Below are 142,578 nucleotides of genomic sequence, written 5' to 3' on the forward strand. Positions count from 1 at the left end.
GAACCCTTTTAATACTAAAGTGGCAGGAGCAGAAGGAAGCAAAGCTGAAGCAAGGGAAGCGGCCTCTGCTTAAAAACCATTTTTATCTTCAGCGCCTTCACAGGAGACAAAGCATCGGCAAAAACAAGCTCGAGAACCACAAGGGATGTTTAGCTAGCCACGTGCGGGCACCAAGATGCATGAATCCGCCTCGGCTTTGGCAAGTCTTCCCAGAGGACCGCGGCGTCAACGCGACGACCTGGGGCCTAGCTCGGCCCGAGCAGTCCCACCCCTAACCACAGGGAGCACGACGTCATTTCCAGGATATTCCCGTTGGAACTCGACTCTCGCGAGCCTCTGCTGGTGCCTCGCGCGAGAATTGCTAACTCACGCCAGTCTTTCTCGCCCGAAAGCACTCGGCAATTTCCGTCGCCACCAGACCCGACCAATCGAACAATAAACGAATCGATGCTGCAGGGGTCCTCCTGGGTTCTGTGTGGGGGGACGAGCGCGGGATGTGGGCTCGGGGCCCATGTAACGGGTGCGGCGAAGCACACTGGGGAGCGTTTGTAGGTTGGGGCTCGGAGCGCCAGCTGGGGGTGCCGAGTTCGATTGTTCTGGCCTGGCCATGGCGCCTCTCCTCCCCCCCGCCATGGCTCCCCGTGTCCCTGCTCCTCTCCTCTCAGTGAGCGAAAGTGGCCGCCGCCGCCGTCCCAGCGCCCGCAGCCGCCGCCTCCTCCTCAGCAGCAATAGCGCGGCCGCCATCTTGGCGAGGCAGAAGGCGAGAGGCACCGCGGCAGGACACAAGCAGCGCCAACGCAGCGCAGGGCGAGAGGCCGGGAGGAGAAAGCGGGGCGGGCAACTTAAGAGCCACCCTCGGCCCAAGCCGGGCCACGCACCCAGGTGAGACGCGGTGGCTCGCTGGCCGGGACAGGTGGAGAGGTGGCGGGGACCCGTTAGGCCAGGCCGCGGCTTCACCCCCCACCCGACCCTCCTTCCCTCTCCTTCAGCAGTAGCCCCGGCAGCTGGGCCTTCTCTTAAAGAGACAGGCCCTTTCCTCTGCGGGTGCGGGGGGGGGGTAGAGGGCGAGACCCCAACAGTCTCCCCTTTTCCACAAACCGACCGAGCGGGGCGAGGGAGATTGCTTTCGGCGGGGCCTGTGCCGCCTTCTGGCCTCGGGCAGCGTGCGGCGAGTCGGTCACACCCAGCCCGCGAGCACACGTGCGCGCCCCGCGCAATGATTGAAGGCGGGCGACGAGGAACCGGGAATTCAGCATATGGACTTGACAGCCCCGCCTTAATCAGTGTCCCGCTTTGACCTGTAGGATTGCCAACACTGCTGCTTGTTGGAATCCAGAGACCATTGGAACATGTGGCTAAACATTTGTTTTAGGGGTTCAGGATTGTGCTGGCAAGACTTGACTGTCAAGCATAAGCCTAAATAAAGAGTTTTGTGGTCCTAACCTGAACACGCACATGTTCGCATAGGGTATGTAGAGCGCATGAGAGAAGCTGTAGTTGTTAATCCATCTATCACATCTCAAGTTTGCTTGGTATTTTGCTCGGTGGTGCTTTGGATTGTAATAGAACATGAGTCGCTGCAGGGTCATCATCAGTAACTGGAAATTAATGGCTGGCAATCATTGGCTGGGTTCACGCAGCATGACAACCCATACTCAATCTTGAATGTGGGTTTTTGTGTTGTGTGAACCCAGCTGCACTAATAAATCATGATTTATTAGCCATGAACAGCCCATAGTTCACAACCCAACAACAAACTATGGTTTATCTTCATAGGTTGTTTGTGGTTAACAAACCATGGTTTGCTAATTTGATTGGTTTCACACAGAACAACAGTCCACACTCAGACCATAATTAACCTTGAATATGGGTTGTCATGTTGTGTGAAGTCAGCCATTGTGTACTACTGGCTGAACTTGTATAGCTGTATGTTTAAGTTGAAGGCCTGACTGTAGCTTGCATCATAGTATGGTGGTGATCAGTTTCTTGGTTCCCCCTTCTTGCAGGTGCACTCTACATATCTCATCAGTACAGGTCAGTTGATCAGTGCCCAAAACGTATAGAAGTTGAGTGTTTCTGATATTAAAAGTCTTCAGGACGTACATTGATGGTGCTATATAAATAAATAATAATAATAGTAGCTTAAACAAAAGTGATTCCCATCCCATTTCCTGCAAGGGTAGGGCAGCATTGAATAACAACTTTTACTCTAGGGTTGAAGCACTGAACATATAAGTAGAAGTGTAGTTGTGTATCAGTGTGGTTAAATATTTCCAATATATCTAGGTTGGTTTCTCCACTTAACATCACAAGTGATACTCTGTTGCAGAATGTTGTGTAGCTGCTTTGACATGGACTCTTAGATTGATTGAGTCTCTTTATGCATGTTGAGTAGTTTAATTTTCTTTTTTAAGTCTTACTTATAAAAGCCAAAGCAAAACATTCAGCTAAAATATCTTGTATTGTCACTTTGAAAAATAAGTAGAATGCATGTAGGTAGTCAAAGGCTAAAGCTTAAGTTATGTATTACCACTACTAATCATTACATGGTACTTCAGATTTGCGAAGTGCATTTCAGAGTTTGCCCTCAAAACAACTCTGTAAAGTTGGTTGCTATCCACCTTTATTTGTAAGTAATTTCAACTGAATCTAATGGAGACCACTTCTATGTAAATGTGCATAGGATTGCAGCAGGTATCTGGGAAGATATATTCCCCAAGCCACATAGTTATCCAGTTCACACAATGGAACAACCCATAGTTTATGAACTATGAGTTATTTTGGATTGAGTGAAAATACTGGCTCCCAACCACATCCAGTGTGCAAAACAACTCAGTGATCCATGCTTTGTTTTTCAGTTATAACCCAGGGTTGTTCCTCTCTTCACCACTCAAAGTTTGGGTGTTATAAAGAACTATCCCTGGGTTGTTTAGCGCACCAGAAGCATGCAAGCAGTTGGGAGTTAGCATGCTCACTTCCAGACAATCCGTGGTTAACAAACTGTGTTTCATCATATGAACTGGGTCAGTGAGTCTTTGGAAACCGCCCAGAGAGCTTCAGCTGTGGGTCGGTATATAAATGTAATAAAATAAATAAATAAATAAATTTGGAACTTAAACCCTCATCTCCTAGGTCCAAAACCAAATCTCTGTTCAGTAGACTACATTGGCACTCTTCTTTTTTACTTTATTATTTGCAACCATACATATGTTACCTATTCTGCTTTAGATAGTCACAGATTGAAACCAGAAATGAAACTTAATATTTAATCTGTTGTAGTCTTCTGTTTACAGAGAGCTTCGGCTATTGGGTGGTATAAAAATGCAATAAATAAATAAATAAATTTACAGCTGCAATACAGTGTAAAATACGGTGTAGAACAGGTGTGGGCAACTTGTGATTCTCCAGATGTTTTGGCCTGCATCTCCCAGCATCTCTCACCACTGCCTATGGCTGATAGGAGCTATAGGCCAAAACATGGAGGCTCATAAATTGCCCATCCCTGATGTAGAAGCACATTACAGTAGGATTAATTAATCTTTGTTGAATTAACTAAATCTTGACCCTTTTGGTGCTCCATAGCAGCTATGGAGTACAAAAAGGGTTAAAATTAGTTTGAAAATAAGCTAATTTTGACACTTTGGGTGTGTCATGGCTGCTATGGAAACTTTTTTTCAAAAAGATTTTTTAGAAATCTGAATTTGGGGAGTGGTGGGGAAATGCTTAGACCCCAAAGGCTGCATGCTGCGCACCCCTGCTTTACATAGTAGCTCTTTTTCTCACAAAAGCTATTAACAAGTAGCGTTTTCACCTTGTATAGCTCCTTGAAATACTGAAAAGGAGATCCATACACATATTCATTAATTATCAACTTGCTCATAATTTCCTGTAATGTTTATTGTATAGGTAGGTTTTTGCCGGTGTCAGGGACTTTCATTCTTGGTTTGGTTAATATTCTTAGTGAGAAATTATTTCACTTTTCTTGAATTCAGGAATATGTTTGCCACGTGCACCAAGTTAATAAGCCCATTTGGGTAGGAATTGACACCCTTTTCTCCCTAAAACATGTTATCAGTTCACAATTGCTGCTTTTGCTGTCCTGAACCTTTGACAAGTTTGTGGGGAAAAACACAAGCTTCCCAATACTATTTTTTCAGATGTTCCACAGAAGTTTCTGATTAAAAGCTTGTTTAGTTTTTTGGTATGGTCCAACCCAGAACTGGTTATTGCAGGGCTTTTTGTGGGGTTGTTTTTTCTTGGTAAATCTTGAAATTAGACCCTCTGTCATTGTGGGGAAATGCAGCCCAAGTCACTGTTTGACTAATAGTATAATCCTGTGGTCCAACTATGTCAATGACCACTTACATCACTGTAACACTGATGCAGTTGGGATCCAATGAACTCCTAGCTGCAAAGTCAACAGCAAAACAATACCACTTTAAACAAGACGTAACATAGCAACTCTGACAGCATCCACGACAACACAACAGACATCCACCAATCACAGCATCATGTGCTATTGATGCTACTCCCACAGTAACAAGGCATGGAAGGAACTGATCCACTCGGGACAGTGGTGGAAAACACATGTTATTCCGCCTACCTCATGTACATATAACACACAATCTGGCAGTCATAAAGACACTATAGTGCCCTCACTGGTGCATATCACCATTCTGCAGCCAGCACAAGTCTAGAAATTGTCACCAATAGCCATGCAACTACAGACATCCTTTGGACATGGAAATGCATGGGGCCACATGTGAATCAAAGTATAGATATTTCAGTTACAACATCTGTCAGCTCTGTAGCTCGCTTGGGAGAAAGTATGTGTGAAAAATACATGGGCTTCCCAGGAGAATGGCTCAAGGCCACTGGGGGAGCATTGCCTATGTTAAGAGGAATTAAGTTTTCTCAGAGAGAAGGAAGTAACAATGGGACAAGTAACAATGTTTTTTCCTGTAAACTCACAAGAATAGCCTTATCAACTCCCTGTTAGGTTAAGGGGAAAGAGCATAGATATAGGAAATAGGAGATGGCAGTTCAAGTACTGCCCTGAGGAAATGTTAAATTGACTACCAGAAGGCAAAAACCTTTTGGCTGTCTGGCTAAGCAGCCAATCATCTTAGAAGCAAAAGAGGTAAAGACACCATGCCTGCTAAAACTCAGGCTTCAGAGCAACTAACCTAACATCCACTGGAGACAAACGCATGATAGGGCTTTCATAATCCCCTGGCCCTCACACAGACATATAATTAGGAGTAAGGAAGCTTTATAATAGGGGTGTAGAACCCCAGGACCAGGGGCCAAATCTGGCCTGTCTGCAGTCCTACTTTTGCCCTACAGGATTCCCCAGGTGGCCCATCCACTTTCCCCCAATCAACTGTCATGTGGTAGTTTCCCAACTTTTCAGTTTTTCCCCATTCTAAAAGGTTGTAATGGTTCTCTAAAGTTTTAACTGCTGGCAATCAGAGCTTTAAGCTACAATATGTTGGTATTTTGACCCCACCACTTTTGCCTTTGGTTCCACCCAGCATTGGAATTCAGTCCCTGAGAGGTTGTCTGAAATGGAATTCAGCCCTTGGGCTGAAAGAGGGTTCTACACACCCTAGTTTCTGAAGCTTATATAAAGCTATTCTCCTAGATAACAACTTGTTTAACATACATAAGATCTTAGGTTCAAGCCTGTACCCAGACTTCCTGGGAAACAGGCTGTGAGGAGCTCATCAACACATGTGCCCTAAAGCACACCTGGTATAGTCAGGGGTCCACAATGTTTGGCCTTGATAGCCAAGTCAAAAATTGCTGTTGCCCGATTCTTGCCCCTGGTGGTTTGGCTTCTGTGTAACAAAGGAATCCCACTTTCCTACAAGAAAGAAATGTGGGGAGCATTTCAGTTTGACCAGTGTACAGCTGAGATGCTCAGAATATGTTGACTGAGCAGCAGCCAAGGAAACCCCCAATCGTCCTGCTCAGGGGTAGAAAAGGATGGCTAGTGATTTGCCAGATCCTTGAACATTCAGTTGCTGAACAATCCCATCTTTCTTTCCAGGATTGGCTCTGGGGAGGGGCTGGGTATCAGAATGCAATTGCCAGTGTCATCCCCAACCACCTCTACAGCATGATGATTGACAGAGAAACTGGTAGCTCATTACACTCATCAGAGGATAGCAGTGCACTCACTGTGGCAAGTGAAAATGTGAGGTTCAGAAACTGATCTGGTTTGCACAACAAGGTCAAGTCATCTTGGATTATTTAACCCACAAAGAGTATGTGCGGCCAACATTTTGCACATGTGCCATATTGTGACGTGTCATGTGAATCTGCCCATCGTAGATTATTTGAAAGTTAAACAAATCTCGCATCACTCAATTAGTAGTAGGGTTATGCAAGCGTTGTTTAACCCTTGCATAACCCACAATGGCCATGTTTGCATGACACAGTGCAACCCCTGCTCACCCTGATTGGGGTTGCATGTTCAAAATGGCAGCCACATGCACCTGAAATGTACTGCAGCTCATCGTAGGTTAAATAACTCATGATGACCTAGCCTTTGTTGTGTGAACCAGCCCAGTGCAGTGCCATAGCAAATCAGAAGAAGTGATACATGGTGTAATGGCTCTCTTTCGGTAATTCCCTACCCATACATGTACCATTATGCCCAGACTTCTTCATCCTATTCAGCTACATCTCTCCCATGCTCACTGGTTTATTGCCATAGTAGATCACATCTGTCAACCCCAAATCTCCATTTTGGGTAGCCAAACTCATGGTTCACCACACTGACATTAATTAGAGAATTGTGACCTGTTTAGTCTGCCTCCTTATGCTTGCTGGTGCACAAGTGGTCAGAGGCTAGATAAGATGAAACTTCTGAATCCTGGTAGAGTGGAGTAGTGATAAGTTGAGGTGAATGGGATATGTAGGGAGAGAGGGGGGATTTATTATTATTTATTTATTTAACATATTTACATCCCGCCCTATGTCACTAAGATCTCAGGGCGGTGTACAAATAAAAACATACAGTATAAAACAATAAATATACACAGTTAAAAACAAATTAAACCATGATCCAAGTAAAAAATAATAATTAAAAGCAATAGATACAGTTAAAACAGTTAAAAGTGCTAGCTGCTAGCACTTACTACTACAAAGAAACAATTGAAATTGTTAACACTTCCATTGAAAGAACAACTGTGCTGAAGTGAATTTTGAATGGGTCTGTGCCCATATAATAAACACATCTAGCTGAAGTGAATTTTGAAATTAAGACAGATGAGTAGGGTTGCTGACTTTCTGTTTGGTGGGGCTACTGTGCCTTTGAAAGCTGAGTGGCAAACAGCAGAGTAGCAACTACGGCTTTCTCCATTACTGTATCTTTATGCTAGGTTTGGCTGCACCTGCTATATAACTGACTTTCAAGCAGGCTTCAAAGGTTTAGACATTCTGCTAGAATAAAAAGTTAGGAATCCCAGATGGGCGCAGTGGATTCACTTGTGTTTACTGCTAGCTATAGGATTTGTTCAAGGTCTGTATTGTCCAGGTAGTGGGGAACATCCACGCTTCTGCACCGTTGGGAGAGCCAGTAGGGAGACAGAATTGTAATAATAATGGTCCGCAATTGCAATTATAGTGCTTATGCCTAAGTTCTCATTAGGGATGGATGAGCAAGCAATTGAAAGAGACCATTGCCACTTAGGTCATCTTTCTCTTCCCCCATTAGTGGTTCTCCAAATTTTATGTTCATTATATTTAATATAAATTGTTTATAAAACTGTTTTATGTTGCAAAATGCCCCTGAAAAAGGGTTTAAATTTGAAATGTGTTGGGCTCAATAAAGGTGTATGTTGAGGGTTCCTTCCTTCTTTTTCTGCATTTGGTGTCCCTGATGTCTCCATTTGGAGAATCAACTGTTGGGAGAGCTAACGTAGTCCAGCTTGCCCTCCAGATGTGTTAGACTACAACTTCAATCATTCCCAGGCAGCATTGCCATTGGCTGTATGGACTGAGGATGGACTGTCCTCCAGCCTAGATGTGTTCAGAGGGCTTTTCTCTGTGGTGGCACCCAGACTGTGGAATGCCCTCCCCTTGGAGGCCCAACTGGTGACAACACTGATTTCATTTCGACGCCAAGTAAAAACATGGCTTTTTAACAAAGCCTTTGATGGTTAAACTCACTAAGATGGCACATTGTTTTAACTACTTTTACTGCTTTTAAATTATATATTGTTTTAACTTGGTTCATGGTTTAATTTGTTTTTAACTGTGCATATTTATTTTATACTTTATGCTTTTATCTGTATGCCACCCTGAAATCTTAATGATATAGGGCAGGATACAAATCTTTCAAATAAATAAATAAATGTATTCCAACACATCTGGAGGGCACCAGGCTGGGGAAGGCTCATGTAGACGTTCAGATAGTACTCTGAATGTACGCTGTAAATGCTGTTGCTGGATGTGCCAAGGGTCTGATCCTGAAAAGAAAAGGGAATGTTTGGTCAGCAGTAAGAGTACTGAATGGAGTTCCGATTTACCCATAAAGGTTGCTGGGCTTCCCAGTGCCTGGTAGATGTTTACTTGAAACTGGTACTTCATAGCCAATGAGGCTCCTCCTTTCTGCAAACTGAATCCTTACCCTGTGGCTCTTGAGTAAAGCCACTAGCTATTTGTAGATGTTATCATGCACATTGAAAAAACACACATAAGGAGGCCTGGGTTGCTCTCTCCTCCAGCCTACATGTGTTCATTAGAACACCTGAACTGAATCTCCACACGTATAGCTGTACATAGAGGCACTCTCTTTAGGCATTCCAGTGTATGCATATAGATCAGGGATAGACCAAGGGAGGGCAACCTCCAGCCTGCGGGCCTAATCTAGCCTGCACTGGGGTCCAATCCGGCACACAAAGGGTTGCGTGTTGTCCATCGGTCCTGCCCCCTGCCCTCTCCTATGTCATTGACTGTTATCATAATGCTGCTCTCCTTATGCACATAGAATGAACATGCCTGATAACATCTGAAAACAGCTACAGTCACTACTGTTGAGAGAAACGGGAATTGTAAAGTTAGTACACAGTTTTCCATCTTGCTGTGATGGTGGGTGGATGGGTGAGAAACAACATGGGAGATGTATGCAGCAGTCATTCCTCTCCCTGGCTTCATTAAGAGGAGTGTCTTGTCCTTCATTCATTAATTACACAAGTGGAGTTATGGCTTCCTTTGGGTTTTTTCTTTGTTTCTGAGACAGTATCTGTAAGGCTTTGAGAAGACACATGTTAGTGATATGCCCTTTAACATTTGTTAAATACCTTTTCATGAAAGTTTCCACTTGTGGGCTCTTGTTATCCAGACATGAGGACAGAGTGCTGTAGCTCCATGCTGTGTGCTATGTTGCGTGAGAAATGTGTTCTGTATGTGGAGCTTATATACCACTGTGCTGTGCTTTACCCTTGCCGAATGATGTTACAGAGAGGAGCTGTTTCTTGAATGCCCTTCCCAAGGAAGTTTGCCTGGCAAAGACTTTTCTCTTTCAGGCATCTATGTTGTGCCAGCATAAACATGGCACTGTGCTGGAGTGAGTCCCACAAACCAGTGTATCATTGGGCTCCTCAGGTTCAAGGGATCTTAGTCAGTATCTTATTTTTGTCCAGCTGATGTAAGTCAAGGATAGGATGTCACTATAGATTTGAGAAGTCACTTAATTATTATTATTATTTATTTATATAGCGCCATCAATGTACATGGTGCTGTACAGAGTAAAACAATAAAATAGCAAGATCCTGCCGCATAGGCTTACATTCTAATAAAATCATAATAAAACAATAAGAAGGGGAAGAGATTGCACCAATTCATGACGATGTTGTTACTTTTATGCGTTCAAAAAAACACCACATGCAGTTTGCTTGTTCTAAAACCGGAGTGGAGCAAATGTGTGATTATGATGTGGAAAGTTGTGATGAGGGGAAAATAATAGACTGTTTTAAAGTACATTCATTTTAATATGGCCCAGTCTCAAGAGATCTTGTATAAGATTCTTTAACGTGAAATTTCCTTGACTGAATTATAAGTATTTACATGGCATAATATTACTGAATGTATTTGTCTATTACATACTAATTTATAAGTAAGTACATTTATATCTTTCAAGGAGCTCAGGGCAGCATACACAATTCTCCCCATACCCATTTTATCCTCACAACAGTCCTGTGAGATGGGTCAGGTTGTCAGGCAGTTGAGATAGTGACTGGCCCAAGTTCACTTAGTGAGGTTCATGGCTGAGTGTGAATTTGAATCAGATCTCCCCAGTCCTAGTCCAACACTACACCACTCTGGTTCCCCATTATTTTTGTGTCTTCTCCCCGCACCCAATCCTCCAGTGCAAACAACATAATGTATTGTTGAAAACTAGTTAAAATTACATGGGCAAATTTGTTCTTCCAGTGAAGTAAGACGCCTGTAGTTTTGTATCAAATATACTTCCTTACCAGCTGGGTGTGAGTTTATTTTTTGTGAACTGCCCAGAGAGCTTCGACTGTGGGGCGGTATAGAAATATAGCAAATGAATGAAATGAATTGCTTAGTGGTTGTGGGTATACTGGACAGTATTTGAGTGTAATTACAGATATTGTGAACTATATTTTATGTTGATGTAGAGCTCCCTAATTCATAGCTTTTGTAGCTTCAAGATTGACTGTAATGAACTTTATGGAGACTGCCCTTCCTCACTAGCCAGTAGTGCAAAATAATGTGGGTCACTTCCTGATGGTGATGAAACGTCAGGAGCTTATTTCCTCAAAATATACACTAACAATGGGTCATTGCAGACATAACATGGCTATGAAACCAGAAGTGCCCCACAGACTTGTGAGTTCCTCCCTTCTTGCAAGGACATGTACTCTTCCATTTAAGTTTAGAGGTTATTTGCGGTTAACGTTACATCTGCACATGTGGTTGGGTGGTAATTATGATGTACAAAATATTGATGCAGACGTAACTGTAGCCATAGCTCCAAAACTGAAAGGGTCATGCACAGCAACACCATCCCCAGTACACATCACCCTGTAGAGTTTATTTCCATCCCTTCTACTGGTTCTAAGTCTCCATAAACTGAGATTGCTCCCTAGAATACACTTAACTCTCCTTCAGCTGTACAATACGGGAAAAGATCAATCGTGTTGGCTAACTGACTTTCGTTGTTCATTTTCTCATTGAGGAGGATCCCTTGATAAGCTTGCAAGTAACTCTAGGATTCCAAAGGACTGTTTGAAAACCACTGATCCAACTCATAACTGGCACAACGCCTTCAGATTTTAAGCAGAAGTCTTTTTCAGTTCTTTGCCAGGGCCTAGATGCAAAATATTTGTCCTACTCCAAATTACAATCCCTGCTGAGAATATTTTCTATGACATCTGTTAAACTGCTTGGCCACTTTTATAAAATGTTGTTTTAATTATCAGCTGTTATATACTTGGGGGATTGTGACGACAGTCTTTGAAAAATGTATTTTAGAAGCAAATATTCTAATTCCTATTGGTACGATATTTAAACTAGTGGTGGACAGCTGTAAGAGCCTGGGAGCCATTTTCAGTTCCCCCTGCTTTCCACAGGATTGATGGAATTCTGTAGGAAACCTCTAAGGGAGCCTAGTCTAGGGTGACCATATGGAAAGGAGGACAAGGGCTCCTGTATCTTTAACAGTTGTATAGAAAAGGGAATGTCAGCAGGTGACATTTGTATGCATGCAACACCTGGTGAAATTCCCTCTTTATCACAACAGTTAAAGCTTCAGGAGCTATTCTAGAGTGATCAGATACAAAAGAGGGCAGGGCTACTGTAGCTTAAAATCTTGCTTATTTTGAACTTCAAATTCCTAGTCACCAGAACATTTTTAGGAACTAGCATCAAATGTTTATGTCCCTGGATAGATGACCAGATACCTTGTATTTTATTATCTTCCAGCAGCTGGGTCTGTATAGACTAATACTCCCTGATTATGTGCTTGCTCTCCACAGTACTTGTCCTCTCTCATATACATTCCTCCTTCCTTCCTTTCCCTTGATTTAGCCATGGAAGGTGGTTTAAAAACTAATTTCTAATCCAGACTAACAGTGAACCTGAGGAAGAACAAGTGGAATTTGCAGGAGGCGAGGTTGTGGTGGGAGCGGGTGCACAATTCTACAGCTTTTAATTCTTTAACTATGGTCTCCACATGCCTTCCCAATGTGAGATGTGATTTTAAAAAATGTTGTCCGTCCCCCACAAAAGAATTGGGCTTTTGTGACTTCATCACTTCATCTTTTTTATAAACCTGCAAATAGATGTGATGGTGGTAAATGATTGCCTTCTTTTTTTTGAAATAGCTGTGCGTTAGGAGGCATCTTTGCATGAGGAGAGGCTTGTTCTATGGCCTCAGAGCTGGGTGCAAGAGAGGATGGCAACAGCACGGAGCTGGCAACGCCCCTCTATCTGCGGTATTTGGAAAAAGCTCTGCGGTTGGATCATTTTTTACGACAGACATCCACGATCTTCAATAGGAGTATATCCAGGTATCAAACCGTACCTTGTTTTGATTTGGGAACATATGGAAAGTAGGCCTGTTATAGCTTTTATGTTAAGTCTATGGGATGCTAAGGATGCTGACTTGCATTCTAACTTCAATTCCATGAATGGGATGGAGTTCATGAAATTGCAGCGCCTGGTGCCTCCAATCTGTTTCTACCTTGGGAAAAGTGTGCTGTGGAGGCTGCAGATGGATGGGTCAAATAACAGCTTTAGACTATAATCAAAATGGGGTGCGGGTGGGGATTCACACACATACACATGCCCTGGTGCTGTGGTTAATGCTTTTAAAAAATATTCAAGGTATGTTCATGGACCTCCCATGTCATGCGCAGTTATATACAAAGTTAATTTTTACACTTTGTGAAAATCCTAATTGTTTTTCACATGTGAGTGATTTAAAGATGTAAAATTTCTGGACATTTCGAAGCCAGGGAAGAAAGGAATTTGACTCTTTAAAAAAAAGTATTTGGAAAAATTATAATCTGTACCATATTAAAAATTCAACCCCATTGGGTTGCTGCTCTTTAGAGGGAGGCCTCTGATATGGGAAGCTTCTGAGATTCCTATGCCCTCCCAGGCTGCTGCCAGCAAAGCAGGAGAAGTGATGGAGGCAAGTTTAGCCTCTCTGTCCTCCTCCTTTCAAAAATTGTTCTGGGTGGGCTTTTGAGCCCATCTAGAGGAGTCAAGGACAGGGGTGGGGCTGGAGAGGCCTAAGTTAATGCAGAATCCAGCCTCTCCCCTCCCCTCTTCAACTTAGTCTTCAAGCAATAATTATAAATAAATCTAGCGTCAGAGATGGAGCTAAATGAGCATGTGCTGCAACAGAGAGTGGCTGTTGTTTTGTACCTCTCTGTCCCTCTTTTGCTGCAATGACTATATATTTTTAACTTCGTTGTAGTGATGAAAGTGAAGATGGATTGGATGACAATCCTCTGCTTCCTCAGCCTGGGGGTCCCTTGATGCAAGTTAAAGAAGAACCTACAAGCTCCTTGCTTGGGGAATCTTCTGGAGCAGGAAGTTCTGGAATGTTAAACACGCATTCACTAAATGGAGTGTTGCAATCTGGTAAGTGTGCTTCAGAATGAATTTTAGTTTGCCTTTGATGATAGTAGAGTAATCCAGCCCTCCAGATAGCCATGTGTTTGGGCCAAGGAACAATTCTTTATTGTTTAATAGCTAGCCAAGTATACAGTTCAAGCTATCCACTTGCTGGCATATGTGGGCTGATGAGATTTGTTTTCCTTGGATACTTTTTTTAAACTTGGGACAGTGATAAATAATTTCTCTGTCCAAAGCATTTTTAAATTCAATTGTTTGCATAATATATTTATTTTTTAAATTCATTAAACACCTCTAAAATAAATTTCTCTACTCATTTTACAAAAAGCTAATATAAACATTTCCTCTTTGCATGTCCTTTAACAGAGCCAAGAACAGAAAAAGGGAGTCTATATAATTTTTCCAAATTAAAGAAAAGCAGAAAATGGCTAAAGGTGAGGTTTTTATTATTCTGAAATCTAGACGTGTTGACAGTGATGGCTTTGTTGCATTATTCTCTGATGTACTTGCAGAAATGTGGAAGTTTTCTGAACATACTAAAGCTGCTGTCAGAACACTTCAACATATATTACAGCCTCTTACTTTTGTTGAATTAAGGGGGATCAATCAACGATAAAGACTTTTTAATCTTTCCGTCATCACAATAAACCAGGGATAGGGAATCTTTTTTTTCTTTGGAGGGCCATTGAAATATGGGGACATTCAGTCAGGAGCCATAAGTAGGTGGAGTCACCCACTCTTTCTCTCTCTCTCTCTCTCTCTCTCTCTGACCCCAGAAGTACAAATGTTTTCTGCAGAGCTGCATTGTATTGTTTTTTTACTTGGAATTGTTTACTTGATCAATAATCCTAATCCTAAGGTGTTGAGAGAGGAATCAAAAGAGTCTCTGAATATGAGGAAAATCCTCATATGGAACTTTCAAAGTCTTTGCACATGAAGGGTATATAGTGTTTTTCCTTCTTGTTATATTTTTTCCATCCCTTAGATACAAAAGCAAGTGAGGCTGGGGAATAATGTACTGGGAGATATTAGAGACTAAGGATGTTCTGTATATGTAAACTGTGTTACTCATTTTTTTAACCTTAGTCGCATTCCAGGAATTCCTGTTTACTAATCTAGTTATCTTTCTCACTCTTATTGAATTGAAATCCTCTCAATCTTGGCAGAGCATTCTCCTGAGTGATGACTCTAGTGACAGTGAGTCAGCAACTGATGAAGATGGAGGAGAAGGGGAGGAGTTTACTCTTTCAAGGGAAGAACTTCACAATATGCTGCGATTGCACAAGTACAAGAAATTGCATCAAAGTAAATACAGCAAAGACAAAGAGGTAAACATTCTATATCATCATTTATCCATTGATTACCATTCTGGAGAGTATATACGACTGGCTGCAGCTATTAGTGTTTATATGACACTAACCCCATCCCCATCAGCACAACAAAGGCTTTTGGCTCCTCTGTTTTTAGAGCTGTGGCAATATTGTTATTCCGCATCCCCTTCCTCTTTGCTTTCCTCCCCCCTTATGTCATTGTCTTGAGTGTTGAGCCTGAAGTACAACAGTGGAACAAGAAAGCATGGAGTTTTTATTTCTTTACTTGTACTCATCTATAGAATTAAATAGAATTCATCTGTGGAGTAAAATAGTTGGATGTGGGATTTGATGGTTCTATGCCCCCTCCCTTGAAGACCATACTTGATAGCTTGTTGAAAGTCCCTTTGGAATCCTCTGCGGCCCAAACATAACCTAAGTAGTAATAGACTGCCACGTATTAAGAATCTATATTGTCTGAAGAGATATTTAAATTTTCTAGCCCAGCTGTATTCCTTACTTATTAGGTTCTTAGGTTAAAAAAAAAATTGGAACAGCAAAATAAAACATCCTACTCTGCTTCAGTTACAACAGTACCAGTATTACAGCGCGGGTTTGCTCTCCACATATGATCCTTACTATGAGCAACAGCGTCATCTCATAGGACCCAAGAAAAAGAAGGTCAAAGAGGAAAAAAAATTAAAAGGTGAGCTTTATATTGATTTTCTACCATGAGATTTTCTAAAGGTTGGATTCTTTTTGGCTGTGTTAAGAACATAAGAAGTGTCATGCTGGATCAGACTGAGGGTCCATCTAGTCCAGCACTCTGTTCATACAGTGGCCAACCAGCTGTCGATCACAAACCCACTGGACAAGGTGCAACAGCACCCTCCCACCCATGTTCCTCAGCAACTGATGCACACAGGCTTACTGCCTCAGATACTGGAGGTAGCACATAACCATCAGGGCTACTAGCCATTGAGAGCCTTCTCCTCCAGGAACTTATCCAACCCCTTTTAAAGCCATCCAGATTGGTGGCCATCTCTTTGTATTATGGTAGTGAATTCCATAGTTTAACTGTGCAGTGTGAAGACATACTTCCTCTTATTTGCCCTGAATCTCCCACTGATCAACTTCATGGGATGACCCTGGGTTCTGGTATTATGGGAGAAGGAGAAAAATGTCTTCCTAGCCACATTCTCCACACCATGCATAATTTTGTTCACCTCTATCATGTCTTCCATTAGCCTCTTTTCCCAAGCTTTTTACAAGTGTTTCTAATTGTTAATTAGAAAACTAGCTTTCCATATTAAGTGTAATTTAACGTACTTGTTGAAAGGCATGTTATACAGGAGTTGGGAGCATAAATTCAGATTGCATATACCTAGAAATATTGCTGTGAGTTGGATCCAGACATGCTTTTCCATGAGCTGGTAGCCTTTTCCATGGTGGAACGGCTTTTCCTGACTTAGCACAAATTTCTTATTTAGTAAAAGAGAACCAAAATCCAGTGGTGTGCTTCTACAGTCTCTTGTTTGGTAAAATACCTTTTCACCTCTTGTTAAGGTGAAAACTACTTGGTAAGCTGACAAAACTACCTACTGTAGGAAAGCTCACCTGATTGGTTGTTGAGGCTCTCACTTACTAGTTGTGAATCTTTCACAGCATACAATAGACAGAAGAAGGAGAAGAGATACTTATTTGTAAACAGATAACATGTTCTTGTTGACTACCCATACATTGATGTGAAATAGTAAGCCTTCATGCAAGAGATTGAAGGGAATGAAGTAAGGAGCATTTCTCTCACTTTAGCATACTTCTCAGGACAGGCCCAGGCAGGGCTGGTGCTACCATAGAGGCCACTCAGGCGGCCGCCTAGAGCACCAAGCTAAGAGGGGCGCCGGGTGCTGCGCAGCACTCACGCGTGTTGTTGGCTGTGAGCTGGGCCGGCCCAGACGAGGATTCAGCTGGGCCTGGGCGGGCGAGGTGGTGCCCTGCGCCCACCCAGCCGAAGCGAAGCCAGGGACACTGGGGTGGGGTGGGACTCCACATTTGGACTTCTGCCTGGAAGCCGCCCTCCCAGAGCCGCTCTAGCCGCATGGAAGCCACCCTCCCAGAGCCGGGAGGCCGCCACTGCAGCCAGAAGAAAAAGCACGTGGCAAGCTCGACCCTGGCCCAAGCCAGCCTCTGCCTTACTCCCGAGGAAAGGGCACCGGGTCGCCTCGCCTCTCTCCTCAAACAGGCCGCGACGTCTGGGCAAACGGGACTCCCTCTCCCTTCCCCCAGAAAAGCTAGGGACTTGTGGACTCCTCACAAGGCAAACTCTCCTGCTTCCCGATCCTGTGCATGTGGATCAATGGGACTTGCATCCGAGAAAGTGTTGCACCGGGAGGCACCAGTGCGGCCCGATCCGCCTATGCCTCCTTACTCGGAAGTCTTATTCCCCCGAGTAAATGTGTGGAGGGGATCGGGGTGACAGGCTGCATAGCGGGTTGCGTTCGCACGGAAGTAAGTCCTGGTGAATTCCAGATGGCTCAGTCCCAAACCAAAGTGAGCCAATCCCAGCTCTCCACTCAGCGCACACGTTCGGACTTCTGCGCAACTTGAGGTGTGTGTGCAAGTAGCTCGCTTTGCCTAGGGCGCAAAATAGTCTGGCTGTGACTTGGCCCTGTCCTGAGAACTCACAAATCCAAACAATGGAGAGTGAGTGTGGTGCAGTGGTTAGAGAGTCAGACTAGGACTTGAGGGACCCTTCTGCCATGTAACTCACCAAGTGAACTTCGACCAATCTAACACATGTAGCTGAAGCTACCTCTCATGGGGGTGGGGGGGAGACAGAACCATGTGCACTGTTCTGAGCTACAAAATGCCATACATAAATACTTTCATTCCTCAGTCCAAGCTTCTTAGCAGTTATTTGTGGTGAGTTATGGAAGATGGTAAAACAGCATAGAAGTTATTGTATAAGCACCTAAATTTCCTATTCTTGAAAGGCCGGGTAAATGTCCTAAATCTTCTTATGAAAGAATTATTCTAAAAAAGAAGTTATGGGAAGGGGGATCTCTAATTGAGGTGTAGATATGGGGGTGATCGGTGAGGGGCCATTTTGAGATTTGATTGAAGCAATCCTCATCAGGAGTTTTGTGATTTGAAAGCAGATCATTTCTTTTCTTGACCAAGGTCCTGAGTAGTGAGATGTGTCCAAGGAAGCTGGAATGGAAAATCTGGCATAGGCTTTCTGTGAAATTACGTTGGGCTTCCTTTCTTCATCAGCCTCCATTTATTTCTAACTTTTTAGCTTTTCTTTCAGTAATTGCACACAGCCCTCCCATGGTGTCTTGCACTGTACTTATTTCACAGACTTTCATTTACATTCTGATGTAATTATGTAGGTCTAGTGGCTCATTTGAGGCAATGGGATGCCTTATCGCTAGTTAAATTTAGATCTCTTCCAGGTTTATCACAGCTCAATTTGACTCCCTCTTCAGTGCTTTATTAACTTCTTAAATCTCTAAATAGAATTTCATTTGGGTGAGGGGTAGTATTATCCATGCTAGCAAGGTGCTTTAGAACTTTCTTAATCGTATATTGATATTCCCTTTAAAAAGAGGATTATTCAGGCTCAGTAATCAAACTCACTGGTGATTTTTATGCAGACTTGCAGAATAGTGAGAAACTTCTAGATATTCTAAATCAATAATTATAGGACTGAGAACAAGATTGAAGGCAATCTCCCTGCTTCTTGTTATTGGATGGGACATGGTGAAGACCATGAGTTAATACTAACGGCCTCAAATTGTTAAGGGATGAAACTGATTGTACAACCTACTGTCCTCATGCAGCGAAGTTGAAAAAGGTGAAGAAAAAGAAGAGACGGGATGAAGAAATCTCCTCTGAGGAGTCTCCACGACGCCATCACCACCAGACCAAAGTTTTTGCCAAGTTCTCTCATGATACTCCTCCACCAGGGTCCAAGAAAAAACATCTATCCATTGAACAACTGAATGCCCGCCGGCGGAAAGTATGGCTAAACATTGCTAAAAAGGAGCTGCCAAAGGTGAGCTTTGTCGATAGGAAAAAAAAGTGAGGATCTGTAGGGAGGATGAGGGAAGACACATCACTAAGTACAAGGAATACAGGCTTACGGTGAGATAGGATTCCTGTCCGGTATTCTGTTATTGACCATGTATTTCATTGTCAACGTTGGTTTATAACTTCTTCTGTTTTACTTTGTTTTTAAAAAATCCTTTTTCTGAGTTTGGTTGAAATAACATTCTTGTGATTACTTAGGAAGGACCAGTAAACTAACATGGAGAAAAGAGGGAAAGGTTGGAAAGAAAAGGGAGTATGCGAGTTCATAAAATGAAGCATGTCTAACAGAATGAAAAAAAAGTCTGCGTTGTTGAAAGAAAGAAAAAAACTAGTATACTTGTTTACCTTAGGAGGAAAAATTCTTTACAGAAATTAAAGGGAAAACAATATCTTTTGATGATAGGGCAGTTGTTTTTCAGCTTTTTTTTTTTACTTATTAATGTTATACTTAGTTGTAGCATGAACCATCACTTGATCAGTTCCATAAGTAAAATATTCAGAGAATTCAGTGGGCATTTGAAGTACAGTTATCAATATACGTGACACTTTGCTGTTGTAGTTCCATTTTCCAGCTGAAATGTTTGGAAACTTTCTTTTAAGCAGTAATCACCTCAATTATTATTTTTTGTTTGTTTTAGGCATACAAACAAAAGGTCTCTGCCCGGAACTTGTTCTTAAGCAACAGCAGAAAGGTATGATGCATCATGCATTATTTTGTACTCCTATAAGGTTGGATTTTATTCTGCATTGAACTTTTCTATCTATTTTATTTATTAATTATGGAGATATATATCCTGCTCTTCAAATAAACTACCAGGATGGCTAACAATACCTACAGGGCAATGCAATACACGTCTATATATTAAAAAGTCCCATTGAGTTTGATGGGGCTTACTCTCAGGTAAGTGTGTATACTGTATAGGATTGCAACCTTAAGCAAAAGTATGAAAATACAAACAATCAAAATAAAAGTTTCAGGTTTTCAATCAATGTCAGAACCTCACAATATTAAAACAGTTTAAATTAAAGGGCTTGGGTAAATAAAAAAAGGGGTTGCCTAGTGCTGAAATTCCATCAGTGTAGGCACTAGCTGAGCTGAGCTGGCAAGAGTGTCCAACAATTGGGGTGCCACTGTGATGAAGGGCCTTTCCCTGATAATCACCTGCCTCCATGGGGGAACCCATAGAAGGGTCTCTGATGAAGGTCCTAGTATTCAGACAGGGTGTGTCGAGACCAGTATTCCTTCTGGTATCCTGGCCCCAAGTGCCTTCTCTTATGTTTACCCTGTCAACCTCTAAGATCTTCTGAGGAGGCGTCACCGGTTGTTCCACGGCCAATGGAATGTCACCAGATAGCAGTGCTTAAGCAGTGCCTTCTCAGTAGTGGCACCCACCCTTTGGAACACTCTTCTGCTTGTGATTTGAGAGGCAGAAACAGCTTTTGAAAACATACGCATTCACACAGGTTTTCCTGACCTCTGAGATGCTTTTAATGTTTCAACTATTTATTGATTTATACGGTCTGTTACGTTGTTATGTTTTGTTTTAATGTGTTCATTGTGCTTTCTAATGTGAACTGCTTAGGGATTTTAATATATTAAACAATGTAGAAGTGTTTTAATAAATAAACAAATAAGTGTGAAAGGCTTTAAAGACTTAAAATAGCACTTTGAATTGGGCCCAGAAAGAGACCAGGAGTCAGTAAAGTTGCTGAAGCACAAGTGTAATAGGCTCATAATGCTATTTGCATTATGAATTAATTGAAGTTTTTGAACAGCCTTCAGAGGCAGCCCAGCATGTAACACATTACACTAGTCTAATCTAGAGTTACTAGAACTGAGGCTAGATTATCTCTGTTCATGTAGGGTCACAGCTGATACACCAGATGAAGCTGGTAAAACATGCTCCAGTGACAAAGCTGGATCAAGGAACATTCCCAGAATGGCTGGGTTCAGATAATCATCGGAGGAAAAGAAGCCCTCGTGGCTTCCCCCCTCCCCCGCTGGACACGTGTCACTCCCACACCTGCCATTTCCCTAAGTACCCACATCACAGCGTGGGTTGCCATGTTGTCCGAACCCAGCAAAGTGTACAGCAGGGGTGGCTTCCAAACTTCCCATAACCCCTACAGCAAGCCATGGTTATAGTTCTCTCAGGCTGTTTGAAGGTCTCTTCAGGATGAGCTGTGATGGTACAAGCTCCCTGGCCTAGTCTTCTCTTCTGCCTTCTCTCAGGAGGGCACACAGCTCTCAGGGAAGGTTGGGGAGGGACTGCCAGAACAGTCCTCTCAGGCCACTGATGGTCCTTTCAGGAGCTTGCATGAGCTCCCAGACCTGGGCCTCTCTTGGAATCTGTTACTGTGCTCAAGCACCAATTCAGGACTGAGAATCTGCTCTTCTTCTTTTGTTTCCATAACAGTACCAATATAAATCTCGATAACTTTTCTTGAAGCATTTAGAAAAACCTCACTTTCTGTTTCTGCTGAGAGAAGAATGCACTGTTTCTGTAATAGGAGTAGGTTGACTTCTGTTGACTTTTGAAGAGGGGGGTTGCAAATGTTTTTCTATGTTTTTTTGTTATATCTGATTCCAACTGCAAATCATATCATATCATATATATGCTATGAGAAAAACGGCAAATGTAAATTTCAGCTGTAGAACTAAGACCACATTTGTCCTGCGCAAGACTTTCAGGGCATTGACTTACTTGCCTCCACTGCCTGTTTCTTAGTGAGTTATCTGGCTCTTATTTTAAAAGACCATCTTTTTGGTTGCTTCCCTGGCAGCTGGCTCATCAGTGTATGAGAGAGGTGCGTCGAGCAGCCATCCAGGCCCAAAAGAACTGCAAGGAGACACTGCCAAGAGCACGGCGTCTTACGAAAGAGATGCTGCTTTACTGGAAGAAATATGAAAAAGTGGAGAAAGAACACCGCAAAAGAGCGGAAAAGGAGGCACTGGAGCAGCGCAAACTGGATGAGGAGATGAGAGAGGTGAGAATAAACCATAGATTGGTGAAAACTTAGGCAATGGAACTACGATATTAACCCCAAGTACTACAGTGGTCTATATGTTAGGAAAATCAAATCCACTAGATGATTTCCCCCCTTCTTTTAAGATTGCAATCTAGTTTTTTTCTGTTTAATTCAAACTAAAAAGACTGTGAAATTACTTGCATCACCAATTACTTACATTTTCAAGACATATTGATCCAGGACTTAGTGCCAGTTTTTACAGTCTGCCTAATGATCTAGGTGTGTTTTGGCTTGCATGCCATAATTTTCTATGCTAGTCTGCTAGGGCTTATATTTTTCCTGTACTTTTCAAACTAGTTTTCGTTTGGTTGAGAAAGATATCTCCTTACACCCATCCGTAGAGTACTCTTTATTGATGGCCAGCCACCAGTAAGAAAGACCTGGCTGCGTTTCTCTTCACCTGGAAATGGCAGCTGCTGTTTCTTGCCTGAACTTCATGTTATCTTTTATTTGCATAGTCAAGCCAAGGCCTAGTTTACTGTATAAAATATGATGTCTTTGAATAACCTGTCTTCTCAATGTTAGCAAGAAAAAACAGCTCAGACCTTACAGTTATATAGATGTGTTGGAAGTGGTATTTTTAACCAATGATAGACAGTGTTCTGAAATTAAAAAGATAGAAAAAATTAATTGTCTTGTTTCTACTAAGTTGCAAAAATTAAACGCATTATGTTAACTTTTTTTTTAAAAGTCCTTTAGATGTGAAATTATTTCCTGTGTTTCCTTATACATTATTTTAGGCTAAGAGGCAGCAGAGAAAACTTAACTTCCTGATTACGCAAACTGAATTGTATGCCCACTTCATGAGCCGCAAACGAGATATAGGACATGATGGAATCCAGGAGGAGATCTTAAGGAAACTTGAAGACAGCTCTATCCAGAGGCAGATTGATATTGGGGGAGGGGTCGTCGTCAACATTACCCAGGAGGATTATGGTAAGGAGTGGAATTGAACTCCAACGGGACTTAAGGAAATTTTGGAAGTCATCACAGCTTATAAACTTTGAGTTTTCGGATAGATTTAAATAACACGTCTATAAAGTCTTAAGTATTAATCCATGTGGACTTTTTTTTTAATTTGGTGGTATTTTCAGATAGTAACTACTACAAAGTTCAGGCTCTGAAGAATGCCGAAGATGCCTACCGGATCCATCAGGCCCAGGTGAGTATTGAGAAAAGAATTACGAAGTGAAAACTGGAAGTGTTCTAAATGATAGAGTGCCTGGAATTGGAAGGGGATATTTCAGTCTTGTCAATTACTATTTAATCTGGGCACCAGGTTACTGTTACTTTGTTATAGTTTCCCTATCAAGTGTATGAAGAGAGAATCCTGCTTCTCCTGATTATAATATGTTTTTAGACGTGAAAGGGAACTCACTTGGCCCAGGGCATGGTCTGAAGAAGGCACATGAGGTAGCCACTTTGCTGAAGCTAAGCAGGTCTGGGTCTGGTCAGTGCTTGGAAGGGAGGCCTCTTGGAAACCCCATGCTGTAACCACCTTGAGTGGGAAGAAAGGGTGGGATATAAATGTGATAATAAATATATAAATAAAACTATATTCAAATAAGCTTATTAGACCCGATCGTATACATGTCTTACTCAAACGTAAGATTGATGGCTTGCATAGGATTTTGCAGCCTTAATGATTTTTTCTTTCTCCTTGCTTAGACCAGGTCATTCGATGAAGATGCTAAGGAGAGTCGGGCAGCAGCACTTCGGGCTGCCAACAAATCTGGCACTGGTTTTGGAGAGAGCTACAGCCTTGCCAACCCATCTATCCGGGCAGGAGAGGACATTCCACAGCCTACCATTTTCAATGGTAAATTGAAAGGTTACCAGCTGAAAGGCATGAACTGGCTGGCCAACCTTTATGAGCAGGTATGTTAGCGTGTCTTGGCATTAGTTTTTAGAGACAAATCCTTTCTTGGCGTGGCTTCAGATAGAAGGGTGGATTATACTTACATGTATTGGGTTCATAGTCTTATAATTTAAAAGATCTTTATGAAGACAAATCCAAGACAAAAATTTTTTACAAAGAGAGGTAGTGTTATGTAACTCCCCTTAAATAGCATCTGATGGCATTTGAAGGAAGATAGTAGGCTTCAATATTGTACTGATTTTCTAGCTATCACTTGTGCATATTTTTAGACTAAATACCCAGACTAAATTGTAAAGTGGCTGCCATTCTTGCAGGGCATCAATGGAATCCTGGCAGATGAAATGGGGCTGGGTAAAACAGTGCAGAGTATTGCCTTGTTAGCGCATCTGGCTGAGGTAGGTGGATTCTTCGTTGCTCTTTCCCCTGACTGAAGGCAGGTACTTAATAGATGGTTTACATGAGCCCTAGTTTATATATTTCTGTACTAACATTTTTTTTCATTCCCTACATCATCAAAACTAGTGTGCATTTTCTTATTCTTTCAGAGCCTTTCTTGGTCTTACATAGCTCCACCCTTTATATGTTCCCTTTTAATGTATTAATTTCCAAACTCCATCCCTGCTGCTCCCTTATCCAACAATGTCCTCTCCCTTCACCTTTGAGTTTTGTCTGATTTAAAATGCAAGTCCAGTTGTGTCCATGTTACCTTTTAATTCTATACAGCAAATGTGTTGAACCTCGAGCTTGTGGACCAAATCTGGCCTAGCTCGTGTTGCAATCTAGCCCTCCAGCATTCCCCAGATGGCCCCACCCCCTTCCCCAACTGCCAATCATTTGGTGGTTTCCCAGCTTTGCACATTCCCCCCCCCCCCCCCATGCTGAAAGGTTGAAATTCTTCTGCTGTGGCTTAGATACTGTCAGTAACAGCTTTAAGCTAAAATTTGCTGGTATCTTAGCCTGCCACCTTTTGCGTTCGACTCCGCCTACCACCGACAGCTTTTCCAAAATTGATTCTGGCCCTCAGGTGAAAGAGGTTCAACACCCCTGTTGTACAACACCTGGTACCTTCAATTTCTGCATAGTAGCAGTAGTTATATAAAGGATTGTTGAGTTAAATGAATAAGAGCAGAAAGTTATAGTGGAACACCACAAAGACAGTGCTGTGGCTCATAGTATTCATTTCTCCCAAAGACATATTTAGGTTCACTTGTTTTCATATCTTCTTCATCTATTTTGTGAAGAAATACTATGGATATGGATGGAGACTTTAAGAAAATAAATAAATATGTGGTGAACCTAGTTCTATATAGTCCTAGTAGGAAGCTTTGTTATAACCTGTATATTTCCCTTATACACAGCATTTGCTATTCATTTTAATATTGTATAAAACGTTGTTTCCCTGCAATTAAGGCTTTTTCTTCTTCCAGAGGGAGAATATCTGGGGACCCTTTTTAATTATTTCACCGGCTTCCACATTAAACAACTGGCATCAGGAGTTTGCTAGATTTGTTCCTAGATTTAAGGTAACAAGCATACTTGAGATGATTCCAGAAAATGAACTCCCTTGATTGTTTTAACTTCCTTAGTTTGAAAGTTGAGAGGCTGTAAGAAGCCTGATTGCATGGTATTGTTCCTTGTCTACTCTTTCAGCCATTTTTGCTATAAGCCCCCTAATGGTTTCCTAATTTACTGGTGGGGTAGCCTTTTGTGATCTATTTAGACAAATGCCTGACCAGGAAGCCCTGCTTGACACTTTACATGGCAGCTGGCTTTACCAGTGTTTCAGACAGTAAACATGTAACGTGTGAAGTGGGTATAACAAGTTCCTAAACACAAAGTAGCTAACAACTTCTGAATATATGTATAATGTGGGTGTTGGGGATATATGTTCCTGCTTCACACTTGACACACATATCACAAGAAGCACCATTTTAATCTGGTTGTCTCATAAAGTGGAAAACTGCTTCTGTTGTCAATCACAGTCCTTGCGAAACTATAGTACAGTTCCTGCCTTTTGTACAGTTCCTACTTCTGTCAGCAGGGGGCAGTGTTACATTAATTGTACCACATTTGAAAGAGAAATTGTTACTCTAGAAGGAAGTATGGTTCACTTTCTATTCTAGTTGACAAATTAATTACAAATTGGGGCATTAAAAGAAAGAGTGAGCTACTATCGAATAAGTTACCAAAGGTGTTTCTAGAAGGACAACTCCCAGTGTTACCTGTCAAAAAAGCCCTGTGCATCTACTCTGTCTTTTCTTCCTTAACGGATTTTTTTGAGGTAAGAAAAAAGACAGAAGAGATGTTGGGAAAACACAGGAGGGTTACAAACGAAAGATGACATTATCTGGACCACAGTAAGATTCTTGTTTGAAGCAAACTCCTTGGACAAGTAGAGCCCTGCTCTATGTGGGGCTGCCTTTGAAGATGGTTGAGAAGGTGCAGCTTCTTCAAGATGCAGCAGGCAGATTGAGAACAGGAACCAGAAGGTCTGAACATATAGCACCAATTCTAGTGCACTTGCACTGGCTGCCTGTGTGTTTCCAATCCTGACTCAAAGTGCTGGTTTTAGCCTATAAAGCCTTAGAAGGCTTGGAACTGCAATACGTGATGGAGCGCCTCTCCCAACGTGAACCTACCTGTATAGCGTGAACATCTAAGGGTGCCTCTTCCAAAGGAAGCTTGGAAGAGGGTAATAAAGGGGAGGGCTTTCTTAGTGGTGTCCCCCCCCCACACACACACACAATTATGCAGTGATCTCCCCAACAAGGCCATCCTGACATTGCTATCTTTTCAGGTTAACCAGCTTAAGACCTTCCTCTGTTCTCAGGCATTTGGCAGCATATGATAATTTTTAATCGAGTTCTGGGATTTCTTATTGTTAATAGCAAAAAGTTGTTTAGGTGTGTGTGTGGGGGTAAATATGTGTGAATATTGTCTTTTTATACGTTTGCATGTCAGTGATTTTTATATTATGTGCAATATTGTATTTTTAATGTTTTTAATCTTTATTTATTCATTTATTTCATTCTTCTACCACCCAATAGCCAAAGCTCTCTGGGCGGTTTATAAACTGCCCAGAGAGCTTAGGCTATTGTGCAGTATAGAAATGGAATAAATGAAATGAAAGCACCCTAAATCAGGTATAAAACCTTTTTAATGGTAATTTAAATCAATCTGCACAGTGGCCCATTAAGATGGTAACTTTGCTGCTTGTTATTTACTCTCTGTGGCTTTACTGAGCTTTGTTTTGTGAACAAGCTCCATAAGAACTATGTTGCTTACAATAGTTTTGTGTTTTTCTTTTACGCTAAGAATAACAGTCTGATTTTGCCCTGCTGGGTAATAATGCTTTCTGAGATAGGGCACAAAGATGAAGGGATGTTAAATGGTACTTATTTAGAATGTGTTTGTGTATACATTCTAGGTGCTACCTTACTGGGGAAATCCCCATGACCGAAAAGTGATCAGGAAATTCTGGAGTCAGGTACTATTTATCTTATTTAAAACATCTATATCCCACCCTACATCGTAAGATCTCAGGGCAGCATACTATCAACCTCCTCCGACCCCAGCGCCTATTTATTTATTTATTTATTTATTTATTTAGACATTTATATCCCGCCCTGTGTCACAAGGATTTTTATAACCTTTCCTGTTTCTTGTCTCTTTACAAAAGAATGTGAGAATATATTTCAAAAAGAAAAATGATGAATAAGCCCATAGTTGCTTTCTCCTTCTCTGTTTTATTTTAATATTCCTCCTCCTTGCAGCACCATCCCCTACATTTCTTTTTAGCCATGTCTTTAACAACCTTCTACCTTCCAGAGTTCTTTAAACCAGTCCCCATTATACTTCCTAATGCAACGTTTCTGCCATCTTGCAAACCTCATAAATCCTACCCAACCTCAGCATCTACGCTGCCTCTCCTTCCCCCTCTTTCATGTTGTTTGTCCCATGAACCTCTGAGAATTCCCCTTCCTTGCCCCAGCATTTGAGCATTTATGAGAGGAATCTGCAGAAATGTTGAATATGCTTTAGAGCAGGGGTGGACAGCACGCAGCCCCCACTGACCCCACCACTAAAATTTGCAGTAGCAGCTGGGGAAAAAAACATCAATTTATCACTGCAGAGCAGTCAATAGGTCAAATTTAGCTTGAATTTTGGCGACAAACCATTGACTATTCCTGAACACAAATATTTGACCTTTGTACACTGATGAATCAGCTCAGTTTATATAACCCCAATATATTTTCCTTATTGCAGAAGACTTTGTATACTCAGGACGCTCCTTTCCATGTAGTGATCACCAGTTATCAGCTTGTAGTCCAAGATGTGAAGTATTTCCAACGCGTTAAGTGGCAATATATGGTGCTGGATGAGGCTCAGGCACTCAAGAGTAGCTCCAGGTAATTTGGGCAGAAAGAAAAATATCTTTTGACTAGTGGTTGAAAATAAGCTAGGATGTAGCAGATACATACATTGTCAAAAAATGCTGAATGCTTTGCTCCTTTTCTTATAGGGGTGCATGATGAAACTTACCTATTTCCTCAAGATACTGTGACTTCTAGTTTGGATGTTGACTACTGTGATAGCCTAGAGGGATATAAGCCCAGCATGAGCACCCGCATGCTTGGGTCTGAGGGGACCCACCTGGAGTAACTCCAGTCTCCCTTTTTTTAAAAAAAAATATTTAAAAATTGCCCATAGAGAAGCACTGGATGAGACAATTACCCATGCTGCCGTGGCCACCCTCTTCCTCCTCCTGCCTCTGGTAAGCACATCAAGGGCAAGGCCCAGAGGCATTGAAGAGGAGGCAGAGGGTGAGGTGGTGAGAGTGCTGGGCCAGGCCAGAAACAGAAGGGAAGTGCTTCTGATCTCATCTCAATAGTTGGCGGCTGAAGTGCGACTGGAGAACCCAGAATAGCCTAGGCGCTGGTGCTTCTCTGCTACTTGCTGCCAGCCACTGCCACTTTTGCCATCCCTGCACTTACAGGTTTTTGTAAGCAGCAGCTTGGAAGAGCCACCACCTGTGCCTCTCAGGGCAGGCAGGGACAACAGAGATGTAGCAGTGCTGATGGACAGCAGTAGAGAACATGCACCACCTCCTCTGCTATTCTGGTCTACTCAGCCAGACCCTTTTAAAAAAGCTTCTCTGCTACTCAGTGGTACGGTGCAGCCCAGGTAGCGCAAGCAGTGGGGTTCTCCCCCACCCACCCACCCACCCATGTACTTGGTAAGCCCACAGGGGATGGGGAAGCTAGTCCGTACCAGTTGGGGGTATGGGCAGGCAAACCATTCCAAGGGAGAGGAGCCAGCCAGGAAGAGTGTGAAAGTCCGGTGGGGTGGGCATGGAGGACACCTTGCTAGGGCTCTCTCCAAGGTGGAGGCAGCCTCAGATGCTCCTGCTTTAATCCGAAAGGAATGTGGTAGCATTTGGCCTTAAAATTCTATGTTCCCAACTGGATGAAAGGAACTGCCCCCCCCCCAGTCTGTTTTAACTAGTTGTTGAGAAATGATCAATACCCACTCCTTGACAGAGGGTGTGGTCAGGAGGTGGGGGAGTTGGTTTTACTAAAAGGGAAAGCTTTGAACTATAAAGCCTTATACAGCTTGGGCCCATGTTTTATGAAAGACCGTATCCTCCCTTAGGAGTCTGCTCATGCCCTGAGCTCTTCAGGGAAGGCCCTTCTCTCAGTCCCGCCACCATCACAGACACGCCTGGTGGGAACGTGGGAGAGGGCCTTCTCAGTGGCTGCTCCAAGGCTCTGCAACTCCCTTCCCAGGGAGGCTAGACTGGCTCCCTCCTTGCTATACTTCCCGAGGCAGACAAAAACTTTCTTGTTCCAGCAGGCCTTTGGAAATAGTCTGGAACTTTGTTAATGTGCTGATTTTTTATTTTGGTCATTTGCTTTTTAATCTTTAAATGTTTTAATATTATAGATGGTTTAATTATGTTTTGAACTTCTGTATATTTCCACTTATAAGTTTTAACTGTATATGTTTTGAAGCTGCCTTGAGTCCCAGTATTGGGGGGAAAGGTGAGATACGTAGTAACCAACAACAACAAATATACATATGATATACGTATGATCAGTGGCTTTCCAATCAAGTGAAACCAACATAAATATATTTATTGATGGCACCATATCAGTAACATAGGAGTGCCTTATAATTTGTTTAAATCACATTACATCTCTTAAGTAGTTTAGAAAAGGGAGGTACATAAAATGGTAGAAAAATATATGTAGTCATTTCTCTTTCCTAGTAGATGCCTTTTTAAATAATCCAAAAATGTTAAATTGTAGTGATTTCCTTTATTACCACTTTTTAAACATAGGACATTTTTAATAATTAAAATATGTTGGTATTTCAGTGTCCGTTGGAAAATTTTACTGCAGTTCCAGTGCCGAAATCGACTATTGCTGACTGGGACACCCATCCAAAACACTATGGCTGAGGTATGCATGCTTTGTTCCCTTTGGTTCCCACTATTCTATATTAGTTCATAAACAAAAGTTGAGAGAGCCCAACCATTATGATCAAAGAAGCAATACGCTTGTTTAGGGGAAACCATGCACACAAGTTGAAGCTTAAACGGTTCCATAATTTTCCATTTAAAAAGTAACTTCTCTCTTTAGCAGCGGAAACTGCTGAGCAGAAACAGAGCTCTGGCTGAGCACATGTTTCTACTTGTATGCTCCTATCATTCCTGTGTTCTTGACAACTATGCCACAATGGCCCCATTCAGAAGACACCTTAAACCACAGCTTTAACCATGGTGGTTAAGCCAGAAAGCTGGGCTGTGTTCAGAAGACACCCACAGCCAGGCTTTCTAGCTTAACCTTAAACTATGGTTAAAGCCATAGTTTAAGGTGTCTTCTGAACGGGGCCAATAACTAATAGCAAGAGATCAAATGATGGGCAGCAATCAATGGAGTTGAAAATGTATGATAAACCAGTTATTGGTGTTTCAAGGGATAAATATATAAGTCTCCTTTTTTAAACAATTCTTTATGTAGTTTGAACATCTGCATAAGCGGACTATGATAAATAAGTGAAATGTTATTGTTGTTGCTTAGTTTTTGACTGGTGCCATGCAGATTTGTACATATTGGAAGTTTAGACATTCAGTGGAAAATCCTTCAATAGCTGAGGAGGGCTCCTGGTCACCGAAAATCTTTTCTTCTCTTTGCTTTAAGCAGGGGTGGGCAACTTGTGAACCTCCAGATGTTGGATTGCAGCTCCCATAAACTATTACTATAGGCTCCACTGGCTTGGTCTGTTGGAAGTTGCAGTCCAACAACATCTGGAGGGCCACATGTTGCCCACCCTAGCTTACAGCATCTTATAAATGGAAGATCTTAGTTTCCATAATGTTGGGTTTGGTCCACATGGTCTCCTCTCTCTTTTTTGCTTATTTCTCAGAAGAGGATGTCCACTACGACTGAAGCAGCAAGGGGTGCAATTACTAAAATGCAAATAGGCATCCATTCTACTGAAAATGTACTATGAAGGGTGGGGGTCACAGTGTACCATTGCAGGATTGGCAGAAGGGCATTTACTTTCTGTAACTAGAAGGTTACAAGTCTGTGTCTGTATTTGCAACTCCATGTGCTCCTTTCCCAATAGGGAAGCTCATTAGTCACCCATATGTGTGACTGTGTGGCACCATTCAAAGGAAACAAGGTTTTGGGAGTGTAACCTGTGAATAATCATGTTGTTGCCTTCCTCCCTTTTGGAGATCACCCTCTGCTCAGAGCTTTCTTCCCATGGCTGGGTAGAGAATTGAGGAGGGAAAAGTCTTCCTCAGTCTCCTATCAGATGTAGCGAGGAACATCTCTATTTTAGTTACTGATGGGTTTTCTTCTAAGTTGTCAACCCAGTCAGCCACCTGTGTATGATTAGGTGTACATTTTTGAAGGAGGAGTTGTTGTTGTTGTTGTTAACTGGCAAGCAAATTTGTTTTTAGCCTATTTGATGTATTCAGTAAAAGCCTGTGTAGTGTGGTTATTTAGCGGAGTAGCTTCTTCTAATACCTTCCTTTGCTCTTGTGCTGCAGCTCTGGGCTTTGCTTCATTTCATTATGCCGACGTTGTTTGATTCTCATGAAGAATTCAATGAGTGGTTTTCTAAAGATATCGAAAGCCATGCAGAGAATAAATCTGCCATTGATGAGAGTAAGTACTGTGCAGGGATCTGCATCTTCTGCACCAGGGCCCCACAGCTGCCCACAACTGCCAGAATAAAGTGTTAACTGTTGCTTAAATTGTTTTACAGCTCTAGATTCATACAGATTTATTCTGTAATATTAAGGATTCTTTTTGTGGAAGCTGAAATAATAAGACTGCTGAGGAGTTTGTGGGAAGAGCAGCAGCGATAGTTTTTCACATAGAGAAGGGGGAGTATAGTAACACTTTAACATCCTGAGAATGGGACTACAGCTGTAGGATGTCTGTCTGCTGTTGATCCTAAGCTCCACAACTAAAGATTTTGTAGATTAATTTCCACAAAATTGCTACGAAGGTAGAAAAATGGAGCCCCTGTTATTTTAACGACAGTATGCCAGTTTCGGAGTTCAAAACTGAATCGCTAATGACCTAATGTGCTCACTTTAGATTCTAGACATGAATTGAGTTCCTTCAGTTTTAGTGTTCATGTAGTAATTGCAGGTTGTCTTTTCTCTCAAATTTCAGATCAACTGTCGCGCCTGCACATGATCCTGAAACCTTTTATGTTGAGGAGAATCAAGAAAGATGTTGAAAATGAGTTGTCAGACAAGGTGACTGACAAAACGTAGCTGAACAATGAAACCCTTGCCTCTTGTTTGCATTTTTCAGGGTTTTATTATACGTTACTGTGTAGTGTTTGTGTCCTATGTTAAATCAAATTTCTAAAAGTCTCACATTTTCAAAGATCCAGTGACTCAGTTCACACAGTCACAGTCAGCCCAAGACGTTTTGCTGCTTGAAGCAGAGCTGCAAATGCTGTTCCCCCACCACCACCTCACTCGCCTTCAAGTCAAGGTGCCAAGTCTAAGGGGATACATGACCCAGGGTCATCCCATGAAGCAGATTGGTAGGAGATTCAGGACAGATAAAAGGAAGTATTTCTTCACATGGTACATAAGTTAAACTATGGAATTCACTACCACAAGATGTAGAGATGGCCACCAATTTGGATGGTTTTAAAAGGGGGTTGGATAAATTCCTGGAGGAGAAGGCTATCAATGGCTACTACTCCTGATGGCTAGGTGCTGCCTCCAGTAACAGAGGCAGTAAGCCCGTGTGCACCATTTGCTGGAGAACATTGGTGGGAGGGTTCTGTTGCACCTTGTCCAGTGGGTTTGTGATCGACAGCTGGTTGGCCACTGTCTGAAGAGTGCTGGACTAGATGGACCTTTGGTCTGATGCAGCATGACTCTTCTTAGGTTCTTATCTCAGCCAAATTATGTTGGCATATGAGGCAGAAAATCCCACAAATGCCCATCTTTATCATCATCATCATTAGCATCTTCTGTTGCTAATGGCTTGATCTGTTTTACTCTCTTTCAGATTGAGATTCTTATGTATTGCCAGCAGACCAGTCGACAAAAATTACTATACCAAGCTCTGAAGAACAAGATTTCTATCGATGACCTTTTGCAGTCCTCCATGGGCACAACTCAGCAAGCACAGAACACTACCAGTAGCCTGATGAATCTAGTCATGCAGTTCAGGAAGGTGAATCGCTTTGAAATGCTTCGCCGATAGCCTCTAGAACAAAAATGACCATATACCCACATTTGAGTGCAAGACTAACCCATTACAGTCATTCCTCAGTTGTGACCTTTATATTATAGCTTGTGGTTTGCAGTTGTGGTTCTTGCTATGTCATGGGGAAAATGAGTGTTTTGGAAGGGAAACAAGATAGTGGATCGAGAATCAAAGGTATGGGAAATTATATTGCTTAGACATCATGTGTGCCTAGCCTAATATATATATTAATTACAGTCCTCAAACCACTTACTGTGAAGTTGTCCCTTTTGGGATATACTTTACAATTTGTTTAGGATATACTTTATAGTTTTCAAACATTTGGAATAAATAAATAATGCACATGATTAGTCTTCCCAGCAGTTTCTGACTTCTTATGTTTTGTTATAGGTCTGTAATCATCCGGAACTCTTTGAACGACAAGAAACTTGGTCTCCATTTCACATTTCGCTAAAGCCATACCAGATTTCAAAATTCCTCTACCGTCATGGGCAGATCAGGGTGTTTAACCACTCAAGGGACAGGTAGGCAATGTTTGTGATCCTTTCAACTTCTCCAGTTTCATCTGGAGTCAGTGGGGACTTCTTCAGCTACTGTTATGAATAAGAGAGATATAGGCTCAGTTTAGGCAACATGTTTTTCTACGCAGTGAGGAAACTCCACTCAACAGTTGAGTTTTTAGGAGGTACTCACCACACAACATATTCTAACTCCACTGTTGCGTGACTGTGGGCTCCCGTGGAATTGAGTAAAAGTCAATGTGACTTTTACAGTTCCTCCACCCTCTCTCCTCCCCCAGTCCTCTTGATGGTATCCTATCAGCCATTGCTGCAAAAAGACAATCCAGGATGCTCTCTTACGGCACTCACTCCTTTTGCCACTCTTGCCAGAGAACTCTGTAGCCAGTGGGAAAAGTCAACAAAAAACTCCATGGAGCCCTACACACAATACAATGGTTGTGCAGAAGCTCTCCTTTGCACAGTGTGGATATTCAGTGTGGAGTTTTCCCTCCAGACAACACATTTCTCAATGGCTGTGTAAAAACTCCACTGTGGAGTTCTAAAACCACCATTGAGAAATATGTTGCCTGAACTGAGCCATAATCACTCTATCTTTCCTTCTGACTTTGTTTATGAGTTAAGAAGCCTAACCTACCTCACATGGTTGTTAGGCAAAAACTATTGTCTGTACTCCTAAGAAGGTTGGGATACAAAGATAATCAACCAAACTTTGAACTAGATTTATATTGTCACATTTTAATTTTTCTGTTGATTTTTAGGTGGTTGCAGCTTTTACTTTCTCCTTTTGCAACGGACCACATCCAGCAGTCTCTCTTTCACAGGAGGGGTAAGCTAAAGTCCTTAGAAAACATTAGAATGCAATTAGCTCGTACAATTAAATGCGGTGTGCTGTTTTATTAGTAATCCTCAATTAGATCAGTTTTTCCTCTTTGAGATTAAAGTTCCAAGGAAAGTGGAGCTATGAACTTTTTCGTTCACTTATTCCATTGCTGAATTGTTTTATATTTCAGTTTCCTAATGTTTAACCTAAATTACCTTCCTGACGTTGAAACCCTTTGTTTCTCATCCTCTCCTCAATGGATGAAGTGAACAACTGTTCATAACCTTTATGACTTCCTCCTAAATATCTGAAAACTATTGGTGTATATCACCGCTGCCCCTCTCATCTTTTACTTAGTGTTTTCTTCTACTGGCTTCCCTTTCAAACACTTTTTTTCATAGCTCTATTTTTAATTCTTTCTAGTTACAAAGATTGTTCTTAAGACTACACTGCCCAGAACTGAATACAGTACCCCAAATGAGAGCGTACTAGCGCAAAGTAAAATGTTACTTTTACTACTTGGTTATTATAATGAATCCTAAACTTTATCCATCTTTAGCACCACACAATCACGTTGTTGACTCCTCTTCATTTCGTTACCTACTGTAACCCCCAAATCCTTCTCAGCAATACTATTGCTTATTCCAGCGGTCCTCAATGTTGTCATTGTCATGCATAGTGGCTGCATATGTACATTTTTTCATCTGCCACATCTATACCCCATTCAGTCAAAAAAATTAGTGCTGGCTTGGTGTGATGGGAGTTGTAGCCAAAATATTTGGAGAGTCACAAGTTGCACACCCCTGATATGTACTGATAATAAACTGAGTTCTCCAAGTGCCAGTCCTTATGTCACAAAACCAGTGCTACCATGCACAAGATAAAGGTATCAACAGATTTGGGTGAAACTGCAAGGCATACAAAATTACAAAAATTTAGGAGCAAATCTCTTACGGGGTTGGGTGGGAACAAAAGACAGGCCTATTGGGTCTCAGTATGCTCAATAGTCACAGAGCACTGGCTGACTGTTTAGAGGGAAAAACGGAAAACCAGGTGTAGAGGACAGGAATGGAAATGAGTGGTAGGCAAACCTGAACAGAAGGACTCCACTCTACAACCTTTTGTTGCATGTCCTACTTGTAAGCTTCTAGTCTGCACTGCAGCGTTGGGAAAATGGGGTCAGCAGTTTTCAGTACTGTGTTATGTGCCTTTTGCCCACCCTATAGCAGGTGTTTATTGTCATTCTTGTTGTTTTATACTGTAGGCACTGAGGAAGAGAGTTGTTTCTCTTTCCTACGGTTTATTGATGTTTCTCCTGCAGAGATGGCAAACCTCATGCATAAGGGACATCTAGCCAGGTGAGGAATGCCAGATCAAATCTTAAAACAATAGCGGGGAAATGAGAATGCTTTTTTAAAAAACAACAACAACCTGTAAGCTCATTTGTACTTAAGTAGGCTGTAAAAATGGATGCATGTATTCACCATTCCAATATGCCTATGTGGGAGAGTTGTGTATATTCCATGCCAATGTATTGGCCAAGCACAAAACCTATGATCAGGCATCAGTCAGGTCATACTCATAATACCAAACTAAGATGCAGAAAAGGATGCAGTCCATTGCACATATACTTGGAAGAAATATCTGTTGTATTCAATAGGATTTTCTTATGAGTAAACACGCACAGGATTAGGCTGTTAAAAATATACAGTTGCCACATACACTCTACCTTTATTGCCCTTTCCAAAACGATGATGTTTGAAAATATGATTCTTGAAGCAGAATACATATGCACAGGATATGAATGTACACATCTACATAATTTTTAGCATATAATTTTATTAATCAGAATACACACCAACGTGGCTGTTGGCCTTAATAAAAAGAGGGAACTATTTTTTACATGTGTTTGCTCTGAAGAGCTTATATTTAAATTTGCTCTGAAGAGCTTATATTTAAATTATATTTAACAAAGACACTGTCTGGTGATTTTGTGGCTCGTGTGTTATATCATGTTGTTTATGTTCAGTGGTGTACATTGTAGACTCTACAAGGATGCGTCTTGAGTTCTGCTACATGAAACCTTGCTTTTTCTGAACAGTGTCGATAATTCAGTATCTCCTGGTCTGAAAAGTGCATTTCTCTTTCTAATAGATGCAAACAACACTTTTGTATTATCAAATTTGAAAATCCTAGTGGAGTGGGACAGGTGATTGAATGGCTAACAAGCCTAGTGCCCAAAGTTACCTGTTATTTTCTGTTCACTTTGCTGGTTTTAAAAAGTAACTCTAAGCGTGAGTGCTAAAAAAAGAAAAAGAAAAAAGTAAGAAAATTACTCCCTTTCTGCATCTTTGGGTTCTTGTTCACAGAGCTGTGAATAAGAATGTTTACTGTGGTTTGTTTCAGATGGTTAGCTCTTTTCCTGTCTCTGAAAGCCACCTACAGGCTCCACCACTTTCGCTTCTGGAGAGAGCCAGAAGAAGATGACCAGCGTAAGTCTCAGTGTCTGAAGAACAAAGATTTCTTGCTGAATATCAATTTTCCACTCTCCCCTCCCAACTTGCACAGCTCCACTTTGCTGCAGGTAAGCCAAGACGTTCAGTTACGTGCAAATGCAAATAGCTTGAGTTAAAGGAAATTGTAGGAAACTATATAACACAATAAATGAGTAACTTCCAGCCATCTCAGAATGTTGTAATGTTATCAGGGCTGTGTTTGCTCCATACAAATAAAACAAAATAAAATTCTGTACCAGACAATCCACCTTTTTGCAACCTGCATACATTATGCAAATAAAGCAGATTTGAGCAATTTCTCCTTATTTTACATAATTTATTTTGTCGTTCTTAAAAATTTGCATAATTCAGTCTAGTTTTGCTTGTCGTGGAAGTGAGGAAAGCCCTGGAGCCCTGCTCCCGACCGCTGAGTCTCCTCTTCAGTCATTTTAAGAGGCAGGCTCCTTTGGGGGCGGGTCCTGTGCCCTTGTTTGTTTGTTTGTTCGTTTTGTTTTGATTTGTTTTCTCCCCCTACTGACTTATAATTTTGTTGTGAATTTTAAACTTTTTTTTTTAACATTTCTTTTCCTATGTTTTAAAATTTATGTTTTAAAATTTGTAATACCGCCTTGAGGCCCAGTATTGGGCAAAAGGCGGGATACAAATCATCATCATCCTCATCCTAAACCGGTATTTATCAGGATGGATGATAGAACCTTTTGTTGCACACAATTGGCTTTGCAACTAGGTTTGTTTGTTCTTTTGTTTCTGACTTGTAGGTAGGAAAATAGTCTGAGATTTACTCTTCTCAACTGCCTGTTCCATCACCTGTTTGCTAATATTGATTTTACTTGCTCCTGGAAATGCTGATTTCTTTGGTTTGGGCCACAGGTATAACACCAAACCATGGCCTTTCGCTGGATTAATCTTCTCCAGTTTGACGCAGACTATTGCCCCATCTGTAGCTTTACCTTGGACCTGAATGTGTACAGACAGCTATTTTAGAAATCCTGGTGCGAAGTTGTTTGCATTTATGAACTTTAAATATATATTGCCAGTTCATGTGCTTAACTCTCTCCTTGGTGTAACTGAAAAGAGAGATTGAGCTTTTCAAATAAAAAGAAGAAATACACGGGAAAAATATTCTTAGTAGTTCCCCCCCCTGCCATTTATGTCATAGTGTTTACGTTTTCTCTGTGATTGCCATGAATAAAATGTGTTACGTTGCTACAGTGCAGGCTCATTTATTTGGACTCCCTATCAGTTGGAATGTTTTGTATGCTAATCATCCTTTATGTTCCTCCCTTATCTAATCAACCGATTAGTGCTTTACATAATTTGCACTGTATCCTTACATGCCATTTATAAATGGCATACCTCCCTACCCAGATAAAGAAGGTGATACTTGAACTTAATCATAAGAGCAGTAATATCTGTAGCTATTTCTTTTTCTTTTATCTGACTCCAGCTTGTTCCAAAGAATTAATCATTTTCATTTTCTTGTAAACAAAATGGGCTTTCAGAAAAGAAAGCAGTGTGTAACTTGAGAGGAGGAGAAATCATATTCACAAGGTGGATAAACCTGTGAATAAATCCTGTTGAAATGCATAACAGTAGGATGTGCTTTCAGTTTCTACATTTGGATCTCTCTCTCTCTCTCTCTCTCTCTCTCTCTCTCTCTCTCTCTCTCTCTCTCTCACACACACACACACACACACACACACACACACACACACTTGCCAGTGGGAGTGCACAGGACTGATGGCAATCACACAACCCAATTGAGATAAATCAATGCCTCCAAATGGCAAATGAACAGACAGTTGCTGTGATGTGTGGAAACACAATGGTCCTTTTGTCAAGCTGTCATCATTGTACAAATGGTGACAATTGCATATCTATCTCCAAATTAGAGGCAGGTCTAAATGCACTCTCCAGGTGTCAGGCCCCCTTGTAGCATGGGAGCCAAGGTCTCTTTGAGTAACATGCTTCTAGTGTCTGTATTTATATTGAAAATATTTCTCTTAGTACTTATATCCAATTTCTCTGGAAGAATCAGAACTTTAAAACTAAAATGTAAAATCAAGTTTTTCCTAATAGAGGTCATATTTTCAGTAGTTTTATGTTATAATTATGCTCCATTCACTGTAGCTTTTCATCAATAATAAATTCTGAAAAGAATGAAACAGTGGTGGTAGCCTCAGAATGTCATCTCAGTAAAGAAGGCTTATACTTCAAAGGAAAATAGAATTACTATGAAAAATCATTGCAAAATATCTTTTTTTATCAATTTCTAGAACCTTGTGTTCACGAGCCACTGTAAAGCAGTAATTGGCTACTCTGACTACATCATTCATCAACGATCAGCTACCTCAAGGAAACAACGTTGTCAAATAACAGAGCTGCCATCCTTCCTGTCTGTAGTGAGCCCAAGGGTAAGTCTTTTCTTTTTCTTTTTTTGGAAAAAATACTTTCTACCTTCCTCTAAATATTTTTCTTTAATATATTATGTCTAGAAGGAATCCAGTACCCTTTAAATTTCCAGGGAGTGCTTAGTTGTATTACATGTGTATTTTGTTATTTGTTTCTTTGCTTTGGGTTTTCAAAACTTTTCCTAGTTTTTCCCGTCTATTATAAACTCAAACCCAATACAGAGCTTACATTTGATGAACGGAATGGGATTGTACCTGCCCTGCCCAACATTTGAGTGTTGGACAGCCTGTCTTTCTTACAGAATCTAAACTTACTTGTGGGGTGGAGCCTTGTGGCACTTTTACTCCCACATAGCTCATGCCAGTCAGGGTGGAAGGTGAAACGGCAGCTTTGCCAGGTGAATCTTTTTATTTTTAATTCCTCACCCCCACCAGTGGGGCGATTAGCAACACCAGTTCCAGAGTAGAATAGCTGAGGGACCCAGATTGGGCTCAGGAGGACAAAGCATTGGATCTAAACTGGCAGTGATCTGCCCCATCCCTAGAACACCCCGTTTCAAGGCCTTGGGGTTGCTACCTGCAGCAGTGGTTTTCTGCCCATGGAGTTCTCCACAGGGGAGTGTCAATGGGTGCCTTTGTCAAATCCTGACCCACCCACCCCAATAGACAACATCAGGGGGTTAGGATTGCTCTCTTGATATGTGCAAAACAATTTAGATGGAGAGGGAGAACTGCAAGCCCCTCTTAGCCTCAGTCCTTTCTCCTTCCTACTTCATTGCTTTTGTATTTGCTTGCTTATCTTACCCCCACCTGGAGGCTTTAAAAGCAAGGGTGGAGCTGAAGAGAGGCGCTGCTTCAGGGGGAGAAACGCTGTTCCACCAAGGGTGAGCTATTCCACCTGCTCCCCTCCCCCCCGGAGGCTTTAAAAGCAAGGCTGGAGGTGGGAGAGGTGCTGCTTCAGGGGGAGAAACGCTGTTCCACCAAGGGTGAGCTGTTCCACCTGCTCCCCTCCCCCCCCACACACCTGGAGGCTTTAAAAGCAAGGCTTGAGCTGAAGGGAGGTGCTACTTCAGGGGGAGAAATGCTGTTCCACCAAGGGTGAGCTATTCCACCTGCTCCCCTCCCCCCCCCGGAGGCTTTAAAAGCAAGGGTGGAGCTGAAGGGAGGTGCTGCTTCAGGGGGAGAAACACTGTTCCAACCAAGCTTTCTTTTCTTTTTATCTGGTTTGTTTTGCTGTGAACTTGTATTTAGTATATTTTTGAGTATTATTGTGATGTTGCTGATTAGTATATTGTTAAATATTGTTGTAGTTCTAATTTTTGTAAACCGCCCAGAGAGCTTCGGCTATTGGGCGGTATAAAAATGCAATAAATGAAATGAAATGAAATGATTATCTGTCTATCTATCTACTGCATTTCTATACCACCCAACAGCCCTAGCTGTAGCTCATTACTAGAGCTGTGAATCTGTTTTCAGATTTCTTATGTGTTTTCTTCTTGAGAAAATTTGAGTAGTCTATAGGAGTTTTAGGCATTCTGCACTCTGCAGGATATTCAGCATTACTGCGGTCTTGTCCTGTTAAGATACATTATGGTTGCCATATTTTGGGTGTTCAGTGTCCGATATGAATATTATTGATTCTATGAATAAAGTCAGAAAAAAGGCTAAATAGAAATATTTTTACATCGTAATGAAATGGCAAGGGATGTGGGGGATATCTGACATATTTCTTTTTATGGTTCAATAAAATGGGAAAGCCTCTTGGCTTCTTGCAAGCAGTAATTGTTTGTTTGCTAACAGATATGAAAGACCTTAATCAGCTGCATGTGACTCCACAAGTGCAGTCAGCCATCTGCTGTAGGAAAATCCTCTCCACCCTCAATGTGCTTTAGAATTGTCTGGCAAGAGACCATCAATGAAAGCATCTGCTTTAAGTTAGTGTGTATACCTCAGCATGATGCCTACTAGTTATTTGAAACAGATAGTAGAGCAATTAATCCCCACTGTGTATGGAGAAGCAATAAGAGCAATAATCATATAGAAGCAGGCAAGGAGCACAAAGCCCTTATCACCAAGCCACCCCCATGTTCCGTTCTTGATCTGTATTTGTTTTAGTAATAACGCATCTATAGACATAGTCTGAATCGAGGTATGGATGACTTCGTGCTGCTTCAGGGGGAGAAACGCTGTTCCACCAAGGGTGAGCTATTCCACCTGCTCCCCTCCCCTCCCCCTGGAGACTTTGAAAGCAAGGCTGGAGCTGAAGTTTGGGAGGTGCTGCTTCAGGGGGAGAAACATTCCAACCAAGTTATTTTCCCCCCTTATCTGCTCTGTTTTACTGTAAACTTGTATTTAGTATACGTTTGGATATTATTGTGATATTGTTGATTAGTATATTGTTAAATATTGTTGTAGTTTAAATTTTTGTAAACCGCCCAGAGAGCTTCAGCTATTGGGTGGTATAAAAATGCAATAAATGAAATGAAATGAAATAATATAATATAAGCAGCTTATTGCACTCTTCACCTGTTGCTGTCCTTAGCTTACTCCAAGATTTAGCTCATTGACTATATGTTGTAGAACGTGATTTGCAGACTATAGCAGATTCTATTGTGGTCTGAAGGCGAGAACAGCCAGTATACAGGGCACTGGCCCCATTCAGACAACATGCTAAACCATGCTGCTTAACCACAAAATGGTTGATGGAATGCATTAATGCATTCCGTTAACCATTTTGTGGTTAAGCAGCATGGTTTAGCATGTTGTCTGAACGGAGCCGTAGCGTTGCTCTAGAACAACTTAGTAGAAGTCTGTTGTTGGCTGAGGACTCTTCCGTTTTGCAGGTTTTTGGCCTAACCTTGCATTAATTTTGGGGGGTTCCTCCACCGTATAGTTTAGTTTTGATATGTTGCTCTTTTTTTCATTTGTGTTTTAAAAATGGTTTTACTATATGGTTTGTTTTTCATCAGACTTGTTAGCCAAGATGATATTCTCTGGTACAGCTGCATTTTGAAGGTTGAATGAAACTTTTGTTACAGTAAGCTTAACACATCAATATAGATGTTCCTCCCATATTTTCTTTGAACTCTGTTCAAAGCCTGTTCCAGACTTTGATTAATGACTCTTCTACAAGATATGTTGGGCAACGGTGATTCTGGAAAGTTTGGGCAGAGCTGTTTCTCTATTTCTGCTCAAACGTGTCTAATAGATACTGACTGGGCTCAGATAACATGATAACTAACAGTGGGTTAAATAGTCAATGGTGGGTTAAATAGTCACAGGTGGGTCATTGTGTCATCTGTCAGGACTTTTTCATGCCACAATTGGTTATTTGGCCAAAATAACCAACGCAAATAGACAACATTGTGTGGAGATGATTATTTGAACAACCATTGGTTATCGTCTCGTGTGTTGGGCGCCATTGACTATTTTGTCGCTCACAGTTGGTTATTTTCAATGACTACAGAGTCCCCTGGCAAGAGCTACCAAAGTGGCGGCTGCCGCTCTAGTCCAGCTGGCAGAACTTGCAATGGCTGATGGGATACCAGCAGAAGGACTGGTGGGAAAGAAAAGGCGGGGGATGTGTCAATCAAACACACCATTGACTAATAGCCAACTCGACGCTGGCCTTAATCTACACCATGGTTGATTATAGTCATGTCATGTGGGGAGTACCCCTCGATAATCAACTGTAGAGTTGACTGTTAACCCACCATTAGTCTGTTGTGTTGTGCGAATTCAGCACTATAAAGAAAACTATGAGCATGAAGCCTGTAAAGTAGGTAATAGTGGCCCTGATTTTTTTTCCATAGTCAAGGGGTGGTTAGCAGTGTTCAGTCAGAAGAAGATGGTCTTGGGTCAGTATGTGGAAATCATGCATCTTTCCTTACCCATCTCTCAGCAGCAGGTGGCAGTACAATATTGCATATCCTTTAGAAGAAGTCCTGGTTTTGGTTTTGGCATTTCCCTTGTTTCTGATTAATTTCCATAGCCAGAAACTAGCAAACTCCCCCAAAATAAGTTCTTTGCATTCTGCTTCTCTTCATTTTTCTTCCTTTTAAAATTACTGGCCCTGTTCTCAACGTGCAGTTGTGTTCCTCTACCATGCATCAGTTAATCTGTGTATGAAATACGCCTGTTGACAGTACTGGCCTAGGTGGACTAATAGTTTGACTTAGTGTAACGCAGCTTCCTATGTTTCCATCCATAGAATGGGTTGGTTCGCATGGGTTGGCTCTACATGAATGTGCCTCCCCTGTCCCTCTCTCTCTCTGCTTCCCTAATGTGTGTTTTAATAAGTTACTCCTGCTTTTATGGAAGGCCCTATTTGCCACTGCTTCTTTTGCAATTGAAGAAGTGGTAATCCATTTGAGCAATTTTTTTAAAAAAAATTCTCCTAAAGAAGGGCATGTGAACAATTGCTTTTGGGACCACAGGACTTTTGAGGCCATATCTGCAGAGCTTTGAGGTCAATGACAGTCCTGCTGATGGGCTTTTCGGCAATAAATTCATTTATAGCATCCTAAAATTATTCTCTCTGTTTGTGTCCGTCTTGGATGCTCACCCACCTTGCACGCTGGCAGCATCCTGCCACCGCAAAAGTATTGCCAGTGTTTCACTCCACAGTGTATTGTTGCACACTGTCAGTACACAGGGCTTTGCTAGGAGGCATAACTAGTGGACAGGATCACTTTGTAAGTAACTGATTTCTGAGGGGATTATGTGGGCCAGTCTAAATAAAGACTTATGCCCTTTATTTTGTGTTTTGATTTTCTCTATTTTGTACTCTGTGGTACAGGGGAAAGTGTTTGCTTTTCACCTGGCTGTTGGTTTTGAACATAAATTAGTCAAGCAAATTACCTCAATCATTTCTGTCTCCCTTCATCAAGAGTTTAATAGGCTTTTAAGAATTTTGGGGAGATTCTATTTCTTATTTGTTAAAATTCTTCTTATTTGAAGAACGGTATGTTGTGTGATGACTGGTTTTAATTCTGGATGTGTAGAGTGTTTCATATTTTGTACTCCGGTTTGGATCATTTACCTTCATTTATTAAAAGGCTATAATACATTCCATATTAGTGCAGATATCCCTCCTGTTCTGACACATATAGAAGAGATTTCTCCACAATCATTGCATTTTGAGGAGTAATCATTACCACATGAGAGACGTGCTCTACATTTTCCGAGCAAATACATAAGCAGAGATTATAACTTCTACAGCTCTCCCTATCATTCTCACTGCATCTTGTGTCTGCCTTGTTGATGCTTTGGCTTCCACTGTTCAGCTGTGAAAATGTATGTGTTTACAAACAGTTACTTGCTGTACAGGATGACACCATGGACTTGCCTTTTAGCCTGTTGAAGGGAGATAAGAGAATTCTATAGATTGTTACAAAAGGCAACCTTGTCTGCTGGAACATACTCTTATCTTGAGACTATTCAACTATTCAGCCGTTTCAAGAGACAGCTGTTTGGCTAACATTCTGCTCCATCCAGATAGCAGCAAAGATTAAAATGATGGAGATGGTCCAAGATAGCTAGTTTGGTATAAATCTTAGATTTCTGTGTTGGCAACACTGCTTGTTGGGCTGGATAATTCATATTGAAGCTGACAGTAGGGAAAGTGGCGTGCAAAGGTAGATAAATCGAAAACTTCTGTGTTCTAAATGCGGAAATGGCATATTATGTTTGGTTAGCCAGATGTATCCAGGTTTTTGCAGTTCAAGCATATGTAGTGTGATGCACCTATGGGGGCCTTCTGAGGTGTGTCCACTTCTGAGGTGTGCCCCTCACCACCACTGCCATTGCTGCCCAGGAGTGTGTGCCGCCTACGCTCGGAAAAGTTCCCCTACCTTGCAAAAGGAATTAGGGCTCTCCGTGCAGCTGTTGCATTATGGTTGGCAGTAACAGGAGATGTACCAGGGCCTTGCAAAAATGCCAGACCACAGAAGTAACACCGGGCACCAAATAAACATTCCATAATAGTAATCATGTTTGTTGCAGAGTTTCAAGTACATGAGAACCTGGGCTTGTCTGTTGTGCCACTAAAAATAAACAAATAGAAATTTCACTGTAGCAAAAGAAGCAAGCAGCCGACTGATTATCTATTGTTGGTGGTGTGCAGCATAATTTTAAAAACAATCATTTAGCCTTTTCTGATTTCATTGTATTATGGATTCAATTCAGATGGCATTTACATAAAATACATTGCTGTAAACTGAATCTGTGATTGTTATGCCGAGTGTATTGATTCTGGCCTATGGTTCCAATGATTAAACTAGCTAGAGCCACTCAGGATCCTAAATCCACTACATAATTGTTGAAAGGTGATCCGGAAGTGCACATGTTGATTGACAACTGGAGTGGAATACCCATGGGGATACTACAGGATGAGCGCTGTGAATGATGTACAGATGAGCATTGTGATCAGTGTAGGGGCCCTTTTAAATCCTTCTTCCTCTCAGTTTTTATGCGTTGCTACTCATGATTCCCATCACAACCCCACTCTAATCCACAAAGTTATCTTCCTCTCCTTTTATAAAATCTGCTATTCTTCCATCTTTTCTACATTATAATTTTCTACCTAGCCTTTCTCTCCTCACCCTTATTTTTTCTTTATCAATCCCTTTCCTCTCTCCTTTGGTCTTTGCCTGAGGGCAAGAACCATGTCACTTCTGTATTCTGTCCATGCAGTTCAGGGGTGGGCAACCTGCAGCCCATGAAATGAAAGTGACTTTGGAATGCCTCCTTTGCAGCCCGCCACAAGTGCCCCTCTGCCCCCTCACGTCACTGCTCCCCTTGCGTGCCCCTGTTTGGCGGACTGGCATGAGCTCACTTCTACTGAGAAACTGGGATGGCCAATTCTGATTTGAGTGTTAAGGTTTCATAAGCATCAAACATAAGAAGTTAAAATACTATCAGGCCATAGCCTGACACCTGAGATATAGTTCTATAACACCTCTTCTTTTTATCTCTCTCACTATTATAAGTTGGCATGAAAGATTCAGAGAGCATTCAAGTAGAAAATAATTATTTTGCTTTAGCACTATATTCTAAAAAGTAGCTAATTTATTAGTGATGTTCAGTCTCAGCCAATATTTTCATCATAATCATTAATATAATTTTATTCTTTTAATCCACAGGTAACAGCTGTGCCACTGGATTCCTACTGCAATGATAGGAGTGCAGAGTATGAGCGTAAAGCACTTAAAGAAGGAGGAAGCCTAGAAGCAAAGCAATGCGCATTGCACGGAGCACCTGAACTAGCAGCTGGCTGGCTAAAACGATGCTCTCAGTTGTTCCCTGATTACCCAGGAGGACTATTGGGAGTCAGACCTCAAAATGGCTGGTCTTTCATCAGGATACCAGGTGAGTTGCAGTCCTGGGGTTCAATAGTCTAATTTATTTATTACATTTATATACCACCCCATAGCTGAAGCTCTCTGGGCAGTTTACAAAAGTTAAAGACAGTGAACATTAAAAATAAATATACAAAATTTTTAAACCATCAAAAGCATAAAAACAATATCCATTTAAAACAACTATTCTGGGGTCAGTTTAAAAAATAACAGACACAGGATGCAGTGCACTTAATCCTTTACTTAATTACATATCTTAGTTCTTTTATTGCTCTAAATATTCAAATTTCTACTCATGCGTTATATGAGACTGGCCAGGTTTGAACATTCTGATCCATCCAACCTGATCACTGCCACTTGATTTGTCCTGCAAGTGAGAGCAGCTAAACAACCATTATGTGTGAATTAGGAACTCAGGCTTGTCTCTCCCTCAAAAAAACAGAGACATAAGCCAACAATAAAACATGGCTTATTGTTGCATCCAAACTGTGCCAATGAGCTGGAAAGAGATTGCTCTTTTGGGCTGACATATGCATCTTTATCACTTCTACACTATTCTGAATATCTGGGCCAAACTAGATATAAATGCCTATTTACAACTTTGTTGTGGCATTACCTCTTCCCTCCACTTCTGTATGCCCCAGCTTGGCCTGTTTCCTGGGTCCTGCTCCTAGTAAATGGCTGCCGCTATTTTATTTCTCAATGTTAGTGTGAGTTACTAGAGTTCTTTAGGATTCAGCCCTCTCCCCATGTCTAGCAAGAGGGGTGCATTTTGTCTCTAATCATATCAATACATGCACATGAACACTAAACCAGCATTCAGTGCACCGCAAGCCATTTTATTTATTTTGGCATTTACACCCTGCCTTTCTTTGCCAAAGGTGGCATGCTGAATTAAAAATATAATAAAAACAAGCTAAAATGCAGTTCTGAAAATATCAGGAATAAACTGAGTACCTGAGGAGCAGGAGACAACCTACATAATCTTTGAATTCTAATTAAAAAATGCCCACCAAAACAAAGACGTCTTAAGAGCCCACATGAAATTGGACAAAGAAGGGTCCAGACATATCTCCATTGGGGGCGCTGTTTCATAATGTAGGCGCAGCTGAAAAGGCCCTCTTTCTCATGGTCACCAGCTGTGTCTCAATGAAAAGAACCTTAGAGTGAAATCCAATGCATGTTTAGACAGAAAAAATGTCCCACAACTCCCAGCATTCCCCAGACAGCTAGGAGTTGTGGGACATGCATAGGATTGCACCCTCAGAAACTTAAGTGAAAATCTTGAGAAGGTCCGTGTGAGAGGAGGTGATTCCTGAGGTATCATTTCACACACTACAGCTACTGAGGTAGATTTTGACCTGTTGATAATATAGTGTAGGGCCATTTTTCCTAGTATATCTTTAAATTGAAGAACTGGCAAGTTAATAGTTTTTAAATTAGTGCAGGGCAATCTACTGTGATGTCAATGAATACAATATAGACAGCAAATGGAGGTGAGCCTTCAACACTGATCGTGAAGTAGGGGCTTGGACAGTGATCTTTGGTAGGAGAATAGGGACGGTACAAGCGTGTCCCTATTTTCATCTGTGCAGTATTGGAAGGTGTGCACTCCCCTTTCCCGTGTGTGTTTGTTGTCTTCTTCTTTTAGTTTGTAAGCCTGATGGTAAGGCCTGTATCCTATTTTCATTTATATACATCATATTTTTTTAATTGACATGAGCAGTTTGGAAGACAATTTCTGTCTGAAAAACAGGACTGAAATATAAATAAATAAATTGCAAAGGATTAATAACTGCTTCTAAAGTAAATAACAGAAAAAGTTCTATGAAAGCAAGAAACCTAGGTTGTTAGGAGATCAAAGAGGGGAGAGGCCTATAAAATACATTTATGAGCACACTATTTGGTCACAATATTTGCAGCTATGTATTAAAGCTGGAATGAAACCTTTAGATAGAGTTCTGTGTGGCTAATCAATCCTTATTTTCTCAAATGTGATGTGTCTTCTGGTATAGTTGTAGTGTGAAGCTAAGCAAATAGAGAGAAGCGTATGGATACAGAACTGAGATAAACCAGGTAGATGTTAGAGAATTAATAGGTGTTAATTCAGATTAATGCAGGAAACCACTAAAGGAAGGAATACCCAGTAGATTTTGATTTGATTTATTTGAGAGATGAGTAAGAAAAACTGGATATTTAGGCTGATAAGATTGAGCTTGTTTTAGAAAGTGAATAAAAACTCAAAAAGTAATTCATTACTAAATTATAGTTCAGGCTGCATTGAGGTATACATCTAAATGAGCACCGAAACAGCTGCAGTTGCGGTTAACTCTGCCATTCTCTCCCAGACTTGGTGTTCCGTATTGCGATCACTGTGGGAATCTCTTGAGGCTTTTCCTGTTCTTTGAAAGAAAAATGGTCTTAGATTAAATGGCAGGAAGTGTCTGAGTCCTTTTTGCATCGATAAAAAGCATCAACTTCACTGGCTGTTTACTGTGAGAGCTAGCTAGCTCCTCACTGACCCCATTATGCCCTGCAGACTTCTAGAGGAGGCAGGCATTGATGGAAACCAGGGTTTAGCCATTTTACTGTCTATTTTTACTTCACCAGAGGGGCATTTTCGAATTCCCTAGTGGGAACTAAGATTAAGCCAAGTTCCTCAGGAAAATAACTCCTTAGTTAAGGTTCTTTTGAGCTATTATGATGATGATGCATGTTTCTTCGTGAGCAGTATAGTACCCCCCCCCCCCCATTTCCCAGCCAAGCTCAATTAAGCCCAACCTAAGGAACAATCTTATGCATGTTTTAACAGAAAAAGTCCTACAACTTCCAGCATTCTCTAGCCTATATTGGCTGGGGAATGCTGGGAGTTTTAGGACTTTATTTCTGTCTAAGAATGCATAGCGTTGAGTCCTAAATGTAATTCTTTCTTTGAGTGAAAAGAAGCCAATATGATCCATAATCTGGTTGCACAAACTTGTATCAGGATATGGGCAGATTATCCTCTTTAACTCTTACATGTACAGAACTTTATAAAGTGATCTTCAAAATAGAATTGGATCTTAGGTATTAAATAATATATGAATTTTTCACATTGTTTATTCTGTTAGAGATGACAAAAATAAAGTACACTCAAAGGATGTACGATCTTTATTTTTATTTTGGTCATGCCGTTACAGAAACTATCTGTTTGTCTTTTCAACATTCGGTGTCTATTCCAAGCTGTGTTTTTATTCAAAAAATGGGCTTCTAAGAAGTGTGGTTGAAGTGAGACATTCCATAAAGACACCATGTTATGTGGGTAATATTCCACCGTAATTAAAAACAATTTGGTCTTTTTAAAAAAGTCCGTTTGAACCTATTGTTCACAGCCGAATGAACTTGGGTAGCTTATTGTGGATTAGTTAAAAAGGCTGTGCTGAAGGAAGGAATTTCCATGTGAGTCCAATGTGTTTTAAATCCATCTATCTTGTCTGCTTTCCAGCTTCTGTAGCCAGAGAAAATGAGTGTAAGGAGAGAGCCACACCTGTTTTTAGGCTTACTAAGACAGTATGAGTTGGATAAACTTAGTATGAGTTGGATAACTTAAAAAAGTAATCTCATAAATGGCCCATCTTTAAGAGTTGTTAGGGCCCTGTGTTGATTTGCAAGACATTTTGGGAAATGATTCTGAGAGAGCAACCCTAAATCCCTGGGGAGGATGGCTGTGACAGGCCATTAGGGGTTGAGAACCTTCCTCTCTGCAGGCAGGGAAGGAGTTCCGCCTCCGGAGGCCTCCTTATAGTAGCAGGAAGCTCCACCATTATTGCTGCCCCTCTGTCACTGTTCTGACAGCAGCAACAGGAGGGAACAGGGGCATGATGGGGTCGATTTAGGGAGGCATTGGATCCACTGAATCAAAAGATCCTTCATTCCTACACACACACACACACACACACAAGTCCTGGAGCTGACGCAATAATTTCCTCTCCCATCGAAACCATTGGAAGGGGAGGTTTTAAAAAGGAACAACCAGTGGGGGAAACAAGTCAAAGGAAAGAGGGGGAAAGCTGCCGCTCCCCCATCTTTTGCCCTGCCTGGCATGAGCCTGGCAAGGGATAGGAAGTGGTGGTCCTTCTGCCACATTCTCTTCTCCCGCCAATAGGATTATTCTGTGGATGGCTGAAGCAAAAGATAAGTGCATGTGTTCAAGTCAAAGCAGACTGAACTGCTAGACTAAATTGGAATAATTTCCCTATAACAAAATAACATTTAGCCTTGAGCTAGAGAAATGGCCATCAGGTAGGCTATTCAGTTAAGTTTTTGATTGGTTCAGACCATGGATCTTTAAAAGGACGCAAAAATGTACAGCACACTAATAAAAAGGTAACATCAAACTGCTATATGCTCTGTTACAAATCTTTGGTGGCCACTTCGGTGGTAAGGTGCAATCCTTTCTACTACTGTCTAGCAATAATTCATTTTTCTGCTACTAAGTAAATCAGTGGTCATTGAGAAATAAATGATCCAAATGCATAGATCTAATTTCCCAGTTTCCCAGTCCAGCAGGCATTGCAGTAGATTCCTCCACAAACCTGTCTCCATATATTCATAATTTCACAGGTTGTTTTCCTTTATCAACTATCTTCTACTGCAGAGGACATCAAGTAGAAATGAGGGAGAGTCAATGCTTCCTTAAAGGGGTACTTGGTAAAATCTGATAGATCACTTTCATATTGAGGAGAACAGTTAACGACATAATATCTAGAAGTTAGTTAGCTTACACATCTAGTCTAGCTAACTTAGACAAACACATCATTAACTTTTTAAAAAAATGTTTAGCAAATTCTTGAATAATATTACTAATATAATCAAGATAAATTGATAGCATCTTTGAACACTTGTTTCGGAATACATAACTTAGATGGACTGCTGTTCTTTATATCCCAAATTATATCTTCAAAATAAAATATGCATGTGTGCCTACTCATGTCTATGGGTTGAATTCCAATTTCTATTCTAAGACAGACAACAGGTGTGCCCTTAGAAGCACCTAATATAGTTATAAATAAGGAAGGCAGACCTGAAAAAATGTGTTGCTTCCATGTTTAGCTGCAATTTCTACACAGTCAGGAATTCAACAGAAAAAAACAACTAATATAATCAAGAGAAAAGTGACAACAACAGTATTAGTGTGATACCCTGTGTATCAAAGAAACTTGACTATTACAAATTTATGCTGGTTGCAGTATTTGGGAAAGGAAAATATTGTTGTTATTTTACAGAATCTTAGATGGGGATTGAGAAGGAGAACACAATTTTCTAAACCCTGGAAACCTCTTACAAAGCCCTTCTCTGTAATCTTCCTAACAGTGTAATCCTATACATGTCTATTCAGAGGTAAGCATCATTGAATTTAGTGGTGCTCCCAGGTTAGTTAGTAGGTATAGGATTGCAGCCTAAGTCCTTATTAGGCATTAGCAGAGTACACGTTTTAAAGTTTCCTGCCACCATGACATGAGGGGTTTGGGGTGAGTTTAAGAGGAAGCAAGCTAAGAAATTCATGACTCCAAATTCTGTTTCAAGTATTAAATTCAGCATTGTGCTGAATATGCATAGAATACACACATTGTCTTAACTTGATAGAACTAAAATACAAGCCAGGTAAAGAAGAATATGGTGAAGAGATTCTGACAGTTTCCTTGAGGTAGTATAAAGCAAATATGAGCAGATCAGATGGAGCTTACAGCATAAGCTTACTGACTAGTAATGGTAATTTTATACAAATCTGAACATACATTCGTATGACTGATTTTTATGTGTAACTGACAGCATTTCTAACCCCAAGAATGGCACTCAACTTGCACCCATTTTGCATAAAACTGGATCTCTGCTAGACCATTCATAGCATTATGGTCCAACCATGCAGTTCTCTTTTAGACTCTTATCACATTGCTAGCCAGACCCACATCTCCTTTGCTTCAGAGGTGGGACAGCATCAGATACCTTTGGATCATTCTCTGAACCGTGAAAAACCTTTTTTTGCTACAAAGTGCTCCATTACAATTAATGAAAGTTATAGCGATTGACTTCAGTAGAATTGCAATCTTTAAGAACTTTAGATTTATTTATTTTATAAATAAAATAAATCCTCTGCAGCACCCAGTTCTTTATACTTGTAAGCTGAGATTTTAAGAATAGGAACTTTCCGTGTCTCTCTGTGTTTTAACCCTGTAATTCACATTGTAGTGTATAAAATATGAAAGATGATTCACAAGCATTAAAGTGTGTATTGAAATGTTCCAGTTGGAAGCATTTATTTAAAGTAACAAGAAGAACAACAAAATACTTCATGAGGGGATGGACATTGCAATTACGTTCACAGGTTTGGTAGCATATTGACCCAATGCATATGCAGTATAATTCTGTTCTTCCTAGTAGAGTACTAAATAGAAAAGCTACTGCTAAAATTTACAAATAATTAATAACTAGAGGTGTCAAAAAGGCAAAGTGTGAATGGCAATTTCTGGACAATGAAGAGAAATGTCAGTCTCCTGGGTTTCAAGGATATTTGAAATAGACATGTATTTCTAGGGCAGAAACGTCACTCATAATAAATATGATACCTGTGAGGGAAGAAAATGGAAGTATAGTAGTAAGTGGTTTCTCTGATAAGTTCCAGTTGCAGCTTTTCACTTGTAGCCAATCAGATAAATTCTTTTTCTAGAACGAGTTACCACTCATCAGTTTAGGAAATATTATTGGCTTGAATCAAGACTTTGCTTCTGCCAACAGAGCATCCCCTGAGTGAAGTTCCGCTCAGGGTACAAAAGGTGCGAAGAAAACACAGTGATTTTTGCCGATTTCCCCTCAGCCCCTTGCATCCTCCAGGAATCTGCTCTGGAGGATTGAGTGCCCTCAGGAACAGTGGTAGAATAGGGCTGCAGGGAAAGGGGGAATCTACAGAATTTGCCCCCTTCCACCTGTGGAATTCTCTGCTGAATCAAAAGCCTTCGGTGGTGGGAAGGTGACCTTCCATTCACAGAAGGCTGTTAGGTTCCAACACATTAGGTTTATCAACTAAATTGTTGTAAAAATTGTTTACCATATGCTGCAATAATTCCCTGCAACAGGCTTTTAGTCTTCTGTTTTCTTCCTTCCCTTTAGACAAAGAGAGTCTGATCACAGACAGTGGAAAGCTATATGCTCTTGACGTTCTGTTGACAAGATTGAAATCTCAAGGACACAGAGTACTTATCTACTCTCAGATGACACGGATGATTGACTTGTTGGAGGTAGGAAACATACCATTGTATAAAGGGGAATATGACGCTAATGACTAAGGAAATGTCGTTTTTGACATACAATCGTATAAGGAAGTCCAGATAACTTATTCTCAACATGGATTTAATCGTCCAAAACCAGGATCAATAACATTTTATCAGTTTGCAGCCCAAACCTACAAAACTGCAGCGTGGTTATGCAGCCGTGCTGCTACTGCTTTATTCTGTCTCTGGCAAGGAAGATAGAGCCATCTAGCCCCTCTGCTAGAGAGAGGCTTGCTAAGCATCTTATATTACTGGGAGTGGTGCAGGCTTTATACTGACTCCCGCAGTCTCCAGTGGACCAAATGAACCACAGGTTATTGTGTAAAGAGACTAGAAACTCTGCTCACAGCAAAAGTGCCCTTGTGCTGCATCACTACCAGAGCCAAAAAAAAGTATCTAGCCAATGCGGTGACTAATGTTGTTCTGGTGCTCAAGCCAGGAAGGAGTCTGGATATTGGCACAATGCCTCCTTTCGTGTTGATTCACCAGGCTTCATTGTTTGTATGCTTTTGTTAGCGCAGTAATACATAAGACCAGGATGTATGCTTATACCCTGCATACCTCCCTCACTGCTGTCTGTCCATATCTGAACGGTTTTATCTCTTGGGTGCCCCCCCCACCCCCTGAATGCCCTCCCCTCTGCAATGCAGACAATCATGTGCTTTTGATGATTATTACAAATGTAATAAAAAGGCCTACCATTAACTTGTTTAAATATTGCTGTGTTATAATGTTGTATTGTTTTATAATTTGCTGTAAACCACTTTGGGGATTTTAAAATGGGAAGCAGCATTTAAATATCCCTAAATAAACAATTAAAGGGACAATTAAAGGGAGCGATCCTATAGCCACTAGACAATGTCTAGAGGGCCGTAGGATTTTTCAATTTCTGGAATCCGAGGTTGGAACCAGGGCTCCAACCTCAGAGCCCAGAAACAGCGTTTCCCTTCCTCTTGTCGCTGGCACAGTTCTCTGCGCTGGCAGTGTCAATGTGCTCGGAAATGGAGCGCGGAGACAAGGAAGAGGGAGCAGACCCAGGAGTGGAAAGGGGAGAAGATCACGGAAGCCACTTTACGGAGCATCCTATGCGCGTTCTGGCCTCCTTCCCTCCCCCTCTCCAAAGCCACAGCTAGACAGGCAAAATAGCCCGTGCTCTGGACACCCTGCGTGGGATACTTGGCAGCCTCTGACTGTGGAAGCTGCCAACTATCTCAGTAGGATTGCGCCCTCAATAAATTTGTCCAATGCCTTGTGGAGTGCAGTTTTGCTATCCTTTGCACTAGTGAAGTCCTGGATGTTTGGCTATCCTCACCATTGCACTGCCATTGTGGCCCTCTATGTAATCCTATCTGCTTTCTTCTTGGCACAGTAGGATTGTTGGATCAATCGCTCTAAATAAATTGCTTGGTTTTTCTTGGTTTCAATAATTGGGTGTTGTCTACACTTTTTTCTAGCATTGCAAAGTCCCTGTTAGTCCCAGTGGACAAAGGAGGGGAGAGATGAAATGATTCAATTTCTCTGTTGCCTCAGTAACCAACTCTCTCTACTCAGGATGGATTTCATTATTTTTCAGGATTAGTACTTCTGGTGTCAAGCTGACCATGTCAGCTAAACAGGCTTAATGGGAGGGTATTCACGTAGTTTTAATACAGCTATCCCTCTAGGATTAGTCAGCAGCTTCTTTTTTACTTAAAAAGAAGACGGTAGTCTGTTCATAGTTAAAGATCTGAAAGGCTTTCTGGCAAGAGCTCTTGAGCCTTCCAGTGTAATTACTGTGTTGCTATTGACATCCTGAGTACCTCATTTGGCACTGAATATAGTTTATTATTCCAACTCTCTAGGCCTATATTAGCAGAAGAATTAACACAGTTTATTAACCCCTAGCTGCATTCCTCTATAATCCAAAGAAACATATTTAGCTCACTACAGGTAGATTTTAATATATACCTCCTTCCCTCAGTGGAAGCCCTGGTGCAGTATGAACTCTTCTGAGTTCTGGTACAGACATCATTCATGTTTCTTGTGGCTCAGGCAGCCATGTCAGTCCTCACCTGAGATTCTTCACCTCCATTCTGGCAGCTGGCTCCAATCCTAACCTATCTTGGTCAGCCTCTCTTGGAGTCCAACAGAAAGAGCTTGAGTGCAGCTGCAAAAACAACAAAGGGAAAACTCCAGAAAGTGGGTCATGTAAATTTAAGCTTTCTAGTCTGTGTGCAGAAATCTGGTAGTGTCTTTGGTCCTTTTTGCTCCTTCTAATGAAGTGACTGCCTAGCCAGGTAATCAGATCCTCCACTAAACCAAACCATATTGAGATCTACCTTTTTACTATATCCAAAGCCCTATCTAGTGTGCTTGACTAGTGGGCTGAAGAAGAGTGGATTTATTTTTATTCAAGAGCTCAAGACAAGAGGGTGTATGTGGCACCTGATGTGGTTTTCAGGGATGGTAGCACTGAAAACCAGCTCCAGTTAGACAGAGATGTTCTCATTTATTTATTTGACGCATTTCCATGCCGCTCCTCAGCCCAAAAGGCTCCCAGAGCAGCTTACATATCAGTAAAACAATACATTTCCTGCTTGCAGGATTAGAATCTAAAATGACACTCAAGGAAAAAGGGAAGGGGAGAGAAGAAGAGGAAGAAAATGCAGCCTTTCAGCAGGGCTGGTAGAATGGCCCCGCTGCCCACTCTCATCTCAATTGGCTGCAATAGTTTCCCTTAAGTCAGTGAAGGCAGCAGCTCCAGTCAGTGGGGTGGTGAATCCGCTCCAGGTTTCAGTCAGAACCAGTCAAAACACTAAAGGAGCTATCCAAAGCACCTTGTATAGTTTCTGTAGAGTTCGCCGCCCCACTGTCATCACAGCCATCAGCCTCCAATGCCTTAATTCCTATGTACTACCCTATATTGTTTTGTTCCATCTGTAAGGAAAACTAATGGTGCGAAATGAACAATTTTATACCTAGTTCATTTCTGGGAGCTAAGCATTACTTCCACTCCAGTCTTGACTCCTCCCCCCCCCCCCAGCCCTCCAAATAAGAACTTGTTTGTGGTTACAATATAGTTTATAGAATCATAGAATAATAGAATAGTAGAGTTGGAAGGGGCCTATAAGGCCATCTGAGACAGTACTGTTAGTATTTCATAACCTTGTGTTAAATTATTTGACCAAATGCACTGTAAGAACCCTTGTGGTAAATGGGTACGTAGTTTAGCCCTAAAGTTGTTTGCATTAATAGAGCGTGTTCCACTTCTGTCATACCTCATTTAAGCAATATAAAACACAGAACCCATTCCCTTACTCAGTTTGTCCTTGGCAAGCCTAGCTTCAGTTACGAAGGTTTGTTTTTATGGATGGCGAAAACAAGCTGTGCTTGATACTGTGAAGAAAAGGGAGGGATTAAGACCACGTGTTTGTTTTTTAAGAAATAGACTGGATCTTCTGCTGTAAGAGAGTTAGGAGTACCTCAAGTTGAATACATCAAATAAACCAGCTAGTATGGTCACACACTGGAAACTTTTGAATTTATTTGCAAGTAGTGTAATTCCATATGATCCACCAATGGATCATATGGAATTACACTACTTGCAAATAAATTCAAAAGTTTCCAGTGTGTGACCATACTAGCTGGTTTATTTATTTGCTGGTTTGCACAGCATGACAACCCAGAATTCAACAACCTTTACTATGGATTAGCATTTTGTACAAATCTGGCCATTGTATATTTTTATATGAATTTGCAAAGTTCATCTCATTCCTTTTGCACATTCACCTGGACTGTGCAAACCCAGCCACACTAATGAACCATGGTTTGTTAATCACAAACAATCCAGAAAGATAACCTGTTATTTGTTGTTGGGTTGCAAACTCTGGGTTGGTCAAACCATGGCTTGTCATTACATGCAAATGCAGAGCTGTGGGTTGGTCATGGGTTGTTTCACCTGGTTACAGAGGCAGCAGGCAAGAGTGGTTTAAAAAAATCCCAGCTATTCTATATTCTAATGCTTCAGCATCACAGGGATTGAGAAAACAAGCTGTTAGGTGCTCAGTCATCTGCCTGACAAACCCTGGGTAGGGCAACAAAGCATGGGTTAAATAAACCGTGGGTTAGAATTATGTGTGAAGCACATCACTCTCTGAGACAATACTAAATGCACTTGTAGAGGGGTACAGATAAAACTTTAACGAAGTTTGAACTGTTTTGCATGTCATGGTTATAACCAACCATTTCTTTAGGTCAGAAATAGTTATGCAGGTAAAGGGATAAAACACAGTGAACAGAAGATTTAACATCACATATTAACTGAATGGTGAGACACAAAATACATACATGGCACAGGCTTCCTAACCACCTCAATCTGTTTTTATTGAGCCATGCAAAAGTTCAGAACTAGTAGGCTTTAGCAATACCGTACTGTACAAACACTTTTTATTTTGCATTTATTTTACATTTGTAGCCATCTGGCACATCAGAGGTACCCACAATATTAAATGAAATTGTGATGTTCACTAAATGCTGTAATTTTTGGATCTATTGAAGTCTAGATATGAAATTTTAAGATGATTTTTCCTGGTTTTTGTTGTCTTGACTTAGGAATACATGGTTTACAGAAAACATACATACATGCGGCTAGATGGTTCTTCAAAAATCTCAGAAAGAAGAGATATGGTAGCTGACTTTCAGAACAGGTATCTTTTTATTTGTTTTCTTTTTTAAAAAATGACAGTAATAGTATGTTGATAAGTAGTTCCCAAACTCCCGGGTAAACAGAGTCTTCCCTCCCTCCTTCCATAGAATTTCATCTTTGTATTGGGGCTCTTCCAATCCTATTTGTAGCCCTTTGGGCTACAAGGAACAAGATCCAAAGGGTACTCCATGGGGTTTACCTTGCGCACAACTGCTTTTCTGGCTCTCTCTTTCTACTGCACGGTCATTCCTTATAATATCAAACTCGGGTAGTGAGAGCCAAGATTCTTGTAGCCAGATTGATAGAAAAGGGAGGTATCAGCAAACTTGAGGGAACCCTGAGGTTTACAGAAATAAAAACAGCAACGCTTCTTTCAAAGCTTAAGAGGCTTAAAGCCCCAAGAAACAGCCCCATGAGGGGACTGAGCAGGTTTGGCAGCCTTGGAATATTGATTGTCATTTGTTAAAGAAAAAGGAAAGACTAGGGGGAGTGGGAAGAATAGAATAACCTGCTAGAGGGTAGCATGACAGGTTGGCTAAGCCCGGAACAAGAGTAGTCCTATTGAAAATGTGGTGCAACATCTTTGTTACAGGTCCCATTTGTTCTCTCTGATGTTTCATTATTAAATAGTTCTGCATATCAGAAATACTAATCGTGGGCTGAAATGTGTTTTTACGTGTAAATGCTGAGGTCTTAATTCTTGAGAAATCGCTCTCATGCTGCCAGTGCATCCTGTAGAGTCATGAATGAAATAAACAGTAATGCCTGTATCAATTATTCTATAGGATCTACTTCCAGTCCAGTGTAATAAAATTGTCTGAGCTTTCTGGCAGGGGTGAAAAGTCATAGGCAGAAGTTGAAGGGTAGCACGTGGCTTAGCAGTTTCACCACCCTCTGGAACATACTGTCTTGTACTTTGGGTATCATGGAACATAACTTGATGTCTCTGCAGCTTAACACTTTACTGGAATGTAATACTTAATAGTTAGGACATCTGGGAATAATTCCATTGGCTTTTCTAAATAGAATTTACTTACGTTACTTTTTTTTTTTTTTACATATCTATTCTGCTCAATGGCTGATGCTCTCTGTATCATTGTTTATTATTTTATTATTATTTATTTATTTATATAACACCATCAATGTACATGGTGCTGTACAGAGGAAAACAGTAAATAGCAAGACCCTGCCGCATAGGCTTACATTCTTTCAGTGGTTGCTTGTTTTCCCTTTGCCAGATTATTAGAAGTATACATTGTGAAAAATGCTTATGTTGACAGGGACATTTTCTGGTGTTTTAAGATGCAGTTTCGAAGGTTAAGTAAGATCTATACAAATACACATCAGCCCTCAAGTCTTTTAAGTCCTTTGCAATTATATGTAGGTCATTTCCTGCAGTCATTTTCTAAGAAATTATCTCCACCCAAACCATTCCCATATATGCAATCAGATAGAGAAACTACTGTATAAAATACACAAATATACTCTGCAGTGATTTGTACAATTAGTGTGGTTGCAGAAAGCTCTGCAATTGGCAGTTAGCAGCAAACATACCTGTGTATTGCTGGCTCACCTAGTACTTACTCTGTATCAAAGAAGATAGTGTGGAGAAATTTCAGGAGGAAAAGTGGGCATAAATGGCCCCAATTCTGAAATCAGTAACCCAGTGCCTACAGGCACAAGTCCATCCATGCACTCCTCCCTTGGTACCCACTAAGGCACCAACCTCTCTCATTTTTTAAAAAAAAATACTCCCTTTTTATATTTATATAAGTGTATGTGTTAAAAAAAACTTCCCTTAGGGTAGCTGGCATTGCTACACAGTGAAGCTCTAGCTCCCAGCCACCATCTTTGTTTCCCCAAGGTGACTGGGTTTGGATGACACGCCGCAGCTCATTGTGGCTTATTTGGGGTTTGTCATGTTGTGCAAACACAGCAAGCGTGGGTTTTGCTTCGGTCAAATAAACCTCGCACAACCCTAAAACAGACCATGGTTTATTCAAGGGTTATTTAATACTCACAAAACTCACAGTGGTTGGGTTCGCATTACAACAGCCCCTGAACAGGGGCTGCATAGTTGAAATGCACTGCAGATAACCCACAGTGAGGCTGTTAAATAACCACAGTGGGCAGTTGTGTTGTTCGAGCAGCCCAAGTGCCTCTGGGCCCCATGTGGGTCCAGAGATTTCTAAGGAAAAGAAGATGGTGGGTTGCTGCATCCTAGGACTGCACCACTGAAAATGGACTGATGTTGCCTGGAATGCTGGGGGGACTGGGGAGGCAGTGCAGGGGTTGGGGAAGCTGTGGGGGCTTGCAGGAGGGTGGCTGGGGAGGGCACAGCAGGTGCTGGGAGAGGCAGCATGAAGGTTGGAGAAGCTATGAGGGTGGGGCTGCGGAAGGCAGCATGGTTGCGAGGGGGAGCGAAGGCGGCCAGAGAGAAAAAGAGAAGACAGGAAGCATCCAGACAGAGAGAGAGAGAATGTACACACACGAAGCTCACACATGTGCATATCTCCACACATACACACACATAGGGAAAGTGCTCCCAACGTTTTGTCATTGGTCATGCCCTCTCATGGCAGCCAGGACGCTTTGACAAATTTCCAAATGTGCCCCCAGGTCCAAAAACATTGGAAAGCCCTGCCTAAGTGCTTCTTTGCTGATTGCTTTCTTGCAGGAGATCTATACTTTATGGTGGCTTTTCCTTTAGGTTTCTTCCCCTATTTTAATAGGCTGAGTTCAATTTTTCATTGTGGCCATAAACATCTCTGTGCCAGTGAATCTTCAGGCTCACCCTGGCCATTTATCTCTCTGCAGCATAACATGGTTAGATCTAATGATAAATAAGCATGCCACTTGCAGCAAAAGATGGGGGAAGCAGTGAGGAAAATTAGAAGAGGGAAATCTCCAGGAGGACTCCTAGTGAAGGGGAAATTTGGAGCAAATGTTATAAAAAGAGCAGAGAGCACAAGTGTCTCCAGACTTTGCTCCTGTTCTGGCTAGCAAAAAGTTCCTTCAGGGAGGACACATGCTGCTTTGAACATGGGGGATACTTGGCTACAAGCGAGAAGGATCTTGGAAATGTTGTTGATCACAAGCTGAATATGAGCCAACAGTGTGATGTGGCTACAAAACAAAACAAAACAAATGCTATTTTGGGATGCATTAATAGAATTATAGCTTCCAAATCATGTGAGGTACTGGTTCCCCTCCATTTGGCACTGGTTAGGCCTCATCTAGAGTATTGTGTCCAATTCTGGGCACAACACTTCAAGAAGGATGCGGACAAGCTGGATCAGGTTCAGAGGAGGGCAACAAGGATGATCAGTGGTCTGGAAACAAAGCCCTATGAAGAGAGACTGAAAGAACTGGGCATGTTTAGCCTTGAAAAGAGAAGACTTAGGGGAGACAGAATAATGGGCTCAAGTTACGGCTCCAGCTGGACATCAGGAAAAATGTCCTAACTGCTAGAGCAGTACGACAATGGAACCAGTTACCTAGGGAGGTGGTGGGCTCTCCCACACTAGAGGCATTCAAGAGGCAGCTGGACAACCATCTGTCAGGGATGCTTTAGGGTGGATTCCTGCATTGAGCGGGGGTTGGACTCGATGGCCTTGTAGGCCCTTCCAACTCTACTTTTCTATGATTCTATTATGTTTAGCTATGCTTTGCAAACTTTAGAATAAAAGAAGGACAAACTAGGGGAAATTATATTCAAAACATAATATGTGATCATGTCCTAAGGGCTATTATGGAACAAAAAGATAAACCTTCTTGGCAGAAATCTTACAAAAAATTGAATATTTATTGAATATTCCATGAACAGGAAATTAAAATCATGCATTAATATTGAATTGATACTTACCAATGAAAATACGTTTTTAATGTTTATGATACTCTCCCTAAAAATATTAGCAGTTCGTTTTGTATGCTTTGTAAAATTGCTTTAAGTCAAATTATGCAGCCTGTATAAAGAAGAATTCTGGAGTTTCATATTTCAGCTGTGCTTCCAGGAATAAAAAAGAAATCTAGCACTGTTATTAGGATCATGTTTTGTCAGAACAACTGTCAAATTATTTGCTGTACAAGCAGAATCTTTTATTCAAGTTTTTAGTATAATCTCTTTTTTGCTTCCCTAAGACATTCTTCCCTCCTCAAAATCTAGGCCACTTAAAGAACAAATTTTATCAGTTGGATCCAAACTGAGTTAGTCACAGTTTAGTCCTTTTGAAATGAATAGGACAAATTAACTTCAGGCCAGAACCTTCTGTCCCATGAGGCATGGTGAGACCCTTGCCTCAGGTCACGGATCGGAAGGGGTGGCAGATCTTGTCCCCATCTACCACCGGGAGGGTCGCCTGCTATCACCACGAAAGACCACATTTCTCCAGTTGGCTGCTACTGCTACCACCATGGCTGCTGCTGTCACTTGCCTGCCTACCTACTGCGTTTAACCCTCACATAACCCACAGTCCCCGAGTTCACACAACATGACAAGCTGTGGCCAGGCATTGAATATTTAAAATGGCCACCAGGCATGAACCACAGCACACCGTTGGCTCATTTGGCTGTTTTGATTGTGCGAAGAAAGTCACTGTGTTTGGAATTTTATGAACAGTCACTATTGAATATTTAAAACAGGAACTATTTAAGGTGGATTCCTGCATCGAGCAAGGGGTTAGAATTGATGGCTTTATAAGCCCCTTCCAACTCTACCATTCTGTGATTCTATTTGAAACAATTTAAAGCCAACCAACGTTTTTATTTTGATGTTAAAAAGTTCTTAGTGTTAAAAGTACTCCTGATTGTCTTATTTAACATTTGTATAGCAACACAAGTGAAGGGAATGTGTTTCTTCTTTGTCTCTATAGGAATGATATCTTTGTCTTCTTGTTAAGCACAAGAGCTGGTGGTTTAGGCATTAACCTTACAGCTGCTGATACAGTAAGTAAACACCACTTGGTTTGAAAATAATTTTAACAGCCTAGGCTTTTCCAGGATAGTTTGCCTTTAGCACAAATGAACAGGCACTAAAACAGGATATATGATACGTGAACAAAAACCTAAAATGACTGACGCCCCATTAATTAATACTAAAATCATAGATATTCCTTCCAAGTAAAAGCTGAGATTTGCCTAGTAGTACAGAATTATTCAGTAAAAATAAAGGTTCGCTTTTGCATTGTGTTTTTTTAGTATGAAGACAATGTGTAAAACAGCCTTTAAAGAATTATGATCTTTTTCAACCATCTTATTCAGTATATTCCAACAGTACCTATTTCAATTGATACAAGGACCACTAACTTCCTTGATGTAGTGTTAATTGCAGCAATCCTCTGCCAGACAGGATTGCATAACAGATGCAAATTAGTTTGTTGTGAATGAAAACATCAAATTGCATAGGTACAAAAGTTGATTTTGTGGCGTCATAATAATTATATAAGTGAATGAAATTGCCACATGGGGAATGGTTTTTGTCTTCTGTTAAACAGCTCTGCTAGTTAACTTGGCTGCTGTCTCCACCTGCCTTCTCCCGACTCTCCCAGCCACCCCTTTGCTGTTATGAAGAGTGATAAGACACATTTAAAGCTGACTAAGAGTAACTGCCTCTCCGGGACAGAAGGAGCACCAGAGTATTTTTCAGCTGTTTCTTCTGGCCTTTTAGAGTTTGCAAGGACAATAGCATTTGTGTCAAAATGATATTTCTGGCAACTTTAATTTAACACAGTATTACACTATAATTGAGGATCCCACATTTTGTATCACCAGTGGGGTTCACGGACTACATAATTGGAGCTGCTTTCTGGGCATAATTACATGCCTCTGTTTCACCCTGAAAACTCTCTAAGTGGCCAAGCAAAATGGGATTCTAGTAATCTACTTCACAGAATTATTCCAAGAGCAAATACAAAGAGCATTTACTATAAATTTAAAGCCATATAGAAACTATGGGTAGCAATAGTAGAATTATTTTTCTATTTATAACTTTTTTTAATGCCCTGACAGGTAATCTTCTACGATAGTGACTGGAATCCAACAGTGGATCAGCAGGCCATGGATCGTGCTCACAGGTTAGGTCAGACCAAACAAGTCACTGTGTACCGGTTGATTTGTAAAGGCACCATTGAAGAACGCATCTTGCAGAGGGCAAAGGAGAAAAGTGAGGTAAGAGTAATTAAATGTGGAATATGAAGCATAAAAGGAAATAGGAAGGAAATTGGACTGTTGAGAAACGAAGCATTCATCTCCAGAGAAGGGAACATGATCTAATGATTCCTTGGTGGAGAAAATAGTACCCATAATGCAGGTGCTACAGAGCTATCTACAAATTAATACTCAGTTAAAAGCTATTACTGACTTAAGTAAGCTGCCAGGCAGAGAACTGCTACTTGACTTGATATCCTTGCTTTATATACCTGCCATGAAGAGTAGCTTTCTTGAATTATTATTTATTATAATATATAGTACATTTACATCCTGCCTGCCTTCCATCATGGAACTCAAGATGACATACATCGGACCAGTTTGGATGACACAATAACCCACACTTAAACAAACCAAGGATTATTCAATGTACTGACTCCCAACCACTCACCCGCTCCTGCTACACTAGAAAACCCAGGGATGCTCCATTCCTGGGTTGTTTAGTGTGACATGAGAACACAGGCATAGTGCTAAACAACCTATGAATGGGTTCCAATGTGGGTTGTTCCTACCCCAACAACCCACAATTTTGAGTTTGCATGATGTGCTAAATAACCCAGGAATGGAGTGTCCCTGGATTGTTTAGCAAAGCAGGAGTGGTCGGGAGCTAGCAAGTTCGCTCACTCCCATTTGTTCACATCAACTCATAGTTTGTTTAAACCGTGTGTTGTGTCATCCAAACCGGATCATTGGGTTTCCAGGTGGTCTCCCATCCAGGCACTGACCAGCTCTAAACCTGCTTAAGTCAGCAAGATGGCTGCATAATGTGTCTTCAGACTGACATTATCTGCGATAGCTACACTATGCAGAACACCAATGTTCTGGTGCATTTGGGGAGCCCACATACTTTCCTTTGCAGTGGGATGCTTCTTGGAAATAGAATAAAAATGAATAGACTCATATCTCTACACTAAACTTGCTACTTATTGAGGGGTGTAAGGAGACCCTGCCAATTACCAGAATTGTTTTTACTGTTTTCCTGAGCCACATGGAGAGCATTGACCACCTTGGGATGACACCTCTTCCTGTAGCGAGTAGACAGGGTCATCTAACAAATGACCTCTCTTCCTCTCCAGTGGGAGGAGCTGCCCTGATTCCCCAGACCAGCCCTGCTTAGTGGTTTAGGTCAGGTTGGAACTCCTAAGAGCCCAACCTCTGGTGTAGCCTTTTCTCACTTGAGCTTCTCTTCCCGTCTGTCTTTTCTCTTCCATTGTTCTTTCTCTCCCTTCCCCACCTTGACTTCTGCGTAGTAGAGAGCTAGGGGGTTGCTACTGAAAGTGGGGGGGGGGAGCCATTTCTCTTTCTCTTCGGTCTTGCAGCTTTAGTGTCTCCCACCCTTCCCAGTGGGCAGGGAGTACCCAAACAGCTAGAGCACGACTGCAAAGAAATCAGTGGTTACCCCGACTGCAGCAAGAGCTGCCTGGGCAACATGGGGCTGTGCTTGAGCTTTAGGCCATAAGGTCCTGCAGAGGGTGTTGGTGTCGGCACTGGTCCTTGGAAACCTGCTCTACCTGACTAGTGGCTCTGCTTTATCCCGAGGTGAGGAATGCCCTCTGGGATGCTCAGAGACCAGAAATGAATCGGAAATAAATTTCTGGGTTTTGTTGGGCTGGTTGTGTCTGCACCCCATGTCTGGGTACTGAGTTACCAATGCATGGTCTCTCCGTGTTTTTATTAGAAGACTTATCTATCCAGGGGCTCATGCATGTGTGCATATTTGAATTTGTGTTAGAGTATGTCTGGTTACGATGCTCATGGCATATATGGGTCAAGCTGCAGTGCACTGATATTTAAGCATTCAAACCGTTTTAATTTTAAAAGTTTCAACACACTTTTTTAAAAAGTCTATTTCACATTCATTCTAAAGAATTTGTTAAGTGAATGAATGAACTAGTAGCCACTAAGTTTATTATGTCATTTCCATGTTCATAATGACCAGCTCTTCTATAACCCAGTTGTTATTTTTAAAAAGTGCTTTGCCTACTCCTGATTGCTATACCAAAATAGTTCTTCTCCTTTCTCTTGATTGCCGCTGGCATTAAATAATCTGAGCAGAAAGGCTGATGGGCTCTTTCCTTTCTCTAGATTCAAAGGATGGTGATTTCAGGTGGCAATTTCAAACCGGACACCTTGAAACCCAAGGAGGTGGTTAGTCTGCTTCTGGATGATGAAGAACTTGAGAAAAAACGTATGTGCGAGTCCAGGTTTCTGCCTCTGTCTGTCCAACACTTCACCAGCTCCAAATATGCATTTGTTTCTGTTTGTTGACTTACATTGTATCAATAAGTATAACATGAGGTGGATGAAGGAATTTTTAAAGACAACTGAGTTATTTGTACTTAGGCTCAATTTTCACTGCTATTTGCTGCAAGGTGCAACAATCTTCCTTTGAGTTTTTTCACACATGCCCTGCAATAAAGTACTGCTGTGGGAAACTCCCAAGTTTGAAGTACTTTGGTCTGGTGGGAAATTTCTCTTCCTCCTGTCCTTAAATGTGGTACGCTTTGCTGCATGGGAGGAAGGAAGGGAGGAAGAAGAGGCCTCATCCACCACTGTGCGTAGGGGCAGGGATGACGATTCTGCTACTTGCTAGCTCTTGTTCTGCTACAGTCAACGCTTAAGCCATTGCAAGAATCAGTCAAAAAGGGAAGTCCGCATTTCTTCTCCTTTCAAACAGGACTTGGAAGTAAGGCATGAGAGTTCTTTATATCAAGCTTCAGATTCATTTCTTAAATCAAGCCTCCAATTAAAATGTCATTTTCCTATGTAAACTTTGTGTAACTTATTTATATTTTTGAATAACTGTCTTCTTTGAGGAAGGAAGTATAAAGGAACAGAGTTACATTGCTGGAGCTAAAGCAGGAGTGCAGAACTTGAGACCAAATCCAGCCCTCTAGGGGCCCCCAGTCTGGCCTTCCTGGATTCCTCAGATGATCATGCTCCCCCTGGCCCCATGCTTTTCCTACAACCACCAGTCGTGTGGTGGTTTCCTGGACGTTTTCCCCCCATTCTGAAAGATTGAATGCCTCTCTTAAGGTTACTGGCACTAAGAGTTAAAATGTGGTTGTATTTTTGATATTTTTCCCCCTCCCACTTTGTCTTTGTCCCCGCACATCTTTGGAATGTGTTCCTGAAAGTTTCTTCAAAATGGAGTTGGGCTGAAAGAGGTTCTGCAGCCCTGGGCTAAAAGATAAAATGATGGAGTTGGTTAGAGAGGCAACCCAGCCTTGTTCCTACAACATTTAACAGGGGCTCTTCAGTTTTACGAGATTTTTTGCTTTCATGCTGATAAAGATTTCTGATTATTTCTTAACTGACAGTGCGGCAGCGTCAGGAGGAGAAACGGCAGCAGGAGGAGACAAATCGTGTGAAAGAACGTAAACGAAAAAGGGAAAAGTATGCTGAAAAGGTACTTTGAACATACTTCCATTCCTTTGTACTATTGTAGCTTTAAATGCACATTTTTTATTATCCTCGGGAACAGTCTGCCCCACACAGCACCTAATAAGCATGCAATCTAGTTGGGCTGCCAAGTGAATGTAGGACTAAAACCTCCAAGAGATTGTTTGTGTATTGTGTGTCCTATTCTAAACTACTGTTTTCCTTGCTATGGTTTTTTTTAAGGATTACTTAAGGATTGAACTCCTTTTCCAGAAGAGGAATCTAGTCATTCTAATTTGATTGAAGCTCCCTTCTGAAGAGAATGAAGATTGGGGGAAGGGGGTGATCTCTAGCACTGAAAGTGCATCCATCCTCGTGCAATTTTTTAAAATCAAATTGAGTTACATCATTTTTTTTAAAAAAAATAATAGGATAATAGATTATTTACTAAGAATTTACCACAAGATGTGATGCTGGCTACTGGCTTTTAAAAAGGATTATTAGACAAATTTGTGGAGGATAAGTACTTTAACAGCGATTAGCCATGATTTCTGAACAATGCATCCCTGTTTAGAGGCAGTAGCCCTCTGAAGACCAGTTGCTAAGGATAATTAAACTGGGAAGCATGTTGCCTCCATGCCCTGCTTGTAAGATTTCTAAAGGCATCTCACCACTGTTGGAAATAGATGGACCTTTTCAGTTTGACCCTCTTAAATTCTCTTAAAATTAATGTGGATGTTAGAGGTCAGGCAACAATTTCTTTCTTCTAGGTCAGCCTTCCTCAACCTGGGGCGCTCCAGATGTGTTGGACTACAACTCCCAGAATGCCCCAGCCAGCTGGGGCATTCTGGGAGTTGTAGTCCAACACATCTGGAGCGCCCCAGGTTGAGGAAGGCTGTTCTAGGTGATACTGATAGAATTCTAATGCCATTGCACTCTGTGGTTGATTGGCACATTGTCAACTTAACTTTTCACTTCTTCTCCCTGTTTCCAGGCCTTATGTTAATTGTTTACTTTATTTCACTGCAGAAGAAGAAGGAGGATGAAATAGATGGAAGGAAAAGGAAAGAAGGCATGAATCTCGTGATCCCATTTGTTCCATCTGCAGATAATTCCAACCTCTCAGCTGATGGGGACGAGTCATTTGTTAGTGTAGACTCTGCCATGCCCAGCCCTTTCAGTGAGGTAAGAATCTCTATGCAATACCACAGGACTATTTCATATATGGAGAGCTTTGGCTATTGGGTGGTATAGAAATGCAATAAATAAATAAATAAATAAATAAATAAATAAATAAATAAATGACATATAAGGTAATTGCAGTATGGGGGGGAAATGCAGTTATATATGGGGTGAAAGACTTATTTTTGGCACACAGTGAAATAACCTCTTACCAAGCACTTCATGCTTCACAGTGTACCTTCCCCCTATATATTCTTTTCCTATGTCTGTAGGAAAGCAGCCCTCAATCTTTCTGGCTTCCTGAGCACTTTATTCCTGTCTTGTAGCTATGTTCTGCATCATATAACCTTATGGAATGAGGTGTGGCACAATTCACTGTTGATAATTTAAATTGCACTCATCTAGCCACAAACAATTACAGTGAAATCCTTCTGTCCTTTTACCTGCAGCTCACAGTTGCCTTCCCATGTTTTCTCCATGTTATCCTATTCCAATACTGGGAGTTGTGCTCTGTCTGCATCCTCTTCTCTCTGATGCCTCATCAGAGCTCTCTTAGTCTGTGCAGCCATCTGTTCCAATCCAAACCCCCTGGTTGTTCTTTCCAGCTAACTCATTATTGAGGTCCACCACCAGTTCAGTAAAGTGGGAAAGCTAATTCGGGAAGATATCTAGTATTTTCCCAATATTAATTCCTATGGGATCCTACATTTTCCTCCAACTTGAAGGCTCCCAGAGATATGAATAAAAATTAATATTGTATGGTTAACACTTCCTTATCTCAATGTCTGTATTTAAGTAACATATTGCATTGCTAAATGAGAATTTTCACCAGGCTGGGGTATTGTTACTCAAATTTAATTTACAAACTTCATTAGAATAAAATGCAATGACCAATGGATCATACAGAATTGTGTTAAAGGAGTGAATGTATCTGTGTTTCTTAAGGTAGGAAGTACATTTCCCTGAGTGAGAGGAACAAATAGTGGCTAAGGAAAGCATAAGCGTCTCACTTACCTATATCAGTCCTTTTATGTATCTTGATTTGGGCCAGTCAAACAGTCCCTTCGTCCATAAACTTTTCCTTCTCATCATTGAAAATGCAGACAGCTGTCTGGGCAGACAATAGTGACTCAGGCTGCAATCCTACATGCACTCTTATCTGGGAATAAACCTCATTGAACACAGTGAGCCTATTTAGACAACACGCTAAACCATGTTTAGGCCGCTAACCCTTTTGCAGTAAATGGTTAGTGGGTGTGTTTAAACCATGGTTATGTAGCCACCATTGTTAGGAATGATTCACAGACAAATTAAGCCATAATGTTTAGCTGAAAATGCTTAACCACCATGGCTTAGCGTGTCGTCTGAACAGGGTCATGGGAATTTAACTTCTGGCAAAACAGGCATAGGACTGAACTGTCAGTCTTCCCTTGTATCTGTGATAGTTAAGTGAGAATTTTGTCCACTTCCAATTATAATGGGGGGGGGCAGAGAACCAGGGTTATATTCCATGCATGGGAAGGATCTGTCCTGACATTTGAGAAGGTTTGAAGAGTCCATCTGCCCCCTCAAATCTAGAGAAACTAACAGTGACAAAAGTTAGACCAAAGAATGCAGTCTTATCCTGAAATGCCCACAGGAAGGCTGTTGGGAGTTGGGAATGAAAGTTGGAGTAAGTCACTTGTTAAATTCTGCTCTTTGTCATTCATTTGCTGTTATAAATTTGTTAATACCTTACTCTATGTATACATTGATTTTTATTCACTTTTAATATCCATTATTTATAACTTCACTTCTGCATGTGCAGATGATGAGAATTGGGGGAAGGGGCTATACTCTACCAGTGCCTAGAATTGGTAATAAGATTGAGGCACTGCTAGTTGGCAATTCAGCTAAGTAGGGAGATATTGTTTTACTGATTCTGGACAGATTTCAACCCTCTGTCCCTTACACTTGGATGCTCAAATAGCATCCATGGCACAAAGAACCTTTCATCAGGCTAGGATGGTACACCAGCTTGAGCCCCTTACTACATTCTAGTACCTTCAAAGTTGGATTACTGCAATTTGTTACACGTGGAGGTGCTCTTTGAAGGTGGTTCAGAAACTTCAGTTGGTTCAGAATATAGCAGTGAGACTTCTGATTGGCCTTCACTATTCTGAACAAATAACACTTATTTTTAAAAGATTTATACTAGCTTCCAGTGTAATTCCAGGTTCAGTTTTAGGTGCTTTTTTAAAGCAGTTTGGAGCCAGGGTACCTAAAAAGGCAGTTTTCTCCTGTATGGACCTGCCCAAAATTTAAGATCTGCATCATGGGGCTGCCTAAGATTGCCTGAGATTAGGTGGGTAACAACTGAAAAGAGGATCTCCTCAGAGGTGTGTCCCATTTGTGAAAGGTGAGGAAAGCAACAACACATTTAAGTTTTATCTGATTTTTCAGTTGAAAAGCTCCCCAAAAATATTTTTAAGAAATGATCACGATGCATTAAGTTTCCCACCTTCCTGAAAAACAACAGTGATTCAGAAATGCCCCTATGCTGCTTCACAAGACCCCCAAAATTGCTGCAGGCCAAAGGTTTCTGAAAATATGCTGCCTTCATTCTACAGAGAGTAGCACACAGGTATAGCCCATAGCTGGCTGGGGCTTTAGGTCTGGGGGCACTGAAGGAAACCAGTGACTTGCATGAATTGTACTTCATAATAAAAGCCAACATTCCAGCCCAGAGTAAGCCAAGCCACACATGGCACAGAGCATTGGGCTGTAGGAGTTCTGTTGCCTCTTCAGACTTAGATTTGAAGGAGGATCACTATTTCACTAACCTTTCAGAGTTCTTTGAGAGTATCAATAAACATGTGGACGGGGTGATCCAGTAGACAATGTTTACTTGGACTTCCAAAAGGCTTTTAACAAAGTCCCTTACCAAAGAATCCTGAGCAAGCTGAGCAGTCATGGAATAAGAGGAGAGGTCTTCTTATGGATTGGTAACGGGTTAAAGATTAGGAAACAAAGAATAGGAATAAATGGTAAATTCTCCCAATGGAAGGATGTAAATAGTGGGGCCCCACAGGGATCTGTATTGGGACCGGAACTTTTTAACTTCTTCATAAATGATATGGAATTATGAATGAGCAATGTGATGGGCAAGTTTGCTGATGACATCAGATTATTTAGGGAGTTAAAGCAAAAAGAGATTGTGAAAAGCTCCGAAAGGATCTTTCCAAATTGGGAAAATAGATGATAACATGGCAAATAAAGTTCAATTAGAAAAAGAAGTGAAATCTCATCCTCCCCTTATACAAATCTATGGTGCAGCCATACTTGGAGTACTGTGTACAGTGCATCTAAAAAACAGAAAACATCAGAAAAGGGCAACCAAAATGACCAAGGGGCTGGAGAAACTCTCTTGTGAGGAAAGGTATCAATGTCTGAGATTGCTTAGCTTAGAAGAAAAGCAAGTATGAAGAGACATGATCGAGGTGTATGAAATTAGGCATTGTTTCCAAATGTGCTCTGCTGGAAACATTTACAAAGTTGTGCATGTTCTCAAGACACATGTTCGTTAAGGGCCCTTTAGACCTTGGCAATAGTGCATCTTGGCAGGACGGGACCCAATGATTCATACACACACAAGTTTTTTCAAAGGAGGGGAATTTATGAAACAATCAAGAATTTGAAATGCACACTCATTAATTGGGGTAGGTGGCCAGGCTGTGAGGAGTCTGGGCAAAATGCTGTGGGTGGCGGAACAAGGACATTCCCTGCCACTCAGCGTTTCTTTCTGGGTTATGATTGCTGACGGAGGCAACCAAGTCTAGCCGGGCTTGTCTAAGATGAACAGAGAAGATACCTGGCCCTGGGTGGCCACAGAACCCTGAAGCTTGCCAGACTCTCCAAAGCAGATTGGAACCATTCCAGTAGTGGAGAGACCCAGAGACCAAAGTTGTTTCAGTAGCGTGCTTGCCATCACGAATGAAACCAGTCGAGTGAACTGGCACATTGAGGGTTTGGAACTCTGTAGCTATTCAAATTGGTTTTGTACCTGAGTGGATGATTTGATCATGCTTGGGGGAGATCCCTTCAGGGCTGCTACATGTATGCATAATTAAATTGGTGTTTGCCTATTCTGGGGCTTCTGGATATATATAGCTTTGCTTAGATTTATACTGCCAGATTTGACTTTACATACTTGACCTGCAGAGTTTTTAGGCAAGACTGTTTCATCCTGTTCGTTTTCTCACACTTGCCTAGCCTTGCTCAGGCAGGATTTTTTAAAGTGACCACCTCCGTAGTTGCCAACTATCATGGGAGCCTACGGTGCCTGCCCTACTGCCAAGCAGCCTACTAACTGCATGCTATGGAGAAAGTGGAAAGGGAGAAGTTGTCCCCCCACCGCCACTTAATACTAGAATCACATCTCATCCCATGAAGCTGAATAGACATGACTGTATAGTTAACCCATGGAACTCCCTACCACAAGATGTAGTGATGGCCACCAGTTTGGATGGCTTTAAAAGAGGGTTAGATAAATTCAAGAAAACTGTATAGTATATCAGAAGATATGAATTGACTCCTAATTTATAACAACCTATGGGCTATCGCCTGTATAAGTCACTTCTAGGTCTATCAATGCTTGTCAGTGGCTACTAATCATGATGGTTATATGCTACCGCCAGGATCGGAGGCAATGTGCCTCTGAATATCAGTTGCTGGGGAACATGAGCAAGACAGAGTGGTGCTCTTGCATTCATGTCCTCCTTGTGCACGTCTCACAGGCAACTGGTTGTCCACTGTAAACAGAATGCTGGAGTAGATAGGCCTTTGGTCTGAATCAGCATGTCTCTTCTTACGTTGTTTTGTTCTTATATCTTATGCTAGCAGAATACAAGCTTCATTTACTGGTGTAATACAAGCTTACTGGATTTTGTTTTTACGTGGTCTAGATTTCCATCAACAGTGAGTTGCATATGGGATCCATCCCGCCTGATGAGAGCAGCAATGACATGCTGGTGATTGTAGATGATCCAGCTTCTTCAGCACCACAGTCAAGAGCTACTAACTCTCCTGCTTCCATCACTGGCTCAGTCTCTGACAACATGAATGGTTAGTATCTGTTTATAAACTTGGTCTAAGAATACATGGTGTATGTTCTGTACTTTGCATTGCTTATGAAGCAGGAGGCTATCTGGAAAAGAATGTCCCCTTCCGATTTGTTAGGTAACTGAAATCTGATGTGTTTCATCATTCACTGTACACTTGATGCTTTTGTTGCTATATAAGGTTTCAAAGTTGGTGTAGTCATGTATATGACTTAAAAGTATGAACTGTGATCTAGATAGTACCTGGTTCACATCCCAGCTAATCCATGAATTTTCTGGGTGATATTAATCAAGTCCCTGCCTTTCTCAGCCTCAGCCTCCCCCCTCATCTGTATTATGTGGATAATAATACTGATCTAGTACAACATAAATGCTGCCGGGGTATTGGATTTGTGATATTTTTTCATAGTGATACATGTAGTAGAAAATACATTCTGAAATATCCGCAGCAGCTAGTCTTCCTTTTCAGTTGTTGACTGCAACATTGTCTCTAGTAGGTGGGATTAAAAAGAAAGAGGTCCAGGAGGGAAATAGAAATCTTGTTTCTTAGCTCTTTGACTCATTTGACCAAGTTGGGGAATGTGACATGTGATCCAGGCAAACTGTGATTCCTTTACTCCCATTTTGTCCCAGACTAAGGAATTAAAGTTTCCTGAAACTGCTGGTATGAAAAAGGAGCAGTGCAAGACATCCAGTCTATAGCCAAAAAAAAGTTAGGAATGGAGTAGCTGCTGCAAAGAAATGTTCCTGGCTCATGGGGTCAAGACATCAGCTCTACAATAGGAGAAAACATTGTTTTCCATCTCTTTTCCCTCCCCACCCCTGGTTCAATATTGCCCTTGAAGACTCTCTAAAATGTTATCAGATAAGAGTGATAATAATTATCTCTAAAAAAAAATGTTCTTCTACTTTAGTCACCAGAGTTTGGGGAGATAGACAATTTAAATTAAAAGAAACTGAAGTTCCTGATTAATTTCTTTATGCAGGCCTTTTTTCTTAGTAAAGGCCAAGACACACCCTCTCAAAAGTTGGTAGAAGGGTATAAAATAAGTAAGAAGATGATTTTTATTGGACCAGTTCCGTTTGATGGAAAATTAATCCTTTTGATGGAAGGTTTTGGTGTTAAACAGAACTCTTCATTGAGCAGAGTGAGCTAAACTCCTTACATACAGAGCAAGTTCATTTCCTCAGATGCAAAGCTGAGTCTCTTCAAGTAGACATTGCGTAGATCATAAAATGTTGGTGTAAAATATTTACATTGTGTTAATCAGTAGGGAATTGCAGATTAACAATGGGAACGCAGGAAACCTGGACTTTTATTCAAACAACTGGCCTGTAAATTCAGCACGGGGATGCATTTTAATCCTCAAACAACCACTGAAATGTCAGAATGGGAATAATGGCAGAATCTTCATCCACAGGCAACAAGCTGCTTTTGTCCAAACCTAAAACCTTATTTATCCGTCTTGAAGAATGATATACCTTGATAGGGTTACATGTGCTAGAAAATACATTTTAAAGAGCCTAGTGTCATAAAAACAAAACAAATTGTGTCCTTGAAGAATGATATACCTTGATAGGGTTACATGTGCTAGAAAATACATTTTAAAGAGCCTAGTGTCATAAAAACAAAACAAATTGTGTCCTTTACTAAATTAGATTAAATTCTAGAGACACCATTTGTGATACACCATGAAATATGTCTACTTTTTCTTTATTCATGTGTTTCATTAAGGAATTTCGATACAGGATATGCCTGTCACAGGGAGAGGTCATTCAGGCAGAAGCCGAGGTCGCCCGAAAGGCTCAAACAGTGGATCAAAAAGCACAGGAAAAGGCCGGAGCCGGAAATCAGCAGCCGGAAGTGCAGCTGCCATGGCAGGTGCTAAAGCAGGAGCAGCTGCCGCCTCTGCAGCAGCGTATGCAGCATATGGGTACAGCGTGTCTAAAGGTATGAGTGTGTGTGTGGCATAGAGCAGGCTGGATGTTCCCGTTCCAGATCTTCAACCATCCTTAAGAAGTATGTAGTGTAGCTTAGTCCTCAGATCACATCTAGGTATGTTGAACTATCAACCCATAAAATGGTGTAAACCCCACACACCCGGAAATGGAGATTATTTTATATATATATATATATATATATATATATGAACAAAATGGCGCTCTGCAACTGCTCAATAGTGCTAAAATGGACAAGTTTAGCTTGCAAACATTTTTATGCTGCGGAATGGTTTGCCACTGAATTTTGGCTGCATCTCAATGATTTAAGATGATGATGAAGATGATGATAATCCCCCCTCTCCTAGGGTGGCCCATAATGTGGAGGGGGGAATGTGGAGGGGCGGAAATAGCCCCTGGACCTCCCACAGTTGCACATCACAGGTGTAAAAAGTTCACATCTAGTCCCAGACAATTAAGCAATCAGGTAGAAGTCACCAGTCCACATTTTTGCTCTTATCGGTATGCTTATAATTAGAAGGTTCACCCACCCTTGTGGGGGCTGATTAGTCTAATACATTTCCTCTCATAGCATTATATAGTGTTTAGTCAAATTAAACATCTTTACTAAATACAAAAATCCAGCTTTTGTTGCTTTAAAAATGCTTCATTTTCACCATAATGAATGGGCTCAGACAGGGGCATTGCTCAGCACTTAAAAGATTTGGAGGCCAAATCCATAAAACATAAATTATGGATTTGTGTTTTGTATGCTAATTTGTATCTACCGTATTTTCCGGCGTATAAGATGACTTTTTAACCCAGGAAAATCTTCTCAAAAGTCGGGGGTCGTCTTATATGCCGGGTGTCTAGGGCGGGTGCCGTAACTTCCAAACTTACTGTTTGGGTTCTGAGGGCGTCGGGGGTTGAGGCAGGCAAAGGGAGCACGAGCTCCTGAGTTCTGTGTGTGTGTGTGTGTGTGAGAGAGAGAGAGAGAGAAAGCGAGCGAGAGAGAGAGGGAAGGAAGGAGGAGAGCGAGGGGGGGTGAGCAACTCCTGGGAGGTCTGTGTTCTGTGTGTGTGTGCGCGTGTGTGAGAGAGAGAAAGCGAGTGAGAGAGCGCGAGGGAAGGAAGGAGGAGAGCGAGGAGGGGCGAGCAACTCCTGACGGAGGTCTGTGTTCTGTGTGTGTGTGTGAGAGAGAGAGAGAAAGCGAGTGAGAGAGCGCGAGGGAAGGAAGGAGGAGAACGAGGAGGGGCGAGCAACTCCTGACGGAGGTCTGTGTTCTGTGTGTGTGTGTGAGATCTGAGAGGCAGAGAAGGAGGTAATAGGTTTGAAATCAAATCTGATGTTTTTTTAATTTTTATTTGGTGTGCGTTGGAAGAGGGGTAGTCTTATACGGCGAGTATATCCCAAACTCTATATTTTAACTGGAAAAGTTGGGGGTCGTCTTATACGCCCAGTCGTCTGATACGCCGGAAAATACGGTATATATGCAAATTTAGAAATAATTAATAGGCTTCATTTCAATTTCAGAGAAGGCAAAGTCAGCCGATTAATTTCTCAAACAAACTACCTCAAATAAAATCATTCTTCAAAGAATTTGTACCCTGTGCCAGTTCATTTCATAGCAGCAGTTTTATTTATTTATTTATTTATTTATTTATTACATTTCTATACCGCCCTATAGCTGAAGCTCTCTGGGCAGTTTCCTCCTCATTTACAATTAATTTGCAATGGTGTGAAAAAATGCAAAAAAATCAATTGGCAATTAAGCTTAGGAAAAAAGCTCCCATTGGCACCAACAGAAGCATTTTTTCCTAAGCTTAATTACTGGGGTGCCATTGTTGGGGGTTGTTGCAGCATACGGGGAGGGTTAACCTTTTCCCAGCTAGCTGCAAGCCCCCTTTGAAGTCACTGCATGCATGCAATTACACTGACACTCGGGGATCAGGAATAGATATAGATGTGGGTCCCTGGGAAATAGATTCTGGCCCAAGGCCCAAAAGGTCCAGGCTGAGCAACGTCCCTGGGCTCAAATACCTGATTCCCCTTATCTTGAGAGTCCTTGGGGTAAAAAGGCAGGATAGGTTTTTTTTCCTAACCCCCCAAATCCTAATGCCACTAAAGGTCATGGTCATCCTGCAGTATTCATTTTGTGTTCAGTTAAATAGCCGTATTCTGAGTATGGCCTATTAAGAAAGGATTTGCATTTTCATTATTGTTAGGTATGTCTTCGGGCAGTCCTCTTCAGACTCCACTTATCCGACCTGCTGGACTTGCAGACTTTGGACCATCAAGCGCCTCTTCACCCATGAACAAAGGAAATAGTGTTTGTGGATCCTCCAAAACCTTAAAACTGACAGGTTCCTTGGCACCAGAAACTCCAATCCGAAAACAGTATAAAGGAGCCCACACCTCAGGTGGGCGGTAGTCATTTTGAATCGCTGGGACCTATGTGTGTTCGTATTGGCTTTCTAAGCAGCTCACGCCTACCAGCAAAAGGGGTATACAGATGATGCCTTGTTTCCATCCCATATGTGGGTATGAAGAGAAGATTACTGCACTATTGGGGCCAGAGGTGTTCTGTGTGCACTTTCATGTGTAGCCCAGATTTACTACCTTTGCAGGTTTGTGAGGAAGGAGGGACAGAGACTTGGGATGCTTGAGCTTAATTTTTCCATGAAGTTTTTTTCTGGCATCCTACAAATCATGCGCGGAAAAGATCCGGCTTCCACGTAAGAATGGCTGCACGATCTTCCCCCCTTTGGTCATACCCACACCAGCGCCCTCTCCCCTCGTCTTTCAGGTTTCAAGTGGCATTCAGCTCCAGTCTTGTAATAAGGAGATCGGCATCTAAACTTTGGGGGTGCTCTGGAGATTCAGAGGAGCCTTCTGGTCAGTGCGCCTTTTTGAGGGAGCTGTGGAAAAATAACTTGGTGGTTCTTATGTGTATGAATGGTGAGATACCACGAAGAACAGATTTCAGGGGAAAGGAGAGAGAAGTTTTGCACTGTGTCCTAGAAAGGGTCTTTTGTCAGTATCATGCTTCTGAACTATTAGGATGCTGCTTGGTTGGTTAAATGACAGTAGGACAGATTAGAGCTTCTCAGAATGACATTACTGTCTGCATCACAGAGTGGAAGAAGCTTCATAATACCCGGGTTCAGATGCACTTACTTTCATAGCATTGGGTTTTAAATATTTTTTTTTGCATTTGGCTTATGTGGAAATCTCAAAGGTTTTAGAGTAAAAAGCCATTTTGTGTGAGGTTTTTTTTTTTTTTAACAAGAAGGAATCTGAAACGGGGAAATCTCACTGCTTTTCTTCTCATTGTGCCATAGAAGAGCTTTCTGATAATGTTTTAAGTACCACTATTTGCCATACTACAAAAGATGACCAGTGGGGAATGTGCTGTTCCCCACTTCCATACGGTCTGTAGCAAAAGCAATGTCCTTCATTCCAAGCCATCCATTCGCTCTGTGTGTGTTTTTCCTCCAGCAACTCGTCTTTGTCAGCAGCGTCCACGCCCAGCAGGTTAAGATTGCTCCACTGTGATGATCTGGCACTGTAGCAGATCCTCTGTGAAGCTAGTGAAAGTTGTTAGAGCACAGCGACGCCATTAGTGCATCTCTTTGTCCTGGCACTCCATTCTATATGCACAAGAACCCTCTGCTTTGGCATGATACACACACGGTCTGCATTGCACTGAGATGAAGGAGGGAGGCAGCTCTCTTGCCTTCACATTGACATTAAGTGGATATTCTTTCTGGGCATTTTCATCTTTCAAGGGAGATCCAGGTTACGAGGTGAAGATCTTAGCTAAGGCAGCAAAGGATTTTTCAGTCTCATGCACCTTGCCTGGCATCTCACAGTGTAGAGCAAGTGCTTCCTGTTGACTCTGCCTCTAATTTGCACACCTGAAAATAGCAGAAATGAGTTCAGTTAGATTGATTTTTTTAAAAAAATACCGATTTGGAGGGAATAATTGGGTGGGGAGGGAATATTTAAGTTAAATCATGAGGATTTTACCCCGCCTCCCTTAGATTCACATGTGTATATACAGTGTTTAGAGGGAATCAGAAAAATGCCAAGCCTTTTTTCCTCTTTGAATGTGCTGTCTATTTTTATAACTGAACTTGTACATATGTATAAAAAGAGACACATCTTTCTTTTACTAACTGGAGAAAAGAATCTTAAATAAAATGGAGTGAGATAATTTTATGTAAATTCAGACTCTGTAGTTTATTGCTTCCACGGGAGAGTGTGGTGAGGTGTTGAAAAAAAGTGTGTGTTGAAATGTGTCTAGATACGTGGATGGATTCTAAAAGTTTGCAGATTGCAGATGTATCTTTATTATCTTAGCAATAATGCACCTTATGAGTATTTTCACATTTTTAATTACTTAAGACCTGCCTTATATATGTCTAAGTAAATGACCATGTGCAGTATGATAAACAGACAGTGCACAGGAAATCACAGATGACTTCTTTCTACTACAGTTTTGGAGCTATTTTCTGATAGCGCTGAAATGCATACCGGGGTGGTGGTGATACAAATGCTAATAAATGTCATACCATTCTGTACTGTGGTATAAATGCTTGCTGCATGAATAGGGGTTTAATGGATTCCAACAGCTCCCTTACATCCTCTTCTTCCTTCTTCCTTAAATACCTGGGCACACATCATCATTGTATTATTTTTCCATATAATTTAATATCCGTGTGTCCATTTGTGCAAGCTTGCACATTGTGAGGAAGTCAATGTGTTCCAGGTTAAAGTATTTCTGTGCTAATGGAAGTTGTTGTTGTCCTATGTTGATTATTATGATGTATACATTCATTTATGCAGTCCCAGATTTTTTTTTAGTGAAATAAGCCATGATCTCACACATCCAAAGTATTTATTTATTCTCTCTCTGCCTGACATGTCAGCTTTTGGTATGTAGATTTACCGTGATTCCTTCCTACCAATAATTGATTAATTATCCATTTGCTACTTCCTAAAAACTAGACTCTTGCTGGAAGACAAGGTTTGGCCTTCCTGTCCTATTGTCCTACCTGTGAATAGTTAGTTAAGTTGGTTATGACTAGGACGTTTTGCCTATGGGTCATGCTGTGAATGGCTTAGAGCTCAACGGAATAGGATCCTCATGTTCCTAGCAATGTGACTCCTTATACCAGTGAAGAGAGGGCTTAGTAAGATTGAGGCCATGGATAGACCAGGCCTATATCCCGGCATCGTCCCTGTGCACATGACGCACAGGGGATCCCGGGAGCAGGAAAGGATGATCCCTCCCTTGGCCTGGGATTTCACCCTACCCTTTAATCCCGCAGACATCGCGGTTTGTCCCGGCTCCTCGCGAGTAACCCAGGCACAGGGCACAGAGCTCCATTGGGGGTGGGGGAGGTTTTGTTTTTTAAAAAAACCTCACCGCTTTTCCGAACAGCACTCATGCGCTCCTTCTCGCTTTTTAAAATAATGGTGGCCACGATGTCACATGCCACGTGTAAACCAGGATGACAATCTCGTGATCATAAAATCACGAGATTGTCGCCCTCCGACCCCCTTGTCTAGCCATGGCCTTGAGACTCCTATTTTGTTCATTTTATTCTCTCTCTTTATTCTCTCTCTTTCTTTAACTGTACATCTTTAACATTCCAGTTAAAGAAGCTATTTGTCTTGCCTGGGTGTTTATGTAGCGTCACATATGCTATACCATTCCTGATACAGGTCTAAGCTTTAATATAGGATCTGTGAGATGGTGGCGTGGACTAGAAGTTGTAGGGGCCCTGCTCTCCAGGAGCCTGGGAAATTTAGACCCTAACCCAGACTACATCCTAATGTGTGTTTAAGGTGTAGTCCTATTTGTAGTGGGATAATGGCAAACTGCCCTTTAGGCTGAGATACCTTCATGAAATTATTATTATTATTATTATTATTATTATTATTATTATTATTATTATTTATATAGCACCATCAATGTACATGGTGCTGTACAGAGTAAAACAGTAAATAGCAAGACCCTGCCGCTTAGGCTTACATTCTAATTAAATCATGGTAAAACAATAAGGAGGGGAAGAGAATGCAAACAGGCACAGGGTAGGGTAAACAGGCACAGGGTAGGGTAAAACTAACAGTATAAAGTCAGAACAACATCAAGTTTTAAAAGCTTTAGGAAAGAGAAAGGTTTTTAGCTGAGCTTTAAAAGCTGCGATTGAACTTGTAGATCTCAAATGTTCTGGAAGAGCGTTCCAGGCAGCAGAAGAAAATGGACGAAGCCGAGCAAGGGAAGTAGAGACCCTTGGGCAGGTGAGAAACATGGCATCAGAGGAGCGAAGAGCACGAGCGGGGCAATAGTGTGAGATGAGAGAGGAGAGAGAGGAAGGAGCTAGACAGTGAAAAGCTTTGAAGGTCAACAGGAGAAGTTTATATTGGATTCTGAAGTGAATTGGAAGCCAATGAAGAGATTTCAGAAGTGGAGTAACATGGTCAGAGCGGCGAGCCAAGAAGATGATCTTAGCGGCAGAGTGGTGAACAGAAACCAGCAGACTGATGTGAGAGGAAGGAAGGCCAGAGAAAAGAAGGTTGCAGTAGTCCAGCCGAGAAATAACCAGTGCATGAACAAGCGTCTTGGCAGAAGAGACAGACAAAAATGATCGAATCCTGGCAATATTATACAGGAAAAAACGGCAGGATTTAGCTACTGCCTCAATATGAGGAATAAAGGAGAGTGAGGAATCAAATATAAAGCCAAGACTATGAGCTTCCTTGACCGGAGTAAGCGTAACATCATTGACAGTAAGAGAGAATGAGAGATAAGGAGAAGGTTTAGGAGGAAAGACAAGCAATTCAGTCTTTGCCATATTAAGTTTCAAACGACGATGAAGCAACCAAGCTGAGATATCTGAAAGACATGCCGAGATACGATCGTGAACATCAGGAGAAAGTTCTGATGGATGTAGCCTGCAAGAAAGAAATCTGAGTGGTTAAGATTTCCTGGCCAGCTCAGTTTTCTAATAAAGATGTGTACAGCAATTTTAGTACACGCATGGACAAAATTCATGAGAATTAGACATTGCACAGGAGAAGGCATGTGAACGCTAGAACTGCCTAATGGAGGGACACAACCACCAGGCATCCTGCTAAATTAAAATAGGGAGGGTAGAACATGCCTGTACCTTTTTAATCGTGGGAGTGTGGATGAAGTGATGCAAGATAGCCCAGAATGATGAGATCTTTTAAGTACTTTTAGACAGCACACTAGGACAATAGTTCTGTGCCTGATAGGACTTACAGAAGCCTTCCCAAACCTGGTACCCTCCAGATGTGGAGGACTATAGGTTGAGATGATCTGTAAGCTCTCCTGTCAGGATCAGAAACAGAACAATATTTTTCCTTTCCTGTTAAAGACTTTTTTTCTGCCACTGAATCCCAAGGAAGAGTTTCAGCCTGGTTGTTCCTTCAACATGGACAGCTGCTAGCTGGATTGATTTAATTAGGATGTTAAAATCCAAGTTTAAATCTCTAACAAAGCTTTTTCAATATCACTTGATCGTCCTTTGTGTACCCTTCCTCCCCTCCACAACTTTCCATAGGGCTCCAGTTTGTGCATGAAGAAGCCCACAAGATAAGAATGTCATCCCTGCTGAAGTGAGTGGGGAAACCCCTGCATGTACATTTAAGCTCACATGTACTTCAGAGTCTTCAGTCAGGGTATTAGACTTTTCAGCTTCTCCTTCAACCACTTTTAAATCCTAGATCCCTTTCAGTTGTCCTTCCTAATAAATTACTGAAGAGTTTAAAGCTCATTATCTCCAATTCTGGGAAGCGCTGAATAAGATTGTTAAATAGGTTTCACTTGAGAATCTGTTAATCTCTTAGCCTTAACTTCACTGGACACTGGAGACCTGCTGTGCTACCCAGATTGTTTTTAGTACTTTCTCTGACCTCTGCTTACTTTCTGATGTGATTACTTTCTGGTGTAATTTCCCCCTCTTTGATTGTATGCCTTCAGTAATAGCTGTTGTTCCGAGTATTACATTCCTGCTCTCCCTAAAGGTGACCCAGGCCATTTGATGCTGCTACAATACTTGGAATATCTTTATTTTTATAAAGTGCTTGAAGGAACAATCCTATGGCCCCTAGACAGTGTCTGAAAGGCCTTAGGATAATTTGGATTCCCAGCTCCGAGATCAAAGACAGCACTCCCACCACGGAATCGGAGCTCCGACTTCTCGCAATTGGAGTGGAAAGAACCGTGCTGGCTGCTCTCCGAGATTGGGAACTCCACTTCGGAGAAGGGGCGTTCCAGGGAGAGGCCAGGATGCAGGTTATCCTGAGGCCTCTCCAGTCTCCTTCCCCCCCCCCTCGGGAAAACAAAGCCTATCTAAGCAAAAATGCAGGGTAGAAAGATGGGGGGGGGGGTTTCGCTTCCACCGCTCTTTCACGGCCTGGATAGGATGAGTGTAAGCCTCTGAGTTTGGGGGCTTACAATCATCATAGTAGGACTCCACCCTTAATTTACAAAACATGTTATCAACTTCTTTTTGTCTACCTAATCATTAAGTCTTAATGGCAGTAATTTACAGTAAGGGAATGATAGGGCTCGTCATTTCTAAATCTCTCTTTTCCCTTCCTTCTGCCATGTTTACTTCCCCAAAGCATTATTGAAGGGATACACCTTGCTAACAATATGTGTCTAGCCACTTGATTTGTGCTATTGTGGGTAAAGTGTTCTTTGTAGTATGAATGTTACATTTGAATATTCCAAGAACCTACAAAGACTCTTGACAAATAACATGACGAATACCAGGATGCTCTGGAATAATGTGAAGTAAATGTATTACATTGCTTACAGCAGAACTGCTCAAATTTGGCCAAAGTCGAGGAGGAAACCTTTTTGCATCTGGAAATGTAACCAAGACAGTGAACAGATGGACAGGTTGTCTGATATGATGGCACTCAGTTTTGTTCTTGGAAGAAGAGAATGATCAATATAACTTGTTCAATTGGTGTGTGCCGATTCTACTTCCTGTAGGATTCTAAGGAAGCAAAAAAAAAAAATCATGAAAAATAGGGGCTGCTTTTTGGCACATTGGACATAACGGCACAGCCACTCATGTTGCAAAGTCAACATTCTACCTTTTGTGCAGTCATAATGTACCAAACTACATTGGGAGATGTCATACCAGATGCTGAGGTTCTTCTAGCAACTGTGTACATCTCCTTAGGGAGTTCCCTGTTGTCCTTTGAGAATATTAGGCTTATCGCTGTAGAATGCTATTTAAATATGGAGAAAGGGTGCAGTGAATTTGACAGAGTGGAATTTTACTTTTAAAATGAGCTTTGTGGGAGTTCTCCAAGGCCATGAGTTAAATGTCTTTGCTAAAGGAAATGTTTCTGTTGGGGGGAAATGGCTGGTTATATAAATGTAGTATATTATCCCAAATGGTTAATTGTCATGTGCAACTGGGGAATTAGGGCTACATCTGCAAATTTTAAACTATTTTTAGTCCAAATTGCAGATGTAGCCCTAATTCCCTAGTGGTCATGGCTTTCCTGCAAGAAACTCTGTAATTTCCAGTTGTTTTGACATGGCTGGATATCGTGCACTCAGTATAAATGTGTGGTCCAAATTTTCTTGAAGACATTTTGTCTGGTATTTGCATTGTGCAGCAACATACTTACACTGTGCCACGTAGTTATTTAATAAAACATTGAAAAGCTCTTAGTAACATTGACCTGGTTTGCACATCATGCTAAGGCATGGTTGGTTTTTATTGTGGGTGGTTTCAGGGTGGCTTAGCATGACATCCAAACCCACAGAGTTTTATCCCTCGTAGGTTGCTTTTTGTAAACAAGCCACTCTAAAAACTCATGGCTTATAGTAAGGTTGTTTATTGTGTCTGGGTTTTGACGATCAGCGAGGGAAACAATGCAGCGTTGCTTGTTTCCCCTGCCCCTGTGCATACCAGTCATGCAACCAGGATTACCCTAATTACCCACGCTGTGGATTGCTGCATTGTTCAAACCCGGCACAGGTGTAATTTATTTTCACCCGCCCTACAACCCATGGCTTGCAGTAGGGTTTGTAGGGTGGGTGAGAAGTCAGTATGTCCGCACCTGGTTTGGACGCCACAGCAACTCATGGTGAGGGCTAATTAAGGTAATCCAGGTTGTGCAACTGGCACGTGAAGCAAGGGGGAGGGACAACCAACGCGGCGTTGTTTCCCCCACTGATTGTCTGAACAGGCCCTGTGTATCTCCAGAGTAGTGATGTAATGGATGCCCTCTAGAGCTGTGATGGAGCTACATGGCAAACATATCTGCACTGCACAAAGATGTAAATATGTGGTGGTGTGGTTAGAATTTCGCTTGAAAACAAGCTACGTTTGGCTACTAACCCTTCCATAGTGGTTTGTGGCTGAAATTTGGCTGCAAACCGCCTGTGTTTTTGCCACCACCATGAATTGCAGCTCAGGCAGGGTCAGCATGCAACTCAGTCTGTAGGTTGTTACTTGAAATTAGCTCCACTGAAACTAGACATCCTTCTCAGTAGAAAAATATAGTGTGTTGTGATTTGTATTCCTTGTTGACTGTTTTCAGTTTGTTATTCTGATCTTTATCTGCCAGCAAAAACACAAATGACATGCTTCCTCCACGCTTCCTTGCTGTTCTTCAGTATAAAGCAGATGCATGTAGCACATGTGCTCTTTTTATGCATGTTACCCCATTTGTGTTTAAAATGCGTAATCACTCTGTCCAATTATCACTTAAATTAGCAGTTGTCAGTCACTCTGGTTTGTCTCAGAATACCTTTAAATTATGTCTTTAGGAGGCACCTTTGAGCGTTATTGCTGTGACTGTTCAGATAGCTCCATTTGTAATTGCTTTAAAAGGGTGCCAAACCTGTCACGTGTTTGCAATTATGCACTTATTAGTGGATGACGGGTGTGAATGAATAAATTAAATGGAATGCTCGTACGCACACGCCCTCCGTTCCTCACGCTGTTACCTGCGAGAGAACTGCAATGTTTCTCATGCTCTATTCGGAGAATATAAACAATCCCTGTGCATGGTAGCTTGTGCTTCTCAGTTAAAGCAGCATCTTTCTCTAAGTGGGGGATGTCCTAGGCTCCCCTCTTCTTCCCAGGTTATCCCCACCCCGCCATTTTGCCATAGGCATTAGCTAGTTGATGTCGGAGAAATCCGAAAAGGATTCAAATGACTTTGGGTTTCTGTAAATCCGACCTGCAGATTCTGCAGCGGCGTCTTCCAAGTCACGCAGATTCCATGGACTTGCAGACCATTTTTTGTTTTGCTTTGTTTTGTTTTGTTACTATCAGGAATCGTATGAAAATTACTGGGAAATATGTTAGTGATTATACCATTATTATTATTATTATTTTAAAAAATACAAACTTGTTATACATCTCTGACTTCTATTCAGCCTACGCTGTGTAGCACTTTTTGTGTGTGTGCTCTGTTCATTGATTGTACACTGAGTTAAGAAAAATATGCAAAATATTACCTGCCAGTGAACATTACAGGTATTGCATCAGACGTTATTGTGGGCTTTTCCAAGAGGGGGGAGGGAATCCAGTTCCTTCACTGAGCAGCCGACAGAACAAGATTCTTGAAGTACAGAGAAATGGAGCTGTACATCCCTAACATTAGCCAACGCCTGCAGGATTGTTGGGTCGAAAAGGCAATGCAGGGTCCAGGATTTGGAGGTCCAATGGGACTCTCAGTGCCCTCCCTCCTCAGGGAGTGCACCATCTTACCAGCACTGTTGCCAGTTCCTGCTTCTCCTCTTCCTCATCTTTGCTTCCTCCTGCCAGCTTGCCAGTGGCATCCAGTGCAGCTTCTTCACACTACCACCCTTGTTTGGGCCAGAGTAAGAGGAGAGTAAACGAGCAAGTTGCAGAGATGAGGCAGGTCCAGGGAGCTCTTGTGAGTAGGCTCTCTCTGCTGTGGCATGAGTCTTGACAAGTGCCCAACCATGCTGACCCTTGACACCAGCCTTGTAAAAAGGCATTGATGTCCCATCCCTGCCTTGGCCATCTCTTGGACCCCTTCTACCTACTAGTCACCCCATCTCTACCCTACTTTTTGCCTTGATCATTAGCCAAGGCCTGCAGACCGTTGGAGCCAAAAGCTCTTCACATCATTTGAAAACCGACGTTGATGGCCTCCACCCTGCCTGCACTGTTTCCTTGAGTGGCATGCACCATAGCCTGAGGCAAAGAGGGCAATAAAATGAAGCTGCAGGTGTGGGTCTCATTGGACCATCAATGAAAGATAAGCATTTGTACTGAAAGCACTCAACTTTAGGTGCTACACTGATGTTCATACCTTTGCTTTGGACTGTTGGTGAGCTCTTGAAATTCAGGTAAGAAAAGGCCTTTTGTCTGTGGATTGTCTTACAGACTGCCCAGAAGTAAACCTGGGTTTACCACTGAGCATCCACACAGCAAGGGGCTATAGCCATTCTAGGCAAACATAAAACATGAGAGCTATGCTGGATGAGACCAAAGGCCTTTCTAGCCTAGTGTTCTGTTCACACAGTGGCCAACCAACTGCCTGTGGGAAACTCACAAGTCCCATCCCACTTGTGTTCCCTAACAACTGGAATATAGAGGCATACTGCCTCTGATACTGGAGGTAATGTACTTTCAAATTTTGGGTGGGTGGGTGGGTGGTATTATTTACCAAAAAAGTATAGACCTAAAAAGCATAGTATGTGAGTAGACTGGCCTTGCATTGGATCTCAATAGGATTAAAATTGTTTTCTTTCCTTCCCACTGGTGGCTGCTTCTCTGTAGTTTTACAGATATGGCTGCTAGGACACACATTTCTCAACAATTTTGCATATTCAATGTCAGTTACATCGTCTTTTCCAATCTGCATTTGCTGCAGCTTTGCTTCTCAACATGCTTTGCCAACAATCACTCAGACTCCCAACAAGCCATGTGTAATACATAATTATAGATAGATAGTTTATAAATAACATATTGACTTCTTGAACTGCTTTTAAATCTGTGCTGCTTCTGGTGTTTACAATTTGTGGACAATTACTGGAGCTATATTTAGTTGCCATTACCTGCTATAAATATTTTAATTCTTTTAATCCCCTTAGCGGTGTCATTATTTTTTCTCCTAGTTCGCACGGCATCCTTCTGGCTTTGCAAGATCCAGAACTCCGGAATCATTTTCCTTTGAGATGGGTTTAGCATTTTGTGCGGTGCAGGCAAATTCCAAACCTTGGGCAACTCTGCCAGACAAATATACAGCACATGACTAGAAATACAGAGAAACACAAAAAATGTAGCATCGGACTTGTGGAGGTTAGGCTTCATGAGTGCCAAACTAACATCAGTAGGCCCATTTGTTTCAACCCAGTTTGGCCCCAATCACATACAGAGCTGGAGGTGGGTGTGGACTGGCTTTTAGTGCAAAAGAAGTGTAAAATCCCCCCACACACACACACACACATATGTGGCTTATGTGCTGATTTAGTTCCCACACCTGCTTTTCTCTTCAGCTGAGTTCCGATACCAGTGGAATTATATTGCTTGAGGGGGGAGGGAGGGAGTACTTGTGGGAGGGTCCAACTCTTCTCCCCCGCCCCTCCCTTTCTAACACTCAAGGGGCCATCCTTGCTTTATATATGATTGTGGAGGAGCTGAGTTTAAACCAACAGTTTTGCTGCCTTCGTGTTTTCCCTGGCCCCGTGTAAGTGATGAGGTGGTGGAGAGAAAGACAGATGGGAAAGAGGGCAGGGAGAGCATGATGAGAAGAGGTGAAACAAAGGCACAAAAAGAGGACAAAGGCAAAGGAGAGAGACTGGCAGGAGAGATGGACAGAGGAGAGAGGAAGGAGCCAGTGTGGTGTAGTGGCTAAGGTGTTGGACTGGGAGTCAGGAGATCCGGGTTCTAGTCCCCTTTCGGCCATGGAAACCCACTGGGTGACTTTGGGTCAGTCACAGACTCTCAGCCTAACCTACCTCACAAGGTGGTTGTTGTGAGGATAACATGGAGAGGAGGAGGATTGTGTATGCCGCCTTGGGTTCCTTGGAGGAAAAAAGGCGGGATAGAACTGTAATAAATAAATAAAGATGAGGAAGAAGAGACAGGCAAGAATGGGAGAGAGATGGTCAGTCCATGAAGTGCTGATGTCAGGTCAGTACATGGTAAAACATCATGCGCTCAGTATTTAATGGTGGATGAGGGTGCCAACCTGGAAGTATCATTGAGGTCTGGGTGGGTGCTCTGCCCGCCCAGGTCCACAGTACAGCATCAGTGTAGACTGGAAAGCTTGGAAGAGGGTGGCAATTTGGGCTGTAGGGAGTCCATATATCTAGTTCGACAAAGCCAGTGTCTAGAGCATGGGAGGGAACCTTCAGCCCACAGGCTTACTCTGGCCTGCAAAGTATTTTTGAATTTCTCCAGGGAGTAGACATAACGGCAGGAATTTCCCTGCATGCAAGAACTGTGCACGTCAGAGATAACGGCAGGGGCTGTGGGCAGGTGAAGCAAATCTATCAGTGTGACTTCGCTGTGCACCGGCCTCCCCCAGTGGGAGAAGCTGGAACACAGCAAAGCAGGATTCCAGGCAACGTGCCAGCCCGGGAACTAAATTACATTGGCCCCACTTCCTGATGCTGTCAGTGTACAGTTCACACCAGTATCCAACAGCTTCCCTACCCGAGCTTGGTAGTGTGGATCCCCAGGCTGTTAGTCTTGGGCAAGTTCAGAATGCCAAGCTGCGTATCGGGACTGGTTGAGGACTTCATGGCTGACATAACAACTGTGGGGATATAGTGACATGTCTCTAGCACAATCCATGTAACAGGAGTCCCTCTTGACAATGTTTCAATGTTGAACAGTTCTATGGTGGTCTGTGGGTAGAGAGACGTACTGCACTCCCATTGTCATGTATTTATTTATTCATAACATTTTTATACCACCCAATAGCCAAAGCTCTCTGGGCGGTTCACAAAAAATGTCATTAACATGACTTTCTGTTGAGGTTTAGCCTAATGGCCTCCTCTGAACGAAGGAAGACATAAGAAGAGCCATGCTGGATCAGACCACAGGTCCATCCAGTCCAACACTCAGCTCACACAGTGGCTAACCAGCTGTCCACCAGAGACCCACAAGCAGGACGGTGCAACAGCACCCTCTCACCCATGTTCCCCAGCAGCTGGTGTATATAGGCTTACTGCCTCTAATACTGGAGGTAGCACCTAGCCATCAGAACTAGTAGCCATTGATAGCCTTCTCCACCATGAATTTATTCATTCCCCTTGTAAAGCCATCCAAATTGGTGGCCATCACTACATCCTGTGGTAGCAAATTCCATAGTTTAACTATGAGCTGTGTGAAGAAGTACTTCCTTTTATCTGTCCTGAATCTCCCACCAATCAGCTTCATGGGATGACCCCAGGTTCTAGTATTATGGGACAGGGAGGAAAAATGTCTCCCTGTCCAGATTCTCTACACTATGCATAATTTTGTACACCTCTATCATGTCTCCCCTTACCTTCCTTTTTTCCCAAGCTAAACAAACCCAGCTGTTGTAACCTTCCCTCACAGGAGAGATGCTCCTGTCCCTTGATCATTTTAGTTGCTCTTTTCTGCAGTTTTCCAGGACCTGATACATCCTGGAAAATGCCACCAGAGGATGATGTATCCAATTTGATACCCATTGGGGAGTTTCCTGCTGATGTGACTGCCTTTTTTGTCAAAGCCCTAGTTGACCTGTGGAATGAACAGATGTCTCAGGTGGTTGATATAACCACTCTGAAACATCCTTCCTGCTTGGTAAAACCCTTCAGTGTACTAGGGCAATCCTGGTTTCCTTGGAGCAAACAAACAACAGAATGGATGACTAAAATGCTGGGGGGAGGGGGGGATTCTAGCCTGCACTTCGTCCGATTCAGCTTGAGCCCACCCCTTGCAATGGTGATGGTGGCAGCAGCAAAGAAATTATTCTTTTCCACCCCCATCATGTCAGTTCAGTATTGTTTAGCAGAATTGTTTTGGGTGGTGCAAAACCCACTTGGTAGAGGCGTCCATGGAGATCAAAGAGAATTCTTAACAGTCTGCTGTGATGTTTGCTAAACATTTTGCTGATAAAATTCTTCACATCTCTTCTGACGGATACTGTTCTTTGTACAGTACAAATACAGGATGTTAGTTGAAATGCAACTGATCATATTTGCTTGGTTGAGTTTCAGTTATTACAGTCTCAGGATGTGGACTAGAGGTTTGGCAGCATAGGCGTGCGCAGCACATTTCATTAGGGGGTTCAGCCAGGGGTTGGTTTTTTTAAGGTAAACATTGATTAAATATATAGTAATAAAGGACTTTTTTCCATTCATCAAACAAACAAAATAAACGAAAACTGAAGTAAACTGTATTTTTTTTAATTAACAAGTAATCTGTACTTTAAAAATACACATTTTAAAATGGAGACTCTGAATACTGTTTTTTGCTGTAGTGATAACCAGGCATATATAAAGATATAGTCAATTTTCACCATCTTTAAATTTAATCAGATAATGACCTAATCCAAACTTACTAAAACAGATTCACATTTAAAACAGATTCTATCACATTAACAACAATGAGTGTCATCTTAAGTTCCAGCACCATACATAGAATACACCATACATCAAATGCCCTAATAATGATTTTAAAAGATTGCCCTGTGTGCTGCTGAGCAAAGAATTTGGAATGAGGTCCAGGAGAGAGACTTCTGGGGTGAATATAGTGAGGACGAGGGGTGGCTGCGAGCCTAGCATAAGAGAGGGCTGGCTGGAAAGATTTGGAAAACTTGGGGGAGTGTAGGAGATCTGGAACTAGGGGCATCTCTGGAAGGCCGCGAAGGGGCTATTGGCAGAAGACAGGAGATGAAGGAGAAAAGATAGGATGGGAAACCGTCACAAGGGCACATCAGTCTTCTTTACTGATCAATTGTAAGCCGCTCCGGGAGACTTTTAGGCTGAGGTACGGGATAAAAATACTCTAAATAAAAATGCTCTAAATAAAATAAGGGCAAAAGAAGAGGATTGGCGTAGGGGGAGCCCTGGGGAAAGAAGAGAGAGAAATGCCCCTATGTGTGGGGCTAGAAGAGGGAGAGAGGGTGCAGACAGGAGAGGTATGAGTGTCCCGGAGGGGAAAGGAAACAGAGGTAATGTTTAGCCTTGAGGAGAAGCCTGAGGGGAGACATGATAGCACTCTTCAAATACTTGAAAGATTGACACACACAGGAGGGCCAGGATCTCTTCTCGATCCTCCCAGAGTGCAGGACACGGAATAACGGGCTCAAGTTACAGGAAGCCAGATTCCAGCTGGACATCAGGAAAAACCTCCTGACTGTTAGAGCAGTATGACAGTAGAACCAGTTACCTAGGAAGGTTGTGGGCTCTCCCACACTAGAGGCATTCAAGAAGCAGCTGGACAACCACCTGTCAGAGATGCTTTAAGGTGGATTCCTGCATTGAGCAGGACTTGATGGCCTTATAGACCTCTTCCAACTCTATTATTCTATGATTCTATGAAAACAGTAGTGTAGATCCTGCCTGAGACACCTGGGCCCTGTACACCTAGGAAACCCAATGCATATTGTTCAGTATCTAAATTATAGCCAGCTCTTGCCAGGGCTGGTCCAAGACATTTTGCTGCCCAAAGCGGAATAGCAAATGACATGACCCCCCACCCCACCCCTAAACTCACAGTGCCAAGCCAGTAAAGTCATTTTGGCACTTGAGGCCAGTGGACAACAGCTTATTAGGCCATAATAAAGTTGTGAGTCTTCCAGATCTCACAGGATACTTTACAGCTTTTGAACACAAAAGAAGAAGAGGACTATACCACAACCTGGCCTTGTGGGTCATGTAACCAGCAAGTCCAGTCCAGAAAGGAAATCCAGACACAAGCAATTCAAGCCAAACCACACCACATACCCACATACTGTATAAGAAGTCCTACAATTCTCAGCATACCCCAGCCAGCCATGCTGGCTAGGGGATTCTAGGAGTTGAAGGACTTTTTTCTGTCTAAACATGCATAAAATTGTGCCTTTAACTTATCATGTCACACTAACAGGAATACAGGAATCAAATAGGATTTCCTTCTTCAGTGGGACACACTTACTTAGGAGTAAGTACCATTTTGTTATAGGAAAGGATAATATATTTTTAATTAAAATTTAAAAATAACTATCACCTGGTACAGAGTTTTCCTATGGAAGACCTGGCTGGTTCACTGTTGTAATTATTTGATTGGGACTGAAGTAGAAGGGCACTAATTTTGCTGTACTTATTGTCTTTAACTATGGTTAAATATCCCAGTGTGGGATGTAATTACTGTCTTTAAATATGGTTAAATATCCCACAGTTACCTTGCTATTCTATTTCTACAATTCTTTTTCTCCTGTCCTTTCTTCATCCTCTCTTCATTTTCAGGCTGCATCCGGTGCACATTTACCTCAGAGTAAGTTTTATTGATCTCAGTGGGGCTTACTTCTGAGTAGACATACATAGGATTGTGCTGCAGCTCTGTTTTAAAGTGACACAAGAGACACACATACCATATTTACCAAAAGAATGGCTTGAAAAATAAATATTGTAGAGCTAGGAACAGTGTAGGCCCCTGACTGTAAGCCCCACCGCTGGCCGGCCTTCTCCCCCTCACCTCCTTCGCACGTGGTGCTCTTCTCTTCCTCCTCGTTGCTGCTGCCAGCTCTCCTCTGTGAGGAGAGCTGGCAGCAGGTCTCTTCCAGTGGTCTCTGTGAATTGGAAATAGGAGAGCAGCCCTTCTCCCCGAACATCTGTCTTTGCCCCTGAAGGAACGTGCCTGCCTGACGAGTGAATTGCGGAAAGCGCGGCAGCCCCTCGCCCGCCGCCCGCCGGCCACTCTCCCTGCTCTGGCCCTTCGCAGGGAAAGAGAAAGGCGGAAGGAGGTAACTGGGGAAAGCAGCGGAGAAATGCACCCACAAAGGTCTCCGCTCCGCAGGGAAGCCCAAACGGCACTTACTGGCCCCACCATACACCTAGCCAGGCCCCGCCCCCGCCAGGCCCAGCAGCAGGAACCGCAGCTGCGGCCACAACGAGGCGCGGAGCCGGAGGGGGAGCAGGAACCGGAGTGGGGCAGGCGCAGCCACTGGAGGCTTCTGACGGGCGGCGCTGCACATTTCCCTCTGACCCGTCTCCGGAGTGACGGCGCCTGGCTCGGCCCGCAGCGGCCTCAGAGGGGGTTCAGCAAGGACGGGGCAAACATGGCGGCGGCGGCACATTAGGGGGTTCAATGGAACCTTCTGCATCCCCTGTGCGCACGCCAATGTTTGGCAGGGCGTACTCTGCTAGGCTGATGATCAAGAATTAATCAAGAATTCATACTTTTCTATGTAAGGAAGTGGTCCTTGCCTCCATGGAGAAGGAGGTGATTACCTGTCTTGGATGCAGGTAATCTCTCTTCTCTTGGGTATAATGCTTGGGTGGGTGGTGGCTGCACAACTCCAGACAATGCTGGATGAAACTGACGATCTAAACCCATTTCAATCCATTGTCAAGCTTGGGTTTAGCACGCAAACTGTCTTGGCCACCCTGTTGGATGACCTGAAAAGGGAGAGCAACAGAGGAAGGACAACGTTGTTTGTTGTCCAGGATCTCTTGGAATTTTTCAATGTCACTGACCATGGTATTCTTCTGAAACAGGATGTGAATGAGGGCACTCTTTTGTGGTGGCTTTGCTTCTGCCCAGTGGGCAGATTCCAAAGGGTGGTGTTGGAGATTGGTTTCAGTGACAAGGCCCTAGTGCTATGGTGTTCATAGGATTCTAGCCTTTTCTCTGTTCAATGAGCTCCATCAGACGAGTGTTTTATTGCATGCTGGTTACTGGGCACTCACAGATTTTCACAGGTCCCTCTCACAACGTCATCTGCCTCCCACGCACCTCCCACCCCTTCTAGACTTCTTCACAGGACAAAAAAACCACCCCAGTAAGTCTGACTTACTTTTAAAGATGGAAGTTGCCACTATCTCCTGCTATGTGCAGGAGAAGCAGTGCAATCAAAACAGCCCACTGAATGGGCCATGTGCATGTTGTTTACTTTCTCTTTTGAAAGAGGAAGTAATGAGGGACAAACACATGGGCGGAGAAGCAACGGTAAACAAACACAATTTTCCCCCATCTGATGACGCTCCATAACTATATGAAACTACTGGATGAAGCTGCCTGGAGTGTTAGAATGAGATGCCATCTTTGTTTTGATCATACCCAGTTCTATTTCTCCTTTATATCATTAGGTGAGACAAGGTGTTTGCCTGCATCTGAATAGACCTAACGTGGGGAAGTGATATGGGCAGTCAAATCCTGTCCACCCCCAACATCCCCCGACACTCAGCTGCCTTCTAGATTAGGAGTTGGGAACCTTTTCCAGTCTAAGGAATGGATCGTTTTAGAGAAGCTCTGCATTTCAAGGGCCACAGGCAAACACCCCCTCCAATCCCATTGTATGGTAGGAAAAACATCTACTCAGAAATACGCATGATAAGCCTATCTAGTAGTACTCACAACTAAGCAGTATGCACCTCTGCATGTCTACTCAGAAGTAAGCAGGAAAATTAATAATTCAACAGCACTTTCAAATAGTATCCCAGCACAAAGCCTCTGCATGTCTACTCACAAATAAAGCAGGGCAACTCTCTGTGACTACACAGAAGTAAGGAGGACAAGGCTCAGAAGAAAGCAGAACTGAATCATTCAGCAGCTTCCTTCTCTCTGCCCTGCAGGGAAAATCTCTTATCTCCAATCAGCTGGTGACTGGAAATAAGCACTTTATCTTGCTAAGTACTTTCCCTTGCTAAGCACTGAGAAAGGGAGCATTTTCCAAGCTAAGCAGAAGAAAGCAGTTCTCTCCAATCAACTGCTGACTGAGCTTTTTCTTCCATGGCAAGGTGGCAGCCCAGGGGAAGAAGCTGATGGGCCCGATGAAAAACTCCCACGGGGGCGTCATCAGGCCCACAGGCCAGAGGTTCCCCATCTCTGTTCTAGATCTTTGGGCAAACGCTGCCGTATCAGGATTCCTGATTGTGGGAGATCTGTAAATGTGTTCAGCCAAAACCGCCTACAGAACCCGTTGCAGATTTTTGTGCTCCCCTCTTTATCTCTATTCGTATGCAGGCAAACACCTGCACAGGTCTACAGTGGAGGTGTGGAGCTCATAATGAGCTGGATAAAGGGTAATAAACTAAAATGTAAACCAGATAAGGTTAGATAATGTTAGTTAGCAGTTAGCCGTTTAATGATTTTAGAAGGTAGAGCATTGGTAGCTTTGGATGGAGTTGCACTCCCCCTTAAAAGCCAGGGTCCTAGCTTGAGAGTGCTGTTTGATCTGGTCCTTACATGGATGCTCAAATGGTATCTAGGGCATGAAACACCTCTCTAACCTCTTTAAGTGGGTATATCAACTATGGTGTCTCCTAGTTGGGCATAGCCTTGCTACAGTTTTTGAGTAATCTTGCAATATCCAGATTAGACTATTGTAATGCATTATCACCCAAAGCAGAGCTGGCAACATGCTACTTCGCCAAGTCAGAGAACTGTTAACTGCTAACTAGCATTATCAAAGTATGGGCCTGCCCTTGAAGACAGTTTGGAAACTTCCATTGGTTCAGAATATAGTGGCCAGACTGTTGACTAGAACCTGTCGTCATGAGCATATAATTCATGTTCTCAAAGATCTGCACTGGCTTCCAGTGCATTTCTGGACTCGATTCAAGGTTGAGGCATGCCTTAACCTTTAAATCATGAATGGCTTGGGACAGGTGTACTTAAAGGATCAACTTCTCCCGGAGGAATCTGTCATTGTCTGTGTATTCATGCTGGGCGAGGTTAGACAGGGGGTGACTGGGGACGAGGCCTTTTCAGTGTTGACGCCTGTCTTGTTTCAAACATCTTAATGTTCTGTCATTGTTGCTTGTTTTTATAGATAGTTGCTTTTATTGTTTGTTGCTTTGGATATTGTTTTTAATAGAAAAGCTGCCTATAACTATACAATTATTATTATTAATTATTATTATTATTATTGATATATTGCTAAATATAATAAAATCCCTAAGCAATACATATATAAATATTAAGATGACATTTAACATCCAATAATAAAACACAACATTCAAAACAATTCCAATTGCAATAAAAGCAATGTACATGCATTCTTTCCCATCAGTAGAGGTAATAAGGTAGCTCTGGGGGAAGAATTGATGTTGATGGATTGCAACTCCCATCATCCCTCACCAGTGGCTATGTTGGCTTGGGATGATAGGAGTTACAGCCCATCTAACATCTGGGAGCGACATGTTCTCCATCCCTGCTCTTGTGATGACATTTCTACAACCGCCCTTGGGTCCCTATTAGGAACAGACAAAGCCCCCTTCTCCCAAGTTCTCCCAAGTTGGACTTTTTGTCCATCTAGCTCAACCTTTCCTGACCTGGTGCTGGCTGGGAATTATAGGAGTTGTAGTCCAGCACATCTGGATGGCACCAAGTAGGGGGAACATTGATCTGACTCATTATTGTTGACACTGGCCCCATTGAGACCAACACACTAAACCCTGCTGCTTAACCACAAAATGGTTCATGGAATGCAATGCATTCCATGAACTATTTTGTGGTTAAGCAGCATGGTTTAGCATATTGTGTGAACACTGACTGGCAGTACCTTTCCGGGGTTACAAGCAGAATTCCTTCCTAGCCGTCACCAGAGATGCCAGGTACCTTCTGTGTGCAAACCTGGGACCTTGCTCTACCACCGTGCCACAGTGCAGTTTTTGCCAGGCCAGAAGTACATTATACCCACTCAGTATATTCCCAATTTAATAATACCAAATTAATACAAATGTGAAGTACATGTTGCTGCATTTGCTCACATCCACCCTTCATTTTCCTACCAATCCCTTCCCTGTCCCTGCTGTTGATATTTGGGCTGTAAGCCCCCTTGGCACAGGAACCTGCCCTTTTGCTTCAGTTACTCTGAAGTGCCAGACAGACACAGTGATAGCTCAGTCTAAATTATTTTTGTCCAGGCACAGAGATCAGGATCTTCCTATGATGACTCCCCACCCCCTTGTCTAGACATGTTGACTTTGCATAGGCAGTTCCAAAATCAAGTTTACTTCCTTGTCTAGTCAATAGAACGTGATGCCTTGTCAGAATGGCTCTCAAGCTGTCTTGTGGGATCTGCACTGCTGGATGTAGCTCCTAGCCAGTGCCCGTAGCTTTTTCTTTTTAAAGCAAGAGAGATTTCTCTGGAAGCAAAATATCAGGCAAAGGGGACCGAAAGGGTTGTTTAAAAAAAATGATGTGCAAATGCAAGAATTCGAAATTATTTATTATTTATTTATTTACAATATTTACATACTGCTCCCCATTCAAAATTTCTGAGCGGTGTACAAGATAAAATAAAATAAAAACAGAATAAAACACTTTAAAATATAAGGTTGTTACTGTTTTGGTTTAGAAACAAATATAGGCAAGGAGAGGATGAACCATGTGGATTCTCCTGCAAAAGCGAGCTGCCATCAGTGCACCAAATGGGCTTAAGCAGCAGACATATACGAGGTTGTCTTATCCATAGCCTTTACAGGCCCTTCCATAGAGATGACCTCCAGGTTCCAGAACTTTACATGCAGTTAGACCAGCCTTGCATATTTGTGTTCCCCCACCCACCCACCCTTCTCGCTCCCTGGTCTCTTTTACTATCCAGATTAACATCCATTTTACACATGGCAGTGACGGGATTCAAAGAACGTGTCCATCCCCCCCTCCTACCTCTATAAAAGAGCCCATGTTTAAATGAAAAGGTGCAGAAAAGGTACCCAAGAGGATGACTGGTCCCAGGAGATCAATAAAATGGGAAGCCCAGGTGGCGAAACTGTAGATCTTTGGACCACTTAGCTGGGCAAGAAAAGGAAGCTATTTGAGAAGCCGAGATTTTTGCCCTCAGCCCCTCCCCGCTTCCAATGAATAAACTCTCTGCCTCCATAACCTGGAAAAATAGGAGAGCCTCAGTTCCCAGTAAACACCACCCTTGGCTGACCTTTGGCATAATTTCATCTGCAATTCTCAAGATAGTTGCAATACCTGCTGCCTGGTGTGTAAGGTTCTGAAAGTGTAAACGCGAGCACCACAATGACTGGCAAGCCATCGATTTCTGGGATCAAGCAGAGGCAGTATAAACACACCTACTTGTGATTTAAATTTAAGACCCAAGTGAGATGGGGGTAAACAGACTTCTGCAGAAGCAGGCCGCGTTCATTTCAAAGATGGCTTGCCCAAACTGTACTTCTACATAAACAGGTTTCACCGAAATTAGGAAAAATAAGACACTGGCTAGTAATGAGTATACCGTCAATCTGCAATGGTTGTAAATATTTGCTTAGGTGTGGTGTAGTGGCTAAGGTGTTGGACTGGGAGTCAGGAGTTCCGGGTTCTAGTCCCCACTCAGCCATTGAAACCCACTGGGTAACTTTGGGCCAGTCACAGACTCTCAGCCCAACCTGAGGATAAAATGGAGAGGAGGAGGATTATGTACACCGCCTTGGGTTCCTTGGAGGAAAAAAGGTGGGATATAAATGCAATAAATAAATAGATAGGTGGAATCTCAGGCCTGGGAGCCAAATATGGCCCTCTAGGGTCCCAGTCCAGCACTCTGGGGCCACGCCCCCTTTTCCCAGCCCCGTTTCCAGCCCCCAAATGCCTACAATTTGGTGTTTTCTCAGCTCTTGTGCAACTTTCCCCCATTCCAAAAAGTTGGAATGCCTCTCCTAAGGCTTAGCTACTGGCAGTAAGCGGTTTAAGATATTACATGCTGGCCTTTTGCCACCACCCCCCCCAAGCTTCTGTGATATGGAATTTGGCCCTTGGGCTGAAAAAGATTCTGCACCTGTGACTTCGGTTCGCCCCCACAGAAGACTTAGGCCAGATCTGCACTGTGATTTAAATCACTACAATCCCATCATGGTAATATTATATCCCTTTTGTGCATTTATACACTACACTACTGCTTTAAAACAGTTTACAACAGTAGTGACAACTGTTGGGCCTCAGGACACACTCCCTATACAGTCTTCAAAACATTTTCAAAGTGTTCTATCCTGCTTAGTGTAGATCCAGAGTGTTATCAGACAAGCGTTTTATTACATGCTCATTACTGGCTACTCATGGATTTTCTCAGGTCCTTTTGACGCCGCCATCCGCCTCCCGTTCCTTCTGGTCTTTCTTCTGTCATAAAATAAAACAGAAAAAAACTGATTTGAGGTCTATAGTGAAACTTTCCGCCATTCCTGCTGTGTGTAGGAGAAGCAGCACGATCAAACGCCCACTGAATGGGCCACGTGGTCATTGCTTGCTTCCTCTTTCTTCCCCCTGTGAAGAAAACGGAAGCTGTTTGCCCCTATTGTGGGACAGCAGCAGGAGGCAAAGTGACGGTAGGGAAATGCAAACAATTAGACTGTTATCAGTGCACTCCAATACTGCTATAAAGCAGTAGTGAAGATCTAGCCTTAGGGTGCAATGATCCACTGCAAACACTGGGAGCTTTGGCATAGTCTTCCACGGGACATGGATTGACCTTTAAAGGTGGTCTGCATGTGCACATTCATTTGAGTGCAACATCAAGTGATGATCTGCACATGTGAACGAGCCATCCCATCCCTCGCCACTGGTAGTATAGTTCAGTGATACCTCTATTATAAACCACCTAGGGAGAATAATTTATTCTTAAAGGCAATTTAAAATGCATTAAGGCTGCACTCCTATCTATTTTCTAGGAAGTAAGAACCATTGAACTCAATGGACTTACTTCTGAGTAAGTACACCTAAGATTGCCCTGTAAATAAATAAAAATAAGTGCAGTACTTTTCAATGCAATTATGTTCAGTTGCCCGTCTATATTCCAATAATATATTTCTATTGGAAGCTCCTACATCCTATCCCAGCCATTTTATTAAAAACCCTTGAGAAATTTGCAAACTTTTTCTTTTTAAAGGGGAGCTTTAAACATCAACTGTATGTGTTTTTCAACATAATAGTTTGACTATTGCTGAACAAATGGATGCATTTCACTGTGTTCCTGGAAAGCACAGAATATAAATAGAAGAGCAGGGGGGAGAAGAATACTAAAGTCTCAGACACGCAGTAAACAAGATCTCCCTGCCATGGAGTTCTCCTGACCTTTACTTCAGTTTGGCAGAGTTCAAGTTACTGGCAGTACTTTTTAGGAACTGTAGAGCATAAACACACAACCCTTCCTTTGGCAGCATAGCTGCGCAGATAGAAGCGTTGAAAAGGGACCTGAAGAAAACACATCCAGAAATCAGTTCAGTTCATAATGACGGGAGGCAGCGGGGAGGGCATTTGTCGAACTTCCTGAGTGTCCTGCTGAGAATGCCCTTTGAGGCCCGGTTTCTCATGAGGCTCTGCCTTTGCCAAAAAAGACACACAGCATTGCCTGGATGCAGCTGGTGGAAAATGCTTGTCTGGGCATCTGTTTGCACTGGGAAGCATTGGTGTTGGCCTCAAATTCCTTTAGGCAAAGAACCCATGGTTCCTTTTGGTAGAAGGAGCACATGCTCCTTCTGGATTTTTAGACTGCACTATTAAAATCACATGGGTGCCAGTTTGGGGCCAGATATTATTTTTCTGCGTATTTATGATTTCAGTGCCTTCAAACAATCCAGTCATCAAGGGTACCAGAGCTAAGTATGTGCTAAAAACTGGTTTCCATGCACTGGGGCAATAAATATATATGTAAGACAACCATAAGCAGGCTTTATGACTATATTTTATGACATTTGGGTGGCAATGTTTAAGACCTTTAACTTAAGCATGGATTATGCTTAATTCGTGTCTCACCAATTTTTTAGAAACCCCTTGGTGAAAAATAAAGCAGCTCGTGCTGATTCATGCCACCAAATGCACATCTGCAGGCTTCTTTCCTGTTTTCCTGGAATATATAATGGAGAGGATATGTTCTTCCACATGAAGAAGGTTTTGCTTGAAAGATTTGCCAAGGGATAAATTAACTTTGAGCTCAAGCCTGCTGAAGTTGAGTCTTGAAGTTTCCAGCCTTTTAATGGACAAAGTGATGCCATCAATATTGAAGCCAATTATTACCACCCCTAATGCGACTGTGCAGTTACATGTCTTTAATACAAGATCCACAATTCTACAATTTTGATACTGAACTGTACTACTTATGAAGAGTGCTCAATATGCCGCTGATGGTAGGGTCACCATATGAAAAGGAGGCCAGGGCTCCAGTATCTTTAACAGTTGCATAGAAAAGGAAATTTCAGCAGGTGTCATTTGTCTGCATGTCACACCCGGTGAAATTTCCTCTTCATCACAACAGTTAAAGCTGCAGGAGCTATACTGCAGCTATACTGTGACCAGATTTAAAAGAGGGCAGAGCACCTGCAGCTTTAACTGTTGTGATGAAGAGGGAATTTCACCAGGTTCCCCATATATACAAATGACACTTGCTGAAATTCCCTTTTCAATACAACTGTTAAAGATACAGGAGCCCTGTCCTCCTTTTCATATGGTCACCCTAGGCCTGACAGCATGTCCACAGAGGTTGTGAGTTGGTATGTGTGTCTCTTTGGTATACGCCTGGCCTGCGTAAGTGATGTGCCCACCCATATAGTATATACAGGGAAGTTCAGTCTGCAGTCCATGGAAGAAAGGGGTGGAAGCAACTCTTGTGCAATTCCAAACAGAGACTTTTGCATATGGTAGGCACTGGTTTTCCTCTATTTGTTGCTAGTCCAAATAAATGGGAAGAATCAGTGTGAAAGACATAGTATCTGTGATGCAAAATCAGTGCCAAGCCTTTGGAAGTGGAGTGGGGATATGGCTATCTCAAAGCCTCCTCTGTGAATTCTACTTATTTTCTGAGAAACTGCTTTCTGCACTTAACGATTTAATTCCTAGAATGCTTTATGGTAGAAAACAGGATGCACGCAAAGTAAGGATGTTCGCTGATGCCAATGAATGTTGATTTCTCAAATAGGATGCCTACATACTAATTCCTAGATCCCTATCTAATACAATTAGGAACACTTTAGATACTGCAGGCTGTTCACCTCCCGCAGGGGAGCACTTACACCAATGTTATGTTCATGCAAGCAGAGCTATGTGTAATTGGGTTATTTAGTTTAATGTAGGTGTATGTGGCCCTGATTTGCATCGGGACCATGGCATTCTGGAAGGAGGAATTTCAGCTTTGAAGATTCCACCCCTTTGGAGATCTTTTTCTTTCTTTTTTATCTCCCCCTCCTGCCCCACCCCTCCCCACCCAGTGGTGTGTGGAATTTCAAAATGAAAACAGGAGGGGAGAAGTTTTAACTCCACCATCCCAGAATGCTACGATCCCAATCTGAATTGGGGCCATGCACCCTTACACTAAAGTAAATAATTCAGCCATGCGTAGCTCTGCTATGTGTGATTTGAAGAACATTTAGTTTGGCCCTCAGTTACAGGAATTCCCTAAGAGGCAGAAAGTAGAGATATTGATTGGCCACAGGGCCAGCCCAAGACGTTTTCCTTCCGGGGGTGAGAGACAAGATGGTGCCTCCTCCCTATCCCATGTTCAGAAACTGTCTGGACAGACCTCCACCACACCTGAGACAGAAGACTAGTTTAAGGGCCCAGGGCAGGTTGTGTATCATACCCAGCTCAGTCCTCCAGAGAAGAAAACAACTGGGAAGATCAGGAGGAACAGCCACAAGGCTGCTATTGCTGGCCTCCCCCATTATCTGCTACTTGAGGCGATTGCCTCACTGCCTAATGGCAGGCCCTGATTGCCCAACTGGAGGAAGTAGCAAAAGCGGAAGTATTAATTTAAGTCACCAAATCAAAAGGAGGCAGTAGAACAATTAAGAACAGGCTAGTTGTACAAATGGCTTGGCAGTTCCCTACATGGTGGCTGAAATAGTAATTGATGATATTAAATGTCTTGGCCAGAGTATATTTGTCAGCAATGCACATACCAACAGTGATCCTAGGGATGGATTTATTGCAACATTGTCATGGAGAATTATTGCAAGTGTTGGAGTTGCAAGAGAAGCCGTCTTCACTTCAAAGGAAAGCCTGGCAGAATAGCATGAGCTATATTGAAAGTAAATTGACTTTTGCTAACTACTTGCGAATCCATAACCACTTGCAGAGGGGAGGAAAAAAGAGGCCTAGAAAGGGGTCCCATAGAGTCCCAACAGAGGGTCCATAATGATAATAGAGGGAGACATGAAAGGACCCTTTTAACATAGTATGGAATAGGAAAACGATGCCAAAAACTGTTATTGGGTTATACAGCAATATAGTGTTGTGTATGGTAGAGGCAACTGTTGTGTGGGGCAAGTGTTTTTGTCAGCATGATTTTACAGGTTGAGCTTGATTGGCAAAGGTGGCAGGTTGAGGCGTTTTCACTTCCCTCCCACATCCATTAAACACTTGTGGGTTACAAAGCCAAGACCAGCATCAGTCTTCCAGCTGACGAGCCTAGAAATGCAAATAAAATTAATTGAGTGGGGTGCCAGTTATAAATCTAGCTACAAAACACCACTGCCAGCCACGTAGTTAAGTGATAGGCTGGGAGACGTTTTATGAAGAACTAGTACATGCAAGAAGGTTTTGAGTATTCGTTTCACAGAGTATGCCAGATCCAGACATCTGCCCTCTCTTGCTCAGAGTTTCCAGATATACAGTATGCAGCAAGGGTTTTATTCAACATGTAGAAAACATAAATGAACTATCTCAGTAAGATACAGAGAAGGGGGGCAACCGTGGCTGAAATGTTCTGTTTTAAAAGGGAAGACCAGAACTGGAGAGGTTAATGGTAGTTTTGACAAATATCTAACGGGTGTAGGGAGCTGATTTTAACTTGGAATCAGTTTGTATTACTTACTTGTCTTCAGTTTGTATGTTTGTCTTTCTGCCCAGGTATGTAGGAAAACTAGGGGGGAAAGAGGGAAGGAAGACAAATATGTGGGAGATATGTCTGGCAGATAACAGCTTCTTCTGTATGTTAATGGTTGAAAAAGCAAAGCCTGCTGAAATTGGAATAATTGGAGTTGGAAAGAATCGTGTTATAGCAGGACTCCTGGATTTTAAAAAATCCCCACAAATATGTCTCCTCTTCTTTCCAGCTCTTCCCTGGGCTATTTATTCCATCACCCAACTGGATTATGGTTCAAAAGCTTTTCCTGTTATCCCAGCTACATCAGCTTTACTGCAACATTGTTTTACTGCTTTAGAGCCTTTGTGGTCCTGGTAAATAGTTATTCTCTTGAGGGTTTCTTTTATGGCAGCTTTCTGTTATCTGGAAAATAAGTATCTTTAGCTCCCCTTGACCTTCCTCTCCACTCTGGCACTATGAATGCTAAGCAATTATGCTGCCCTGGCACATCAGCTTTTAGGATTGGACATGAATCTCGCCTTCTCTTCAATGATATGAAGTAAAACCACCTCAAAGGCAGGAATTCGAATGTTGACTGACAGGTGCCTTAGGAGAAAGGGTGGACAATGGCACCTTGGAATAAAATGGGCCAGGAGGTGACCTGGTGGCAGTCTCTCATTCTGCACTAGTATTGTTATAAAAGCCAAAGGGATGTTCATAAAGCTGCAACCTTTCATCTAACTGACTCATAAATCAGGCTGCGACCCACTATAACTACAAGCTCTTTCTCGACGGTGCCGGAGAATGAGCAGCCTTGTTTGTATTGATTCCTTTATTTAAAATGTTTATACCCCCTTGCCTTTTGCAGACAATGGCATTTTGAGGACATTTATATTGTATTGTATAAAATACAACATATAAATAAAGATATAGGGCTGACTCCAGAAAAACCCTACATGTAACACTTGCAAATCAGGGAGAGAGGTTGAAGCCCAGTTCCACACCCTGGCCCACTAGTTTTCTACTTGCAAGGAGAGGTGGTGAGTTAGTTGGTGTTTAGTGTCAGGGAGTATTAAAAAATTAGATCCACTCCCTACAGTGTGTGTGTGTGCACGTGCGTGCGTGCGTGCGCATGAACAAGGGAAACTGCCTTACAGTGCATCTTCTGCTTATGCTGAAGGCAAAGCTGCTCCCTAAAAGAGCTACGGAAGTAGTAGACACAGAGGTAACAATTGAAGTCACTGCAGAGCAATCGCCATGAAAGAGGGGAAGAAAATAAAAGCCATACTAAAATAATTTAATGTGAATGAATCCAACTTGGAAGGCACTAAAACTGGATGCATTCCACTGTTCCTTCTCCAAAACATAACACGTTCTGCTTGGCTCTGGTTCTGGCACAAACCAATAGCTGGAAATATCTGCTCAGCAGCAGCTGTATGGGTTACCTTCCTGGTCACACTTTGGAGCACATGCTGGCATTGGTTGTCTAATGTCTGTCTCTCCTCCTCCCATTCCCACCCTCAGCCTGCGACAGCCCTGCTGCTGTGGCCTGCTGTTTTCCTCATGGGAAAAGGTGAAGCTGCAATTGGTCTATCTAGCTCAGTGTTTTCTACAGCAGGGATAGGCAACCTGGTAGCCTGCAGATGCATTGGACTATCATTGGGTGTGTGATGTCCGTGCTGACTGGGGCTGATGGGACTTGTAGTCCAAAACATCTGGAGATAATCAGGCTGCCTACGCTTCATCTACAGCATACACCCTGACTAGGAGCTGCCCTTCCCGCTGGCTTTCTGTCAGGAATCTTTCTCAGCCTTACTCAAAGACACTGTGAATTAAACCTGAGAACTTGTGTGTGTAGAGCATGCGCCCTACTACTTTTTCAAATTAAATAACATCTAGGGTAAAATCCAACTTAAGTCCTACATACAGTAGACCCATTGAAATGAATGGAACTTAGGTTAGTCGTGACTAACTTAAGTCCCATTCATTTCAATGGGTCTACTGTATGTAAGGTTTAGGTTGGATTTTAGCTCTAGGGACTACAAATTTTCCTTAAACTGTGGTGTCTTCTTCCCTTCCTCTATTTTATGGTGAGAACTGGACAAGGTGATATTGCCAGCTTAACTCCACAAGCCTATATCTATTCCAATGTAAGTCCCATTCAATTCTGTCTGGCTTATTCCTGGGTAAGTGTGTATAAGATTGCAGTCTAACGCACAAATGTTATCTAGAAACATATTTAAACACCTGTGAAATAGAAACAGTATCATGCCAGAGAGAGGCTGGGTTCACACAACATGCTAAACCACCATGAGTTTTCATATTGTCTGAATGCAACAGATTTTTTGCAGAGTAGATTAACATAATATCTGAATGCAGTATGTTTTCCGCAGGGTGGGTTATTGTGTTGTCTGAATGCAGCACACTTTCTGCAGGGTGGTCTGTTAACCATGCAATGGTTTATTTTTCTTGAACAAGCCACCATGAAAAACCATGGCTTGTTGTTGAGTTGTTCAGGGTGGTTAACAAACCACACTTCATGGTGAATGAGCAACATTGCAGAAAAAGCACTGCATTCGGATGACACAATAACCCATGGTTCAACAATGCACACTGGGTGAGTTAGCATGTTGTGTGGACCCAGTCAGAGAGAGAGAGAGAGAGCATTCATCACGTTAGGCTGTTCTAGAACCTAAATGTTTTAAATTTACCCTATTTTGGCAGGCATCTGTAGCTGGAGGATGATCTTGATAATTATTGTGTTTTGGACTGATGATAAAGCTGTATACCGTATTTCTTCGATTCTAAGACGCACACTAATTTCAGTACCACCAACAGGAAAAAAAGCTTTGATTCTAAGAAATAATAAATGCACCCGTGATTCTAAGACGCACCCCGTTTTTAGAGATGTTTATATGGGAAAAAAGTGCGTCTTAGAATCGAAGAAATACGGAATATGAGTGCTGATACATGTGAAAGATAGGCTTTTAACTCTTTTCACATAAATAAGCACTACATAGGCAGATTGTGGTACAGTGACTTCAGTTGCTATGTTTGTGCCTACTACTTCGGTAGCGCTTGAGAGAATCAGTTCTGCCCCCCCCCCCCCACATAACTGTTTCTTGGAAGTGGAAAGGCAGCCCCCCCCCCTCTCTCTCTCTCTCTCCTGTAAGCCTTTCTTGACATCTGCACTTGACCTCTGTCCCTCCGCTTCAGATGCAGCTTTTGCCCTTGGACCACCCACCCCTCCACCTCAGAGGAAGAGGGCAAGTGGGTCTGGAGGAGGTCGGGTTTTTTTGTGCCAAGCCACAAAGGGGAACTGTAGAAGAGAACCCTCTGGGCAGATATTTTGCAAAGCCTGACCCAGTCCCTGTAATGTGATGGTTCCTTCCCATTAAGAACCAGTTTACCACATGCACAGCCCAAGGACTTGCTTTCATGATCAGAACTGAGCTCAGGTAGAAAGATTCTTGCCTGCTTTCTCTCCCCACCTCCTTAAGCATTCATTAGAGCAACCACATTCGGGCAAGGGGAGGACACCATTTAGCTGTTTCATAGAATCATAGAATAGCAGAGTTGGAAGGGGCCTACAAGGCCATCGAGTCCAACCCCCTGCTCAATGCAGGGATCCACCCTAAAGCATCCCTGACAGATGGTTGTCCAGCTGCCTCTTGAAGGCCTCTAGTGTGGGAGAGCCCACAACCTCCCTAGGTAACTGATCCCATTGTCGTACTGCTCTAACAGGAAGTTTTTCCTGACGTCCAGCTGGAATCTGGCTTCCTTTAACTTGAGCCTGTTATTCCGTGTCCTGCACTCTGGGAGGATCGAGAAGAGATCCTGGCCCTCCTCTGTGTGACAACCTTTTAAGGATTTGAAGAGTGCTATCATGTCTCTCCTCAATCTTCTCTTCTCCAGGCTAAACAGGCCCAGTTCTTTCACTTTTTCTTCATAGGGCTTTGTTTCCAGATCCCTGATCATCCTGGTCGCCCTCCTCTGAACACGCTCCAGCTTGTCTGCATCCTTCTTGAATTGTGGAGCCCAGAACTGGACGCAATACTCTAGATGAGGCCTAACCAGGGCCGAATAGAGAGGAACCAGTACCTCATGTGATTTGGAAGCTATACTTCTATTAATGCAGCCCAAAATAGCATTTGCCTTTCTTGCAGCCATATCGCACTGTTGGCTCATATTCAGCTTGCGATCTACAACAATTCCAAGATCCTTCTCATTTGTAGTATTGCTGAGCCAAGTATCCCCCATCTTGTAACTGTGCCTTTGATTTCTATTTCCTAAATGTAGAACTTGGCATTTATCCCTATTAAATTTCATCCTGTTGTTTTCAGCCCAGCACTCCAGCTTATCAAGATCACTTTGAAATTTGTTTCTGTCTTCCAGGGTATTAGCTATCCCACCCAGTTTTGTGTCATCTGCAAATTTGATCAGCATTCCCTGTACCTCCTCATCCAAATCATTAATAAAAATGTTGAAGAGCACTGGGCCCAGGACTGAGCCCTGTGGTACCCCACTCGTTGCCTCTCCCCAGTTTGAGAAGGTTCCACTGATAAGTACTCTTTGAGTCCGATTCTGTAGCCAACTGTGAATCCACCTAATAGTTGTTCCATCTAGCCCACTTTTAGCTAGTTTGTTAATCAGATTATCATGGGGCACTTTGTCAAAAGCTTTGCTGAAGTCAAGATATATGACATCCACAGCATTCCCACAGTCCACAAGGGAGGTTACCCAATCAAAAAATGAGATCAAATTAGTCTGACAGGACTTGTTCCTGACAAATTCATGTTGGCTTCTAGTGATCACCGCATTGATTTCAAGGTGTTTACAGATTGACTTCTTTATAATCTGCTCCAGAATTTTCCCAGGGATGGATGTCAGACTGACTGGTCTGTAGTTCCCAGGTTCCTCCTTTTTGCCCTTTTTGAAGATAGGGACAATGTTAGCCCTCCTCCAGTCGTCCGGCACCTCACCCGTCTTCCATGATTTTGCAAAGATAATAGACAAAGGTTCTGAGAGTTCTTCTGCAAGCTCCTTCATGCCCCCTCAACTTCAGCTTCACTTTCTCCAGGGGTGGGGTCATAGACCCGCTTTTGGGAGAAGACTGAGGCAAAGTAGGAATTGAGCACTTCAGCCTTTTCTTTGTCATCTGTTATCAATTTGCCATCCTCATTAAGCAGTTGAACCACCATTTCTTTCCTCTGTCTTTGACTACTCACGTATCTGAAGAAAGCCTTTTTATTTCTTTTAGCATCCCTCGCTAACCTCAGCTCATTCTCAGCTTTAGCCTTCCTGACGCCATTTCGGCACTTCTGCGCCACTTGTCTGTACTCTTCTTTTGTAGCCTGGCCTTCCTTCCACTTCCTATATGTGTACTTTTTTTGTTTTCAGGTCATCTCTAAGCTTTTTGTGGAGCCACGTTGGTTTCCTCTGTTGTCTTCTATCTTTTCTCCTGGTTGGAATTGTTTGTAACTGTGCCTTTAAAATTTCATTTTTTAAATACTCCCACCCATCCTGCACTCCTTTTCTCATTAGGGTCACTTGCCACGGGACCTTACTTATTATAGTTCTGAGTTTATTAAAATCAGCTTTCCTAAAATCCAGAGTAAGTGTATGGCTTCACAAAACTTTTGTCTCCTTCATAATCAAGAATTCAAATATGACGTGGTCACTTTCCCCCAGAGTTCCCGTAACTGCCACTTTATCCACTAAGTCATCCCTGTTGGTCAATATTGTCAAGGATTGCCGATCCTCTAGTTCCTTCCTCCACTTTCTGTAGGAGAAAGTTATCACCCACACATGTCAGGAATTTCTTGGAAGGGACGCTTTTGGCAGTAATGGTCTCCCAACAGATATCAGGGTAATTGAAGTCCCCCATCACTACTACATCACACTTCCTTGAAACACCAGCAATTTGTTTCTCAAAAGTTTCATCCTCATCTTCTCCTTGATTGGGTGGTCGGTAGTAGACTCCGATTATCATGTTCTTTTTATTCCTTGCCCCATTTATTTTAATCCAGACGCTCTCGACGGGGCTCCCAGTCTGATCCGCCTGTATTTCTGTGCAGGGATAGGTATTTTTAACATATAGTGCAACTCCACCTCCCTTTCTATTTCTTCTGTTCTTTTTGAACAAGTTATATCCTTCAATTGCTATATTCCACTCATGGGAGTCATCCTACCAAGTTTCAGTTCTACCTATCAAGTCGTATTTGCCTTCATGTATTATTTCTATTGTTAAAACCAGTGGAAGTTGGAACTCTTGATGAGCTGCTGCAAATCACCCCTCCAGTAGAATGTTTGACCCAGAAACAGGGACTGAACACGTCTCTCTATTACAGGTGGAGATTGGAGAGTTGAGGCTGGTGTCTCTGATGTCAGTGGAGTGGGGAATCCGCTCCAGTTTTCAATCAGAACTCTAAAGGAGCTTTCCAATATTCTGACTGGTTCTGTCCAGCGGATTCACCACCCCACTGACTTTAAAACCACCAGCCTCTGATGCTCTCCCTTTGTTGAATTTTATTCAAGAAAAGTGCAAAGATGTGAGGCTGTGGCAGCTGTTATTACTACAGCAAAAAAAAAAAAACCCCAAATCTGGTGCCCTTCAGATGCTGGCCTGAGAGTTGCAATCCAACACATCTGGAGGGCACCAGGTTGGGGAAGGTTGTACTACAGCCTTGCATGGGAAAGGACCAGGAGAGTGCTCAATAGCGTCATTAGCATTGCATTGGTTCCACTGCCCTGGAGCACTGAAGAGTTCCTGAATGGCAAGTCATGCACGCCTTCCAGGTGAGAGTGCCACTCAGCTGTCAGTGGTAGCTGTGGATGATAATGCAGCACTATATGTGTGTGGGGGGTTAATTTCCAGCTGTGAAAGTTGGTGTCAACATCCTGGCCACAGCAAAATGTAGAGTAGGGACCAGAGCAATATCTTGGTGCTAGACAGGCCAGCAGAGCAGCGTACACAATCCAGCCCCTACTGTAGCACTTAACAGCTGCACTGCAGAAAGTGTTGCTTACAAAGCCAATAGTTTCAGATGACATGAGTGAGCCATCCCCTGGCTGCCAGGGAAGGGGAAACAGCTTTACTGCTGGATCCCTTTGATGCACCACTTTGGAAACGACTGAATTAGCCATGTCACTTATTTACTGTAAGGGTCTTGCAACATCTGTGATGCAGAAGTTCCGTTTTCCTCTCACTCTACATTTGCACAAAATCCCTTGGCAAAGACTACTAATGCTCTTGGTAGTGTAAGACCATGGCAGAATCTACAGTACTTCTTTAAAGCACTTTATAACAGTTTTGACAATTGTTGGGGCCCAGGACACACTCCATATACAGTTGTCAAAACTGTTATAAAGCGCTTTAAAGCAGTAGTGTAGATCCCACCCCAAAAAACTTCTCAAATGAACAGAACTAATGTTGGTTTGGTTTTTCTAGGCACAAGAGATGCAGTCTTCCTCCTTACAGACAGAAATAGCACTAAGATGCTATTAGTTTTTCCCCATTTTGCTTCAAGGTTTATTAACAAAAACCTTGCAATAGCAGCAGCTTCTTATAATAGCTATTCTAGACACAGGGAACTAAAGCTGTCCTTTCCAGGTTGGCTTCTTCAAAGACCTCCTTAGGTCAGTGAGTGGGAAATTTGTGGCCCTCCAGCTGTTGCTGGAATATAACTTCCTTCATCCCTCACCCTTGGCTATGCTGGGTAGGGCTGATGAAAGCTGAGGACCTTAAGGCACCCACCCCTGCTCTTTGTTGACAATAATCAGCACAGGTCTTTCTTCCGTGTCAAACTCAGTGCCTCCCTTGGTTTATTGTGCTTTTAGGAAACCGAACCATTGGGCAAAGGAAGGTTTCATTAACTAATGTATTGGCACAGTTGGACTGTGTTGTGATAGACAGAGCTTGGTGTTTATACCTTGCAGTCACATAAGCAGAAAGGAGGCAGAGATGGTGCAGAAGGAGAACAGCTGTATTGTACAGTAGATGTATATAATGATATTGTTAGCAGAGAGCTACCTCAAGTGAGCAGACCTGGAGCAGCCACTCTGACTGGAAGCTCCCCACTAGAAGACAGAAAAGCCATTCTAAAACCAGAAGGCCCACCCCAAAAACTTGCAACACCTCCTGCTCCTCAGCACATCTGCTAGGACATGAGCAAACATGGACACGTTCTCATCACGAAATATATATATATATATATATATGCACATGTATGTTCATTACAATAAATACAGATTCAAGTTATAAAAAAGTAGTGCATTAACTGTTCACTTCAGACATGTCTAAGGAAATTGGCCCCATGAGAGCCTGAAGAAGGCAAGCGAAGTTCATATTGCACTGGAAACCCCGGCATAGGAGTGAAGGTCAAGTCAGTGTAATGGAGGCAGGAGAAAGAGGCAGGCACTCAATGCTACACCTGCAGCTTTGCCAATGGGTGAGGTAGACTAAAGCTCAACATGTTTCACCATTACAGCCACAGCCCTGCTTTTGGGAGTGGGATGAGGGGCTTCAGAAGTACTCGAATGAAAGCACACCATACCTTCATCCTCCTCTCCCGTTAAAAAGTATGAAGAACAGTGCTTAGCTTGGACTTCTTAAAACCATAATTAGCAGCACAACCCTATGCATGATGCCTCCAAAGTAAGTCCCATCAAATTCAATGGGACTTGCTCCCAGGTAAGCATGCATAGGCTCAGAATTTGTCCAGCCAGCTTTGCATCCCCAACACAGCTGGTAGAGTGACAACAGCAGCTCTCTCCCGTCTGCACTCAGTTCTGTTGCCAGTCAGATGCTGTCTAAGTGGTTGGTATGCAACTGCTGCTCTACCACCCCCTCCCAAACGATGCCACACACTGGCTTTATTAATCCGACTTCCGCTGCATTAAAACATTTTGTGTTCGTTGAGTTCACGCCTGTCCTTGGTTAAAAAGTAATCTTCCAGCCCCTCTGGCTGGCCGAGCCACATTCATTCTCCCACAAAGGACTCCTCAGCATGGTACAGGCAGGGCAGGACAGAGATCAGAGCCTCCTCGATGGAGAACAAGTGGTCATCCTCGACCTGAGGGCAGCAGAAGCGCATGAAGTCCGCTAGCTGTAGCAGGTACTCGATGTTGTGGCCTGCACGACCGCTGGAGACTATTATTTGAGCGGCGATGTCCTCTTCAGATGCTGGACCAAGGTAGGAGGGGTTCTGAGGGGTTGCAATGTAGACCAGGGCCAGGATAGGTTCATCAGTCTCTTTTTCCTGGGGGTGGAACTTCACCAGCTTAGTGTCATAGCCTCCAAGTACTGCTTCCCGCATGTTCAAGTACTTGAGAGAGGCAGCAATTTGATCTCCGTGGAGTTCATAGGCAACGCCCCATGTGCACCCCTGGAACAAGGAATCAAATTAAAAGGGCTACTCAGACATACAGAAGCAGAAATGGAATCACTAGCATTACTATATCGTGGAAGCAGATGAGACTGCTATTTTTATGTCAATCTGTTAAACTCTTATTAATTTATTAATTTTATTTATTACGTTTATATCCCACCTTTTTTCCTCCAAGGAACCCAAGGTGGCTGACATAATCTCCTCCTCTCCGTGTTATCCTCACAACAGCAACTCTGTGAGGTGGGTTGGGCTAAGAGTCTGTGAATGGCCCAAAGTCACCCAGTGGGTCTCCATGGCCACGTGGGGACTAGAATCCAGATCTCCTGACTCTAGCCACTACACTACACTGGCTCTCAAAGGAGTCAGTGTGGTGTAGGCAAAGAAGTACTGTAAAAACTCATCAGGAATGGAGAAACTTACTCTCCCCATCTTGAGGTATTCCTAAATGTATGGGGGAGGGGGACCTGTTGCAGTATGAAAGGAGAGGACAGGTCAATTTCCCACTCACTTTGGCTATTACTTCTCTATTTGCATCTTGAAAACACATGAGGGAAAGTGACCCATCGCTATGCTGTCAGAAGGGCTGCAGGCATGCATCTTTGCAATATGTAGGTGGTCGAAGGTACATCTCTAGTAAGTGACATTTCTCCACCATTCATACATCTCAGACCCATACATGATTTGCACCTTACAAAGACTTTTTTTGGACATGCATCGCTCACTTCTCTATGCATTTTGAAAACACAAGTAAGGAAAATAGTGGCAGAGGTTGCCCACAGAGCATTCTATACAGAAACAGTCTTGCATCTCTTGGTTAAATAAGCAATATGGGTTGATGCTGTATCCCATCTAATTTTAAAGACTTTTGAGGTGAGCAGAGGCTAAAGGCCAAGTCAGTGGTTACAAACTAAAATTTAAAAAAGCAGGTCTTTCCTTCCACTCTAATTTAACTGCTGCTGTCCTGTCCACTGAGTGATTAATACAGATAGCCATGACTCTGATTCAATCACATTCCAAATCTTTCCCAGCAACTATTTTCCTGTTGAGGGATGCCTCCAATGTTACTGAAAACCAAGTTTTGTCTCATCACCTGAAATTATGCCCATGAAAATGGACTGGATGTTTACTATGTAAACAGCATTCTACTGTCCAAATTGCCCAATTATCCAGCTGTTTTGGGCATCCCCCAAGCCATATGAATATGAAAATCTAAACTGATATAAGAAACTCTAGCCACAGTAATACTATCAACCTCATCTTCTTTCTATGCAGAGGAACTAAGGGGTTGGTGGGGGAAGGGAGAGAAGATAATGGTGGTTCAGAACTCTTTAAGAACTGTTTCAATTTATCTCCACCCCACCCAGGGGGTTGAACCCAGACTAAGCCTTGCTATAAAGGTGTGCAGGCTAACTGGATAAGGATGCAGCAGGCACTAAATACTTACATCATAATCTTCTTGGAGGGTGACCACTCTTCCAGGCTAAACAGGAGAGGAGAGAAGAGCCCAGTTTTAACATGTTGGTATCAAATATCAACCCAACAAGCCCCATCACCTCAAGGAGACCACAGCGCCTTGCAGGCCAATATGGGAGGCACTGCTTGCAGCCCCCTCATGCTGGCTGAGGACCATGGGGGTTGTAGTCCAGCACACCAGGAGGGGAACCGGTTGGGGACACCTGGCATGGGAAATGCCAAGCCAAGGGTGAAAGGGAGTGGCTGTGGGTGGGAGGGCTCCGGGTGGCCCAAGCTCCCATCCCCCTTTGAATGGCGCAGTGCCCAGATTCCTGGCTTCCCCTTCTTACGTTCCCACTCAATGTTCCCCAGAGACACTCCCCCCCCCGCAAAAAACCAGGCCCACCCCCGGGGCCTCGAAAGACATCCTTCCTACGACCCAGGATGAAAGAGCTGGGAACCATCGCATCACCCCATCTGGTGATCCTTTTCCCAGCCTCGATCCTCCTCCCGCACGCCCACCCCAACCGAGCTCCGGGCGCCCACTGCTCTCACCATCTTTTCGCAGCCCCGGTGGAAGGTGTCTCCTTGCCAGAAGCGGCGGGTGTAGCCGCGGATATAGCCCACTTTGCGGGAGGTGAACTCGAAATCGGGTCTCCACACCAGCGAGCCGTAGCCGAAGACCCAGAGCGGGGATTTCGGCGGCCCATCTTCTGCAAGGGGGGATTCCGCCTCCTCCTGCTGCTGCTGCCCCTGCCCCTCTTTCTGCCGTCCAGGGGATTGCTTCCCTCCGCTGGAAGGATGCGGATGCTGCGGATCCCGCTTCATGACCCCGCAGAGGATTCCGGTAAGCAACCAGGGAACTTGCAGCTGTACCGTTGGATCGGAGCTCCGGGAAGGTTGGCCGAGGCAGGGGGCGAGGCACGACGGTGGCTGGATGGCGGGAATGACCCGCGCCCGAAGAAAGCAAGGGGAACACGTCCAAGATTTAACTGCACTGCTCTCGCGTCGACAGCCCTTTAAATACCACCGTGCCGGCAAATCCCGCCCCGCTGTCACCTGGCTCTCGCGCCTCGCGCCGCCTATTCTCCAATCAGCGCCTCCGGCTTCAAGGCAGCCGCGGATTGTCCCGCCTCGCGGGCTGCACGCGGGACCTGGATTGGTCAGAGAAGTCTGCCTGACGTGAACGGAACGCTCCCGCTGATTGGCCGCTTTGCTGCCCGGTGGAACAAACCGAGATGATGCAACCTGCCGGGTAGCTTTCGAGTAGAGGAGGCGGATGATTGCATCAGGCTCCGCTCACTTCGGGTGGAGCCTGGCGGGAGGGATGGGATCGGGGTCAGTAGGAGGAAGCGTGCTGTGTAGGATGGCCATAACGAGGCGCAAGGCTCCGCATCTGCTACAAATAGCATTAAGAGGCAATGGTTTGCCCTAGTTTATCAAAAGGTGTGCGCGCACACACACACACGAACAAGAAAGTGTCTTGTGGCACCTTAAAGACTAATGCATTCCGGCAGAAGCTTCTAAAAGTGTATGCCAAAAGGCAATTTGTTAGACTTTAAGGTGCCACAAGACTCTTCCTTGTTTTTGCTGCAATATCTGGAAATTAATCTCTCCATAATAGTGATCAGGATCTCGCCCCTTGACAGAGCACAAAGGCATCACTGGAGGCTGGAGGGACAATATTATGCTGCAGTGTTTGTAGAAGCCAGCAAAATATGAGAGCTGAAAGAGACCTCCTCCCTCCACTAGTAATAGCCTCTTGTAGGGCAAGGTGGAAGCAGATGTTGCATCTCTCCTTATGATGGTTTCACTTCTTTCACAAGTCTTCTCCTTTCCCCCTTCGCAATCCCTTCTCTGCATAACATACAGTCCACAGTCTCTGCAGGGCTTGCTTGATCTTGATCTTGATCTCTCTGGGTAGCATGCGATGGGTTGGGGATGGAATTGGGCCCAGCGAGAATGCCCAGGGAGAACATGTGAGCACTCCTCTGTCCCTCTCACCCTCTGGGCAGTGCAGAGGACTGGGCCTACTGGAGCCAATCTTCACCACTGAGCTGCCAAGAGAGAGAGAGAGAACGTAGGTGCGTAAGCATGAGGTAGAGTGGTGGCGGCTCTTTATAGGAACACCCTCCCTCCCTCCGTCTCTTTCTGGATGGTGCAGTGAGGAGGACTGGGCCCTGGGAGGCTGCTCAGAGAAACTGCAAGAGAGAGGCACTTGCAGGAACAGCAGTCACTGCTGCCCACATGCTCACACCCTTGTTTTGTGTGGCAACACAGCAGGGAGCATTGGGCCCACTGTGCAGAGTGCAGGTAAGGATAGGGCGCTTACCAAAGGCATGCTGCTGAGACCCACTCCCTTAACGTGGAACCAGCCCTGTGTCTGGAAAGATGACTGTGTTGTCACCCCCCAATTTTTAACCAGTGCTGTGTTGCGGGCTGTGTGCTGTGCATTTGCTAGGAGACAGCAGAAGACAGCACAATTATGCCAATGGCAGCTGCTATGCTGGTCTTTGTGCCAAGCTCTGCTCCTGCTGGCAGTCTGAAGGTTTGCATCATCTCTGCACATATTGTTAAGAAGAAGGCTCTAGCTATGACTTGGGATGGGGTGGAGGAGGGGGGAACTTTTACAGAATGACTGTGAGAATAACAGAATGATTTTCTGTCACTTAACCAAAGAACAATAGTTCACTCTCCAGTTCTAGATGCGTTACACAGTGTGGTGTGTAAAGACAACAAGTGTGGAATCATATGCATGTTTAGACAGAAAAGGTCCTACAACTCCCAGCATGCCCCAGCCAGTCATGATGGCTAGGGAGTTTTAGGACTTTTTCCTGTCTAAACAGGCCTAGGAGTGCATCCCTAATAACCTAAAGTGTTCATGCAGGAGTCCTGGCAGTTTTAATGGTGAACTGTTGTGACTATTGGGCAATATAAAAATGTAATAATAAAATATAAATAGCCCATGAGAGTGTGGGGTGTAGTCCTAGGCCCTCCAATGAATTAGACAGGAAGAGGAAGTCAGGTATGAAGGCAGAAGTGGAAGTACTCACTGGACTGTTCCAAGCCAAGGTCGAAAACACCTAAGACTTAGAGCGTCTCGTTAAGGGAAATTGTGTTGTTTACCTGGGCTGTTGTGCTTCCTGGTTCTTGGCATGATTGATATGAGCGGATTACACGGCAGGAGAGGGGCGACGTGGTGGAAGATCCTGCTGAATCCCGGGGCTCCTTTAAAGGTTTGAATTGAGAGAGCCCTTCCCTCCTTTCCTCCCTGGTATGTGTGCAAAGGAGGGGAGCTGAAGTCTTGTTTTCCTAGGTTAACTTGTGCCATACTGTTTCTTCGCAGCTCCCAGGAAAGCCAGATGTAAGATTGTGCTTTAAGTCTGCAGCTCTAGGCACACTTACAATAAGCCCCTTTGAACTTAAAGCACTGCTCTTGGTGGGGTGGGGGATCAGATCTTCCTCCCTTTGTTGCAGGGAGCATTTTACCCTCTTCTCACTCGATCACAGAATAGGAAAGTCCTTTCTCGGCAAGTTCATAGCACAAACCTACTGCTGATTTCACGCTATTAAGGTTTATTCCAGCTTTTCTCTGATCTATTTTAAAACGGAATAAGGGAAGGAAACAGCAGGAGACATCCTGCCTGATGCTGATGTTGTCAAAAGGACACACAAACTTCTGTGAGTGGCGAGTCACGAGTGTCCTTTATTTTGCTCGTGTGAAGAAGCTGTTTGGCTGTAAGTGGTAGTAGAAGTTCCTGGCTGTAGCACCCCCCAGGAGTACGGTCTCAGGATTGACTGGGCCTATCGCTGTTGCATCAGAGAGGGAGTTTTGAAAGGTGACCAGCAGTTAATGGGCTTTTTTTTTTGCCAGAGGTTTATGTACATATTTTTAAATGATTCAGAGTACATATTAAAACAAATGCACTCTGTCTGAATCATTTTTAAAATGCGTCATTTTTTGTTTAAAAAAGGGATATGTAATTAAAATGTTATGTAACTGTTTGACCTAAGAATTATTTAACTGAAATTAAAACCACTCAGACAGTTTCAGAAATTACACAGCCCTGTCTGAGAGGACACAGAGTTGCATTTGAGAACTGTCAGCCTGCATTCAAATCCCTGTTCAGCCATGAAACTAGCTGGATGGCCTGGGATAAATCACCATCTCTGAATTGCACCTACCTCACGGTGTAAATTGTTGTGAGGATGAAAGCAAAACTAGTTCATGCACAAATCTTGTGGAAAGAGAACAATTCAAGCTAAGAGGGAAACTTTGGGACACATAATCTTTACAGAAGGCAAAATCATTAAAGGAGGGGGCACTGCCTCTCATGACTTCTTTCCCAGTTATGGCCCTGCATTGGAATTCAGCATAGCAACTTCTGCAATACTGTATCTAAACACTGTATATAATTTTAGGCAAACGTATCTAGGCTGGCAGAAATACTTGGGATGGTTGTGTGCAGGGTCAGCACCAGAAGTTGCTATTGCTGGGCATAGGTCTATGCCCCAACTGGGGCCCCACAGCCAATCCCTGGAGCCTCTTGGCTTTGGCTCCTCCTCCTTTCTGTTGCTGCTGGTTATCTGCTTTCTCCAAGAGAGCAGGCCCTCATCTATATAACATCGATAATGCTGCGCCCGGCGGCGCGAGCCATGGCACAGCTGCATTTAACCTGTTGGTTGTTTTATTATGGTTTTAATTTTTGTGAACCGTCCAGAGAGCTTTGGCGGTATAAAAATGTAATAAATAAATAAAATAAAAATAAATTGATGCTTTTTCTGAACGTCTACATGGGAAGGAGAGCAGTTGAGGGCTTTCCAGGCGGCAGTGCCATGCCCACCCATCCAAGCACTCACAAGGCTGATCCGGGAGCGCTTGGGAGCATCTGTGCCCCCATCTTCTATGGTTAGTGGAGGTTTTAAGGGGAAAATGGGGCTGACGTTTTTTTTGTTTAGTTGTAAATGCGAAGGATCACATTTACAGCTAACTGGGGGGGAAGGGAGGGAGGAACGGGGTGCTCCTTCCCTGTCGGGATTTCCAACTCCCCCTTTAAATTTTATTTTATTTTTCTAAACAAGGCTCTGCAGAGGTGCGGAGCCTTGCTCCAATCTAAAAAAGTAGGGGTAAGTCCCTGACTTCTTTAGTGTGGAGCTTTGGGGCTTTGCCCCTGGATTGCTTCAGAATGGTGGCTGCGTCACGTAGATCACCTGCTGCCACTCCCAAGCAATCCAGGGGCAAAGTGCCCTTGTGGACGAGCCCCAAGCAGTGAGAGGAACGTCTGTACAACTTCTAGCTCTTCTTCCTCTCTGGGAGGTGGTTCCAATTGGGCAGTGGCAAGGAAGAGGTGGAGCTATTGAGGGACGGGACCCAATGAGAGTGTCTTGGCCTAGAGCTCCCCAAAACCTGGACTTGACACTGACGGTGTGAATGGCAAAATGGCAATACACATTAGCACTGCAGTATCTCTCTAATGGGCACATCGATACTACAAAATATATTGGTTTTATACCAATTTAACTTTCATAGCTTCCTCCAAAGAATCCTTGGCAATTTTGTTTGATGAGGGATTCTGGGAATTCCCTGCCCCTTCACAGAACTGCAATTCCCAGGATTTCCTGGGAAGAATTAAAACAGTTTAAGTCTATAGTGCATAGATACACTCACTGGATTGGATCTGGCCAACAGAACAGCTGACATCAATGGAATGCGGAAAGGTCTTTTCCCCCTTTCCCTTGGAGCCCCTTCCTCAAAATCTGCTCCCGAAGGGTGAGGGCTGCTGCACAGAAGAGAGGAAGGAAAAATCCCGCAGTGTGAAGGGAAGTCCATGTGTGTGATGTTGAATTTCACCCACTGGGCCGGTTTGCACAATCAAACAACAACCCACCATGACTTTTTAAAGCCACAGTGGGCTGCAGTGCATGCCTGTGTGGGTGGGTGGCCATTTTGAATAGTCATTCTGCAGCCACAGCTTGTGTCATCCAAACCTGGGCAGCCAGGTGGAAAAACAGGAAAGGAAACGCTCTCCATGTAGTAGTTGGATCTCAATTCTACTGTACAATGAAACTAAAAGTAGATACAGCAGATTAACAGCGTTGTGTCGAAAAGCTCAAAGTTAAGGAGAGCTATGTGCTGGAAATCAAATTCTGCCCCCTCTGTTTTAGGGTGCAAGTCTTAGGGCACAATTCTATGCATGTTTAGGCAGAAAAAAGCCCTATAATTCTCAGCATGCCCCAGCCAGCCATGCTGGCTGGGAATATGGGAATTATAGGTGCAACAATGAGTCTACCTATGGAGGTTGTGGGTTCTCCATCTCTGGAGGCTTTAAGAAGAGTCTGGACAGCCACCTTTCATGAATGGTTTAACTGGTTTTCCTGCAGTTTGTAGAGGGTTGGACTAGATGATCATTGTGGTCCCTTCCAACTCAAGAATTCTATGATTCAGGTCTCCTCCAGCTCCTTGATTCAAATGAAAATAAAACAGGAGGAATCAAAACCATGGAGGAGAAAATATATGGAATCCAATATTCCCCAAAGGTTTCCAGATTTCCTCAAATTGTGCTGCCTTGCCACTTACAACGAACACTATTTGCTTCCATGTTCCTGATATGCACAGATCAGAGGATGGGGCCAAATTTATGCTGGATCAACTCTACTGACAGAAGTGGACTTCCCCACCCCCTCTTTCCCATGTCAGCATCTCTAGCCTCCTAAAAATGCTACCCAGGGAGTCAGGAGACCCTAATGAATGGGGTGAGGTGTGGGGTATGGGGGAATGGTTTATCCAAAAATATTGGACAGAGGGACTTTCTGCAAGCAGAGCTTTTCTTCTCATAGAAGGCAGACCCTGGATCTAAGCCCCGAAGTGCAAACTTATACTTCTAAAGTTATGTTTGTTTCCCACAGTTTCAAACTTAATTTCTTAGTTACTAATAAGGCACTGGGCCGGTTCACACAATATGCTATATGCAAAATGTGTGTGTCAGACCACATTTTGCATATTGTCATGTCATCAAAATCCTACAACAGGGCAGGATTATGTTTAACCCTTGTGTAAACCACAGTGGATGGATTCATACTCATGACAATGCCCAGTTAGTAGTTGAATGTGCAAAATACCAGCCAGCACATGCCTCAGCTCACCATGGCTTAAACAACCTATAGTGGACTGTTTGATTGTGTGAACCAGATTATTGTGCCTGTTGAGGGCCAATACTAAAGAAAATACAATACACAGAAGATAGTGGAGAAGTAAAAGTTGAACACAGTGATTAAGAAATAATTGGATAGGCCATAAAGGGGTACAGCTAAGGGAACTTGATGTTCTGAATGTGAGATGTAACTGTTCTGAAATCCAGCTTATAAAACCTTGTTTTAATATATTTTGCCAGTGTATGGGTAGAAGCCTTTAGGACATTAATGTCAAACTGATCCTTTGAGATAAGGGGCTCAGTTTTTAGTCCAAATTAGGATAAGCCTATTATTTGATTGTTCTAAAAGAGAAAGCAAAGAAAGTCCTCTACCCCCTACCTCTGAAGTCTAGTATCTGGCAGAATTGAAGCTTCAACCTGTAAAAAACAACAACCAAGAGCAAAGGGTTCTACACTTCCATTCTAAGCATTGCCAAGGGGGTGTTAGCTGGAAACTATAAAAGTAATCTCAGAACACAATTCTGGACCGTCTCCAAATCAATAGCATGCGTCCTGTTCAACTCCACATCGTGGCATCAATTTCCTGTTCTAGAACAACCTTTCCCTCAATGATCTGAACTCTTGGTTGGATTAAATTGCCAACTGAGCAACATTTTAAATCTCATTGGGGGTTTGAACAGTTTGATCCCTTGTCAGCTCTAATTGGAAATACTGGTTGAATTGAATCCTTAAGAATTTGAAGTCCTTCACCTGTTTGATCTACTTTCCACGTAGACACCTAAAACCAGCCTTCCCCAACCTGATGCCTTCCAGATGTGTTGGAGTGCAACTCCCATAATTCCTAGCCAGGATGGAAATTATGGGAGTTGCAGCCCAACACATCTGGAGGGCACCAGGTTAGCAAAGCCTGTTTTAGACAACTTGGCAAACGAGGTAATCTTGCTTTTAGTATAATTCAGTGCTAAGTTTTGCTTTTTACAATATACTCCTGAAATAAGAAGGTGACCCGTTTGTGTGATGAATAATAATAATAATAATTTCAGCTGCCTTTACAACTTGTCAAAATATTCGTATTATAACTTAGTAATATTGCATTGCATTCCCAAAAGTTTTTGGAATAACAAATCTAATGCGATGAAAGCTTATGCCATAATAAATTTGTTAGTCCATAAGGTGCCACAAGTCTGTTGTTTTTGCTGAATCAGCTAAAGGCAGCTATCTATCTCTGAAAGGAAGGAAGGAAAGAAAGAACTGAAGATTAGAGTTTTGCAGACAGGAACTGTATTTTCCCCCCAGGCCACAGAGCAGGGGAATTACTTGCTTCTACTTAGTAAACAAATCAGATTGCTTCAGGGTAAATTTCAATGTGTTACTCTCAGGTGACTGATGCATATGCACAGGTATGGGTTAGGTTTCTTTCAGGCAATAGTGAATCATAGCCAAACTGGAAGGCCGTTTACAGAGCTGGTGTGATACATGGGAACAGACTGTACCAAAAGCAATTATCTTCATTTCAGCTTCAGATATCTTACATATAAATACAACCAAGCTGAGGTTGCCCCTGTGCTAGAGAATGCTAAATGCTGACTAGCCAAAGGGCTGTATTATAAAAACAAAGTAGAACCATGAAAGGACTGTACTGTACAGAGAACATTGACACCAAGATAACCACTGGTATTTCTGAGAGAGGAGCAATGCTAAGTCAATCCAGTTTGAACTGTCTTACGTCAGCTTTCTGTTTGACGTCTGTTTGCCGTTCATTTGTTCTGAGAAACTATTGAATTAAATACTTGGTTGAAAACCACTTCCTTTTCTAAGGTTCCAGCTTCCTCAGTTCGTTGGGCAGCTCCATAAAATTCTATGACACTAAACTAATCTACACTAAAAGCTCCATCACACCTGGGGTTAACATGTTCCCTACCTTCGCTTCTCCGCCGGTGTTTCGGTCCTCAGTTACTTCCTCTTTTTAAAAGAGGAAGTACAGAACGAGCATGAGGCCCATTGGGTCCGCTGTTCTAATGGTGCTGCTTCTCCTGCACACAGCAGGGCCGGATCTACACTACTGCTTTAAAGCGCTTTATAACAGTTTTATAGCTGTTTAAAGCAGTTAAAGCGCTTTATAACTGTTATAAAGCGCTTTAAAGCAGTAGTGTAGATCCGGCCCAGGAGAAAGCAGCAATTCCGAGTTTAAAAAAACTTCAGACTTAATGAGGGTTTTTTTTTTTGTTCCACAAGGAAGGCCAGAAGGGGTGGAAGGGGCGCGGGAAGCAGACGACATCATGTGAGGGACCTGAGCAAACTCAGTTAGTGCCCAGTAACGAGCGTGCAATAAAACGCTTGTCGGATGGAGTGCTAAGATTCGTTCTTCATATAAAACCAAACTAGCTTTTCATTTTCTTTTCTTTTAATTACAGTAAAGGTCTTCACAAGACTATTTCCCTACATTAATGGAAATTGCATTGTTTACCTGGGGTTGTTGTGCTTCTTGGTTCTTTAGCGTGATTGATATGGGCTGGATTACAAGGGAGGAGAGAGGCGACAAGGCAAAAGGATCCTGGGAGCTTTGTCACACCAGGGTTATACTGTGCAATCACTGCGAATTGCATGCAAAGGACTCAGAAGTTTTCCACCTTATAATTTGCTTTTATTGCGAAGTACTCCCATGCATCCTGCTTTGATTGTGCTATAAAGCCAAAAGAAGTGCAATATTTAGGTACTACTTTTCAAAGGTATCATCCGAGCAGCCACTGGGGCACAGGAATAGGATTTTAAAGAAATGCTTACATCTGTGTAAGCTTTAAAGATAAAGACATCAAAATCGGCACAGTAATAGAAATTAAGGAGAGCTTTAAGCATACCAAATTTGAATTGGATTGGGTCATCCGTTGATTTTTTATGATTTTTTTTACATTCCCCCCCTTAAACTCACTTCCTGGTATGCAAAGGATTGCTGCCGCCCAGTAACAACAACAACGCCAAAAGCTTAGCGCTACGGGGATAATTCGAGGGAAGCAGGTACGTGGGATGAAGCTCTGGTTCTCTGGCGTGAGGAGAGGGGGACAAGGCAGAAGGTCTTGCTGTTTCCCAGGGCTCCTTTAAATGGCAGAAACTGAATCCAGGGAGCACCTCCCTCCCTCCCTGGCATGTGTGCAAAAGAGGGGGGGATCTTGTGTTCATCCGTTTACTCGCAGCCCCCAGGAAAGCCAGGACTGAAAGACTACGAGGTTTGAAGAATTAGTAGTAAGTAAGGAGAAAGGAAAAGGAGGTAGTATAGTTTCAAAAGGATTAATGAGTGAAATATATAAAATATTGTTAGAGAAGGAGTTTAGAGAGAATACAGAGAAAATGGTTTGGGAATCAGATTTGAAGATACAAATAGGGCGACAGAGCTGGGAGGGACTATGGAAACAAAGAGTGTTGAGAAGTTTATCAGTAAGAATAAAGGAGAATTATTTTAAAATTTTATGGAGGTGGTACCTAACCCCGGTTAGATTGAATAAGATAAGTGATCAACATTCAGCAAATTGTTGGAGAGGTTGTGGGGAAAAAGGAACGTATTTACATATGTGGTGGCAATGCAAATATGTACAAAGATTATGGAAGATGGTGTTCTCAGAAATTGAAGAAATAGTGGGAATGAAAATAGAACAAACACCAAAAATAGCATTGCTGTCACTATTTGAAGATATAAAGTGTGGAAAAGGAACTATAGAGCTGATATCGAGTTTGTTGGTTGCAGCACGACTGATGGTAGCTAGGAACTGGAAGATTCAAGGGGAATATTCTATTGAGGAATGGTATAAAGAAGTATGGGACATAGCCATTAATGATAAACTGACATGTAATATTAAGTGGAGAAAAGGCGTAACTAAAATAAATGAGTTCGAAGGAATCTGGAAACAGTTCCTAGTGTTTGTGTTTACTAAGGGAAGTGGGAAACCACCAGCAGAAGAAACGATTAGATTTTGGACTCAAGAATGAACCCGAGGTGGGGGGTGCACTTTTATGTTAAGAACGAAGATGTTGTAGTATGATAAGGTATATGTAATAGTTTTTGATATTTGTACTCAACAATTATTTAATATGTATGTAGCAGATGTTTGAAGTTTTTTTTTCCTATTGTGTTTGTTTCAGTTATATTTTGGAATTTTTTTTTATGTTTATATAGTGTTGAAAATGAATAAAAAAAAAAAGGAAAGCCCGGACTTACTTCTGAATAGATGTAAGATTGTGCTATAAGTCTGCAACCCTTGGCATACTTACTTGGGATAAAGCCCCTTTGAACACAGTGGGACTTACTTCTGAGTAGACACATGGAAGTACTAGCACAAACCAACAGAAAGAAGAACAAATATTTTAAAAGATTTGCACTGGCGTTGAATCTAGCACAGCTCTAATCTAGCATATTGAAGGGTCTTGTTCTTGTGGTCTTATAAAAATTTCTATGTCTCCTGCGGCTCAATTACTTGGGAACAAGCCCCATTGAACTTAAAGGAGTGCTCTTGGTGGGTTGAGGGATGAGATCAGTGTTGCTGATGTCATCAAAACAAAAGGACCAGTGAACTTCCTTGACTGGCTGGTCATGAGCGTGTCTTTTTTCGCTTGTGTGATGAAGCCCTCTATTTGAATTTAAACAGGATAGATTCAAGGTGCTGTTTTTAAAAATCGTCCTGAGCCCCATACAACTGTTCATAGGTCTCAGAATGGGGAGATGTCGCTATTCAGAGTTTGGGTAGAATCTTTCAGCATGACCAATTGTGTTTTTCATGGTCCACAAGCACAGGGCTCCAAAGATACCCAAATCATGAAAAGGTGAGAGGCATTCCCTGATCTTGCTTTGGTAAAAGAGGCCTCAAGTTCATCTGGAAGTCTTATCTTCTGATCTGGAAGCTGCCTCATAATTTCAGATTAGTTGGGGCAAGTTTTAGGGTGGTCATGTGGTCCCTTATACAGAGAATGGTCCTCTATTTGAAAGGCTGCCAGAGGACCCCTAAGAACTCTTGCCCACAAACAATTAGCACCTGAACAACAGACTGAACTGAGAGGCACACAGGACACCTGGTTATAGTTTTCCACACCACAGTGAGATGTACCGTATTTCTATTTAAATTATAATAATTATGCCTAAATTTGCATCTATACATATAATAAGCATATGTGAATTTTATGCAAATTGCTCTCTGCTTTTATCCTCCTTTTTAATGATGAATTTCTTCTTCTTTTTTGCTAATTCAGAACTGATCACCTTAGCTAGTTGTGATTAGGCAGTGATGAGGGAAAGCACTTTACATATTTATATACCTCCAGGGGCACCATCCTTCATATGTTCCAGGGATGGCCTTTGGTATTCAAAACAGATTCTAGGACTGAGCTCTGGCTCACATTGATCCCCAGCCACTCTACCACAAATAATTACACCTGTCCAGACACACACAGCAACCCATCCTGCACCAGCTAGAAGGTTAGGCTATGTCTCCTGATCCAGAGCCTCACATTTACTCCAGTGGGCTCCCTGGATGGATCTTTGAAGAGCTGCTCCTTTCATTGAAATGGATAACCTTTGAACTCCACAAGCCTTCCCCAACCTGTTGGGTTAGATTACAATTCCCACCACCCCCAGCAAACATTGAAGAGTGTTCTGCAGAATGTAAGGGTTTATCTGTATAATAGGCATTGCTAAAACATAAGGTTAAAAGAAGCATTAGAATGGGAGAAGCTTGATATCATGGTCCCTATACATTCCTTAGTACACTGCGCTCAACATCTAAGGTCCTCCTCCGAGTGCCTACTCCAAGGGAAGCTCGGAGGATGGCAACAAGGGAGAGGGCCTTTTCAGTGGTGGCCCCCCGACTGTGGAATGATCTCCCCGATGAGGCTCGCCTGGCGCCAACATTGTTATCTTTTCGGCGCCAGGTCAAGACTTTTCTCTTCTCCCAGGCATTTTTAACAGCATTTTAACAGCATTTAACAACGTTAAGTTTATTTTTAATGGACCCCACAATTGTTGTTTTTAAATGGATACTGTTGTTTTTATACTGTTTTTATGTGTGTGTGTGTGTGTGTGTGTGTGTGTGTGTGTGTTTAAATTGTATACTTTTAATGTTTACTATTTTTAAATGTTGTAAACCGCCCAGAGAGCTTCGGCTGTGGGGCGGTATATAAATGTAATTAAATAAATAAATAAATGATGGGATTGCAGTGATTTTTGACACAAGATGTAGATCTCCCCCAGGTCTGGGTTAAAAATGAAGAACTATAAGGAGGGTGAGCAGCAGGAGCCTTGAAGCTGCCTGTCCACAGTTAGCACCTAGATAGCAAACTGAGCAGGAGGACAGGTCACCTGATCAACCTTACCTGCGATGGTGAGATGTATTGTAGTTCTATTTAAATTATAGTTATTATTTCTAAATTTGCATCTACACACACACACACTAGCATATGCAAATGTTGTGCAAATTGGTGTCCACTGTTTTGGCAACACACAAGAGGGAACATGGCTGTGCAGCACCAGCATCATACATATTGATAGGCTGTATGACCTGGCCTGGTGTAAATTTGAGGAGCCTTTGCCTGATCAGTGGAGGAGTACCTGTTGCTTGCTCTGTTCCACAACCCAACTTCAATTCTAGCCGATGCCCTCAGGGACTCTGAGTTGGAGAACACACCCTCTGAATCCAGCCAGATGATCCTGACAGGGCATCCCTTATTAACACAGTTATGGTGATAGTTAATCAAGGTGCCTCCATAACAGAGAACTCAAATATGGTATTCTCGCAGTTCGAGCTGAACCAAGACATTTTGCTGCCTTAGGCAAAGGACAAGATGGCTCCCCACCCTCCTATCCAGTCCCATGTACAGAAGCAAATTGACTAGCTACTCATCGTTAGTTTGTTTTTAATGGACCCCACAATTGTTGTTTTTAAATGGATACTGTTGTTTTTATACTGTTTTTATGTGTGTGTGTGTGTGTGTGTGTGTGTGTGTGTGTGTGTTTTTAAATTGTATACTTTTAATGTTTACTATTTTTAAATGTTGTAAACCGCCCAGAGAGCTTCGGCTGTGGGGCGGTATATAAATGTAATTAAATAAATAAATAAATAATACTCTACACCAACTTGGGGCCCTTCAGACATTTGGCCATGCTGGCTGGGGCTGATGGGAATCGGACAAAAACTTCTGGAGGGCATCAGGTTGAGGGAGGCTGCTCTAGCCTTTGGCTATTCTTCAAGAAATAATTATGGGTTGTCCTTGCATGGCCATGGGAACATAGTCAGTTGCATGATGGGAATGGGAATTTTTGGATTATTGAGACATGATGTATTCTTATTGTTCATTTTTAAAAATGGTGCTAGTGATATCTAGGATTGCATCAGTTTCCAAAACACTGGCTCAGTAGGGTCTTGAGCAAGAGAGAGGGCGTCCTGAGCTAGAGACACAACATAAACCTGGACGAGTTCATTTTCTGCTTGTCATTGCCTCCCCTGCAAAACAGAAGGAAAATAACACATCAAGTATATGTAACATATCATATATGTTGTTGATGAGTAGTTTTGAACAGTGGCCATATTTTTTAATTGAAGAAGGTCTGAAGGCTAATAAATTTGTGTCCACTCAATGACTCACTTCTGCAAGAGCTAAAACCAGGTAAAGGGTTCCCCAATGTGGACAGAGGCTGTGTCTGTTTTCTGCTACCTCTAAATTTCATAACCTGCATCTTGGCTTGGGTCTGGGAGTCAACAACTGAGGTGAATAAGAAGAAGACTCTAATTTTGTTTACACTGGGGAGGGGTGTGAAGAGCTCTTCGTGCTAATTTTTATCACTTCTGAAACCCATAATTAGTCCCCACATTGCATCACAGCATTTCAAACTACCAATCTTGTGGGTACTTTCCAAGTCAGCATAACTGAAAGAGGCCTCATTGGAAGTGAGGCACTGGCCTCAGAAATACTAATGGGATCCAGGGAACCATTGTGATTGGTCTTTATCTAGCAGACTGCCTTCCCCTATATCAGCGGTTCTCAACCTGTGGGTCGGGACCCCTTTGGGGGGTCGAACGACCCTTTCACAGGGGTCGCCTAAGACCATTGGAAAACACATATTTCCGATGGTCTTAGGAAACTGTATTGACTGAACTATGTCATGTATCATCTTTTGTATTATTAAAGCTATTGTTATGTATTATTTTCATTAGCAAACCATCCCATGACAATGAATCGTGTAGAGAAGAACAAAAATAATTTTATGGTTGGGGGTCACCACAACATGAGGAACTGTATTAAAGGGTCGCGGCATTAGGAAGGTTGAGAACCACTGCCCTATATATCGCCGGACAAACTTTAAGATCTTCAGACGAGGCCTTGCTGGTTGTTCCATGACCAACAGAATGTTGCCAAGTAATATTTCAAAGGTGGGCCTTCTCGGTGTCAGTGCCCACCCTCTGGAGAACCCTGCGCCATGCAGTTTGAGAGGCAGAAAATGTGGTATATTTCAAAAGCCTCCTTCTTGTTCACCCAGGGTTTCTCTGGCTTGAAATTCCTTGCAATTAATCATATACTGTTCTGTCATACTGTTCCTTATATTATTTTGTATTGTTATTATAGTTAGCATTGTTTTTAATAGTGTATTTAAATGTGATTTTTTAATATTTAAAATATTAAATATTAAATATTTATTCCTGTGGAATTCCCTGCCTCTGGAAGTTAGGCAGGCTCTGACCTTGTACTCCTTTCGGCGCCTCCTGAAAACATCTTTATTCCAAGAAACCTTTCTTTAACATGCAGCCTTGAATTTCTGATTTTTGCTTCTTTTTAAATTTTGTTTTAACTGTTTTATTCTGTTTTTATTTTCATTTTACCTTGTACACCGCTCTGAAATTTTTCAATGGGGAGCGGTATATAAATATTCTAAATAAATAAATAAATATTTATATGTGAACCTCTTCTAGGTTTTATTATATTAAGCAGGCTATAAGAATTACTAATTAATTAGTGTGACCATATAGAAAGGAGGACAGGGTTCCTGTATCTTTAACAGTTGTATAGAAAAGGGAATTTCCTCAGGTGTCATTTGTATGCCTGCAGCACCTGGTGAAATTCCCTCTTCATCACAACAGTTAAAGCTGCAGGAGCCCTGCCCTCTTTTGTGGAGTGACCAGAAGCTGCAGGGGACCCTTGAGCAGGGATGTATGGATTTTCTTAAACATCTTCCATCTCTGTTTTGCAGATTGTCAGGTGTCTTTCATTCTGTCACCTGAAGTGCATAATATGGAATTGAGGGTTATGCTGGGGCCAGGTGGAAAACCATTGAGAACTGCATTGGGCCCCTGGGCTGCCGGTTGCTGATCTTTACCTCAGGGCTTGCAAAGCAGTCCTCAGATGTTACAGGCTACAAACGCTTTTATGAGCCTACTTGCTGACACATGCCTGTTAGTAATGTTTGCCTGGTCACCTGGAGGCAATTCTTACCACAGGCAGCCAGGAGAGTGGATAATTTATGGTTTTCTTTCTTTCTTTTTAGCTATCTGTCTATATTCAGTACTTTGGGAGCCTTTAGCTGCCTGTTTACAGCCTGCAGCAGATAAAAACACTTCTCAATAAAGTGTACACCTTGGATTGTTTGACGGGTTGCAATCCAGATATTATGCTGAATGTTATCTAGAGTGAGACATCGACTAATATAAGCAAGAAACATTAAAGTTGGTTTTGGGTTGCATTTGTCTTAGTGGAGTGCCTTGCAAGTGCTCAAGTGCAGGTACATGCTCATGCCATGTGCACCTGACTGGGTCCAAGGGGGCGGACACAGGGGAGACTGTTGGGCACCCGGACTTAGTTGGGCACTCATGACTTCCATATCCATATTACAAAGGCAATGGATTGCAAGAAAAGGCACCCACCCTCATCTTAAGGAGCTTCATGTTCCAGAACTTTATCTTTTGGATCTTTAGATGACTACTTCAGAAACTCAGCAAAAGTAAGGAAAAGGTCTGATGTCATAGAAGCACAAGGTTCCTCAGAAAGACTAACTGAATTAGAAACTGAGTGGGAGGAGGGATTATCTGGCAGTAGTGAATCTGATGCTTGTGGAATAGATGACTCTGAAGAGGAAAGTGTTTCAGAGCTGACAGATGCTGGTTTAGTGGTTGAGTTAATGCCTTCCTTTGTTTTTTTAAAAAAATACTGGTTCAAGTGTCATAGCACTGTCTAAAGGAGAACATCCAATTCAGTCAGTGCTAACAAATATAGCAAATCATGGAGACATTTCAACCCAGCACAGTACAAATTCTACTCCTGTTTGGAATATAGTGTAATAGAAAATGCTGTGTTTTGGTTTGCTTATCACCATTTCACTGGAAAAGATGCCTGTACTGGTGAAAATGCATTTACTCATAAAGGGCACAACTGTAAAAAGGCTACAGATTCAGGACTGAAACTGCATAACAGAAGTGCAGTCCACAAAGACTGCATGGTGGCATGGGAGAGTTACAAAAATAAACACAGAAATTCAAAGGAGGCCCAGTTTTAGCACAATTCAATGATGTTCATAAAAAACATCGGCCCTGGTTAGGCCTCATCTAGAGTATTGCGTCCAGTTCTGGGCTCCACAATTCAAGAAGGACGCAGACAAGCTGGAGCGTGTTCAGAAGAGGGCAACCAGGATGATCAGAGGTCTAGAAACAAAGCCCTATGAAGAGAGACTGAAAGAACTGGGCATGTTTAGCCTGGAGAAGAGAAGATTGAGGGGAGACATGATAGGACTCTTCAAATACTTAAAAGGTTGTCACACAGAGGAGGGCCAGGATCTCTTCTCGATCCTCCCAGAGTGCAGGACACGGAATAACGGGCTCAAGTTAAAGGAAGCCAGATTCCAGCTGGACATCAGGAAAAACTTCCTGACTGTTAGAGCAGTGCAACAATGGAATCAGCTACCTAGGGAGGTTGTGGGCTCTCCCACACTAGAGGCATTCAAGAGGCAGCTGGACAACCAACCATCTGTCAGGGATGCTTTAGGGTGGATTCCTGCATTGAGCAGGGGGTTGGACTCGATGGCCTTGTAGGCCCCTTCCAACTCTGCTATTCTACGATTCTATGATTCTAAGAACGTGTATAAAAATGGTGTTATATAGCCACTTTTGCCAAAATTCTTTTGTTCACTAATATACAAAAAATTGGGAAAGTGAGACAAGTGAAAAGAGAGGAAATGTTCTTGGACTCTTGCATCTAGTTGCAAAACACAATCCCAGAATCCAGTCTAAAGTAGATATTCTTCCTTGCAATGCAAAGTGCACACATCATTCGTTCAAGCAATATGAGAGGAATGGTTCTGAAGTCAATTTCTTATGAAGTGAAGGAAACTGGCTTCTTTATTAATTGCTGATGAAACTAAGGCCAAATGTCCATAGTAGCCAGGATCAAATGACATTAATACTCCGTTATTCCTACAATCGTAATATATATTAATGGTTATTTTGGTTTTTATCCATGTTATTCACTGGATGCTCCTTTGCTAGTGAGTTCCATAAGGAATATCTTAGCATGTTGTGGGATAGATATCAAGCACTGCATAGCACAAAACTATGATAGTGCCAGTTTAATGAGCAGAAAGCTAAACAGGGTGCAGGCTCTGCTCCTGAACAAGGTGCCACAAGTCATCTATGTTCACTGTTTCAAACACTAATGTTCTCTGCCCATCCAGACAAAACAGGTGCCAATCCTGGCTGGATGTGCTACTTTCCAGATTTACACCAGCATTTTGTGACTCGTGCACCCAAGTCCCTTCTGCAGTTGCAACGTAGGAATGTGGGAGCAGAGTTGAATTCAACATTGCAGATAACTGAATTGCACCAGCGTAAAGTCACTTTTGTGTAATCCTGTTTAACTTCTTTGGGCATTATCAGAAAAGGAGTCATGCTCAGCTGTATCCTGTTCCACTAGACTGTGCGGTTCTCAGCTGAAGTATGTAGTAGCTGATATGGTAAGGTCACATCAGGCAAAGTCTCTTTTGCTCAGGTAAAGACTGTTTGAGCAGGGGTCATGGAAATCAGGACCACAGAAAGCTCTCAGTAAGCCCTTATGACTGTAGCACTCACCCTACTGCAGACAGTGGAGTGATGTTGTCTTAGCAGAGAGCTGAAGCCTTTGTAAGTTGATAAAGCCAGTACTGCAGTTCATCCTGTCTATCAGAAAGAGCTGGCTGTGCTTCTTTAGAAAGCCTCTGTCCCGTTCTACAACTTCTCCAAAAGCAGAAGGCGTGGAAATATTACTGGGGACCCATTCTCTAAGCTGGAAGAGAACAGAACATCAGTTTGGGAGAGCACAGGAGGAAGTGCTGAAGGTTCACCCCATGTGGGGCAGCCTGCATCTCTTCCTCAGGACAGTGCAATGGGGGTGGGTATGGAGGTCATGACAGACTCTGCTTAACTGGGATGCCTCCCATTCAACTCATATGCTTTATTCATAAATAAATATGCTGAAAGTCTGTTAACAGTAAAAAGATCGCAGCACATCTTGTGGCTCTGTTTGTTTTTCAGTTCACTAGAACAGTCTCTGTCTCCTCCTGCTTCATGTATTGTAACAGGCAATGCTAAATATTTTTTGATTAGCACTCTACGTAAGCGAGTAAAGTATCAGCATTAGTAAGCAACCTGGTCAACTATCTTCCTTTCTGCCTGACATTGGTATAACATTAATACTTGTGGAATCTTTCACCTACATCACCTGGTAAATTAAAGGTGTTGCCTTATTCCATCTCCCCATTAAATACTTATCAATTCAGTCATATCTTTCCCTTCCCCCACTCAAGGAGGCTTACAATATATATATATATATATATATATATATATATATATATATATATATATATTTATTAGTTGACCCATTAACAGCAGTTTGGAGATTAGGAAGTGATAGTGGGGATATTCACACAGAAGCACGGCCAACACATAGAGGGGAAGTGGGACCCCCACTTTCATTGGTCATTCACATCTCTGACTTCTTCATATTGAGCATATTTCCATATTACATGTAGTGTACATGTAGGCTACCTTTGCTACCATCTGCTCAATACATAGATGTTGGAGATGGAGTCAGCCTCACTTGGTTGTATAGGTGAAGAGTGATCCTCTGAACACTCCTAATATATTGGTCTCTGCCATGAAAACTTCCCCTGCTGTTTTCTGCATATTAAACTTCTGTGAAAGCAGGAGCAGGCTAAACCATTGGGCAGGCAGGCAGCGGGTGGAGTGGGGTGGGGTCTAGACAGCTGGCAAACCTCCCCCCCTCCACTTCATCATTTCAGACTCACATGTTGGAAGCTGATGATGGTTCGCAGTGAGTGTACAGCTCATCATGGAATATGAGAGTCACAATACAAACAGGCGGCATTCATGGCATTACATAACAGTCATCCCAGAATGTGTTGTCTGAGCATATGGTGATTGTGCTGCTCACTGAATACAGGTGACACAGTGGTGTCACGATTGCCTCATGTTGCAAGCCCTTACAGTCCTGAGCCCCAAAGGAGACCTGGCCTGGAGCCAAGCATTAAATTCAGCTGAGTCAACCTACTGTATATAGACAGATTTTCTAGGGCTCCACCTCTTAAGTTGCGTGATATGGGATCTTCCCCACCTTTCGCTGCTGCAGGCTGTTTTAAAACCTCGGTTACTCAAGCCTCATTTTATTAGTTTTAATGGCTATTTTATTGTGTTTATGTTTTAATTGCTTTTAATATTTTAAGTGTTTTTAGGTATTTTACTGTAAGCTGCCTTGTGAGAGCTTCTGCTCTGAAAAGCAGCCAAGAAATGTTTAAAATAAATAATTAAAATTAATAAAATAAATAACCCACCTCACTTCCTGATTTGTGCGGCAAAAATAATTCCTTAGGTTATATACTTCAGTTCCACCAGGAACAGCAGCTGAAATGTGTAGTATGGCCGATGTTATGATTGCATATAGGGATGTCAGAGAAATCTGCAACAGAACCATATGAGTTCAGAGTTTTTTATGAATCCGATCCGCGGATTCCACAGAGGAATCCTTTTCAGTCCACGGACTTGCAAACTGTTTTCCTAACGTTTGGGAATTTTGTGCAAATTTTGTCATAAAAATTATGGGGAGAAAAACCCACGATTAAAAATGTGCATTTCTTCCTTAGACTAAACTGCAAAAAATGCACATTTTGGGGGGGGGGGGGGAATTTGTGCATTTTGGGGGGATTTGCACATTTGCAAATTTGCGCAAATTTGGAAACTGAAAAAGAAATCAGATTCCATCAATGAGTAGACAATTGAAAAAGAGGCGCCGGACAATCCAGGAAACACAGATGGAATGGATTTCACACAAATCGCACATCCCTCAAGCACAGCGCCAACTCCAGGTGGTAGCTGTCTGTTCTCTCAGCTGGATACCTTTTCCCAGTGCATTTCAGTAAATGGAAGTTCCTGTTAAAAGGATTAGGTGGCAGGTAATGGGAAATACTTTTATGTATTTCGGGCCCTCCATTTTTGCCTTCAAACCCATCCACCACTGGAATGTAGTCAAGGGCTTCGAAACAAAATTCAGACGGGCTGAAAGAGCTTCAACAGGCCTGATGCATACGGGTACCACAAAACCCTTTGTTGCTTTTGCTGCAACAGACGAACACAGCGACCCCTCTGGAAATTAGGTATTTTATAGCAACTAGTTCTAATCCCTAGGTCAGCCCAGTAAAGTGAGTGAGCTACTGCCAGTGTAATTATCCTGAAATTACAGAGAAGGGGAGGCTGAGAGAGAGACAGAGAGAGAGAGAGAGATTGGCTTACCCAAAGACCACTCAGTTAATTCATGTCTGTGGTGAAATTTTAGCCAGAGACTTTGTGGCCCCCAGCTCATTCTCTTAACTATTACACTAGCTCTCGGTTATAATTCATTACAGGTTCCACACAGCTAAAGTTGCATTTTCCCTCTGCCCCTCCAGCTCTTGTGAAGGACTTAAAAAGGAACATTGTGACCAATACATCATCAAGGTAACAGACATCTTCTGAGTTTTACTGGTCAGGTCTTTTATTGTGACAAATTCATCATTTTCTTCTCAACTCCCTGACAGACTTGGGAGTCCCGCAGAACATATTCAACTATTATGCTGTCATGGATAAATCTTTCTTTGGATTTATCCATTTCTGTGGATAAATAAAGGAACAGAAAAGTAGCTGCTCATACAGGAAAAAAAGAGTCATGAAACTGTCCTGGTGAGTTATTACATAATTCCCACTGTGGGATGCAGTCTTTGAGAGAAAGGGAATCTTCCCCTGAGGGGGAAGATCACCTGTTTTGATGAGTCAGTGCTCACCTCAGAACCAGTCCCAGTGACATAAATAGCCACAGAATCATTTTCAGGAGAAAGAGTAGTTAAGGAGAAGGCCCCTGTGTCAAGGAATGCTGGCCTGGTTCCAGCCAGTGGCTGGAGCTTGCTTCTATGGACACCTTCTCCCACAAAAAAAACAAACCAACATTCCACTTTCAGAGAAATGCACCAGGCGGTCTTCCAGTTGGATGCCAGGACCTTGGAAGTGGAATACCAGCAGTGACTCATATATAGTATAATTTCCCAAGGAGACAGTTACGAGTGCCAATCACAAATATTGTAAGGCTGCCAAGCAGTTGTGGGACAGAAACAAATTCTCTGCATTGGTTTCCAAACATGAGCAAGAGCCCTGTCATTTTCATTTTTTCATCTCCAACATCTATGTATGTATGTATGTATCTATACATATAAATCTATTATGAGGATGACTGAGAGTCATATGATCCACTGTAAGCATTCAGTTTTACAAGGATGGGTTTGATCTCTTCAGTTTACTGAAGTACTAGTTCACACTAGGCTTGAACATGCATGTTAAATGGTCCCTTCCTTGCGAGCTTCTTCAGACTGAATTATGAGGCATAGTGTGCTTTCCTTCCTAAACAAGTCCATGCCTTGTGGCAGCTCTTGCCTGGCACTGCAAGATGGATGGAATAACCCATCTAGCTCCAAAGCTGTGATCAATGGAAAGGGATTAAGACTGCATAAGATTCATCAAGCAAATTTTTAATGCACATCTCATGGCAGATTACCAGACATTAAGTGCCAGTTAAATTTGTATGGTTGTACTTGCATGGGAGCTAAAGCTGCTTCTTCAATCTATGGCTAAAGATGTCTTGAGAGGATCCAAATTCTCTCCTATTTTTTGTCCCATTATTGTTCCATAAGTGTGGCATTCATCTCTTTCATTATATTTTCATCCCAGCCCTCCTTCAAGTAGTTCAGGGCAACATACATAACTTCTCTCTCCAACCCCTCCCCCACAGTTTTATCCTCATAATAATCCTGTGAGGGAAGTTAGGCTGAGAAGGAATGACTGGTCGAGGGCTATCCAGTGAGCTTAATGGCTGAGCGAAGATTTGAAACTGGGTACTTGCCCAGCGCTCTAATTGTTACACCACATCATCTCTAATCATTCAAGTACTGCTTTAAAACATTCCATGTGCTAGCTTAACACCTGAAGTGGACTGCGCTTATGCCATGTCTTAGTTATAAAGCAGGGGAAGGCAACCTCCAGCCCATCTGACCTGTGGAGGTGCCCAAGTGGACAACTGGATGAGAAGCTAGTCAATTTGCTTCTGTACATGGGACTGGATAGGAGGGTGGGGAGCCGTCTTGTCCTTTGCCTAAGGCAGCAAAATGTCTTGGTTCAGCTCGAACTGCGAGAATACCATATTTGAGTTCTCTGTTATGGAGGCACCTTGATTAACTATCACCATAACTGTGTTAATAAGGGATGCCCTGTCAGGATCATCTGGCTGGATTCAGAGGGTGTGTTCTCCAACTCAGAGTCCCTGAGGGCATCGGCTAGAATTGAAGTTGGGTTGTGGAACAGAGTAAGCAACAGGTACTCCTCCACTGATCAGGCAAAGGCTCCTCAAATTTACACCAGGCCAGGTCATACAGCCTATCAATATGTATGATGCTGGTGCTGCACAGCCATGTTCCCTCTTGTGTGTTGCCAAAACAGTGGACACCAATTTGCACAACATTTGCATATGCTAGTGTGTGTGTGTAGATGCAAATTTAGAAATAATAACTATAATTTAAATAGAACTACAATACATCTCACCATCGCAGGTAAGGTTGATCAGGTGACCTGTCCTCCTGCTCAGTTTGCTATCTAGGTGCTAACTGTGGACAGGCAGCTTCAAGGCTCCTGCTGCTCACCCTCCTTATAGTTCTTCATTTTTAACCCAGACCTGGGGGAGATCTACATCTTGTGTCAAAAATCACTGCAATCCCATCATTTATTTATTTATTTAATTACATTTATATACCGCCCCACAGCCGAAGCTCTCTGGGCGGTTTACAACATTTTAAAATAGTAAACATTAAAAGTATACAATTTAAACACACACACACACACACACACACACACACACACACACACACACACAAAAACAGTATAAAAACAACAGTATCCATTTAAAAACAACAATTGTGGGGTCC

The 142,578-nt window shown here is 42.5% G+C and overlaps 2 protein-coding genes across 2 annotated transcripts; one reads left to right on the forward strand and one right to left on the reverse strand.

The window, feature by feature from the left end:
* Positions 1–386: 386 nt before the first annotated feature.
* Positions 387–81,337, forward strand: INO80 (INO80 complex ATPase subunit). Its single transcript, XM_063117707.1, has 36 exons — positions 387–882; positions 12,363–12,548; positions 13,463–13,629; positions 13,990–14,057; positions 14,790–14,951; positions 15,519–15,639; positions 18,776–18,990; positions 19,664–19,717; positions 21,810–22,013; positions 22,796–22,991; positions 23,150–23,217; positions 23,724–23,933; positions 24,249–24,329; positions 25,362–25,457; positions 27,362–27,421; positions 28,201–28,343; positions 30,311–30,395; positions 31,997–32,114; positions 32,631–32,716; positions 33,489–33,656; positions 34,080–34,213; positions 34,969–35,036; positions 36,295–36,388; positions 37,437–37,614; positions 39,823–39,960; positions 47,100–47,325; positions 54,462–54,589; positions 59,213–59,307; positions 64,178–64,250; positions 65,313–65,471; positions 67,596–67,698; positions 68,831–68,919; positions 69,921–70,076; positions 75,017–75,176; positions 76,908–77,123; positions 79,336–81,337. Exons 2-36 carry the CDS (start codon positions 12,406–12,408, stop codon positions 79,539–79,541), a joined length of 4,668 nt encoding a protein of 1,555 aa, XP_062973777.1. The 5' UTR covers positions 387–882; positions 12,363–12,405; the 3' UTR covers positions 79,542–81,337.
* A 33,215-nt stretch (positions 81,338–114,552) lies between these two features.
* CHAC1 (ChaC glutathione specific gamma-glutamylcyclotransferase 1) lies at positions 114,553–118,781 on the reverse strand. The gene is made up of 3 exons (XM_063118861.1): positions 118,474–118,781; positions 117,911–117,946; positions 114,553–116,463 (listed from the first exon to the last, which is right to left on the reverse strand). The coding sequence occupies exons 1-3, from the start codon at positions 118,744–118,746 to the stop codon at positions 116,059–116,061; spliced, it is 714 nt and encodes a 237-aa protein (XP_062974931.1). The 5' UTR covers positions 118,747–118,781; the 3' UTR covers positions 114,553–116,058.
* Positions 118,782–142,578: the final 23,797 nt, after the last annotated feature.

Source organism: Elgaria multicarinata, chromosome 2 (genome assembly GCF_023053635.1).
Source record: "Elgaria multicarinata webbii isolate HBS135686 ecotype San Diego chromosome 2, rElgMul1.1.pri, whole genome shotgun sequence".
In the NCBI taxonomy this organism is placed as follows: Eukaryota; Metazoa; Chordata; class Lepidosauria; order Squamata; family Anguidae; genus Elgaria; species Elgaria multicarinata.

Coding starts and splice junctions, on each gene's coding strand:
- CHAC1 (XM_063118861.1), bottom strand. CDS start 118,746: ATGAAGCGGGATCCGCAGCATCCGCATCCTTCCAGCGGAGGGAAGCAA. Junction 117,947..118,473: donor ACCGGGGCTGCGAAAAGATG/GTGAGAGCAGTG, acceptor TCTCCTGTTTAG/CCTGGAAGAGTGGTCACCCT. Junction 116,464..117,910: donor CCCTCCAAGAAGATTATGAT/GTAAGTATTTAG, acceptor TCCTTGTTCCAG/GGGTGCACATGGGGCGTTGC.
- INO80 (XM_063117707.1), top strand. CDS start 12,406: ATGGCCTCAGAGCTGGGTGCAAGAGAGGATGGCAACAGCACGGAGCTG. Junction 23,218..23,723: donor ACCGGATCCATCAGGCCCAG/GTGAGTATTGAG, acceptor CTCCTTGCTTAG/ACCAGGTCATTCGATGAAGA. Junction 77,124..79,335: donor TGGGTACAGCGTGTCTAAAG/GTATGAGTGTGT, acceptor CATTATTGTTAG/GTATGTCTTCGGGCAGTCCT.